General features: G+C 51.2%; 3 protein-coding genes across 3 annotated transcripts; all 3 read left to right on the top strand.

Annotated features, from left to right (window-relative positions):
* Nucleotides 1–687: 687 nt before the first annotated feature.
* On the top strand, nucleotides 688–2,675 carry LOC142068699 (uncharacterized). The gene is made up of 2 exons (XM_075118532.1): nucleotides 688–1,545; nucleotides 2,135–2,675. Exons 1-2 carry the CDS (start codon nucleotides 963–965, stop codon nucleotides 2,578–2,580), a joined length of 1,029 nt encoding a protein of 342 aa, XP_074974633.1. The 5' UTR covers nucleotides 688–962; the 3' UTR covers nucleotides 2,581–2,675.
* Nucleotides 2,676–47,610: 44,935 nt separating this feature from the next.
* Nucleotides 47,611–75,506, top strand: RSPO4 (R-spondin 4). The gene is made up of 5 exons (XM_048819977.2): nucleotides 47,611–48,102; nucleotides 65,023–65,211; nucleotides 65,688–65,831; nucleotides 66,373–66,558; nucleotides 72,445–75,506. The coding sequence occupies exons 1-5, from the start codon at nucleotides 48,024–48,026 to the stop codon at nucleotides 72,522–72,524; spliced, it is 678 nt and encodes a 225-aa protein (XP_048675934.1). The 5' UTR covers nucleotides 47,611–48,023; the 3' UTR covers nucleotides 72,525–75,506.
* Nucleotides 75,507–90,829: 15,323 nt separating this feature from the next.
* ANGPT4 (angiopoietin 4) lies at nucleotides 90,830–134,344 on the top strand. Its single transcript, XM_048820316.2, has 9 exons — nucleotides 90,830–91,520; nucleotides 118,542–118,697; nucleotides 119,569–119,690; nucleotides 121,858–122,090; nucleotides 124,397–124,512; nucleotides 124,903–125,004; nucleotides 125,851–126,017; nucleotides 128,650–128,780; nucleotides 131,090–134,344. Exons 1-9 carry the CDS (start codon nucleotides 91,206–91,208, stop codon nucleotides 131,248–131,250), a joined length of 1,503 nt encoding a protein of 500 aa, XP_048676273.2. The 5' UTR covers nucleotides 90,830–91,205; the 3' UTR covers nucleotides 131,251–134,344.
* Nucleotides 134,345–141,927: the final 7,583 nt, after the last annotated feature.

Raw genomic sequence — 141,927 nt, 5'->3', positions numbered from 1 at the left:
GAGAAATACCCAGCCTCCACGTTTATTTGGAACTTATTTTACCAGAAAAAACTCAAGGATATCCATCCATCTTGTTTCCACCAGCATCCCGATGCTCCCCTCTCAGTGTCTAAAATCAGGGTGAAAAACTTGGAGCCATCAGTTCCTCCCAAGTGAACCAAAAATGCCACACCGTGAATGGCGAGTCCATCAAGTGCCAGAGAACAGAGGGAGGAAACAAGTGGCTTTGCAAAAATGCTGCCTAGCCAGTCTGCCATTTCATTAACAAAGCACAATCCTGACAGAATATATGTAGAAGAGGCTCTCTTTTGAAAAGGTCTCTCTCCGGTCCTCAAAGGGAATAGTTATTGGGAAGCTTTCTGGAAATTGAGGGTAGATTGAGGCTGACAGATTAGCTGCAACACAGATCCAATCCAGAGCCAGCTCCCAGGCTACATTCATCTGTTCTATTGTTCCCCTGAATTTCATCACCTACTCAGGATAAGGAGTTACCGAGACTAAATTCTCCACATGACCGGACAGGTAATTAATCCTTTGGAGGATAATACTCTGTTGACACGCCTCAAAAGCCTGCCCAGAACTGCCAGCTTTTCTTAGCCCTGGTCTACACTAGGACTTCAGGTCGAATTTAGCAGCGTTAAATGGATGTAAACCTGCACCCATGGATGTAAACCTGCACAATGAAGCCCTTTATTTCGACTTAAAGGGCTCTTAAAATCGATTTCCTTACTCCACCCCTGACAAGTGGATTAGCGCTTAAATCGACGTTGCCGGCTTGAATTTGGGGTACTGTGGACACAATTCGATGGTATTGGCCTCCGGGAGCTATCCCAGAGTGCTCCATTGTGACCGCTCTGGACAGCACTCTCAACTCAGATGCACTGGCCAGGTAGACAGGAAAAGAACCGCGAACTTTTGAATCTCATTTCCTGTTTGGCCAGCGTGGCAAGCTGCAGGTGACCATGCAGAGCTCATCAGCACAGGTGACCATGATGGAGTCCCAGAATCGCAAAAGAGCTCCAGCATGGACCGAACGGGAGGTACGGGATCTGATCGCTGTTCGGGGAGAGGAATCCGTGCTATCAGAACTCCGTTCCAGTTTTCGAAATGCCAAAACCTTTGTCAAAATCTCCCAGGGCATGAAGGACAGAGGCCATAACAGGGACCCGAAGCAGTGCCGCGTGAAACTGAAGGAGCTGAGGCAAGCCTACCAGAAAACCAGAGAGGCGAACGGCCGCTCCGGGTCAGAGCCCCAAACATGCCGCTTCTATGATGAGCTGCATGCCATTTTAGGGGGTTCAGCCACCACTACCCCAGCCGTGTTGTTTGACTCCTTCAATGGAGATGGAGGCAATACGGAAGCAGGTTTTGGGGACGAAGAAGATGATGATGATGATGATGAGGTTGTAGATAGCTCACAGCAAGCAAGCGGAGAAACCGGTTTTCCCGACAGCCAGGAACTGTTTCTCACCCTGGACCTGGAGCCAGTACCCCCTGAACCCACCCAAGGCTGCCTCTTGGACCCAGCAGGCGGAGAAGGGACCTCTGGTGAGTGTACCTTTTAAAATACTATACATGGTTTAAAAGCAAGCATGTGAAAGGATTACTTTGCCCTGGCATTCGCGGTTCTCCTAGATGTAGTCCTAAAGCCTTTGCAAAAGGTTTCTGGGGAGGGCAGCCTTATTGCGTCCTTCATGGTAGGACACTTTACCACTCCAGGCCAGTAACACGTACTCGGGAATCATTGTAGAACAAAGCATTGCAGTGTATGTTTGCTGGCATTCAAACAACATCCGTTCTTTATCTCTCTGTGTTATCCTCAGGAGAGTGAGATATAATTCATGGTCACCTGGTTGAAATACAGTGCTTTTCTTCAGGGGACACTCAGAGGAGCCCATTACTGCTGGGCTGTTTGCCTGTGGCTAAACAGAAATGTTCCCCACTGTTAGCCACAGGGAGGGGGGAAGGTTGAGGGGGTAGTCACGCGGTGGGGGGAGGCAAAATGTGACCTTGTAACGAAAGCACATGTGCTATGTATATAATGTTAACAGCAAGGTTTACCCTGAAAGAGTGTAGCCACTGTTTTATAAAATGTGTCTTTTTAAATACTGCTGTCCCTTTTTTTTTTCTCCACCTGCTGCATGTGTTTCAATGATCACAGGATCTTCTCCTTCCCAGAGGCTAGTGAAGCTTAGAAAGAAAAAAAAACGCACTCGCGATGAAATGTTCTCCGAGCTCATGCTGTCCTCCCACACTGACAGAGCACAGACGAATGCGTGGAGGCAAATAATGTCAGAGTTCAGGAAAGCACAAAATGACCGGGAGGAGAGGTGGCGGGCTGAAGAGAGTAAGTGGTGGGCTGAAGACAGGGCTGAAGCTCAAATGTGGCGGCAGCGTGATGAGAGGAGGCAGGATTCAATGCTGAGGCTGCTGCAGGACCAAACCAGTATGCTCCAGTGTATGGTTGAGCTGCAGCAAAGGCAGCTGGAGTACAGACTGCCACTGCAGCCCCTCTGTAACCAACCGCCACCCTCCCCAAGTTCCATAGCCTCCACACCCAGACGCCCAAGAACACGGTGAGGGGGCCTCCGGCCAACCAGCCACTCCACCACAGAGGATTGCCCAAAAAAAAGAAGGCTGTCATTCAATAAATTTTAAAGTTGTAAACTTTTAAAGTGCTGTGCTTAAAGTGCTGTGTGGCATTTTCCTTCCCTCCTCCACCACCCCTCCTGGGCTACCTTGGTAGTCATCCCCCTATTTGTGTGATGAATGAATAAAGAATGCATGAATGTGAAGCAACAATGACTTTATTGCCTCTGCAAGCGGTGATTGAAGGGAGGAGGGGCGGGTGGTTAGCTTACAGGGAAGTAGAGTGAACCAAGGGGCGGGGGGTTTCATCAAGGCGAAACAAACAGAACTTTCACACCGTAGCCTGGCCAGTCATGAAACTGGTTTTCAAAGCTTCTCTGATGCGTACCGCGCCCTCCTGTGCTCTTCTAACCGCCCTGGTGTCTGGCTGCGCGTAACCAGCAGCCAGGCGATTTGCCTCAACCTCCCACCCCGCCATAAACATCTCCCCCTTACTCTCACAGATATTGTGGAGCACACAGCAAGCAGTAATAACAGTGGGAATATTGGTTTCGCTGAGGTCTAAGCGAGTCAGTAAACTGCGCCAGCGCGCCTTTAAACGTCCAAATGCACATTCTACCACCATGCTGCACTTGCTCAGCCTGTAGTTGAACAGCTCCTGACTACTGTCCAGGCTGCCTGTGTATGGCTTCATGAGCCATGGCATTAAGGGGTAGGCTGGGTCCCCAAGGATACATATAGGCATTTCAACATCCCCAACAGTTATTTTCTGGTCTGGGAATAAAGTCCCTTCCTGCAGCTTTTGAAACAGACCAGAGTTCCTGAAGATGCGAGCGTCATGCACCTTTCTCGGCCATCCCACGTTGATGTTGGTGAAACGTCCCTTGTGATCCACCAGAGCTTGCAGCACTATCGAAAAGGACCCCTTGCGGTTTATGTACTCGGCGGCTTGGTGGTCCGGTGCCAAGACAGGGATATGGGTTCCGTCTATGGCCCCACCACAGTTAGGGAATCCCATTGCAGCAAAGCCATCCACTATGACCTGCACATTTCCCAGGGTCACTACCCTTGATATCAGCAGATCTTTGATTGCGTGGGCTACTTGCATCACAGCAGCCCCCACAGTAGATTTGCCCACTCCAAATTGATTCCCAACTGACCGGTAGCTGTCTGGCGTTGCAAGCTTCCACAGGGCTATCGCCACTCGCTTCTCAACTGTGAGGGCTGCTCTCATCTTGGTATTCATGCGCCTCAGGGCAGGGGAAAGCAAGTCACAAAGTTCCATGAAAGTGCCCTTACGCATGCGAAAGTTTCGCAGCCACTGGGAATCGTCCCAGACCTGCAACACTATGCGGTCCCACCAGTCTGTGCTTGTTTCCCGAGCCCAGAATCGGCGTTCCACAGCATGAACCTGCCCCATTAGCACCATGATGCATGCATTGGCAGGGCCCATGCTTTCAGAGAAATCTGTGTCCATGTCCTGATCACTCACGTGACCGCGCTGACGTCGCCTCCTCGCCCGGTATCGCTCTGCCAGGTTTTGGTGCTGCATATACTGCTGGATAATCCGTGTGGTGTTTAATGTGCTCCTAATTGCCAAAGTGAGCTGAGCGGCCTCCATGCTTGCCTTGGTATGGCGTCCGCACAGAAAAAAGGCACGGAACGATTGTCTGCCATTGCTCTGACGGAGGGAGGGGCGACTGACGACACGGCTTACAGGGTTGGCTTCAGGGAGCTAAAATCAACAAAGGGGGTGTCTTTACATCAAGGAGTATTTCAGGCAGGACTTCACGGAGGGTTCCAATAAGAAATGGTGCACCTAAGTTATCGTTCTTATTGGAACAAGGAGGTTAGCCTGGCCTCTGATTGATACATGGCTAGATTTACCTCGCTGCACCTTCTCTGTGAGTGACTGCAGTGTGACCTAGAGGAATGAGTCCCCTAGACAGGGGAGGAGGCAAATGAGTACAAAACAAATCTGGTCTATTTCTTGTTTTGATCCACTCCATCTATCTTTTACATCTTTGGCTGGCAGCAGACGGTGCAGAAGGACTGCATGCCATCTACATCTCATGGCTGCTCGGCAGAAGATGGTACAATACGACTGCTAGCCATCCTCATCTCTTGCCTGCCTGGCAGAAGATGGTACAATACGACTACTAGCAATCCTCATCTCTTGCCTGCCTGGCAGAAGATGGTACAGTACGACTGCTAGCAACCCGTATCGCCTGCCTGCTCACCATAAGACGGTTCAATAGGACTGACTGCAGGACTAAAGAGAAAGACCTGGTCAAGTCACTCCAAATTTAGTCCCTGCGCCCATGTCTGCCCAGGCGCTCCCAGCCGACGTGGCCAGGAGCACCTCGGACACGACGAGGACAACTACCAGTTGTATTGCACCGTCTGCTGCCAGACGGCAATGGGTTGCTGCTACTGTGTAGAAAAGCCGTACCGCGTCTGCCAGCACCCAGGAGACATAGGGTGACGGTTACCTGAGCGGGCTCCATGCTTGCCGTGGTATGGCGTCTGCACAGGTAACTCAGGAAAAAAGGCGCAAAACGATTGTCTGCCTTTGCTTTCACGGAGGGAGGGAGGGAAACGGGAGCCTGACGATACGTACCCAGAACCACCCGCGACAATGTTTTAGTCCCATCAGGCATTGGGATCTCAACCCAGAATTCCAATGGGCAGCGGAGACTGCGGGAACTGTGGGATAGCTACCCACAGTGCAACGCTCTGGAAGTCGACTCTAGCCTCGGTACTGTGGAAGCACTCCGCCGAGTTAATGCACTTAATGCACTTAGAGCATTTTCTGTGGGGACACACACACTCGAATATATAAAACCGATTTCTAAAAAACCGACTTCTATAAATTCGACCTTATTCCGTAGTGTAGACATACCCTTACACATATGGCTCTAGTCTGCCACCTTATCTCTGAGAAATACTGCACCTTGGCCTAGATTATAACCCCCCCTACACTGGTGAGCAGTTACTCAAAAGAGTAACTGCTCACCAATGTCCATTCAGGTTCACAGTCTGACCCTGGCTACATACTCTGTGAATAGTCCCACTGATTTGGATGGGACTCTATATGGAGTATGGTGTTACTTGATGTAAGTAAGGGGGCCCTGTCATGAGTGTGAATGAGACAGAGATCTCATTCCATTCCCTTCACTAGCCTTCCCCCCAGCAACAACATCAAACCAGATTCTTGCTGTCCTGAACATACCCCAGCCTTCCCCACACCTGCCCAGAGCCCTGTCTTTGCTGATATTATGTATCTCTAGCAGGTTCCCACAATAAGCTGCGGGGGCACTCCTGCTAAGTTTTAAAATTAGCAAAAGTTACGTATTTTCCATTAACCTTGATTTCCAAAGTGGTTGAACCATTTTTGCTTAAACTTCCTCTCTCTCTCTCTCTCCACACAAACACACAGATGCATGCACAGACACACACACGCACACACAAATGTCAAGCTGAGGCACACACCTGGCATGGAAAATTTCAGCCCGAAAGGTTAAAGTCTGTCCAAAATGCGTTACACATCTGGAAACAGAGGGTTACAATGGGAAGTGTTAGGCAACCTGGTCACTGGGCACTGCTGCTGCTCCACCTAAAGGCTTTCTCTAGAGAAAGAGACGGAGCCATATAGCATCATTCGTTGTAAGGGTGTTGAGGGCTGGTGTATATTCAAAATCTCTTTTGGAAGCGTAGTCAGATGTGTGAAACTCGTTCCCCTGAGCCGAGAAGCTAAGTTCATTCTACTGAAAAACGTACAGACTCGAGGAGAGAACTGGCCACGCTGATGTCAATGGCACAATGGGGCCAGAGTTTCACCCCAAGAGATCGAGAAGCAAGACTGCAGGAGGAATTTTCTAAGGCACAAAGGGCAGTTAGGGGCCTTGCTTCCCTTTGTGCCCTGGAAAATTGTCTCTGGATTATCTCCAGACGTGCAGAACTCTGTGCGTTGAATCAAAGCCACAAGTATCATCATCAGGCCCTCGGCTGAGTGCAACATCGGAGGCCCACCGAAGTGACAGTGCCGATATTTTTTCCTGTGAAATTACATATGACCATTTTTGGCTGTTGTTGTTCAGGGCTATTTTGCGACTCGGCATTTGGTGTTTTTGACGATGATTCTGGGAAATCATAGAATCATAGAATCATAGAATATCAGGGTTGGAAGGGACCCCAGAAGGTCATCTAGTCCAACCCCCTGCTCGAAGCAGGACCAATTCCCAGTTAAATCATCCCAGCCAGGGCTTTGTCAAGCCTGACCTTAAAAACCTCTAAGGAAGGAGATTCTACCACCTCCCTAGGTAACGCATTCCAGTGTTTCACCACCCTCTTAGTGAAAAAGTTTTTCCTAATATCCAATCTAAACCTCCCCCACTGCAACTTGAGACCATTACTCCTCGTTCTGTCATCTGATACCATTGAGAACAGTCTAGAGCCATCCTCTTTGGAACCCCCTTTCAGGTAGTTGAAAGCAGCTATCAAATCCCCCCTCATTCTTCTCTTCTGCAGGCTAAACAATCCCAGCTCCCTCAGCCTCTCCTCATAAGTCATGTGTTCCAGACCCCTAATCATTTTTGTTGCCCTTCGCTGGACTCTCTCCAATTTATCCACATCCTTCTTGAAGTGTGGGGCCCAAAACTGGACACAGTACTCCAGATGAGGCCTCACCAATGTCGAATAGAGGGGAACGATCACGTCCCTCGATCTGCTCGCTATGCCCCTACTTATACATCCCAAAATGCCATTGGCCTTCTTGGCAACAAGGGCACACTGCTGACTCATATCCAGCTTCTCGTCCACTGTCACCCCTAGGTCCTTTTCCGCAGAACTGCTGCCTAGCCATTTGGTCCCTAGTCTGTAGCTGTGCATTGGGTTCTTCCGTCCTAAGTGCAGGACCCTGCACTTATCCTTATTGAACCTCATCAGATTTCTTTTGGCCCAATCCTCCAATTTGTCTAGGTCCTTCTGTATCCTATCCCTCCCCTCCAGCGTATCTACCACTCCTCCCAGTTTAGTATCATCCGCAAATGGCCCTTTTCACATTGACAACATCTTGAAATTTTGTATTTAAACTACGGAGTGTTTCTTGATTAACAATAGGAAACATTTGGAATGCAATGGACCCATTTTCACACACAAATCCGAGCATAAATATATGTGAAATTTAGCCTCATTTTGTGCAAACTGGCAATTTTTTCACATTCAAATAATAGGCAAAAAAATCCCAATTTCATGGTGTTGAGATTTGCTTCTGAAACAGAGCATATAACAAGGCTGGTCAAATGCACACAGCAAGAGCCAGATCTATGAAATAAGACCTCAAACCAGGGCAAGATCACTTCCGTGTGTACACACAACTGTGTATAGTGTCTCCAGTTTCCCAGTAAAAGAGCGTTTCAATTCCAAGTGGCCTCTCAGCAATTTTCCTGCTGTCCTTGAGTTGGTCTCCTTTTGTTTGGTTGTTTCACTACAGGAAGAATAAATCAATTTATGATTTAATCACTGGCCCTAAGAAACTGGCTTGAAGGTCTGGAGTGAGAACTGGCAGAGGTCAAATGCAAAGGTGGAGTTGAGTGACCCCAGCCAGGGAAAGGGGGAAGACTATTCCCTGACCCTTAAACTTTTCCCTTGGTTTGACCAATGGAACGTCACCAGTGCCAGTGCTTTGGCTCAGGGAACTTGATCGATGACTTTAGCCTGTTGTCCGACAGCTCTGCGTCTGGTTTGCGCTACCCTGCCTGCCCTTTGCAGCACTGGTTTAGGAGCGGCCACGCTGCAGTTTCGAGTTCAACACCTCATTCTCTTTGTGTTGCTGGGCACGAGGACACTAGCAGGGTCTGCCTTCATTAACATGTGCGGCTGCCACATGCTAACCCCTTGGCCAACTGTAGGTGAAAGGGATTGAGGGGAGGGACTGGAGATCCTCCTGACACTCCTCTCTCACCCCAGCTTCACGCCAATGTAACCCCAGTGACTCAGTCATGTGACTCCTGATTCACACCCCTGTAGCTGAGAGAAGAACCAGCCCTTCAGGTCTTATCTACACTAGTCTTTCCCATCCTACTCTCTAACTTCCCAGTGTTGCTACCACCAACTTGGTTCCACCAATCCCAGGATGGGGAGCCTTGGTGTAGAAGAGGCACCCATGGTTGCTAGTGTTTTCATCACTGAGTCATTCCCCTGTTCTCAGAAGGGGGTAGGCAGCACCGTGGTGAAAATGGTGGTGGCCATGGCAGCCTTGTCTACCCAGGCACCTCCCCCATTGCTGTCACGGGTGACCCTGAACTGGTGACAGTGGGAAATCTTGAGGACAAAAGGGCAGCGTAGACCCAGCCATGGGCTCCAACTTGGACCAATGCTTTGTGGCTGTGAAGAAGTTTCTTAGGAAACCCACCCAGTTTGTGGGTGCAATTTAAACTCAAGTAAAGGGCAATTACAAGGACTTTGGGAGTCTGGATATGGCACACAGGTTTAGCCTTCAGCCCCCTCCCATCGCAATAGACAGGGACACACCACGCCAACTATTTCAAACTTCTTTGGTGCACCAACATTTTCTTCTCTCTCCAAGCCCTGTTGGCAACCCCCCATTTGTCCCATCGCCTTTTTCTGACACTTGGAACCAAGCGAGATGATACGGCACTTACATTTCCCACCCCGCAGCCCCCTAGGATGAGGGAAGCTCTCGCTCCCCTCCAACACCCCATCACACCTTCGAGAAACTCGACCTCCTTGTGCTCCGTTCACATTTGGTTCCAGTTTGGGGATTCACAACACCTGGGGAGTTATATCCCAGCAGGAACAGATTCCAGAGCTGTTAGCGCCTTGTAAATCTGACGCATATTAAACAGCAACCCGTGAGGGGACGTCAGTGCTGTAGTAATCGAGGGTTCTTTTTAAATTACGGGAAAGCCTTGTGGGCATAAATCATGAGCTACTGACGTACATTGTACTCCAGGAATATGTCCCACTTGCCCTTTCCTCTCAGGAAAGTCTGGGATTCGCTGGCCAGTGGGGGTAGGCAGGGGACGGATGGAGAGTCTCTTTATCTCTTATGGTGGAAAATTTTAACGGGACAAAATCAGCAGTGGGAGGAAGGCAGCGTGGGGCAGGAGCTTGCTGGGCTTTTGTGACTGAGCATCAGACCGAAGGAGCATCAGCCTGGAAGTACCCCCCATGCGGTGGCCGACACATCCACAGTTAACTGATTCCCAGCACTGCATTCATTTTTCTAGAACGACTGCCTACGGGCATCCATGACCAAGACAGATCAATGCAATTGAAACCACCTATGAAAGGCATGTGTGTGGGGATGGGACATCCCTGGGGCACTGCTGCTGAACTCAAGGAGGCTTTGAACCCTTTGGTCCAGGGATAAAACCGCAGTCCTCAATCACTCTGAAAGGTCCACAGTCGTCATATTTCCTGTTAGCTCAGCACTTGTATTATAAGCTTCCTGAGCCCACATCTTCCCCCGGCTACCCAGCCTCACCCTCACAAATGACTATGCGAGAGGAGATCAGAGCTAGGGAAAACTGGCTCACACCTGGCAGCAGGACTTTTATGACGAAGGGTCATAAAAACATCACAGATACCTTGAAAGGAGACAAACCCTGAGCTCCCGCCCTTCTGATGTCCATCTTTGACGTTCCAGTTTCATTCTGGATGTCGTTTTCCTACTGGAACCTATTAGCGGGCAGTGGAATGTGATGCTCACAGAGATGAAAATGACCAGCAGCCCTTTAATGAGAAACAGTGACATTTAAATGGGGCAGAACGAGGGAACAAAATGCAAAGTTGGCCAAGAGGATTAATGGGTTCCTTTATGAGAACAAGCTGGGAAGACGTAGCTGCTACATACTGCTCTCTTATGCCATTAATAAAGAAATTACTGAGCTGCAGGAGTGGAAAGAGACAAGTCATGTGGTGGAACGGGGATCTTTCAGCCCAGGAAGGTGCTGTTACCTCTATTGGGCAATAGGAACCAGGCATCCCTGGAAGTCCCCATAGGGGAGAACAACAGAACAACACGATAGACGATTTCAGTGAGAGGAGGGGTAAAGGAGGCTGAAGTGAGGCCGAGTGGCCAAATTCCGAACTGGAGTGCGAGGGCGGGACTACTACACTCTTTTGGGTGGGTGGAGCCGACCCTGCCCCGCCCCCCTCCCTAGATGTCCCGGGGCGGGGCAGGAAGCAGAAAAGGAGAGCCCTGGAGCCACAGGGGAGCCCGGACGTCTCTGCTAGGGAGCAGGCCCAGCCCCGGAGCAAACCGGCGTCTTGCCGTCAGGGGAGGCGGACGAGGACCGCGAGGAGCTGCCGGAGCTACCAGTGGCCAAGGACCCCGAGGAAACAGGGGCTCTTTGGACCACGGGGCCTTCACCCAGACCGTGGTAGGAAGTCGCCCAGAGGGACCAGATTCTCGTCCGGTGCTGCTGCTGGAGTGTGAGTCGGCGTGTAGTGGCTGGACTCCCCGCTGGCCCAGTGCCAGATCAGCCTGCCACTGTTACGGCCCGGGGCTGGGACGCGTGGAATCAGGTTGGGCCGTGTCCCCCTACCCCCTGCCTCTCCACCCCTGGGGTGGCAACCTCCCCACCATAGGCCAGGAGGCCTGTGTCGGCGCTCACCCCCTGCCTGAGCCCCGGGACTGCTTTGATGCTCATCCCTGCAAGAGCCCGAACTGTTTGCCACCCTGCCCTGCGGTAGGGCCTGGGCTTATGGACCGCTACAGCTCTGCCTTGAATACAGGCCAGAGCCCTAACTGTTTGTGGCTCTGCCCCACCCCGAGGGCCAGAGCTCTGTGATAGACTGCTAATTACAGGCTGTTAATGGCTGTCTGTCCCAGCCAGGTGGCTGTGGGCTAAAGACTGTTTGTGGCGTGGCTCTGCCCTACCCAGGGGACTGGGGCTCTCCCCTATAAGACTGTTACTTGCGGTCTGCCCATAGGGAGGCAGGGTGACCTCCCTCCTTGCTCGAGTGTGAGGGACCACTACAGAGTCACCATCAATTCCTAGAGACACTTGCATTGTGAAATTTATCTTTATTTTCTCTTTCCATCTATCCAATTTCTAAGGCACCCATCATTGTGGTATCTCGACTGAAGATATATCCAGGATGCTCTGAGAAAACAGATCTCTGAGTAGTTAACACAAACTGAGCAGATGAATGGGTTGCCTAGATCCCACTGTGAAAGCATTCAACATAAGCATTGTGTTATCTCCTGGGAGGATAGCCATTGACTGGGTGGGAGGGAAGTTTGACACTATGTCTTACCTATCTCAGTGTAGGATGTAGGTTCCCTCCACACTGCTCCACTATGGAAACATCACTCTGACCTGCACAGACCACTTTCTCCTGAGTCAGAAGGGATCTTCATCCTTATTCATTCCCAGACCATGCCAGCTATCCTGCTTGCCCTGCCGGGAGACATCTGTCTCACCTAGGACTCTGAAGAAAAGCTTCAGAGAGAAAGGCATTGCTCTAGTTCCTGACAGCAGGTTTGAATTTCCAAACAACTGGGAGTGTTTTCTGTTTTGTATTTTTTTTTTTTTTGGTGGCAGTAAAGCAGAGAGGCATGCATGGCAATCCCAACCACATGGGCATGGGCCAACTGCTAATATGGAAAATAATTAAATGACTGGATTTTTCTATTAATAACAAGGAACAGGAAAAAAACAGAGAGAGTCCAGCTGTGAAAGGAGGACAAAAATATGCTAGGAACCTCCATAACCAGGTCATTTCAATGTGTAGGGTGCGATTGGAAGCCCACAGACATGGCCCAACCAGGGGAATGCCTGAGGGTTTTAAAATGACCTGGGAAAATACCAGCCCTCCTGGACGACCTCCCATAGGGAGAAAGAGGAAACCAGCTCCGAATGGGAATGTGACCGCTGTACAGTATTGCCCGGCAGCAGGGAAGGTGGTTGTGGCTCCATTCTGTGCCAGTTTCTTCAAGGCAAGCACTATAAAGGCACGGGATCCCATTCCCACCCAATATGGAACCATATGCCCAGGAACCAAGTGCATTTGCTGTCGGCACGGTAGGCGGGAGCAGGAGTCATTGCAACATCACACTTGTACATTATTACAAGGGAAGCGAACCAAAGAAATGAACTGAGCAGAAACAAACTCAAAATTAGTACCAGGCTAGGAGCTGAGCGTGCTCTCTGGCCGAGCAAGGAGACACTCAGTGCAGGGCAGGACGGTGACCATCACAGCACACAAATGCTCCATCTCCTTCTATTTATCAGAGCCATTGAAGATCTCACCACAACTATCCCCTGGCACCGGTGGCTCTGCCCCTGCTGGCTCTTCATCAATCCTACTTCAGCTGTCTCTGCATCTGTGGTGCTATATCCCTGTCTGCTATGCCTTCGTCATTTCACTGTCCACCATGCTGCTGTCTGTCTCTCCAGTATCCACAGTGGCCTTTGTCTTTCACATGTCTCTGCTCTCTCTCCTCCTGCCCTGGATGCTGCCATTCCAGGTTCTTTCCCTGCTCCACTGTGGCATCTGTTGGACCTTATATCCCTAGCTCACTATGCCCCTTTGCCATGAAGATGAGGTGTGGCTGACTTTTCCTGCCAAGGGGTTGGCAGAAATTTGAGCACTCACACAGAATAACAGACTCAGTCTCTGTTCTTGGGGTTCATCAAATTTTAGTTATTTTTTGCTGGGGTGGGTCTGAGCTCCTAGGATTACAACACAGTAAGAATCAGGCGGGCAGGAATTGACATTGGGCTGAACGGTCCCAATGACGTAGCTGGGGATGGACCCGGGAGTCCTGAGCATAGAAGCCTATCCCCAATCATTCTGTTCTTTATTCCCATTACAAAACATTACATTTCATTCTCCCGTCACAAGGCAAATTGCTACACGATCAGCTGTCGGATACAGTCTTGCTGCTCATGGTTGTCTGCAGCCAAGGCCAGTGATTTTCACGTTTGGCTCAAAGTTTCCTTCACTGTGATTTTCTTTGTTTTCTTTGAAGGTTGTAGTTATATCTGGCCAGTGTGACTGTGGTGAGCCCTGTGTTTTGACCGCAGTCCACTTGGAATGATGAGTGGAATTGCATCGGTCTGAACATAGGACAAAAGCCCTTATCAGAGGGCTGCTCCTTAGACCAGAACATTGGGGGCAAAACTTAGCACGGAGGACATGACTTGGACTGGTGGAGCTGCTGGAGAAATGACCCTTGGTTTTATCTAACTGGTTCCGCACGGGGGTCAGTGACAGGATGTTTGACTTGGGCCTTGAGATCAGCGGCCAATGCCACTAAAGAGGATCCCAGTGAGGCAGATGAAGATGACGATAGTGAGACACAGGATGACGTTGGTAAAGCAGATGCAACTTCTTTAACCTTGCAAAAGTTTCCCACATCACCTTTTAAGCTGCATTAAAAATACCCTTAGGTCCAGCTACAATATATTGAAACATCTCAAGCTCTTTCTTCTCGAGCAACCCCCTAGTGATCGGAAAGTGCACAGGTGGGTATATTCAGTGCTTCTGTTGGCACTGCAGAGGCACAAGGGCATTATTTTTCAGCGGCCCCTGAACGAAGGGATAGGCAAATCCTCTGAAGAATTCCTTAAAGAGCTTTACAGAAACTCAGCTGCCTTTGAAGTTACTGGCTGCAGGAGACTCAGGTTTTGAATCGAAAGACACCAGGACATCATTAGTGGGAACAGAGCTAGGTGAATGCAGTCTGTGCCTGGACGTTTGGCTTTCTGAACATATCAGCTGGACTTTGTTCTCTTTCTGCAGATAGTCTAGCTAATTGGCTTGATTCATGTCTTACTTATACTAATGTGAGACTGGAAGTATCAGGTAACCATGGGTAGTTTTTCTATAATAAGTCAGTATGTGGTTTCTCGTACCTTGTTTCAAAGACAGTGGGCTAGATGGACCTCGGCTACATGGATCTGGTCTGGCCAATCCTATAACAGGAAAGTATCCTAAGATTAAAAGTACAGAATGACTCGCCAAATCCCTCAGCTCCCCCAGTACAGAGCGACTGGAGAATAGATAATGTGTGCAGCCCCAGCTGGTAATTGGAAATCTCTCATGATGTCGACATTGCAGAGTTTTTTAAGTGCATTTCTTGACACTTTTTGTTGCTCTATACATTTTTTATAACGTCTGTCTGTCTCTGACTCTTTAATAAGCCCACAGTCCTCTATAGGCTACATTGCACCTCTTTGCCAACTGCTGCTCTGCATGGCTCGACACTGCTACTGAGGCAGGCTGCTCTGTTCTGATGGCTAAGCCCGACGGCAGGAAGCGCGGAATACAAGCGGCTCGATCCCGCTTCGGATCACAAAGCAGGGCAGAATTATCTCCGTGGTTATCAAATTAAAATCACCTGCAAGAACTGAATATCTGCAATTGTATGTTTACAGGTGGGACACATTTTAAAAAGGGCTTTTAGATAATTTCACTCAAAATAAAGTATTTCTAGGAAAAGAGAGACCCCTAGAATTTAAAAATACCTTTTCACTCCCTTTATTAAACCTCCACAGAGGCTTGAAATGAAATGGCTTTGCCTGGCAGTTTTGTCTCTTGCTATTTGCCAGATATTGGTTCACTTCTTGTATTTCCAGCAGTGATCCTTTTCTTTTTCTCCAATTAAAAATGTTTTCACTCATCTAGCCCAAAGCACCAGGAGCATGACACCCAGCAGCCATTGCTCAGTGTATGTACATCCAGTAGGTCCAAGAAAAGTGGTCTCTGCTTATAAGAACCGTTCTGCAAACGGTACGACAGAGGGGCAGTTGTTCTGAAGTCTCGCCCGTGTTCATCTGGTATAGATTACAGCTGTGAAGCGGCACAGGCCAGGCTGCCTGTATACATGTGAGAAAAGTGTCCGCAGTACAAAGGAGATCCAAAGTGTAGCCAAGTGAGCATGCCTTTTAGGTACCCAGATCATGAGCCCAGCCCTGCTGAGGTTTTTGTTGAATTGTGTGTAATGCCATTCTGTTAACTTAGGGCCTATGGTAAATAAATATACTAATCGCGCTTCTCTGGGTGCTAACTGCAGGCTCACCCAATACTAAATTTTATGCCTCATCTACATTACATGCTCAGATTATATAAAGACGAGGTGCCATTCACAATGGGCTTGATCCTGCAAAGTGCTGCTGAATGCTGCGATCTGATCCAGCGAAGCCTGTTAAGGACACATTGTCTTTGAGCATATGAGTCATTCCATTGGCTTTAATGGGCGCTGCTGGGGGCTCAGCCTGTTTGAAAATCAGGCCAATTATCTAGGTTTCAGCAACAAACATGAGGTATCATTTGTTAAATTTTGGCCATGGTTTCTGGGGAAGCACAATGCCCTGTCAAGATCTGATTTCCTTTTAAGTCACTGATATGCATTTACTGCTAACCCCGTCTTAACAAAGTATGGATTTTTTAAACTGGGAATGCTCTTCGGGCTTTTTTAGAGACTCAGTGACAGGTGAGAGTAAACACTAACACAATGCAGAACAAAGCCATGTCCTTCTGCAGGGGCGTGCTGCATGCGTTCTGCAGGGGGTGCGGAAAACACTCTAGAGGGATGCACCATGAAGGGATGTACTGCACGGGCTCTGAAGGGATGCTCTGCATGCACTCTGAAAGGACATGGGCTACCAGCGTGCTCCTTTCTTCTACTCCTTTTTAGATCTTGCCCAAGTGTTCACAGGGGAATTCCACCTCCAGGCCAGATTGACAATCCTCTGTGCAATCCCTTTCCTAGGTCCTTTCCGCTCACTGGACATGCTGGGACAATGAAACCTCCCTTCTGTTATGAAGATGCCCCAAGACAAGGGGAGACTGTCTGGGCTTGGGGTTCACATTGTGACTTCTTCTGGTTGGGGAACGGGCAGAGAGCAGCGGTTGTACTGAAGGCGGCTTTGTTACCTCCAGGTTTTTAGTCTGATGGTTTCTAAGTTACATAACGTGCTCCCCACCATGAGTCTCCACTGGCTCCTGTCATGGATGGATTGGCTTCCATTAATCTGGAATCAGGGAGATACCAAGCATTATTCGCTTAGCCAGGCAACTGGCAAATGCCTTTTGCCTGAATGAGAAATTCAAGTTCTTTTTTTTAAAAACGGTATTTATTTGTTTGTGGGCTCAGTGGTCTCCAGTTGTGTTTGCTTTAGTCTGGAGCTAAATGAGTTGCTGTTAGAATATCTACAGCCCACACATACCCACAAACCACCAGCACTGTAAATCTGGATGCATCCAACTATGCAATGTTTTAAGGCCAAGTTCTGCTCTGTTTCACAAGTACGACCCCTTGCACGTCAACGGAGTTGCTCCAAATGATCTGAGAGCAGAATTTGCCCCATTGTGTGTGAAGGCAATGGGACAACTCATGTGACATCAAGCGATTGCTTTCCCTTAATTTTGCGTTGGCAGGGTCCAGGTAACCAGATCACTAACCTAAAGGGCACACCTTCCAAGCAGTGAAGAGAGAATTCATAAGTTTAAAAAGAATGGAGTCTAGGGGAAAGAAGGAAGAGCAGCGTCTCAGGAAAAGACAGGAGAGCAGCAAAATCCATTTTCATTTATTCTGCTATTTTGTGGTTGCCAGAATCAAAAGCAGCAAGAATAAGGCAAATTCAAAATTCAAATTCAGTTTATAGGTATTAGAATACATTGGATTCACCGCTCTCTCTCTTTGAAAACTTCTGCTCCTGCTTTTAGGTGGATCTTTTTTGGATCCAAGGCAAGTAAACTGATGGAAACAAAGGATTAACATGGAAGCCCTACTCCTCAGTAAGCACCAGAGAGAGATTTCTCAATGGAAAAAGTACATGAGAGGGTTTCTAGCCAAGAAAGTGACCGTTCCTTGTGTGGTCTTCAGAGAGAGCCTCAAAATAGCAAAACAACACAATTAAAAAGCACAGCATGCCTGTTACCTCTAATGATCCCCCTTTCCCATTAGAGAAGGCATTCTACATTGGGGTGGGGGTTGTGCCACTCTCCACTCCTTCATTACAATACTGTATTAAGATATTTTCTGCAAAAGGCCAGCAGTTGGAAAAAGAGAGGTTGTACATTGCCATGGTGCTGCCCTTTGTCTTTGCTGTAAATAGATCTGCAATGAGTAAAGAACATAGGACAACATGATCCAGAGTGACTAGTGATTTCAGGTGCCTCAATTTGGGGAGGAAGGAGATGAGATGCCTTAAAGGGGCCACATTTTCAGAGCGCCTGCTCCCTAAAAATCAGGCCTTTAAGATGTCTCAGGCTGGGCCCCCAAAAATTGAAGCCCCAGATTCTTCTCCTGCAGTAACCACTCTGCTATCTTCTGCAAAGAGAAGGAAAACTGGTTATTACGAGCCAGTGTTTCCCACAAAGAAATAGGGCCTCAGTTCCATCCTGGAGGAATTATTTGCCTTTTGGTTGTGAGGGAAATGTGCCTTTATTCACATTTCACTGATGGAGTTTGAGGGACCAACCCATGCTGGGAAAGAATTCATCCTCTTCATTCCAGGTTTTTCCACACTGAGCTATTCATGCACATCAGCAGCTGGGGGAAGCTCTCCTGCAGTGGAAGGCAGGAGATGGGCATTTTCTACTGTCCTTATTAGTTTGATCAGTAAACAGAATTAGAGCTGTACTGGCAAAGGAAAGCTCCGTGAGCCAACACAGGACCACGTAAGCAGTGAGGAAGGATTGTCCAGTGTTAGTGAGCTGCACTGTGTCTCTTGCAAATCTCTCCTTGATGGGCCAGAAGATTTTTCATGCAGTCACCTCACTACTCTATTCTTGCCTTTAATACTGGGTCATTTTCATCTGATTCCCAGTTCCCACCCCACCGACTTGCAGAGGCCTTTCACCAAACGCTCTTGCTTTGTCTTTCTCTCTCCGAGTCTGTTCCCTTTTCCTCTCAGTTTTGCGGTTCAGCATTTTTTGAAAGGATTGTAAATGGAACTTCATCTGTGCACTCGAACCGACGCGCTTCCCACAAAGACAAAACATTCGAAACAACTCAAACATATTAAAGCTAACTTTGTTTTTAGTCCAACTCCTGAAAATTAAATTTGGTGGTGGTATAAACAGGATATAAAGTGCTGCAAAAAAAGGGCTTGGAGAGGAATATTTTTTTCCCTCTCTCGCCCTGAAAGAGAGGAAGCAACCTGTGGGGATCACATCACATGGCATTCCTATACAATATTAAAAACCCAACAGCTAATCAAAACCAGATCCGCTTCCCTTTGCTCCATTCTTTTTAAATATTGTATGAGAAAATTGACATCCATTCAGTTTCTTCTAAGTGCTACTAGCAAGCTGATCAGAACGTTGTGCGTTGTGGGAAAATAACAGACCAATGAGAACGTTTCCGCAGGATCAGATGTTTTGTTTAATTTTCACATGGATGGATAAAGATGGGGGGAGAAATGATGGGGGTGAGGGGCGAAGGGACATCGCTTGAAAACAGGAGACAGAATGTGGGATGGCAAAGAGACAGGACTGTGAAATGAAACCTCTGAAAACACTGCAGCCGGAAAAGCTCTGATGGGAGCTAAAGCCTGCTCTCCTAAAAGGGGATGCATGATTTAAAGCTGCTTGATTCAGCAGTACCATTCAATGGCCCTTGACAACTGCTTCCATTAAAGGAGGCTTGCAAAGGTTTCTTTTAAAAAAACTCTTATCATCATATTGCTTTTTCGTGAAACCTTTATTGTCTGATTGTTTCATTTCTTAATTGGATGTATTTCTGTAATTAGAAAAAATATTTTTGTGAGGCCCCAAAACAAAAGGCGATAAAATAAAACAGAGTGAGTGAAACCAGACTGATGAGTCTGTTTTTAACACACACTCTGAGAAGTTTAGATAAGCTATTACCAACAGGAGAGTGGGTTTGTTGGGGAGGGTGGGGAGAAAACCTGGATTTGTGCTGGAAATGGCCCACCTTGATTATCATACACATTGTAAGGAGAGTGATCACTTTAGATAAGCTATTACCAGCAGGAGAGTGGGGTGGGGGGAGAGAAAACCTTTTGTAGTGGTGAACACACATTTTTTCATGGTTTGTGTGTATAAAAACATCTTCTGTATTTTCCACAGTATGCATCCGATGAAGTGAGCTGTAGCTCACGAAAGCTCATGCTCAAATAAATTGGTTAGTCTCTAAGGTGCCACAAGTACTCCTTTTCTTTTTGCGAATACAGACTAACACGGCTGTTCCTCTGAAACCTGTCATAAATGGGTTAGTCTCTAAGGTGCCACAAGTCCTCCTTTTCTTTTTGCGAATACAGACTAACACGGCTGCTACTCTGAACTCTGAGAAGATTGTCTGCTCCTTTAATTATGGCCGGAGTCTGAGCGGAACTAGGGTGTTCTTTTTTCCCTGGGCCTGAGAGAGCAAGTTCATAAACTCCCAACCCCTAGAGTGGGAACAGCTGGACAATGCAGCTAACAGAGCAGAAACCATTGTGGAGATACTATTTATGAAGGACAATTACTCACATTTCTAATAGCACCTTTCATCAGAGGATCTCAAAGCACATTCACAAACATTCAGTAACTGAATCTATCAGCTTGCGGTAGTTCAGGAACAGCCGTGGCACCTGGAGAGTGGGATGCAGCTGCTCTTGAGCACCTTTGGAACAGTGGGAGGCAGGAAGCGAAGAAGATGATCACATCTGGACGAGACAGTCATGACTTCAGACAGCATTTGGTAAAACTGCCAGGGTGAGCTCCACGCCTCTACTAGAAATGAGTTCTTTAATGACCACGGTTCATTAATATTCATGCTCTGTATTATAGTTGTATCTAGAGGCCCCCAGATCAAAACCCTATTATGCAAAGCACGGCACAGACCTAATCAAGATCAGGGGCCCCATTGTGCTGGGCACAAACCCCCTTGTGTCATCACTTTGTCTAGGCTCCTTGCTCCCATCTCCTGACCCTCACCATGGTGTCTGGGCTCTGCACTCCCCACTCCTTTGTGGTGGCTGGAGCTCCTGATTCGAGAGTCCCCCCGAGGTTAATTTAAATCATAAACCTCAGTGTTCAACTTCGGCTTCTATTTATGCTTCAGTTTCACTAGAACTTAAAGACACCTAGGAGCCCAATACAACTTCTTTTCATTAGAGCTGATGGAAAATGTTTGAATGTAGAATTTTTCTGATGACACCAGGAACACATTCTTTGCAACCAATGTTTCTGTTTTTCAATCACCTCTAACTTGACTGACTTTTACAGCTTGCCTGGCATTTTGGCAGAATGACTGACGCCACGGTGCGGGATCAGGAGAAGAAAATAAAAACAACCTTTAATTACAAATAAAAACACATCACATGCAAACAAAAGAATGCACAGTCGTCAACTAATCACACTGTCGTTGCGTCATTTGCGTAAAATCCCCTGATTTCTGGACCACCAGCCTTAGCCCATTTGTGGTAGGACTTCAGTTTTCTGTCTCGGTTTTATGGCACCTCCAGCACACAATGCCAGATCAAACCATGTTGATGAATTGTTTCAATCCTGACGTGAGAGCCCCTAACGCCTAAGAGGGTCAATGATATAATTAAAGGTTTGAACCAAAAGTCACCTTTCTCCAAAGGGACTGGATGGCAAGCTGCTTAGCTCCACCGTGCAGTGAAAAGGGAGCCAATGGGAATGATTCTCATTTGCACGAAGGCCATTTTACACCTCTGCCAGAGTGGTGAGAATCAGTCTGGAGTGTAAATGAGAATCGGGCCCTGTATGTTTACAACCAGGAGATTCTGTTACACACTCTCACAGAGAAGTTTGCCCACATGGCTCTGTCTTGGCTGGTTTGTAGAGGAGCCCCCAGGGGCTGACACTTGTTAAGACCATGATCCCACAAAGACTTACCCTTGTGCTTAACTTTAGGCACCTGTAAGTCAGGAGGGGCCACTCACATAAGCGGAGTTACACATGTGTGAATCTTTGCATGACTGGGGCCTTGCCTGGTAGGACACTAATCCACCATCTGGTGATAGACGTTGGTGTTTGTTATAATCCAGGGTTTTATATCTCTAGATATTAGTAAGTAAGATCTGTGCGGCTGCTGAATCATTGAATATTTCACGCCATGAACAGCAAATTCCTCAGAGGAACTGTGGAATTTGCTGTTCACAGTATGAACTATTCAATGATTCAACAGCCGCACGATGCTAGCTTACTAATAAAAACCACCAGGTCCTCCTGAGGTCCATTACTTGTTGGGGGCAGGGAAGAGGCGGGACAGAATGAGCCACAGCTGAGAGTGAGGCTGTGTTTCGGTCCCACGTTTCACGCTGGTGGCACTCGCAGCCTCTCTTTGGGGTGGGGCTTACGTGAGCTGTGGGGCCGCCCTGGCTGCCGCGGAGAAGATTGAAATCTCCAGGTGCCGTGCAGCATGCGGCCTCAGTACGTGGGCCGCTGGCGACTTCGTGTAGGCGGCCTCATGGCTGATGAGGGTTAATATGCCCATTTTAAAGGTAGAGAAGGTGAGATGAGATGCAGCTAACTGATTTTAGGCCACCCCAGGAATCAGCGGCAGAGCTGGGGCTTGGAGATGAGCCCACCCCAGGATCATAGAATAGAATCATCGAATATCAGGGTTGGGAGGGACCTCAGGAGGTCATCGAGTCCAACCCCCTGCTCAAAGCAGGGCCAATCCCCCCAATTTTTGCCCCAGATCCCTAAATGGCCCCCTCAAGGATTGAACTCACAGCCCGGGGTTTAGCAGGCCAATGCTCAAACCTCCCTCGCAGCCACGCTGCTATGCTGCCAGCGCTCTGGCCCACTGCTCCTGCGGGGCAGTGCGGTGGTGTGGCTGGCTCCGGCATGGGAAGGGAGCGGGGAGTCCCCTGGGGCAGTCAGGGGACAGGAAGCAGTTGGATGGGGCAGAGGTTCTGGGCAGGGCAGTCAGGGAATGGGGAGCAGGGGAGGTTGGATGGGGGTGAGGTCCCGGGGGGGGCAGTTAGGGGGAGGGGGTGTGGATAGGGGGCGGGGCAGTCAGGGGACGGGGAGCTGGGGTGGTTGGATAGGGCCTGGGAGTCCCGAGGGGCCTGTCGGAAGTCGGGGGTGGACAGGGATCAGGGCAGTCAGGCGACAGGGAGCAGGGGGGGTTGGATAGAGGGTGAGGTCCCGGGAGGGGACGGTCAGGGGACAAGGAGCGGGGGGGAGGGGGGTTGGATGGGTCGGGGCTCTGAGATGGGCAGTCAGGGGGCGGGAAGTGGGAGGGGGCGGATAGGGGGTGGGGACCAGGCTGTTTGTGGAGGCACAGCCTTCCCTACCTGGCCCTCCATACAGTTTTGCAACCCCGATGTGGCCCTCGGGCCAAAAAGTTTGCCCGCCCTGCTCTAAAGGGAAGCTACTGCAACTCTCATGCATCTCTCATCGCTGGCCCTCCGTCCTGCAACCTCCAAAGCGACCAGCGGCAAGTTTTGCTAGCATGGTGTACCCTGCCAGGGAAGATTTCCTGGGAAAGCTGTCTCGTTAGGGTTGCAATTGTGAAAACGTGTAAGCCAAGCCCCAAGACGCTGAGCGGGGTGTTCAGAAGCAGCCTGCCCCAGCAGGGTAGCTCTACTAAACCCTGCAGTCCCAGCCATTCCTGTCATTTAAAATGAAAAATAAATCAGTCAAATAAAGAAAAGTCCTGTGATTTGGCAGGTTGTTTGAACTGGCTCCTTCCAGTTCCTGCCATTAAAGTTATTACCAGTTATTTTTTTATTAGAGCAAGCATCTTCCCCTCACATTTCCACTTTTTATTTTTTGCCAGATTTTCTCCACTGCTTTACCAAGAAACTTACTCAGACACTTCAAAGAGCTGATGTCCGACTGGTGAAGATCTGTTCCCCAGCTATGGTCTGCTTAGCACTCACAAGCTAGGAAGGGCAAAATCCAATTAGCGCTTAGGCAGGAGATCTCCAAGGTAAATAGGGCCCTAGATGGAGAGGAGAGACTGAGAAACCAAAGATCTCTTGTGGTCCTACTAGAACAGATAGGATAGCTGCCGAGATAGACGCACCAACAGTGACTTATTTGTTTGTGAAGGGCAGAATTTATTGGGGAAGGGAACTGATTGGAAGGCAGAATCTATTGATTTGATTGGGGGCCAAGTTGATTATTCAGGGAGAGGTGGAATGGAATTTTGGGAGGTGGGGCAGACTTCCAAATAGGAAACCTACATGATGTACTAGTCCCCAGCAGACCGAGCTGAAAAACCAAAGTTCCTTCTGAGAACTACAGCCCATGAGCTATCTTGTGGTGTGTGTGTCATCCTGATCAGGCTATTAGGAAAATACGATTTGCGATGGGTAAGCAGACAGATAAGGATGACCCTCAAAGGCCTATTCCCTAGGGGACATGTCCATTTCCCCCAAATCTAGAAGGTTCCACAGATTGTAGTTCCCGTCATCTGGCAGTTGCTGCAGATTACTGGACTAGGACAGGCCGCAGTTGGGTACCATACAGCTGAGCTGGTGTTGTATGGTCTCAGGGTTGGATTGTTTTCTGACTTCCATAAAAATTGGAACTGAAAAAACAACAAATGGAAAAAACCCAACCAAGCAAAGTCAGGGCTAGGGGAAGGAGATATGATGGGAGTGATTTTATTGTCAGTCTGTCTTTCTGTTTTACCAGTGTACCAGAGTCGCCGCTGTGCAAATGGAAACAGGGAGACACCGTCACAGTACTCAACCTTCTCAGTAGAACTGGAGCTTCCCAATGAAAGCAACACATGCAGGAGAGAACTGGGCAGCCTCCTGCAGAGGCTCCAGATGTGGAGACATGAACTTTTAATTAATAATAAAATGCAATGAATGAAAAAAGGCCCTGTCCGCTAGAGCTGGCTGGAAAGGGTTTGCATGACTGTGCCCTCGTCGAGTTAGAAAGGAACAATATGTTTTCAGGTCCTTAAGACATTAAATCAAAGCCCATGTTGTGAGCACCAGCATACCCCGTCGTGAAGGGACATGTGTCCAATTAAAAGTCGAGCAATAAAAAAGAAGTTTTGCCAGTTGCCGCGTCTGCGGAGTCCCTCCGTCTTTGAAGGCTGGCCCGGTGTGGTTGTTCTGTCTGGCAATGGATCGTTGCTTCGGTGGATGGACCCTGGGACACATTTTCTGAGGTGTGGCCCCCCCCTTCCAGCGATTCCATACCAGCGTTTGCATCACGTGCGCATGTAACTACCCACACAAATCAGGCTGACATAGGTGCGCATTTGATGGGAGCAAAGGGGCTGGTGGGCCTCACCTCTGTTGAAAATATAGGCCTATAGGTCTGCCTAGGCACTCTTGTAAGTGTGCAGTCAGTTCACAGCTCACACAAGATGGTCCATCCATTGGCTTTGTGCTTCATAACAGACATCGGGGTGGAGGGTGGCCTAACAGATACTGTTGACATGGGCCTGTTTTTTGCATTTTGGCCTCCACTTGTGCATGCTCTACAGGGGGCAAATACTAGTGCATGCAGGGGCAAGGTTCTGCTACCTGGAGACAGGTGTTTTGTGGGAGAGAATTCCATCCCCTGCACCTGCGGTGTTAGAATCTTCTAAGTGCACATGCAGGCATTGGCAGAATGAAATGTGTGCAAATTGCACATATGGAAGCTGGGTTTAAGCCACAAAAGAAACCAGGGGCTTTGAGATCCTTGGAGGAAAAGTGCCTGGTGCCAAAAATAAGGTTCTGTCTAGAGGTAAAATAGATGTAAAACTATTGGGGGAAACAAATGATCCGGATATAAAATAACTGTTGCAATTGGTCCCTTGTTGGGTTGGTCTCAGCTGTGGTATCAAGGACTGCATGGAAATGCAGGCTCACCTGGCCTTCACTCATAGGCATCATCCTTCTAGCCTGCTTAGGTAGTTAAGTCTGCAGCACCTAGCAGGATTGAGCCCTCAGGCCCTGACCTGCCAGTGATCTGTGTGGGCAAACCCTTTGGACCATGCATAGCCTTCCTGCCTGGGGTGGGACTGTGTGTGGGTGAAAAGGCCTTCACTGGTGGGTCACATTGCAGAACTGGGGGCTTAGGCTCACACCCAGGCTCATTCACTACAACAGCCCGAGAGGCTAGCCTGAGCCCCCAGCTCTGCAAAGCACTTCAGCAGTGTCAGTGGAGTTAGGCACATGCTTCAGCCCTTGGCTGGAAAGGGGCCTCATCAGGAGCTCTGGATCGGGGGCTAACTTTGAAATAGGCTTGGAAGGATTAGCTTGGTATTGGTCCATGCCAGTAAATGTGGATTCACTGTACACACAAACTGATGTAAAAATATTACTGGTCTATAACACTAGAAACGTACAGATAGGCTGTGTGAGACTAATACAGCTTGAGAACTTCTTCTAAGGATATTGACTGTGTATATTTTGGCACGCCATGTTGACAACTGGTGTTTTAATGGTTACAAAGCTTTAACTTTTTGAATCTCAACGTCTACTGGCATTAAATCTTTTCTGACCTCCCTTTTTGTCTGACCCCCAAAATTTCCTGTGACTGAAAATTTAAATCAATACAAATAAAATGCTTACAAATAAACACAGGTCTTAGCCATTGAAATTATTAAAAAAAAACAACGATGTCTCCCAAGCCTTCTTTGAAACAAGTTGAGAGAGCCACCCCAGGAAATGCACATCCATTTCTTCAACCAACGTGCTTAAGCATCTTCTTCTTCTTCATATGGCTGATGTAAATGTAGAGCAACAACTGTAATTTTACATTTACATGGTTAAGCTTGATAATTGTGTCTGGAGTAGCAGAGCGTATTGCTGTGAAGTCTCCTTCGTATTGGTGAATCGGGCATTGAGATGCTATATTTTCCATGCTCTGTTGTGGGTGACCAGTCGCTCTCTGGAAAGTCTTTAATTTTCCATTTGTGCAGCAAGTATCGACATCTGCCTTGGTTTGTGTGGATACGGTTTAGGGTTGCCCATGAGCTTCATGGGAGATGGTAGAAAGGATCTTCTGCATTGGGTCTTTCGCAAGGTGTTTATTTGTGACTTCTTGTGAACTCCATTCAGCTTTCCAAGCTTCATCAGGGTTGAAGTTGCGTTGTTGAAGGTTAAATGCATGGGTCCAAAAGGGCTTATGCAACTTCAAGTGGTGGTGAGGGACGTTGTTATGGTCCTGGTGGATGGGAAGACGTTCATTTTCCACTATCCACTGGAATTCCTGAAGGGTTGCAGCATTGCGGCCAATGGATGGGGGAGCAATGTACGACAGCACTAGCAGCCAAGGTGTTGGGGTCAACTTGGGGGTGCCAGTGATGCATAAGAATAAGGCCATGGGTTTAGAATGGTAGGAAAGCTGACAGGTTTCATGATCTTTAAGCTATATCAACTCATACCATGTTTATTCACTATACTGAAAACTGGTTAGCTATATTATAAGCCTTTCCAGTAGACCCTAGGTGTTGTAACATATGGTTCACATCTTCATGTTTATAAAATACACTTGGCCAAAGATCTTACATATAGCTGGCCAGTGAGTACATATTCTTTTTCCTTATGACTTGCTGCACAAAAGCTGGGTAAGCTGCTTAGCTCCTGGTCAGGGAGTTCAGCGAGACAGGAGATTACAAAGCACTGTCTATATTAGTTGTGCAGGCTGGATAATACCATATTTACCGCAGGACTGCGTTTACTGTTAATGCAGCCATTCAGCCACCCGATTTCAGATGTATCTATACGGTAGGGGAATGCGTACAAGGAAATAAACATCCTCTGTGGATCCGGAAAGTGCTGGCTGAAGAATGAAACGTGATCTTTGTAAGTATTTTTTTTGCTGGGGACTTGCTCTTTTGTCTGGCCATTATTGTTCTGTTGCTTTTTCACACACATGACCCCGAAGAGGACTGTGGAAATGATTTGGTGGAACAGCCTGAATCCATTCTTGCTGGGTGCAAAGATCCACTCCATGACCAACACTAGTGGTAAGCGTTGGGTGTCAGCAGGTAATGGATTCGCACGCGGCTGGACACAAAATTGTCTTCTCTTGTTTCACAGGGCTAGAGGACTCACTAAGGCTAGGAGAATCAGATGGCTCAAAAGGCTTGGTAATGGGATGAGGGACTTTCCTCTCCACATTACTGGTTCAACTCCAATCCAGGTTGATAGGGACAAAAGGTCATAACAGACTGATGGACGTCCTGCGTTCGTTTGAATAATTTGGTGAGTCTCAATCCATTACCCAGTGGTGTCCATCTCACAAGTGCCCCCGTTCCAATTGGCAACTAGAAGTGGCACTTCCAGACCAGGGCTGAGATATGGCACCAGGCCATAGGACTCTGCCTGCGCCCTCTGCCTTCTGTTCTGGGGTAGAGAGAGGATTCCACTCCCCATGGCTCTGAGCACGGCCCCTTTCTCACAGGAATGGTTCATACTCATGAGCTTCCTCCTGTTGGATCCACAGGGTTTAGTCACTTGCAGGATCAAACCATCAACCCACGTTGAACTATGTGAACAGGACCAGAACTCCTGGGTCTGCGGATTCATGTGGAGTCAGGAGCTGACACTGGTCTGGATCTGTCAATTGATGCGCGCATCAGTCCTTCCAAACAGTTTCTTTCGTTAGTAAAAATGATTCATTGCGCATGCTATGGTGAGTCTGGGTATATTGGGTTCTGAAGAGACTAAGGGAATTCTGGCTTCGAAAATACCCTCCATTCACCGAGATCAATAATAAACACACGAGGTGCATGGCAAGAAAACCCAGAGACAGCTCACGGCTACAGACGGACGGCAAGAGAGGAGAGAGAGAGGTCCAGTCCGGGTGCATTAGCACCCAGAGGGGAGCCCATTCAGAGGCAAGTAACCTGCTGTGTACAGCTTAGAGCCCTAGCGTATCTTTCTTTCATTGGAGATAGATGAGTCACTGGAGACCACGCACTCTGGACCAAGTTCTGTCTGGCCCCTGAGCAGGTGAAAGAGCCTTCCCTCCCCATCTCCCACAGAGCACACCTACCCAAGGGGCAGCCGGAGCATAGTGACAGGGAGCTGGGGAATGCTGGGTAGGAAGTACTAGCCCGGCTCACAGCGCTAGTGACTCCAGGGGGTGGGGGTCTGGGAGGGTCAGGGGGTCCAGTGGTTAGGGCACATCCTTCCAGTGTGACCTGGGACATGTCACTGAGGCACTGTGCCTCAGTTCTCCAGCAGTGAAGTGGGAATAATAGCAGTTCTCTACTTCACAGGTATTTGTGAGGACAAATAAAGGTTAAAAGAGGATTAAAAACATTGTGAGGTGTTCAGATATTTTGGTAAGGGGGGCCATAGAAGTACCTAAGCCAGACAGACCATGGCCTGCCCCAATGCCACACATCAGCAGGGGTGCATTGGCTGCCCCTTGTGTGAAGAAGAACACAAGCTCCGTTCCAGTACCCAGGAGACGTGCTTTGCATTTCCAAGAGCCTTCCAACCTGCCACTGTCCTGCACATCCTTTTACCCAGCATGCTTAGGTCTTGCCAGGGCTTGCAAACCTGCCTTCTCTCAGCAAATATTCTGCTCCAGTTCCAGCATTTATACTTGTGTCCCACGGCAACAAAGTTCAAAGCGTAGCATCTTTGCCAGTCTGTCGTCTTCATTTCAGAACTGGCTCTTAATCTACCCAGAGAAGTGGCTCAGGGGCTTGGAAAAGCTGTGTATTTTTTCTTGGAAAAATGGGGGGGTTTTGCAATTGTTTTGGCTGTGGCATTTCGGATTTTCAAAGAACACGCAGCAGGGCTGGCTGTCATCTTTCCCATTAAGGGTGATAGAGCTACTTGGAAATTTGGAACACACTCAACGTTTCAAAAGAAAGTCTGCCAGGGCTTCCAGGGACCACAGCTCTGGGATAGCCCTGCCATGTGGTCTTCCCCAAAGCCAGGGACCCCAGGGTTTCCAGATTCCTGGGCCGGCTTGTTCCCAGCGCTGCCCAGCGCCCATAGCCTGGGATGGTAGGGCATGTTGGGTGTGGGGTCAAAGCACACAGTGCTGCAGAGATTCCAGGCAGTTTTACAGCCCAGGGTCTGCTGTAATCCCCAAGGGCTGTCTCAGTTATTCCAGGAGCCTCCTCAGCTCAGGATCAGGGGGGTGCAAAGTTGGTTCAAATCCACCTTGGCTTCCCCTCTCCCCAGGCTGCACGTCACCCATGAACCATATCAACTGACACCATTTCTGACTCCCAAATTTAGATTTTGTAAAACCAATTGATTTCCAAGCCCTAAAGGCTGAGTGGAATGTTTATGCTGATTTTCCTACATAATTTCTAATGGAAAATGTTGTTTGTAAACAAATTAGCCATTCCCCAGCTAAACTGGCAACCCAAGCTAGTCAGCGCCTCGAACTGGATCTTGAAAGTGGCTGTCAGCACAGAGTGAAATGGAGGATTTTTCGCTGTCTGGATGAATGTAAATCAACTCAAATGAACAGTGAAAAGCAACTAGAAATCGAGTGGGCAATACAGGTTAAAAAAAATACACACATGTTGTAAGACCCTAATCCTGCAAACCTTTCCACACACATGTGTCCTGCTAAAGCCCATGGGATGATCACATGCAGAAGTGTTTGCAGGGTCAGGATGTACGTGGTTGTTACGTGGGCTGTGCTCCTGGAGACTTTGGAATGAATAAAAATGCCTAAATACTATGAAATGGACACCGAAAGTTCATTGACATCACAGCAGCTCCTCTGAGCCAGGGCCACGTCATTGCAAGAAGATCTGAGCTACTGCCTGAAGGTGTTTTTTAAATTTTCTTTTGGCAGTGGGGAGCTACCGAAAGATAAACGCATACTTTCCTTTCCACAAAGGTGCATGGCCTGGCCTCGACTCAGCTGTGCCAGGGGCACCAATCTCTCTTCTGCCAGACTTTCTGTCAATGGGAAGAGATAACCACTGACCTCATTCTGCCGCACTCCTTGGGGAGCTGCCAGCACTGGCCATGGGGCTGAGGTTCCCCTGGTTCTGATTAGGATGACGGAGGTGTGATCCCTCCCATGATTCCCAGCCACACGGGCCAGATCTCAGGAAGGGGGGAGAGATTCCTCATCTCTCGGAGGCTTCATTCAGAGCTCTCTCTCTTATCACCTAATCCCACCGGCAGATGGGTCTGAAACACTCACAGACAAGTACAGAGCAGAAAGGACCTGGCTTTCCTTTGTCTGCTCCCATCCCCATTTTCGCTGGCTCCTGCTCTGATCCAAGGTGCAGAAGCACCAGTCCTGGGTGCCAATGGGAGCTGCCTCAGAACCCACCCCGTCTTGTTCTGTCACGTTTCCCTCCCACCTTGCCGGCCTCATGCTCATGGACACAGCCCTGCTTCTGTCTTCCCAGCAGCCAGGCCTCTGAGGAGTGAGCAAAGGGTGGGGGAGTTTATCTCGTCTGGCGGAGATAAAAAAGGAAGCTCTGCTAATGGGAGAGCAGCTTTTGCGGCACAAAGATGGTGCCCTGGCCAGAGCCTGAGGCCTCCAGCCTGTATCTACCCTCCTGCAGGGGAAGAGATCAGGAAATGGGGATGGGAGGCTGCTCCCCAGTCCTCACCTCCTTCTCAGTGCGGTTTCTCACAGCCCCTCATAATGCCGTTGGATGGACAAGGGGCCAGATTGCATCGAGTCCAGTCTAGGAACAGGGTCTGGTCTGGGTGGGATTAACATGGGCTATGAGCACACCCTGCCCCTGTTTGGGGTGGCAGCAGGTTTCAGAGTTAGGATAAACAGGGCAGGCCACAGCCCTTGGAGTGATTATTTCAGGCTGGCTCCAGATTCAGGCAGGCAACAGTTCCACTGTGGTCACAGTTCCAAGCTTTGCTTGGCCACCAGAAGGGCTGGTAACTTTTTCCTTTTGAAGTGAAAGGTGAGATTCTGATCTCACCATGGGACTTCAGGAGCTGGGGGCTCTGGGCCTCTGCCTTAGTCTGGTGCTGGATATGGCCTAACATGCCTGACTGCAGCTGGCCCCACATACGTTGCTGAGATTCTGTCTGCCTAGCTACCGTATTTATCTGACCCCATCACATCTGAGAGCCTCACAAGTGTTAACTGATTTTCAAACATCCCATGCAGCACGGCAGGGCTGTTTTCTCCATTTGACAGTTGGGAACTGAGGCCCAGAGAGAGTAAGTGACTTACCCAAGTCACACAGGAAGTCTGTAGCTGAGGAGGAAACTGAACTCAGGTCTCTCAAGGCCTAGGTTAGCCCCCACCTCCCAACCACTAGGCCATCCTTCCTTCCCCTTCTATGCTCTCCTGGAGAGCACCTTGACCCCGGGGCTCAAAGCCCGAGCCAGTTCCAGCCCCTGAAGTCTCTCTCCCCAATGGCAGTGGAAGTGGGGTCCCTTGGCCGGCATGCAGCTTTGCACAGATGGCCTTGTATGCCAAGCAGATTGGACATGGTCCAGTGCCACCCAGACGTGGAGTCCTGGCCTCCGGGAGCTGCTGCCCTGTGTTCTCTTTTGACAGCTGTAAGAAACTTGGAAGATGCTGTCTACATGTGTCAACAATAACCAGTGAGCTAGTGCCAAGAGTGGTTTCTGTCCTGGTCACCTATAGGAGTCAGGCCTCTGCTGGCTGCAATCATGGCAAGTAGCGGCTGTAAAATAAAAGCATTGTTTCAATTATTTCCATTATATAAAGTCAAGCTACTTAATATATTCTACCTCAAAGGGATGAAAGTAATGAGATAAAATAAACCCTGGGAATTTGCTCAGCTTGCAGGAAGGAGGAATGCCGGTTCAACACCAAACCTTCCTTCCCATCTCCCTTTCCCTCTCTTCTCCCCACCTGTTTCTCTTCTCCTCTCCTACCTCCTTTCCTCTGTCACTGCTCAATACATATTTCATTTTTCATATTTGCTTCTGTTCTGGCATCAAAACTCCCCCGCGATCATGCAGAACTTCGACAGCCGGGCTCACAGCACAGCTGGATCCAGCCAGCACTCTGGGTGAGGGAGAACGAAAATTCCAAACGGAGCTCTTGGGGCCACAGGATTTCATTTTAAGACGTTCAGGTTCTGTCCATGCTCAATACCCAGCGGCATCTTTGGGCCACATCCAGGAAGTGGGGTCCCACAAGCATCAGAAAATTGGCTCTGCCTTCTTGGTGGGGAGCAAAGTAGAGGCAAGCCCCTCCTGAAAGCTCTGATTTAAGCTTCTTGCCTCGCCACATCTTCTGTGTGAAGAGAGAAAGCCAAAGCTGGGCTACTGGAAGCAAAGGAGCTGCACTGATCTGTTTGGCTGGGCGATGGAATGATAGTTACAGTGTCAGTTTCACCACATCCTTTCTGACCCGGGAGGGTGTCCGTACCCAGATACAGAAAAGCTGCCTGGCTTCTGCTGTAGCTTGTTTTGCAAAATCATGTGAGATGGGGAGGGGCGGGCATCCCTTCCAGCCGAAAGAATCCGTTGCAATGAGAGGAATTAATCTGTGCCTACGTCTGAAGCCCAGGTGTGGCTGCAAATAGGATCTGCTTCTGATTACCCTCAAATTCCGCTGAGCCACAGCCAGGGGGCTGGATCAGCGTCTTCTAAACTGCTCACGTCAATGGCAGACAACTCGGGCTGCTCTTGCTTGAGAAGGGGAGGTGGGGACTTGCTCCGATTTACGGCGCTGTGAGCCACACCCGTGGAGTTAACCCAACAGTGCAGCCCTTTCCTGGGGTTTCTTCCTCTCAGGCACTTCTGCTGGGTTCCAGACCCTCGCTGGAGATCCAGTCACCAAACCGAAGCAGAGCTTGCCCTGTCTCGGGGGAGGACGAGACTAGTTCCATCCAGAGTCGTCCCAGCGGTGCGGGAAGGAGGCTGTTTATAGCCTGACCCCTTTTCCAGCATGTCCAACTGGGAAGACTCACAGATCCCAGCCACCCTGGGTCTGCACTTGCCCGGGTTCCCTCTGGCTGGCTGAGGGAGGGGAGAACCGGGCCTCACCCACATTTCAAAGTGCCAGTCCCACACCCCAGACAGGGTTAGCAGCCTGGGTTCTGCCACCGGGACCACTTCCTCTCTCTCTCAGCCCTGGGTCTCCGCAGAGAAACCCCTGCCAGGGGGTAGCATGGCCCTGGAGACCACCCTCATCGGTGTTAAAGGGCCAGTGTACCCCATTAGACACTGGCTCAGAGGTTCAAGCCAGATTAAAAACAGCAAAAATCCCTGAATGGAGAGGGCAATTTCAGTGCCCTGGTGCAAAGTATTCTGGGTAATATTATGCAAATCAAATGAACGGGCAGCAGTGTGAGGCTTCAGGTTTGGGCCAAGGGAGCGTGGGTGGGTCAGACGTGAAGCGTCAGCCAGGACCGGACTTTTCCTCAGTGTTGCTCTTTTTCAGCAGAAGCCTGACTGTCCCGACACTGGCTCCATCTCCCTTCTTGGACAGGGGAACCCAGTGCCTCCCTAGGAGTGGCTCACAGTTGCCTGATTCCAGGTCTGCCCACGCCAGAGAATGGTGCCGGGGTGGGGGCTTCCCGCTGGGAGCACCGCTTTTTCTGAATAGGATGTACCGTCCAGGGCTTGTGGGGTGAAGATCCTGACCCCACAGTGGGTTCTTGTTCCTGTCTCTCTGCCCTGTTTAAAGTATATAAAGGAAGCAGCTGAACTGTTATTGGGCTCAAGTCAGGAGTAACTGGCTGAAATTCGTTAGCTCGTGTTACATAGGAGGTCAGCCTAGACTATTACAGTGAGACCTTCTAGCCTTAAAAATCTATGACTCTGTGAATGGCGGCTAAGGACAAATGTGATGTTTTGGAAGCATGGACTCATCAGAGATGATTATACTGAGCTGGGACAATTGCCAGGGACATATGGACTATTCTGAGGCTATTGTATCTACTTCCAAAATGTTCTGTTTATTCTTATGGGCTGGCCAGTGACTGTGTTCCTGGCTCAATAGGGCAGCTAAACGATGTTTCTGCAGGAACTGATGTCACGGGGGAGGGTAATTAATGCAAATCCCTAATGCAGGGAACAAGTCTGGGGAAGTTACAGCCCTTGGAGAAATAACATGGATTGGTCTGACCTGGTTCAAGAGGCCTGGCAGGCAAGGAACAAAACACTGTATATAGAGACAGCCCTGATCTCTCACTCGCTCCAGGAACTGACATGAAACCATGACCAGGAGAGACAGGTGCTGTGTGAAGGCCCTGAAGTGGTTTAGTCCTATCAGGGCTCTGTGTGAAAGAAGGGGAAGTGCCTGGCATGCTGGATGTGCATATAAGCCGCGGATTGTTTTCATTATGTTTTCTCTGCTATGCTTTTGTTTCAAATAACTAGAACCTTGCTGCGTGAGAACTGGCCGCTTGCTGTCTTTGCCTGAGAACAGGACTGCAGGTGCTGAACTCAAGTCAGACCTGCTAAGATACTCCCAGCAAACTGCAGGAGTATACAGTCCAGGCATGGAGGGAGAGAATCTTGGGTCTCCTCTCAGAGAAAGGGGATGGCTAGGGGCCTGAGACCTGCGTGAGAGGGGACGTCACCTCAGGAACTGGGACTATCAGTAGATGGAGTTCACTTAACCAGACTAAGGACTTGATTCTCCTCTCACTTGCACCAGAGGAATTCATTGGCCCAGCTCCCCAGCAGCAGTGAGGAGGCAAGACAAAGTGGCTCACCGTCTACTCAAATAAGCTTTCATGACACAAAGCTCATCTCAGTGTCACGAAGGAAGGTGGCACTCTTTGAAGAACCCAAAGTTGCCATGCTATTCGATGGATCAGCTGCAGGGCTGAGAAGTGGAGGGAGAGAGCTCCAGTATTTCCTTTGAAATGTGGTGTATCCACACAGACTTGCTAGATAAACTGCTTTTGAAACACTGGTATGTGAGCTGCTGTGAATTTCCATTCTTGTGGGGAATGGGCTGCTACCATCCCACCATCTGGGGTTGTTATGATGAAAGAAGAATGCCGACTATTTTTCATCCTTATCCACGGCCATCCATTCAAATCCTTCACTGATCAAACCCATATTCAGTGTTTTGGATGCTCTTGAGTTTCTCCTTTTGGAAATCTCTCTTCCAATGTTTACTCCAACACAAATACATCTATAAAAATGTCAAGCATATCTAGGGTGAAACTATCTGTTTATTCTTGGTAGAGCCATCAGAATTTCTCCTTCTTCTTTTCTTCCATCATTACATTCATCCCTCTGTTTTCAACAAGCTCCAAAAATCTCTTTCTCTCATTTCACTGCACTGTCCTAAGCCAAATACCCCAGAGAAGATGCATTTCTTCTCTGTTTTCTAACTAAGTCTGGCACTGAACAATTCCATAATAATATCAAATGGTCCTTCCTTCATCCAGCACAAGCTTATGTGTGAAAAGCCTTGAGATCCTACAGCAGGGGTAGTCCATAGGTGGACCATGGTCCAAATCTGGATCGCCAGACGTTTTTGAACAGATCCTGAAATCTTTTGATTTATTATTAATTATTATTATTATTATTATTATTATTATTGTTGCTGGTTTTTTAAATTATTTTCTCTGGAGTCTGGATCTTGATTGTACCTTAATCAATAAATTTGGACTTTGACAAAAAATAATGGACTCCCCTCCCACCCAGTGACATATGTTAGACAGGACTGTTGCTCAGGTGTCTTCGACCATTAATTATTTTGGAGGTCCACAAACCTCTTCCAAAAACTTAAGTGAAAAAATGGCCATGTTCCTTTCCCTTCTGAGCTGCTGTGATGAGGAGAGATGATGGAATTACTCACTGGGAATAATACTCAGGTATATTTAGCCCTTTGTTCTGTTTGCAAATCATTCCTGAACTTCTTCAGTGCAATCCTTACTAATACCTATTTGCAGGATGGTTTATGCAAACACATTTCAGCCTATGGAATGTTCATGAACAGGTCACTTGGTATATGAGGTGTGTGACTGGTTGCCTATGTCACATGGTGTCATTTGCATTCCCTGGCAGGAGATCTAAAACTTTTGAAACAGAAGAACCAAAACTGAGTGACCGCTTCAATAGCAAATCACAAATCGTTCATTCCCAGTACAAGTTTTCAGGGGAGTAGTCACACACACTGTCAGTATTCATCAACATTTTCACCAGTACTTAGAACCCACCTGAATACTCACTAGTAACCAGTGCTCTACATCACCCATAGCAGCAAACTTAACTCTCTGCTTTTATTTGCAAAGCTCTCCTTGTACTATTCGACCAGCTCAAGTGAGGAGATGAACGACTTGCTGAGTGTTATTACCCGAGGGCAGAATGCTAATGAAACCCAGCTGATCGGGGGCTTTCCTGAAGTGGACCATCTTCTGTGAGTAAGTGGCTAGGACTTGGGCCACAATCTTTGTGTCCGATGAGTGACACTGGCTTACAGTAAGAACATGAGGAAGATGGTCTTGTGGGTTAAAACACAGGACTGGAGTTCTGGGTTCCGTTCCTGGCTCTACCATAGGTAATAATCCTGCCTTTGTTTAGGTTATTTCAATTGTAAACTTTGGGGCAGAGACTATGTGTTTGTACTGCACCTAGCATAATCGGGCCCTGATCTCAGTCACAGATAACACCGTAGCTCAGGATCATTGCTAAAGAATTCCCTCTATTTCCACTCAACACCAAATGTTTCTGTGTGAGACCGCAAGCAGCTGGCCATCAAAGAGAAGATAATGGAAGCTGATGGTATTCATTCTGTAATGTGTGTTCCTTACTATATAGGGAAATCTTGCCAACAAATTGAGTGCAGGACATAGATTCTGCTCTAGGGCTTCTACTCATCTTAGAAAACAGCACATGTCTGATAATTGAAAAAACCCAGCTCTGAGACTCATGAAATTTCATCTCACCCTTTTAATAGATCTGACTTTGGGGTTGTTTTTCAGGAATTAGATGTCAGTTTCAATTAAAGATACAAAAGACACAGATCTGGGGAAAATGTGAAGATAAAGTCTGGGGTTTGGGAGGAGGATTTTTCTGAGCTTAAGTATGTCAGTTGTATGTTACGTACCGAATAACTTTATGGCCCGTCAGAGAAGCACTGCTTCAGTGTCTCACAAATGGTTTGATTTAGAAGGAGGCTTCATCTCAGTACTAGCCAGGCACAAGGGAAGTTTTAATAAGGGAGACGCAGCTTGCCTGAGATTTAATTCACTTGGCCCAATGTTGGGATAATGGGCAGGGAGGGGGCACCTCTATGCCCCCTTCATGTTGTTTTATGGCCAGTCCCCAGGACAGCACATTAGATTTCCGTTTACTCAAACTGTTTCCATTAGGAGCCGAGGAAATGAAACTACAAATGTGACCGATACTAATGTGAGAATCAGCTCCTCAGAAGCTGGTGCTTAAAGACTAGAGATGATGAGATGATGTGAGCGTCAGCGGGATGGTACTAAAATGAATGACTGGTGCTGGGATTACTCTACTGACTGTAATAGGTTTACATCAGCGGCAAATTGTCCCATTGTGTGCATCAGACATCACACACACGTACTGGCTCGACTGTCTGCAACAGCTGTTTGGAGGATAATCATATTTCAGTTGCCCCTAGCACCCACGTTAATCAGCTTCTACAGACAGAGGGTTAGGCATACAGTTGCGTGTGCAAACTGCATGTACAATTTGTGTGTACACCAATCAGCATTGCTCACACCACTTGGGTTACTCCTTGCACAAATGGCCAATTTACCGTGGAATTGCCTGACGTGTGACTGCTGTCATGGCAGTGGGATGGTATGCACCAGGTAGGCATGCAATTTTGCATTCATTTTACACACAAAACTGCGGGAGCATTTTGTGCATGCAACTGCACAACTAAACATCGTGGAAATCTGGCCAAAAGTGCATCCTGATATCCATCCCACACTTGAGCGTGACCCAAAGATGGATCAAAATAAGCTAGGTTTAGCATTCTCAGCCTTTCCCTCTCGAGTGATGAACCCTCTGAATGATGCTAGAAAGGAAGAATTATTCATACCAGTACTCCACAAGCACAGACGGGGACAAAGACATGGACACATCATACAAGCAAATCTTCAAAAACCTCAATAACAAGTTTGCATTTTCCAGGAGCCGCAACCCTGAATACTGAAAAGAGTAAAACTTTTCTCTAACGAACATGCTCAGTAACTTCCTCCCCCAGCACTGGATGAGACACTAGACCCTTCCGAAGTGACCTGCTGCAGTACAGTTGGGCACCAGAGGGCCTCTTGGGCAGCCCAGGGTCACCTAGTCTTCATTCATTCATTGAGCAGGTTCTGAGCAGTTGCAGAGACACTGACCCACTTTGCACCAAGCTCTTCATCAACTCACACTTTAAACATTCCCTATCCTAGATCCCCTCCACCTCCAGATAAAGAGGGTGCATGCTGGGCAGTTGCCATGGTGACAGCTGATGTCACCTCCAGAAAGTTTTCCATGTTTCAGAGACCAGCCCTAGCAGCTCCTCCCATTACCCCACTGTATAACTCTGGTCCCTCTGTCCTGCAGGGGGGGCAAAGGGACAAGTATGTGGGGCACCATCTAAAAAGTATTTGTTCTTAAGTAGAGCAAGTGTTTTTCTGCCCTGATCTGTGTTATCATTCTTACCATCACACAGTAGCCTCTCTCCTTAACACTAACCAGCTGTCTGACCTACTGTACTTTGTGTTTAACCTGGAGAGCAACTGAGAGCTCTTCTTTTGCCTGTTTAGGGCTAGATTTTCAGCAGGCCTTCTTAACTGCACCCGTGAATTTGCACGAGTACATCCATTTCACATGTACACCATGTGCAGTCACGCAAGCAAAATGGGGCTCTGCACCCACGGGTCCCCATTGGTTTTTGTGTGTTGTGTGCATATAAATTAGACGAGCTCAGAAAGGTACAACTAAGCTGGCTGAATAGTTGGCCATGAAGGTCTCTTTGTTTTGATAAATCTGGAGGGTACCGAATCTAGACAGCTGTGGGGTTGGGGCATGCCATATGTCTGGAAAGGATTTTCCACAGCATAGCAAAAGCAACATCAGCAGACATACATTTCCAGCAGCAGCTGTGTATTGAGGCACAACCCCCACGAACATGCATAGTCACAACCGTCCCTGCTCACTCAGCTCCATCCGCTGAACGCAGACACGCATTGTCACACACTCACACGTGGAACGTCCCGCTTCACCCTCACACATATACACAGAGAAGTTGACACACTCATGGAATGATCTGCTCCTTCCCTAACACGTACACATACACACTGGGAGATGCTCACACTCTGAGTGCCCTCTCTCGCAACACACACACACATTCTCAAGTGATCTGGGAATTGAAACACTTTAAGGCATTACTTTCAGCTTGTTTGTTTATGGAAAGAAAATCGGAGCCAGCTGCTGAAAACCTGCGTTTCATGGGTAATTTTTCAATTTATTTCACACTGGCATTAAAAAAAAAAAATCCCAACCCATTATTACTTTTGCTTTCCGATGGCAAGGGCCGCAGGTTCTTAAACGGTCTCTTTGTCATCTGAATCTTTAACTCTTTGGGAAAGGATTTGTTTGTGTCTGATGAGCGAGGTAGGGCTGGGGCAGAAGGAATGACTGTAAGGGGAAGGCAGTTGTAGGAAGGGGGGAGCAGGGGAGAAAACCAAGAGAAGGAAAGAAGATAAGGGAGAGGGAGATTCTGCCCTCACACACATCCCGTGGATTTCGTTGGCAGCTGATTGCATGTATCCGGAGGGTGAAATTTTGCCCAGAGACAGTGGAATGGATGGGAAGAAAGGCAGGAATTAAAGTGGATGGACATCTTAGTCTGCTTATTCAAAGCCCAGGGTCATGCTGGGATTCCTTTTAAATCAGCTTCGTTAGAGCAGCGAGCCCAGTGATGAGCCGGAAACCCCTGCCTGCAAACTAAGAGCTCTCCGAACTCACCAGTCCACAGGGAGCGTAACCAGAGTGACAGGCTAACTTGTGAGCCAGCGGGCCACACGCTGGCACAGTCGAGAGAGAGGAGCAGCCGTTGTGGCTCAGGCTGGAGCCTCACCCCAGTGTTCAGAGCCCAGCCTCCAGCCTGAGATGCCAGGTCAACATAGTGTCTGCAGAGCTATGTGAGCCCCACCCACACAAGGCTGTGAAGCCTGGCTGGGAGACTCGTGCCTGGCTGCAGTGTAGACACACCCCTAGATGCCGGGCGCCTAGCCGCTTGGGGTCACTGAGCCACGGAACTGATCCCCCCTGCGCTTGCAGAGGGGGCCAGGTGTGAACCCGGGTCTGTTTCCAAATCGTCCTAGTTCTAGCATTTCCCACCCTTTACGTTTTCATCGTGCAGGGAAGGCAGGCAGGGCTCGCTCTCCAGGCACCAAACTGGCACGGCTGGAGAAGGGAGTGAGCTCCTGTTGCTCTGGCACAGGCTGCAGAGAACTGAAGCTAATAACTGCTATTGGCAACAGGCACCTGGCTTAGCCTTTGAAGAGCCTTGTTTTCTGGAGCAACACCCAGCCCCGCATCTTTAACAGGGACTGGGGTGGGGGCACTTCCTTACAGATTCCTTGTAACACTGAAAGCTACTTCTTTAAAGCCAGTGGTCCGTCCATAGGTGATGGGAAGGGGGGGATAGAACAACCCTTTGCCTGGCCACAGAGCCCCAGATTACTATTTGTGGTTTGTATTGTGGCCCCACCTGGCAGTAGCACCTGGCAGCAGTAAGCACTCGCATAGAAGGAAGTGATGGTTCCTATCCTCAGTTGCTTACAGCCTGAGCTGAAGCATGGATTTCGCCGGACGCCTGCGTCTAGAACAATGCTCCTTCTGAGTTATGGGCCATACACAAAAGGGCTCCCCTAGGGAAGGTTAGGATAAACTCTTCTCTCACCCCCCTGACACAGAGCAGTGTAAAGGAGAGGAAATCAGGCCGACAGAATCACACCCAGCTGACCTGAGAGTCCATAGGGGCTGCAGGGGCAAGGGGCGGGGCAGGTTTGTTTGGGGACTTGAAGCTGGAGTGGTGCATTTGGGAGAGTTTTAACACTTGCGAGCTGGAAGCATTGCCATCATAATCCCAGTTTGAGAGTCAATGCTTGTGCATCAAATAGACCCAGAATATTCTTTCCCATGGACTGTCCATTGCTGTCTGTTCCAATGAAGAATTAACCTGCTCCAGATGCCCTGTGCTTCCCTTGCAGGATATGAGTAACTTCCATTAAACTCATTGTATTCAGTGAGGGGGTGGACAAGGCCAACATCTCCTTCCATTGACTGGAAGCCAATATAAAGGGCAAAGTGTGTCTGTATCTAGGCTCCAAGCCAGCAGCCTCCTCCTGAGCACCGGCTGGAAAGGACATTGTTACTGAGAAAAAGAGACGTGGGGCACAGGACGCCAGTCTGTATAGAGACGCAGGCCCAGGATCTCTGTTTCTAGTATTCTGACGCCCGTGTGGCTATGGAGACAGCTGTGAGCTGTCGGGGAATACTGGGTATATTGACGTGCAAACCAGCTGCATGGCGCACAACCCACTTTGCATCTCAAGTTCTCCTGTGCGACCACAGCCAGAGCCCACATTCAGGCTGCTAGTTCTGCATACGCATATGAGGAAAATGAAGTGGAGAAGTGTCCCCCAGGCCCATGCTGTTCACGCCCCGCAGCCCTTCCGCAGCATGGGCTGGGGCATCCGCAGCGGTGGAACACTGGCTCCTTTACATGTCTGATAACCCTGCCTGCGCGGGACACAGCCGCCCTTTTCTTCTCAGAATTACTGCTGTCTACTGCAGAGGAGTTGCCCCCCCGGTGCCCTCTCCGGTGGAGACTCTGCTGTTGTTCTTTCTTGTTTCATTGTTTTCCCTTAATCTGATACAAAAGGAAGTGAGACTGGAGGATTCGCTTTGCTCTTTGTGTATGGGGGGCACCCGGGGCAGGATTTGAGATCAGGAGCTTGGTCACTGAGCAGTTAGAGAGCATGTGACCTAAACCAGCCAAATTCCAGGTGGACTTTGGGGACGCAGAACATGGCTGCTCATGCTGGAATTTTGCCAGGCCTGGAGGTTAACACACTTACTCCTCTGTAGAGTACCATGGGTTCTTTAGTCCTCACAAGGGTACATCTCCTGCAAAAGAGGCACCTTCAGCCATTCAGCGCTGCTAGCCATATATTGGAGCACTGGGTCTGGACTAAAGCATGGTCCCAGTTGAATCACCAGTCCCACTTCCCAAAGCATGCATGGTAGAGATTCCTCAGTGCTCTCCCCTCGAAGGATTAGACAAGCCCAAATCCACTTAGTTCGAAAGAACTGACAGGATGACAGCATAAGGTGGCATAACCGTAGATTCTCCATCAGCCATCAGGGAAAGCATAAGAGGCTACATCTGTTTATGTAGGTGCTGGACTTTGTTCTTTCAGGAAGTATCAGAGGATTTTTAGCATAAGGGCCAATGTATTTTAAAGTGTAACAGGAGTTAAAAGCCTACGTCAATGTGAGCGCAGAATGGAAATGCATTTAAGGACTTATCCCAACTTATCCCTTTTGAGAGATGGTTGTATTTTCCCCTCTGATGGGGGATTCTTGGTCCTTCTCAATCTATTCTGAATTTTCCGTGTGTCTGTTTTTTTAGATTTCACAGAATTGTGGAGGCCCTGGCCCAAAGAAAAATTAGAGCATCTTGAAACAGGAACCCGCTATGGTAAGAAATGAGACAGTGGATGGCAAGCTCAGTTAGTTCAGTAAGTCCACTGACTCACACACCGTGCTGGATGGGATGGACTTACTCAATGAAGAGAGGCATTTTCCTATTTGTTGAATTTCATTCACGGCTGCAGTTGAGTTCCACTTTCTCTTTCCCAAGAGCCATGGGGACTGCTGCTATTAAACATCCTGGCTCCAGTTTCAGGCTGGCTTCAACTCTCTTGCTCTGTAACACAACATTACCCTTTCCTGAATCACTTTGAAGACTGACCGGAAAATGCCAGACAATTTCAAGACCCAGGCTTCTTTGGGCCACCTGAAGAACAGAGAATTGGGAAGTGCAGCAAGCACCAGCCACTGCCCTTTTGGGTTTGGGTTCTGTGGTGATAGTTTGGCCAAGAGTGTCCCCATTCCTGGGAAGTCACATGGCTATCCTTACGAAAGCCTTGCTAGTCATGAATTCCTCCTGAGGGACTTGCTGGCTTGGACATCTGGAAGGGTCGCAATAAATGTCACATTAGTGGCAATCACAGGAAAGAACTTTATGTTGCATTCAAATTAGCTGTTTCATTATCCTGGGGAAGCTTTACAGGCAGAATCCTGCAACTTTTCACCTATTCCTACATGATTAACTATTGATGTCATTGAATGGACCATTGATGTCATTGAATGGACTTCAGGGAGGATGACTCACATGAGCAAGAATTACAGGCTCAGGCCTTAAATGCCAAGCAAAAATAATTTTAAGACAAGAGACTATTGCAACTGAACTTCCAATAGGTTTGGCTAACATCTTCCTCACTAGTCACTCTCTCATGTATTTTAAAATGGCTTTTCTCTTGTCAACGTCAGAGAGAGAAGTTGCCGCTTTGCGCCTCAGTTTGCCCAAGCTTTGAAATGTGTAAAATGCTCCTGACCTATCTTCTGGGGTGTTGTGCAACTTTGCAAAATGCTTTGAGATCTTTAGGTACCGGGTCCTAGAGGAGTGCAAAATATTCTCCAACATGCCATTCCCATTCACCCCATTGTCTGCAGAGGGAAAAACTATAAGAGATGAGCACAAAACAAAGCTCTGAAGCTGAACACCCAAGACATTTGTGGGGCACAGAACCCACATCTGGATCCCAGTTTTGCACTCAGTCACGGCATATGGTACTGCGTGTAGATCCAGCATCGGCGGGTTTCTTGTAGGGATTATTAACTGTTACCTCTCTTGTATTTCCTTGTTTTGCAAAGTTTGAATGGACACATTCTCTTCCATTTGAAAATCCTATAAACTTTTTAATTTTAAAAAAGAAAGAAATGTGTTTGTACTGGATGTAATGGACATGAGCTTATTACCTCATTAACTCACCAGGCAACCAGCAGGTGTAAGTGCCCCATGATGAAGCAGAGAAACTGCCTGCCAGCATGGCAGGGGTTGAAGAGGGCCTCTGCGCCCAGCTAGCCCTGCCCCCATTATACCTGCAGCCAGGCCAGGAGGGGGTAAAAAAGGAGAGAGAGGGGCCCAGATTGGGCTGACTGGTGAAGAGGCAGAAGCTGAAAAGAAGTGTCATTAGCTTGCTAGCCAAGCCAGTCACCAGGGAGCACGTTCTGTCTCCCAGTCAAGGGAGACTGTGGAGAAGCCACCAGTAACTGGGTGACTGTGGCCCAGAGACATTGTGGGGTTCAGCTGCACCAAACTCATGGCTACCCCGCCTGAAGGCGCCTGGGACTGTGGCCAGGCACCACCCACAATCCATGAGAGGGCGCCACAAGAAGCCACCCAGAGAATTAGACAATAGGAGCCCTAATCCAAACTGAAGGGGCTCTGGTAGGAAGTATCCCAGGGCCGTGGCTTTAGGCTCCCTGCTCCAAGTGCCCCCTGTTCAGGGGTCAATTCACACAGGGCCCTGGGCTGGGACTTGATAGAGTGGGAGGGCACAGGTCTCCCTACCCCCTGCCTGAAAGACTGAGGCACCTTGGCCAGGGAAACAAGGGGCCGGAAGTCAGGTTCATCAACCACTAAGCCACCTGGCCCTCCAAGTACCCTGTTACATGCCCATCCTACCTTAACCACACCCACTGCCCTAGGCGTGCGAAGTGACCAGGGTGCTGGATTCCACAGCAGCCAGTTCGAAGCTTTTAACAGCATCCTGTCACATACCTCACCCTTCTATGTTTCCCAGCTCAGCTTGGGGTCCCCCTTTCCACTAAAGCTCAGTTTTCTCCCTGACAGAGCACTACCTTACTTATGGAGGCGGTGATCCCTCGCTGCCCCATGTCCCTTTGTCTGCCTTTCTGCAGGCCATTCTCCATCCACAGATGAAGTACTCCTTAGGTGGGGGTCTACCCCCACAACTCGGTTTTGTCCCACAGGTCATCACACAATGATGGCTCAGGATCTACCTCATCCCTTGTAGAGCCCGCTGGGGTTTCCTCCCCAGTCAACCCCTCACATGCTGACAGTCTCTGATCCCCTTTAGCAGTGAGGCCTTTGAGGTCACTCCCTCCTCCTGGCCCCCTTACTGGAGTATGTGGGGTTCACCTCCTGCCCTTCCTTTGGGTTGCCCTTGTGTGAGTGACCCCTGCTCCTTCACCCCCTTTTCCAGTTTCTCTTCTGCCCCAGTATTCTCCACCTGGGGCCCCCTTTCTTGGCTTGTTGTTTTCTGTTTAGGGTTTTCTGCAATCTACCCTTGTGGGCTCTGGGTCCCATGCTTAATCCCAACCCCTCTTTTTCTCACCCCTCACTGAGGTTCTTCCCCCTGGCCCCAGGCCTTTCTTCTCCTTAAAAGGAATCGGTTCCAATCGGTCCCCAAGACTACAGGATGGGGAAAGGTTTCCACTACTCTGACCCTTTGGCTTCGGAGCATCCCATGTACCTCCAGTGGGACTATTGTCACTGGATAATTTTTTTTTCTCCCTGTGTACACACTCCATGCACATGGTTTCCCACTCCTGAAATCACTGCAGTTCTAGCAGTCTGCTCTGCAAGAGTGAACAATCAGCCACCAAATCAATAACCCTCACCTCTGGCCTTTTTCCCACCCTTACAGGGATTGTTTTTGCATCCTTCCCAGACGTCTCCATCACCACAATCCAGCTGCAATATTCCCCCAGTCTGCATTCCGTATACGGGCAGTCCCGCTTAATGTGGCCTTTCCCCCAACCCTGGTAGCAGGTAATATCTGGTTGATCAAAGTGGCCTATTTTGCCTCTTGTGTCCTCCCAGGCCTTCCTGTTTGAGGGATCCCATCTTCCCCCTTACCCCCCATTCCCCCATTGTGTGGAACAAGCTGCTTTCCTGGGAAAACCCGCCTCCAACACACTCCTCAGCCAACTTTACCACTCCCTCCACCATTGCTGGCTGACGTCTCCTCACCTGGACTTTAGAGGTGTCTGGGAGGATCTGCATAACTTGTTCTAATATCAAGGCATCCATGATCTCTTCCACATGCTCCCCACTTGGTCTTAACCTTCGGTTGGCTCAGTCCTTCAACTTCTGCACAAATACTCTGGGCCTGACCCCCTAAGTCTACCTGACTGCCCTAAATTTCTCTCTGTACCTCTCAGCCAACAAGCCTACGCGGTCTAATATTGGCCTGCTCGTCACTCAATGTAAGTGGCTTGTGCTTCTCTCACCAGACAAAGGTCTAGCCATAGTCCTGCATCCCCGCCCACACAAGCAGCAATTCTCTCAAAAGTCAATCGAAATGTGTCAGGACCAGCCCCGGGGCCCATTTTACAGAGCCCCAGCCCTCCTGACTTCCATTCCCCCCGGCAGGATTTGTCACATTTTGTATTAACTGCTGCACCTCGTGGGCTCCTTCATGAATTCCTGAAACACCAGCTCTTGCTGCACCTGCCATCCCAGCAGAACTTGTTGCTCGGCCTGCTGGTTTTGCTGGAATGCCAGAAGTGTCCTCTGCATCTCCTCCTGTCACTCTACCAGCCGCCACATCAGCTCCTCAGTCTTCTCCAACTTGGCTGTGAAAGGGTTATGCGCTGGCAAGCTCCCAGTTCAGAGACAAGGCTCAAAGAGACATGCCTCAGGTTCTACAGCTCTCAGAGAAACATTTATTAGCAGCCTGGAAAACGAGGCTCAGCAACAGCTCTAAAGAGGACGGGGGGCAGATCCTCTGGGGGTGTAAATTGGCCCAGCTTCATTGCAGTTAGTGGAGTGACAGAGGTTTACTCCAGCTCCAGATCTGGCTTGTAGATATTGTACCCTCCAGCCTTTGTCCCCAAGACACAGCAGATTTGTCATATGGTGTGTGGTTTAATAAACTAAAGTGATTAATTTTCCCCTTCCTAGAAGAAAGGCTAGAGAGACCAAAGCTAAGTCTGACTAATTCACACGGGCTGTCCCGCCTTGTGAGGGGAGCACCAGGATTCAAGGAAAGGGGATGAAACAAAGCTTGCCAGCACAGCCAGGGTTAATTTCCTTGACTCCACCCAGAGTTTCTGAGCAGTGGACTCTGCGTTGAACCTGAATTCTCAGGCCTGGCAGGGGTACAAGTGCCGTGCAGAAGCAGAGTGGGTCAGTTCCCAGCTGAGGTGGAGCCTGGAGCGTTTCTGAGTGGTAAACTCCAGCCAATTTGTTTGCAAGTTGGTTTGTTGCTGTGGGATATTTTGGAGGGGCGTGAGGGTGGGGGGTTGGGATCTGCCTATAAAGGACAAGCTCCCTGGACCGGCCATCACTTCTGTGGCACCATGATCCCAGCAATTGACTGAGCACCACCTGGGTCTTCGATGCCCCATTCATGCCACCTTCAAGCTTTTCTGCGTGACTGCTTGAGCCACTTGTGGGATGCTGTGAGCTCTGCTTCTGCAAGAGCCACTTTGTCTCCCTCGGCCGCCCTCGCTCGGTCTGTATCCGACAGGAGGCACCCCAGCTGCTTGGATGCTCTGATTCTTTTCCTGCCCTAATTTACTCCTGCCCAGATGCAGTGGATACTTTTCATGTTGCTGTTATTCATCAACTCCATGGAAATGCTCATGCAGAACAGAAGGAAGAAACAAGGTACAGTCCATGCTGCAGTTCGCCTTTCTAGCTTGATAGCAACAGGCAGAGCTGTGCTCAGGGAGGGCAGCCTGGGCTCGGAGAGAGTCTGAGCAACTGGAAGAATTGGCAGGTGGGGCAAAAAAGATAATCAGCTGGCAACTTTATTGCTCTAGGATGAGGGAGGCATGCAGGGGGCATTTTAGTGGTACCTGGAGCTGAGCCAGCTGGTTAAGTTATAGGGGATGGGGCACTGAGCAATGCAAAATGAGAGGCCGGGGATAATTCACAACAGCAGACACAGACTTTGCCCTTTGATCCCTTGGTGCCCCCTCATCGTTAGCTGGCTCTTGTCTGGACTTCCCTGCTGCGTGGCGCTGCTGCGGGGCTAGCTTGGGCGGGGTTTGTAAAAGTGCCCGGAAGAGGCAAAGCACAGCGGGAGAGTGCTGTGTATTCTCGAGGGGGTCATTTGGGGGAAGGGGGGATGGATAATTTAGCTGGCTGTCACCTGGAGAGCGTGTCCAAGGTATCAGAGGGCAAAGCAATGGGTTTGAACTGGCCGGTTTTCATGGTGATTCAAAGTTTTGTGCAGAACCTCGTATCAAGAGTGGGGGAGCAACATCTAGCACTGCAGGTGGCCAGGCGAATGGCCGTGCCATTGCAGAGCACTGAAATCCTGCGTACAGAAGCTTGGCTGCCCAGCCTCTCCGGTGTCAATATTGCTGTTTGGGTGGGGAGGGTGGGAAGGTCAGGGCCAGGGCGCCTCACTAAACAGATTCAAACATTTTGGTCCAAATTCATCCTGGGTGTCATCTCTGAGTCAACTGCACCAGGGATAGGTTTGACTCTTTGAGGTAAGTGCTACTTTGGGGAACTCCCCTAGTCCGTTCCGTTAGCTGGGATTGATTGGGTGAAACAGATGTTTTCAGCCTGGCTTTGGGGACCGCAAGCCGACTGCCGTCTGAAGGCTCTGGCTTTGCTCTTCCCAGCTGGTGTGACACATAGATCCCCCATGAAAGAACAGACCTGCTCAGAGAGACCATTCCTGCCGCAACTCTCTGCACCACCTGGCTGAGGAGTGGCCTCCTTTGGCATCTCCTTTCTGCCACTGCTGTACACCAGAGATGTCTTGCACTTCCATATGGTCAGAGCCAATGCCCAACACTGGGTGAAGACCATATTGTGTCTGGCTCGAAGCAGGGCAGGAAGCACCTCTCACCTGCACACGGGTAGCAAACTAAGGCCGTCAGACAGATCAGTCTGAATTCTGCAGCCATCAGGGCTGCGCCTGTTTTTATAGCTTGTCCTGTGTCCCGAGCAACTCACTTTTGTAATCAGAATCGGCTGGAGAAGTGACTAGTGTTAATGGGAAGAGGGCTACTCAGTTGTCTCCTGGGAGTAGAATCAAGGTTCTCTGGTTTTATTGTATGTTTTTGTAAGAGGTGTTGAGTTGATGGGCAGCTGTTCATTACGTGCTGTCCAAGACATATCCGTTACAAAGCCCTGTGATCGCACACGGCATGTGCCGACCATGCTGGAGGCATGTGCCAAAGTTGTTCATGTTCTGAAGATTCAATACAAAAGGCCAGATCCTCAGCTGGTGTCAATCCATGGGGTGTCATGGAAATCAATTTACATCAGCTGAGGATCTGGCCCACTGACTCTGTGGTGTAGATAAACAAACGGCGTCAGTTTATCTTGTATTTAAAATATTACACAACTGACGAACACAACACCATGCCTAAGACAAATCAAGCAAAGTTCCCTGCACTGCTCATGGGAGAGACACAGGGAGTCCAAAGCTTTTGCTGCAGGGTCCAGTGATTGCCACTGGCTGCTCTCATCCTGGCACGGGGGGATAGGGATCCTGGAGTCTGGTCCATTCTCAGGCTCTCCTATCGCCATTTTCTTTCATCCTTCAGCTGGTGTTGCATGAAGTGCGTTCTGAGAGCCAGCCAGTACCTCTGGGATAGTGTCTGGCTGCAGAGGCTAACCAGATGCCAAACGTTTCCTCTGAGAGCAGCCATGAGGCAGGCAAGCACGTCTCTGGGATTCGGCATGAAGTCTGTTACGGGGGGCTTGTGAGGAGCCAGCCTGTAAAGAGAATTTGCTTTAATCAAGAGGCGCAAAATATGGGGCCAGATTTTGACCTCAGTTACACTAGTGTAAGTCTGGAGTAACCCCCTTAAATTCTACAGAGAAACTTTAAATTTATACCAGCATAACTGAGGTTAGAATCCGGCTCATTGTCTGTGATTGTGGGAGGGGTGTTTTCTGTAATGCTGAAAGGAATCTGGACTCCTGGGTTCTGTTCTGACTCTGCCACTGACTATCTGCCAGACTGTGGGCAAGTCACCTACCCTCCTCTGGGCCTCATTCAGATGTCACTTACATGGGTGTAAATCAGGAATTACTCTCTAGATGTGAATGGAGGTCCGGCAATGCCAACCCACTGCAAGGAAAATCAGAACTGTGGCTCAGCAAACCCAGGTGCCTTGGCTCCAGCCAACTTAGAAATAGCAAGACCTGATATAGTGAAACATCAGGGAGTGAAAGAAATATTTAAAAACAATTACTGATGATTCAGATGCCTGCAACTGCTCATGGGTCCAGGGTCCCCCTTATGGTTTCAGGGATTTGACCTCCAAACAGTTCTCAGCTATTGTCCACACTAAATTTAAACCTTCACAGATCCATCAGAGAAGGATAGCTCCAGCCAGCAGCTGCCCAGTGGTCCAGAAAAGGGAATTTGGGGAACAGCCCAAAAGGAAATATCCTGGGGGACAAGGAGAGTTCTATACCCATGGTGCCCAATTTCTCCTTTGAAGGCACGTTGGCTATTTATAGCTCAACTTCAAGCCGCCATGTGGCCCAGATTTGTTCCGTATTCAGGTTCAAGTAGATCACAGTGGTTGGTACAAATGATTCTGGGTGGCATACATTGAGCCGTGACTAGATTCTGAGGAACAGCTGCCCAAGACCAGAGCAGCAGGGCTATCGAGGGTCAGGACTGAAGTCCATTGGCAGAGTAGCGTAGCATGGGCAAACCTTATGCATTGCTTCCCTTACACGAGGCCAGAATTCTCAACCTCAAACACTAAGGGCCCAATCCAGAGCCTTCTGTGGCCAATGAAAAGACTTCCATTGAGCTCAGTTGGCTTCAGATCAGGCTTTACCTGCACACCCCGTGTTGTGTCTCATAGACTCCTAGACTGCCCACTCCTGTCACAGACCCCTGACCTCTGGCAGAGTCACTGAAGGCCTCAAAACATGGTTTAAAGACTTCAAGTTACAGAGAATCCACCATTTACACTAGTTTAAATCTGCAAGTGACCCCTGCCCCATGCTGCAGAGGAAGGTGAAAACCCCCCAGGGTCTCTGCCAATCTGACCTGGGGAAAATTCCTTCCTGACCCAAAATATGGCCATCAGTTGGACCCTGAGCATGTGGGTAAGACCCACCAGTCAGACACCTGGGAAAGAATTCTCTGTAGTAACTCAGAGCCCTCCCCATCTCGTGTCCCATCTCCAGCTGCTGGTGATATTTGCTGCTAGCAGTCGCAGTTCGGCTGGGTGCCACTGTAGGCATCTCATCACACCATCCCCTCCATAAACTTACCAGGCTCAGTCTTGAAGCCAGTTAGGTTTTTTGATCCCCCCGCTCCCTTGGGAAGGCTGTTCCAGAACTTCTCTCCTCTCATGGTAAATGGATCAAGTTTCCTTTCCATCCCTCCCTCTGTGATCTTTACGGGTGAGAAAGTGAGTCATCAGCTAGGTGTGGCTCTTGCTCCGTTGTATCATTGGCTCCCTCTGCTTGAGGGAGTCACTGAGATCCTTTCTGCTCTTCTTCCCTAGGGGCTCTTTTGCTGGACAGTTCCCCAGTAGCACAGAGCCAAGCAGAGAAGGTGCAGTAGCATGACCCTGGCTGCTGGATGTTAAAACAGAGCCTGAAGTGTCTGTGGGAACAGGCCAGCCCCAGCTGATGGGATCTGATTGGGTCCTGACCGAGAGCGAAGAGCAAAGAAAGACTTTTAGGCTTGTACAAATTGGTGCATTAGCCATGCAAAACGTCTCTTTGCTCTCTCAGCCAGCTCATGTACCAAATAGGGCTCTGCCCCAGCAAAGCACATACGCTCCTGCTTAGCTTTTGGCATGTGAGTCATCTCACTGAAGCATGTGCTTAAGTGATGTGCTGGATCGGAGCCAGAATCCCCAATGCACTGACAGTCTCTGAGTCAATCAGACCAAAGACCTCACGTGCATAACTAAGTGCTACCTTGGGATTCCCTTTTTCTCCTAGCATCATCATCATCAACAGAGCTATGGCCCACCTGCAAAATGTGGATCTGACCCTAGACTTCATGCACCCCAAGGTCTGAGGGATCTGGGGCCTGGGGCTGTCATGGTGGGAGTTGTGAACTCCATGCACAGCTTAGGAGTGCTTGTGTCTGGGGGGTTGGATTGGGACCATCTCTAGTGACTCCATACCCACCCACCCATATACAAGGCAGGTGAGAGGCTTGCAACATAAAATCAATGCTTAAAATAACATTTCTAATTACAGTTGCTCCTTTTGGCATCAGTTATTTGTTTGCTGTCCTTACTCCTGCTCTCTCCTTTTCCACAGTTTCACATGCTCTCATGCTGGCGGTTTCCATGTCTAAGAACATATAAGAACGGCCACACTGGGTCAGACCAGTGGCCCATCTAGCCCAGTATCCTGTCTTCTGACAGTGGCCAATGCCAGATGCTTCAGAGGGAATGAACAGAACAGGGAATCATCAAATGATCCCTCCCCTGTTGCCCATTCCCAGCTCCTGGCAGACAGAGGCTAGGGCACCATCCCTGCCCATCCTGGCTAATAGCCATTGATGGACCTATCCTCCATGAATTTATCTAGTTCTTTCTTGAATTTTTTCTATGGCTTCCTCCCATCATTATATGCGTAGTTCCCATTCATGTTGTCAGGGCTGGTGCATACATCCCCCTCCCCACCTCAGTGCTTAGAAGGGACAGTTCTAACCATTGCATCTCACTTGTTCTGCTCTCTGTTGAAGTTACCAGCCTGGGCCTTGAATTTGCTGCTCCATTCCCTTCCCTCTCCCAAAAATTTACACTCCCCTCTCCTCAACTCTGGAGGTTTGGGTGAAATGGAACCTGACTCCGAACCACCCTTGGTTCAAGGGACAACTATGTGAAACCCACACCTTACCGATGGGGGCTGCAAAATCAAAACACAGTTTCCTCAGCCCATCCCTGCTGGGAACCAAGGGATGGTCCCAACCCCACAGCCCTGGCTTCGGCACAGCTCCTTCTGCAGTCTATGAGCAAGGGCTGCATGGTCAACACACTCCAAAACTTTCCCCACGTCTACAGATTCTCACCAGGTTGGAGTCTGCACGAATCAGGTGTCCAGTGTAAATCAGGAGTAATTCCACTGAAGTCAGCAGAGTTATGCTGGTGTAAATGAGCCCAGGATCAACACCAACACTAATGTTTTGTTGCCCTTCATGTGACTTTAAGGGACACGGCCAAACTCACCAAGTAGAGTGGGCTGGTGCCCGAAAGGCAGAGGGCTCTCAACCAGGGACGTTACTCCAAGGCGCTTCCCTTCCACGCTGAGCACAGCTCGAACTCAGGAAAGGAAACCATTTTGTGATTTCTCCATGGCAGGGTCTATGCCACGAGCTAGGGATGTGATTGGCCCCCCTTGTATTGCTCTCACGGAACCAGCGTGAGTATAAATAGCCCTGACAGAGGCAGTGGAGACGCGGCTGAGCTGGGCCGAGCACAAACCCACTGGTTTCAGGCCGGTTTGTACACGGCACAGCTGGGCCCTGCCTCCACGACACTCCCCATGCTGCTGCTACATGGCTCTTTATACTCGTGCTAGGCCAATGAGAGCTAGTGTGAGTGTGTGTACGCAAGCCGGGCATGAGCCCCTGAGACAGGGATGGCCCTGCACTCCTGTCTTCTCCTAGAAATGGCTTTGATACCCGCAGTCTGTAACACCACGGGATACTGTATTTGTGCTTTATCAACCATCACCCTCGTACAGCCCCGGGCAGTAGTTTTACAACCATAAAAGAGGGGAGAGATTGCTCCATGCAGAGATCTACCTGTACCCTGGCATGCCTCCGCTTGGCTCAGCTCTCCTCTCCCAGCACTTCCTGCCTGTGCTCCTTTTCCATTCTGGCAGTTAACGGGCTAATTATCCCCTTAGCTCTGCCCCGCTCAGGCTGAACTAGTAATTAGCCACCCCGCCCTTCAATCAGGCCCTCTCTGGGGGAACTAATTGGATTTACAATTACCAGTGCTGGCTCAGCTTCTGGTTCTCAGCACTGTCACAAGCCCATAGCGCATAGTGGAAACGTAGTCTCTTTCAGCTGGTGCCATCCCAAGCAAGGCCAGGAACTCCAAACTTCTTTCAGCTGCTCTGCTCCCAGCTCCCAAACAAATTGTCAAAAGAAAATGCAAAAAATATCATAAAAACCGAAAAGCACAATAGACACTCGTAAATCCCTAGGCATTTCAGTGAAGTCCCTCCAGCTGCAGCTAGGAACACGAATGTTGCAGGCATTTAGCAAATATGTAATGCTGACCATAACAGCTTAATGGGTCCAAGGTGCATTATTAACTGGAGGGGAAAGCCAAGCCATACTGAATCCTCGTGGCCACAAATGAACCTCCTCCCAGCACAGCGTGGTGCCAGTTTGAGTCCCTGGGGATCTGAAAAGGGGGCTGGGGAGAGATGGCAGCCGTGGCACATGCCTCCGTGTAAAAGAACCAAGGATAGGAGCCAGGACAGATGCTGCTTTGGGCAGTCAGCTGGAACGTGGCACCGGGGCCCTCGCCCCCAAGGAAGCTGCCGGGTTCTCCTGGGGGCTGCTTCCCTCGCTGTCAGGCAGCGCACGGGGGTCTTTGTGCTGAAGGCAGCTGCTGAGGTTTCACCTCCCTCCTCCTCTCACTGAGCAATGGGAATTGCTACATTTTTATCTGTACCTGGGGTTTCTCTATTGTCTTCAGAAGCTTCTCCCAGACCCCCACTCCCTCCAAAGGCTGTCCCACCGGGTGCGTGCGAGCAATGGCCCCCTCACAGCGAGATACTGTGCTGTCCCTGCCTCCGTCTGGGTGGTGTCCCTGGCCTGAGGAGCGTGGGGGGCTGGGGGCCAGCAAGCCTGACCACTGACACTCCAGGTGTGCCACACGGCTGCTGTCAGTGGAAGCTGGCAGGATTGGGGCCACAGACCCCTTCCCTCACCAGGGCCAATCCCATCCCCCTTATCCCAGCAGGGACCCGCAGTGGTACATCAGTTATCCCAGCTGTGTGGGCAAGGCAGGTTTCAACGTTAAAGGAGCTTAGGGCTGCTGGGCCGCTGCACCCGCCCCTGTTGACGTGGCTGGGACTGAGCTGGCCTCTGATGAACGAGAGGCCCTTGCAGCAGCTGTTGCCCTGTGGGTGCACAGTGTTCTCCCTGGTGGCGGTGGCTGGTGGGGGCTGTTCTTCAAATGGCACAAAGGGAAACCAAGAGGAAAGGAAACGGAAAATGAATCCTGTTCACATTACACCTCCAGCCGGGACTGGCCCTTTGATTTCATAGAATCATAGAATATCAGGGTTGGAAGGGACCCCAGAAGGTCATCTAGTCCAACCCCCTGCTCGAAGCAGGACCAATTCCCAGTTAAATCCAAGCCAAATCCAAGGAGAGCCGAAGCCTGGCTCCAGCTGGAGGCGGGTGGAATGTGCAAGAACCCAGACTCGAAGCACGTTCGCTCTTTGCTCTCTCCTGGCAGGGAGCTGGAGCAGGAGGGCTGCGTCGCGCCAGAGCAATGGCCCAGTCAGGAAGAGGGGCGTGGTTTCCCTCTGCTTTTCCTCTCTCTACCCGTTCACAGATGCCAGCCATAATGTAGGAACTGGTTGGGCTCCATTCAGAAGGTGGTGTCCCCTTCTTCAGCCTGGAGAACCCAGGGAGCTAGACCTGCCAGCCTTCCCCAGCCCCGCTCTGACCTGCCTCTTTGTCTCAGCCCCCACTGCCCTCCCGGACCTGAGACCTCCATGCAATGCTGCCGCTGCTCCATGCATGAAGCCAGCCAGAGAACCGCACCTTCGTTCCAGCCCTTTACCCCCAACCTGCACTATCCCCCTGCGAGTCCAGCCCTGGCTCACCAGGTGTTCTACAGACCTCTCCCACCTCCTGCTCTTCCAGCCCTGAGAGCCTGAGAGTGGACGTGGCTCCTTGGAAAAGGCGGGTGGCAGCTGGTACGGAAGGGGCAGTGGGGGCAACCCAGCAGCATCCCTCATTGCCCAAGCCCAGCTCACTTCTGGCAGCAGTAGCGCCTGGCTCGTCTGTTTGCGCGGTGGGCTCTTTGGGGCAGGGGCTGGATACTCCCGGTGGTACAATAGCTAGCGGGAGGGAACATGATTAATGAAGGACATAAACCCCCCCACACACACACACACCCATCTGCTTTTGCTTTCCTGATACACTGTCCACCTGGTGACTGCCACTCGCCTCGCATTTGGAGCTGCTGGGGGCAGGGGAACCTGCATGGTTCCCCTCTGTCGTGATGACTCTCCACTGAGGGCCTGATCCAAAGTCGGTGGGAGTCACTGATCTCAGTGGGGTTTGGATGCGGCCCTGCGTGAAGACGGACTGACGACGGGAAACACGTGGGCTGCCGTATAACTGCTTTGGAGCAGATGCCAGTGCTGTTATTCTGAGCCGGATACTGCCCAGGAAATGGGACCAGGTCTGGAATGCCAGCTGGCTGCAGGGCGGGGGCATGTTGTAAAGGACAGTCACACTGGTGGGGCGGGGGGGAGTAAGGCTAGAGATGGAAGCACCAAGGGTGTGCGGCTATTCGACTCTAAGTTCTTTGGGGTAGTGACTTTATCTTCCTGTAGTGCCTGGACACTGGGGCCTGCATCCTGACGGAGGATGCCAGCAGCTATGGAAAGCCGGGTGATAGATAATAATGGTGATAGGCTCAAGCTGCCAGCCCCACTCTGGGTGTGCAAACTCCACTACAAAATGGTTCTGGAGGAGGATTCCTTTCTTCCTTAACTGGGATGTGCTGTAACCCACATTACAGACCGCTGGGAAACCCGTATCAAAGATCCACCCTTGGGAGACGCAGCCCCTGCCTTAAACGACCACCTCACTGCTTTTCAGGCTCTCCACAAAGTTAAACCACAAGAGTCTGGTCCCTGGTAAAGCAGCATCCTCTCCCAGGAAACCTGCTGGGGCATTCTGGACCCCCGCCTTAATGCACAGACAGGACAGATCCACAATTTGAGCACAATACTCTGCCCATTGCACAGAGTTGGGTACTGCTTAAGTAAAATCCCAGGCAACATGTAGCTCATAATAAGCAATTTGCAAACACCTAGAAGATAAGAAGGTGATAAATAACAGTCAGCATGGATTTGTCAAGAACAAAACCCTGATTTGGGTTTGTTTAGTCTGGAGAAGAGAAGACTGAGAGGGGACGTGATAACAGTTTTCAAGTAAAAGGTTGTTACAAGGAGGAGGGAGAAAAATTGTTCTTCTTAACCTCTAAGGCGAGGACAAGAAGCAATAGGCTTAAATTGCAGCAAGGGAGGTTTAGGTTGGACGTTAGGAAAAACTTCTTAACTGTCAGGGTGGTCAAGCACTGGAATAAATTGCCTAGGGAGGTTGTGGAATCTCCATCATTGGGGATTTTTAAGAGCAGGTTGGACAAACACCTGTCAGGGATGGTCTGGATAATACTTAGTCCTGCCATGAGGGCAGGGGACTGGACTAGATGACCTCTTGAGGTCCCTTCCAGTTCTATGATTCTATGATTCTAATCAGCATCACATTTTGGTCTCACTTATGACTGGAGAAGCTAGCAGGCAGATCAATGTCTTGGGAACATGAAAAATCTGTGTTGATAACACATGTGCCTTTCAAATGCTTTATAGGAAGAAAGGGGCTTATGGGTGTGATGCTGATCCTGCTTACACTAGTAAATCAGGAGTAGCTCCTTGGACATCAGCGGCATCCTGCCGGTGGACAGTGGGATCAGAATCCGGCTGTTTGTATTTTAACTGGTTACGTTTTGGTATCAAGTGTGGCTTCATCTTCTCTGAGATCTTTGTCAAATAACATCCCCTGGCACGTGGAGCAGAGCCCCCTTTTCACTGGTTCCTTGGTTCACTTTACATGACTTTCACAATCTGTTTCATTGGCTTTAAACTCTATTTTGCTGGGACGCATCGGAGCCCTGGGCTGGGCAATCAGGACAGCAGGAAGCTACATTCTGTTTAAGAGCAGATCCCATTGTTAAAGTTGCTGATGACCTTTTCATGGTTCTTTACACTACAAAAACCTGTCTGCACGTTCCGTACAATCTGTTGTAGCTCTATGCATGGTTACTGCATGCAAACACATGCAGCTGCAGCGCGGTTTAAGTGGCGGATGCAACGAAAGTGCCCAGAGAATCAAGGGCCTGATCCAAACCTCTTTGAAGGGAAAGGGAAGTCTCCCAATGGACTTTGGATCAAGCCCCAGAGATATTAATCTAGATACTCTCTCAGCCCCTGGGATTTTTATTTTGCCCTTTTAGCTTTTATTAAGCTTTGGCTCTGTGAAAAACCTGGCTTAATGCAGTAAGATCCATTACAGATTGAATCAGCGCTTGGAGACACACCGACACTTCTGGTGCAGTTACTGCAGAACATAAGATTTCATTACACATATTAAACGTCTCGCTCTTTATATGAGCAAATGCCCCCAAACCCTTCTCCGTGTGAGTGGGCGCAGTCAGAGGCTCAGCTCGCCGTTTGTGTGTGCTTGTGCAGTGCCGTTAGACGATGAAGTAGGAGTGCATTTTTGTACCTGGACGGGGGCCTCCCTTTTAATATGTTTTAACTACCCCATTGCTGGTCATTTCAGCAGAGCCATCCAGTGACTCTGGCATTGTGGTTTGGGGTTGTGGGTGGAGCCTGAGTAGAATAAACTCAGCTGTATCCCCATCCCAGTCTGGGTTCTATAGAAGATATTCAGGGGCCTTGGGATCATTTGTGTCCTAAAGAGCTTCACGGCCACAGGGATTTTAGCCAGGGGCTGCACGTTTTCACACCCAATTGTGCCCACATTTCGTTGCACCCACAAATATGGAAACACACCCATTTTGCACATGTAAATCAGGCAGCTGGGCGGCCAGATAGCAACTTGTGTATGCAAGTTGGGGATCCACATGTGGCGAATGAATGCACGGTCCCTTCTGAGGTCCCAGTCAGTTCCATGAGCCAAAGGGGGGCTGCAAAGTCAGAGGCAGGGGCTGACAAGGTGCCTGAGGCAGACAGCCTGAGTTCCTGAATGAGGCCGTTAAACTCGAGGCAGGTCGGGCCGAGGCTCTGAGAGCTGGCTGAGGCACGATGCAAAGGTAAAACCAAGCCGCTTGGATTCTGCTCTGGGGTGAGTAGGAGCCCACGTTCTGCTGGGAGCAGGAAATAAAGTTTTGTGGTCTGGGTACAAATTAGCCTCGCTCTGCTTGTGATGGATGCTTAAACCTGGAATCTGTGGAGCTGCAGCAAATTGCACCCGCTGAGGATATGGTCCATTTGGGTTGTGTGTGTGTGTGTGTATATACACACACACAGGAGAACCTCAGAGTTACAGACACCTTGGGAAGGGAAGTTGGCTGTAACGCTGAAATATTCCTAACTCTGGCTCCAGCAGTTCATACTCCGGGCCTGGGGCAGGTTCCAGACGCAGCTAGGCAACTTCCTTGCAGGCAGCTTCTTGGCCGGCAGCGGGGAGGAGGGGTGGGGGGGCGGGTGGTAGAAACCGCAAGCCCCCTCCCAGCTGGGGGAGGGGGGCAAAAACAGCACCCCTGGCTTCCAGGAAAGCAGCACAGACCCAGTGCTGCTCCTGCTCTGGCTGTCTTGGGCTGGCAGCGGAGGCTCACAGCTTCGCCTGCTAATCTCAGTGTCCCCACCTCTGTATGTGGCTGCCCAGCACATGGGGGTGGGGACAGGCAGCCCAGATGTGCCTACCTTTCAGACGCAATACAGGCTCAGTTCAGTGTTTGCTGGGGGTTTTTTTTTTTTTTTGGTGGGGGGTGGGGGGTCTTTTGTTTTTTGTCTCCACTGCTGCCTGATTGGTCACTTCCGGTTTCACGTGATGTCCGGTTGACCGGTCAGTCAGTAACTCTGGTGTTCGTATCTTTGAGGTTCCACTGTATATATTTACTGGCCCGTTTTTCTCTTCAGACCGGCTTCGGCCTCTCTCGTGTTCATGTTAACGCCCTGGCCTGGGCTAAAGGTGATGGATTCATAGAGGGCAAACATCACCTTCAGGAACTCCAAGGCCTCTCCCCTTCCATTCCCTTCCCGTTTAACAAGCTGTGACACCAGCTGCTGCTCGTGTTTCTCCAGTGGGAGAATGTGATGTAACAGAGCAGAGGAAAAGGATTCAGGACTCCTGGGTTCTTTTCCTGCCTCTGCTTTGTGGTGTGAGATTGGTTATATTGTTTAACATCTCTGTACCTCCGCTTACTTATCTCCATCAGGGATGTATTACGACCTCGCTCTGAGGGGGCTCGTGAGGGTTAGTTAATATCTCTTTGGCACTTTGAGGTCCTTGGGTGAATGGTGTTACAGAAAAGCAGATGTTATTGTAGTCAGAGCTGTCCCTTGGGTATGGAAAATCAGGGCAACTGCTCCAGGCCGTGCGCTTTGGGGGCCCCGTGCTTCAGTGTGCATGTGTCATGCGGGAGGTGCTAGACCAGCTGGGGAGAAGGGGTAAGGGGTGCCTCGGGGGCCAGGCTGGCCCGGGGGTTGGGGTTAGGGGTGCCTGAGGGGCCAAGCTGGCCCAGGGAGTTAGCAGGGGTCCTGGCACTGGCAGCAGGGGTCAGGCCCGCACTCACCGGCGGGAAGTGCGTGTTCTATTTCTTTTTCTTGCTTACCCACCGCCGCCAGCATCCTAGCGCAGCCGGAACACGCCAGCACCAGGCTGACCCTATCCATTGCCCTTCTGCCCCGGACCCCTCCCTTTTCTGGGACTCCCCAGCGCAGGGGGCCCCCTCGCCCCTAACACAGGTGCCATCCTGTGACTTTCCATCATCTCTTGCCCCCCAGCACTGGTGTTCCCTCCCCACACCAGATTTCACCTGTATAAAAAATGTTAAGGGGGCCCATACAGGCTGACTTGTCCAGGGTGCACCCCACTAGGGACGGCCCTGACTGTAGTATTGGGCAATATGACGATATCTGGCTCTGCCCTTTTTGTAACATTTCCTAAACTTTCTTCCTTTCCTGTAACATTTAACAGGTTTCAGAGTAGCAGCCGTGTTAGTCTGTATTCACAAAAAGAACAGGAGGACTTGTGGCACCTTAGAGACTAACACATTTATTTGAGCATAAGCTTTTGTGAGCATAACAGGCCTTGGATACTTGTGTCAGGTCAGGCAATATTTTTAACCACTAACTGATCCTTGTTTTAACATGCTTTAGGATACGTGCAACTCTTATTTAATGGGCTAAAGATGCCTCCCACATGTACTGCATTACGGGCACTAATTAGATAAGGTTATTCATTCACAGAGGGACTAATCTAGCAATCTTTGCTAAGGCCACAATTCAGCTAAGTGCTTAAGAGGGACTTAAGCATGTGCTTAAATCCCTCTGAAGTCTTCAAGTTAAGTATGGGCTTAAATACTTTGCAGAATTAGGGCCTGAGTCTGTACTTAAGCAGCACTCCTATCAAACCCAGAACTCACTGAACTCCATGGGAATTTGGCTGCTTATGGGCTAGGCAAGGACTGGAAGGTTTGGCTTGTGCTGTAAATTTCATTTGGTATTTATCACCCTTCTCTACATGGAATGTCCTGGAAATCTTCCCTTTAGATTCCTGCCTGGCAAGTTTGCTGGGCCAGAATTTATGGAGCTTTACTCATGTGGTACGGGTATCCAAGCAGCACAGAAGTGGTCAGTAAAGTTCATAGTTAAGTACCGAGCTTCTGTGTCTCAGGCCTTTGATTTTACAGAGCAGTTGGTGGCTGGTCGCACAGAGCCACAGTTCCAAAGCATTCTAGCAACAGTTCAGAGATGTAGGAAATGTCCCATAGTCGATGCCAGTGGTTTTGTCTGTGTGTATTTGCGTGTGACCCTTCTGCACCGATGTGCATGTAAGTGAAGGATGAGACTGATCTCTATCTCAGCCCTTTTTGTAACAGAGGGGGCTTGCGAGGGTTAGTTAATATCGGTGTAGTGCTTTGAGATCCTTGGGTGAATGGAAAAGCAGACATTATTGTAGTCCTGGCCAATGAAAAACAAACAGGAATGTTCAACGCACAAAGGGAGGGCTGAGAAATTAGTGATGAGTGATTCAGAGAAATCATTACAGGCAGACAGACGCCAGAAGCTAAGGAGACATGGAGTCCATCTCTTCTAGGACACTCATTCAGATACCGATCTGTGGGGTCCAAAAGTCATGCCCCGTTTCTTAGCCTGTGTGAAACCAAGGGGTGTCCTAATTCCCCCCTTTCCCCCCACCCATCAGGACAACAGACAGCCTTGGCAGAACTCAACAGAGGCCAAGCACTGGACGGAGATGGAGGCTGGGCACCTGTCCCAAGCAGAGGGCTGAGGCGGAGTGGCAGGGCAGTGTGGGGCGGCTGGCTCTGCTGGGGCTGTGCCTGCCCTATGGATGGAGTATCACTGCAGGGGGCTGTGTGACTGAAACATCCTTTTCCTGGTGTTCTGTCTGCAGCGTTCAGTCTCCAGGGCACCAGCAGAGTGGCAAATGCATGCACGTAGGACGCCATCGCCCAGGGCCAGTGCTGGGGAGTGGGGCCTAGGAGTGAGAATTTTAAAGGGACAGCGCAGAGGGGAGGAGGCCAGTGCTGTGTAGACGGGAGAAGTGTGACTGGGGAGGCAAAGATGAGAACTACCGCCTGGTAGGGTTGCCAACTTTCTAATCGCACAAAACTGAACACCCCTTCCCCCACTTCTTTGAGGCCCCGCCCCTTCCCTGAGGCCCCACCCCTGCTTGCTCCATTCCCCCCTCCTGCTGTCACTCGCTCTCCCCACCCCCGCTCACTTTCGCCAGGCTGGGGCAGGGGGTTGGGATGCAGGGGGGAGAGAGGGTTATGGGCTCAGGGCTGGGGATGCGGGCTCCAGGTGAGGCCAGAAATGAGGGGTTCAGGGTGCAGGAGAGGGCTCCAGGCTGGGGCAAGGGGTTTGGGTGTGGGAGAGGGTGCGGGCTCTGGCTGGGGCTGTGGGGTCTGGGGTGGGGCTGGGGATGAGGGGTTTGGGTGCTGGAGGGGGCTCAGGGCTGGAGCAGGGGCTTGGGATGCAGGGGGTGAGGGCTCCAGCTGGGGGTGTGGGCTCTCGGGTGGGGCCAGGGATGAGGGGTTTGGGGTGCAGGAGGGGGCTCAGGGCTGGGACAGGGGTGCAGGCTCCAGGATGGAGTTTGGGTGCGGGAGGGGACTCAGGACTGGGGCAGGGGGTAGGGGTGCGGGGTCCCGGCAGTGCTTACCGTGGCTCCCAGGAAGCGGCCGCCAGGTCCCTGTGGCCCCTAGGTCACGGTTTCCAGCCATTGGGCGCTGTGGAGTTGGCACTCAGAGTGCAGGCCACATGCAGAGCCTCCCTGGCCCCCCACGAGCCTAGGCACCGCAAGGACCTGGCGGCCGCTTCTGGGAGCCGTGCAGTGCTAGGACAGGCAGGGAGCCTGCCTTAGCCCCAGGCCCCACTGCACCACCAACCAGACTTTTAACAGCCCAGTTGGTGGTGCTGGCCGGAGCCAGCAGGGTCCCTTTTCAACTGGGCGTTTCGGTCAAAAACCAGACACCTGGCAACCCTATCCCCTGGGTTTAGGCTGCTTGGAGTAGCTGAGGAGAGGTTTGATTCCCCTCACTGCCTGCTGCAGGCATTCTTGTACCTTACTCTGATGCAGCTGGACGGGGCCATGGCTGGTGACAGGAGACTGCACTAGGTGGGTCTCTGCTCTGACCCAGCCTGGTAATGTCTACACTTCCATCCAACACCCACAGGAGCCTTCCTTGGCTGCAGTGGGCCCTGGATCCAATCCAGACAGCGCTGCTGAAACGAAGGTGCGAGATCACAAGCTTGGGGCCAGGTGTTCTGCCGTATCAAGGAGAACATGAAGGAGCCCGTAAACATGTGGACTGTCCGTCTGAGCTTCTCTCAGGCCGGGGGCCTCTCTCCATCCCTTGAAGCTTCCCAATGTTCAGCTCCCACGGTCAGCAGTCACATGCGACCCTCTCACTCCTCCTCCAATCACACAGCATGCTCCTAGCTAGCTTCAGGAGGAGTCCCTAGCCCCAGCGTGGTGCTTGGGGATCACCTCCGTACTTAAGGTGCTTGCACAGCTCTCTGCTTTATCCTGTGTCCAGTTCCAACGGGCTGTGCCTATAAGTTATAGCACCCCCCTACCCTCCACTGGACTCTGTCTGGGAAGCTCAGCCCTTAAAGACACAGCCCCTAATTCCACACCTGGCGGTCAGATGCTTTGGGGATGAGCGGCAGTTGAGAGCCCTAAGCTAGCTGCCCTCGGTTTCCAGCTAAGGAGGGCGGTGGGGCAGGATGCTGAGTGTGATGCCTTTTGGCTGAAGCGAGGGAGCAGTGTGCAGGGTTAGCCCAGACCCTTCATTGAAACCAGCTCCTAATCAGCCCTCCACCAGCCTATTATTTAGCTCTACTTTCTCCTTCCCTGGCTTCTCCTCGACATTCTCAAGCCTACGTTGCACATCAGCCATCCCTGCACTGGGATGGACTAGCACTAGCTGGAGCGATGGTCAGCCCATCCCAGCCTTGGGAGTTGGGGATTATGTAGGACAAGAAAGCCTGGGGCAGTTTGTTCCTTCCTAGTCCCCCTCCCCCTGCTCCCGGCTTGCACAATGTGCCAGCTGATGGCAACAGCCTCTCTTCTCTGCCTTTTTTCTCTTGCAGCGAGCGCTGGCTTGTTTGAGAACTGCACGGGCTGCATCATGTGCTCGGAGGATAACGGGTGCATTGCCTGCCAGCAGCGTCTCTTCCTGCTGATCTGGAGGGATGGAATCCGCCAGTACGGGGCATGTGTCCACGCCTGCCCACCTGGCTACTTCGGAGTGCGAGGCCAAGAGGTCAACAGATGCACAAGTATGTAGCTCTCCTGCAAGCTGCCACGCTCACCTGCTGTCCAGAGGGAGGCGTTCAGCTCCCTCTTGCTTCGCCCTCCCCTGCCGTACCCCACCTTATGACAAACAATACACTCGCCTTTCAGAAAGGGAAAAGTCCGGATTTCTCCTCTTTGCTTCCTGCCTAAGAACCCAGCCCCTCCAGTCAGCTTTACATTGCATGGGGAGCAGGGCTGTCTAGTGGTTAGAGCAGCAGGCTGAGCCCTAGGACTCCTGGGTTCTATTCCTTGCTCCGTTACTGCTCTGCTGTGTGACTGGGGTAAGCCACCTCACCTTTCTGCATCACTAAAATGGGGGTGGGATTTTTCAATGTTGCCAATGGGCTTTGAGATCCCCAGGTGACTAGAAGTGCCCTGCTCTGTCGTCCCTGTTGCCCTAACACTCCTCTTGCCAACCGAGGGGCAGTTTCACTGACTGATGCCCCGTGCCTTCCTGCAGAGTGCAGGTCGCCGAGCTGTGAGAGCTGCTTCAGCAAAGACTTCTGCATGAAATGCAAAGAGAAGTTTTATTTGCACAAAGGGAAGTGTTTCAGCACGTGCCCATCGAATACCACAGCCCAGCATAGCACCAGGGAGTGCCAGGGTAAGTCTTGGGTAATCTCTGCCCCTTCTCCTTTAGGACACTCCTCCCCTGGTTCCCTCTGCCCTTTCCCATCTGTCTGATTCCTGAACAATCCCCCATGGGTCTGGGATCCCCCAGCACCAGATACAGGATTTCAGTCCAGAGCAACATTTTTGCCAGCCTTGCATACACTCGGAGAATTCTAATAGATGGTTCCAGGCCTGATGCAAAACCCACAGAAATCAAAGGCAAGGTTCCTGTGGGCTTCAGTGAGCTTTGGATGAGGATTAAAGGGGAAGGGCATGTTTTCCCAAAGCCTCAGGCTGCAGTCTCTACAAGTCTGTCCACAGCATTTCTTATCCAAGCTCTGGCCCCTCCTTCAAGCTGTGCTCGCACGCATCTGGCTGCCTGGGGTTTTGTGCAAATAAATCTGAAATTCTCAGCCTGCGAAAACTTGGCCGGGCAAAGTGTGCCGGCAGGAGGCAAAAAGGCCACTTCTGAAAAGGCCGTGTTAGGTCCCCACTGCTGCTGTTGCGTTACTGGTCTTTCCTTCCCCTGCCAGAGATGTGTGAGATGGGACCCTGGAGCAAATGGAGCCCCTGCAGCAATGAGGGGAGAACATGCGGCTGCAAGTGGGGATCGAAGAGCAGGACGCGCGAAGTCGTCAGGAGCGCCAAAGAGGAGGCAGTGACCTGCCTGGCCCAGCTGGAATCCAGGAAATGTAGAATGAAGAAGCATTGCCCTGGAGGTGAGGAATGGGGTGTGGAAGGAGATAATGCCCAAGCAGGCTGGCCGAGGAGACTTGATTTAGTCCTTTTGTATTTAGAGCCATTTGGGGAAAATTCATGCTCAAACCTTTATGTCCCTAAACAACCAAAGAGAAGGGTGCTGAGTTAATATGATTTCCCCATAACAGCACACCTTTCATGATCGGGAAGCCTTGATCTCATCTTTGAAATCAGCCTGGGCCCATGTCCATAATCCATCTGGCTATGAAGAAAATTGCACTCACACAAGCATCCACATGTGTGAAGCAATTCTGGAGCTGGCCTTGCAATCCAGCCGTTACACTCCCATTTCCTGGGGGGTTGTTCTGGCAGTCTAGTCAACTGCTATGCTATGAATGCCTGGCTGTGGCTTAAAGGTCAGCCTAGAACGGCAGAGCCAGGAAGGGTCTATAACCGATCAGACTTCGCTTGGGGAGACTGTGTTAGAACCAGGAATTGAACACAGGTCCTGCTGGGGACTCCTGCCCAGCCTGCTGCAGCGAGCCGCTGAACGCAGGCTGACAACCGCGGGCTCATGCTCGCTGTGCTAAAAATAGCTGGGCAGCCCTACCCTTTGTCCTCAGGCCTGGCCATAGCCGCAAGGCCTTCCTCTCCCAAAATACAGGAGGAGGCCAAACCATAGGAAGGGAGCAGCCACTTGCTCTGTTCATCCATTTGCAAATCTCAGGGCTTGTGTTCAGGGTGTTCTGTTAAACATCAAAATAAAGACAACAGAATTACAAATTGCTGAGCTCAGCGACAACTGTCTCACTTGTGGGCATGTGGTTTAAGGCACTAATCCATATGGGTCAAATTGCGCGTGCAGGAAGAGCAGCTGGAGCCTGACAAATCAGCCCCTGAATTCTAGGCCAGACTCCACTACTGCTTCACGTGACTTTGGGCAAATCACAACGCTGCTGTCTGCCTCAGTTTCTCCATCTGCTAAATACCTGGCTCAGGGAGGTAGAGTGAGAACATCAGTGTTTCGAGATCCTTGGATAAAAGGCTCTAGAGAGCTGCACAGTATTACGCACATGCATATTTGCTAAATTAATATTGAATATTATAAAGGTGATTTCTGATCCATGGCTTGCAAAATGACCCCTGCCAGGAGACTCGACCCACGGAGGTTTTCGCTAAATTGGGTTTTACTGCTCTAATGTTCCCTTGACAGGCCATGAAATCCATCCTGCGCCCTAATTCCAAACCTATCCAGTTCCATTATCCAAAGTGGGGAGCCTCCAGCTTCAAGGATAGCTTGCTGCTGAAACATAGACCCCTCTATTGCCACCATCTCCCTGTATCCAGTGATCGCCATTCTCGAGTTTCCCAGACAAGAGCAGGGGATTCTCGGTTTAGGAATCAAATCTAAAATCCTTGCTGTGGACCTTTGGGGCCAATGGAAACCAGAAGGTTGCTGAGGTCATTCTTGGATGTGACTGGCCGGGCTGTGAGTGTTCTCAGACATATTTGCTTCATAACTGGCTTGTAAGGAGTACTGGTCTGTCGCTCTTGGAATGAGATCCGAGTACCTGGCCCCAGAGTTTGAGTGATTTACGGCTTTGAGCCCTGACTCGCTGAGTGAAGAACCACATTGCTTCAAGTGACAAAAGCCGAAGGGGGAGACAGCAAACGAATGATCAGTCGATTGATCAATAGCTCGTAAAAGAAGTAGGGAAAGAATGCAAGGAAAGGGAGAAAAGAGAGGGAGATAGGAGTGATAGAGTGGGGAAAGGAGGAGTGAAGGACTGAAGTAAAGAGAGATCTGGAGGCTGAGCATAGAGAAATTCTTCCTCCTCCTCCTTCTTGGCCCTTTCAGCTTGTATTAGGAATAAAATAAATCACAAATACTTTCCCCTAATAATGATGCCTAGGAGCCACGATCTTCCACTGGCTCGTCATTCCATCCAACTCACAGCATTGGGGAGCATAATGGGAGCCAGGTGGCAGGAATTTAGGGGAAATGTTGCTTTCTCCTCCTCTCCCGAGCTCTGAAAACTGGTGACAACGGGATGCCCCTGCTCCTGTACGCACTGCTCCTGAAGCTGGATGTTCCCCTAGCCCTGAGCCGGGGGGTGGATGTGTGTGTGTGTCTTGCTTTGGCTGCTCCTCCCTGCTGTGTGTGCAATTGCATGTTTATTCGTTACTGACCTTTCAAAACAATGTGCTGCTCCGTAACAACAAACCCCTCCGTCTCCTATTGTGCTGAAAAACAGACCCAGGCAGGACAATCCATATGTCAGCTTGGAGGGAGCCTCTGTCAACAATCTTGACTCAGTCTTGGGCTTCCTTGCCACCATCCTTACAGTGCTGGCATACAGGATCCCAGGGGCTGGGATGCTGAAGAGGATCCTTGATGGGTCAACGTAGCTGTTGCTTCAGAGCCACCACGTCAGGCATGTTCCCAAGGCCTCCCCCAATCTCAGCTGTAGAAAGGCATCTGGCCTTAGGGGTTAACATGGACCCAAAAGAGGACAGAATAAAACTAGGGCCCTCCCCGACGCCGGGGCAAGAGGCAAGGGCTAGTGAAAGGAAGAAGATGTCGTGGCGGCATCAGATACCTCGGGTGAGTTCTCTCCATTTCGTGGGAGGAGCAGTCTTCCCATCCAAGCCACAGGGGAATGGTACTGATAAGTCAAAGTTTCCTTTGATGGCTCAGTGTATCCCCCGTGGATCACAAAGCATGGAGCAGCCCTTTGAAGCTACCAGAGCAGAGCTGGGGGGGTTTTAAACACGAGGGTTCCTTTCAAACGGAGACATTGGAATGGGGATTCTGCCTCCCCACAGGGCAGTCGGTGGAGCACCAGATCTTTCCAAGGCCGTCAGTGAATCTGATTTACAGACGCTGTTCAGGGGAAGCTAGGAAAGGCTTTAGCTTGTCCTTCTGGGCCTTGACAGTTCAAAGTAACATCATCAGCTTGATTCCACGCTGGGAACTGACATGAAACAAAATGGAGAGTTTGGGCTGTGATCAAAGCTGCCGGAACACTGCCAGGGGTAACACGGAGAAGGGGAAAAGAAAACAGACACCCAGCAAGGAAATCAGATGTAGGGAGAGGAAAGGCAGAGAGCTGGGAACAATCCTGCACAGACCCTGGATCAGAAACCCCATGGGAACAAATGCCCAAGCAATGGGTCCGTCTTGTCAAAGCCCAAGCTTACACCTTGGTTCAGAGGGTGAACTCAGTCTGGACACCAGGCCTTCAGCCCACCAAATTCCAGCTCTGGTGGGTGTTTCAGCAGTGCATAGGCCCCTAGCTAGTTTTCTGCCCAGAGGCATAGGTCAGCCGGACAGAGCAAGAAAGGTACGTGTCTGAAGAGACCAGCCAGGAGGGCTGTGTGTGTGTGTCACTGCCCGGGCCTTGTGTTGCCATCCCTTTAGAGGTGGCGCTGTTCTCTCTCAATCAGTGGTGCATGGTGGGGCTAGGGGATGCTGGGCACCCTTCAGATGAAGCCTAAAGCCTGGTGCCTGACCACTGGTGCCTATAAAGATTCGGTGGCCCCTTTGCAAGATCAGGAGTGTCAACCCTGGTGTCGTGACCAAATTCCCAAGGGGGCATTTCCACTTCACCTCCAGAATGCAGCATTCTTCACTTCCTGTCCTAAACTGTCCCGCAGCGTGGCTGTTAAATCCCAGAGGCGCAGGGCTGACAAGAGGGGAGGAAAGAGAGGACAAGAGCACTAGGGTCCCCCCAAAACCTCGGTAACTGGGGTGAAATGGGAGGGGTTGGGCCCCAGCCAACATGATGTGTTGGGGCCCCAGATTTCTCTCAATGGGCCTGTAGAAGTCGCTGCTTTTGCGTGATAATGAATGGGCCCCCATGGATAATTTTTATATATAGGCTTGTGGAGTTTGAAAAAGGCTTTACAATGATATACAGGGGCTTGATCCAAAGCCTATTGAAATCAATGGGACTCTTCCCTGTTCTTTTGGCTCAGGCCCTGGGTGGTCTGTCCTCTACAGGAATGCGTGGGCTTGTTCTGGATGAACATACATTTGTGTGTGTAGAAACCTGTATTGGTTAGGGGGCTCTGACAATCCCCCCTTCCCCCGGTGTGAACTTCCCCTTTGTGGAACACGCCAGCAGAGACAGGAGCTACTGCTGAAGCGGACAATCCGGGAGCCAACTCATTCGGGGCTTGGCCGCGTGGCTTGTACCACAAATGAGAAGAAAAATGCAGAACGAATCTTCTGCTACATGGGAAGCCCTGGCAGCCGGGCTCCTAACAGCAGAGCGGAACTGGGAGCAGCCGTGGCGAGGAGGAACACCAAGCAAACTCCATTCTCATGTGTTCCCAATTGCCCGGATTAGGGATCGCCCTGGGGTGGGTGTCAGACGCTGTCACCGCCAGCGAAAGTTCCAGGGATGTGAGGAATCTGACAGGGCGCCAGGCTCCTCCTGGCATTTTATGTTTCTCCTCTTTAATATCCCTTCCTCCAGCTTTCCCGTGTTCCTGTTTGTTTCCTTCATTTCCTCTTTCCAGCCTCCATTGACCCTAGGTCTACACTGCTGGGGTGGGAAAAGGGCTCTTTTCCCTACTACTCTGGGGGCTGTTGTAGAGACCCCCCTCCCCAGGGGGGGACACACCCTTCTCTCCAGGCCCAGGATGGAGCCTGGTTTGATACCCTTCTCTCCCAACATGGGGGAAATCCGCCGGGGCAGGGAGACCAGTACATTGACACAGAGGCTTGCTCGGCAGAGCTGAGAGGAATATTTGACCTGGATCCAAAGCCCGCTGAAGCGGCTGGGCGGCTATCCACTGACTCCAGGGAGCTTTGGATCTGGGGGTCTCTCGCCATTAATCACACAGCCCAGGTCTGCTCCTGAGTGCCCAGCTCCCTGCTAGAAAAAGGGTGGGGTCTCATCTGTGCTGCTCTCATGTTCCTCTCTACTGCAGAGATGGGTCTGAAGTGAGCCCCCCTATTCCCAACACAGAAAGGCCGAGGTGCTCAAATCCCAGAGGCAGTGCCCAAATCCCAGAGGTGGGCCCATCTCTGCTTTTATGCATCAGCTGCCCTCCCCCTTTTGTCCTTTTGCTTTTTCTTCCCTCTACCCTGGACACCCAAGAAACAGCCCTGGCCTGAGCTGAGGGTTCTGGGGCCATGTTTGGCTCCTTTCTACCTCTTGACCAGTCTGCTCTGCTGGGGGAACCCCTCTGACTTCCATGGAGGTTTTGGCCCCAAGAGGCTGGGTAGGAACTTTGCCAGCTAAGCTGCTGGACCTTGCTGCTCGTTGTTTGGGCTGAATGTGGGGCTGCAGCCTGTGCATATCCTGGCCATAAAGTAAGGGAGGGAGCAGAGAGGTGGGTAGCATGGTCAGAACTACAGCCCATGGGGTGCATCCTGTCCCCATTGAACTGAATAGGAACTCAAGGGTTCACCAGGTAGGGGATGGGATCTATCCACCCATTGTACAGATGGGAACCGAGGCCCAGAGAGAGTAAGTGACCTGCCCACAGTCACCCAGGGAGTCTGGGACAGAGCAGGGGTTTGAACCTAGGTCTCCTGAGTTCCAGCTCAGGCCATCCTTCCTTAGCTCAGTATAACACCCCTGGGAGATGGCGATAATACTATTGACCCTCCTCCCTATTTCACAGCTGGGAAAACTGAGGTCTAATCAGAGCGATTAAATAACGATTCCAGGGGCACAAAGTGTTAGACTTGGGAGGAGAACCCAGGAGTCCTGCTGGGCTGGATGGAGGGGTGGGGCTCCCAGTCTCCTGTTCCAATCACTAGCTCCTCTCCCCGCAAAGGGAGTATCCCTTTCCAAACAAACTCTTTTCACCGCAGTGAGCTGAGAAGTAAAACCAGGTTTCGAAGGCGTTCCCGGCTCCCAAGCCAACGAGCGATCCTTTCTGTGTTTCAGAGAAGCCCAAGACCACAAAGAAAACAAAAAGGGAAAAGAAACAAAAGAAACAGAAGGGAGATTCGCTGGCGTGCACCTAACCTGCATCCTCACAGGTGGGACTTCGGGAGGCAGCACTGGGGGCAGCCCCATGGGAGCGCTGTGGGGCCCAAAGGAGGTCTTCACCCTGAGGTCTCAGCAACATTTCCTTCTCGGCTTTCGTTTTTCCACCTTTTCCAGCCAGAGAATATTGCACAATTCCCCACACCCACACCCACGCCCACATGCACACACACCCACACATCCCCACATGCTTCTTCTGAGGCCGTTTCCGGCCTGTGAAACTTTTCCTCTTCAGAAAATCTAATTTTCAGCCCAACGGCGAGAGCAAAGCTCTGTTTTCTCCCCTTCCCCTGATGCACCCTTACAGTCCAGCTCCTTCTCTGGTGCAACCAGAGCCAGCTGCCTTAGGGAGCCAGGTGACAGCGAGCGAGAAAACACCGCTGGCTGGGCCAGCATGGTGGGTTTGCACCCCCAGCTCAGCTACCTGCCCAGCGAGAAGAGTTACAGAACAGCACCGAGCGGGGCCTGCACCACCAGGGGGAAGAGGAGCTTTGAGTCCGGCACTGAACGGCCTCCTCCCCCTTTACGGATGGGGAATGTCTTGAGAGCAAAGAGGCAAGCTATAGGTGCGCGGCACCATCACCCAGTGCGGCGACACAGCAAAAATGGCCAGCAGGACATTCGACGGACACGGGGCTTCGCCAGCTCTTCTGGAGCTGACTGGTGGGAGGTACCCCTTTCCCTGGCAGGCGCGTTCCCTGCCTCCAGACTGGATTGATGTGGCAGGTTCCCCCCCCCACCCAATGGAACTGAAGCAGAATGCCGGCAATGGACCATAACCAAGAGGTGGGGAGCAGCATCTCTTGGAGAGCCCCCTCGCTGCTCCGTTACAGCGAGGCTGGCCATGCCTCCAGCTCCCACCCAGCACCTTCAGCCCAATTACGTGGCCGTGCAGAGGTCTGAACTGCCCCCATGCCAAGCCTCCCAGCCTTCTCCCTCCAACAATTTCCCCGCCTGCTGCTCCCGCAGACCCCTGCTTGGGGGTAAGTGGGGGGAGGAGGCTTACACATAGCGCTGGCTCTTTCCTGGGTGCCAGCTGTCTGTGTGAGAAATGAAAGCATCTGTGAACATAAAAGCAGGGGAGAGCCGAGTGACTGAAACAGGGGGACATTCCCCAGGCTGGAAATCTCAGCCTAGAGGAATGAGAATTGCACCAGACCTGACCATGCTCCATCTTCCTCCCCAGGGCTGTGATCCTGCCAGGTGGCAAGTGCCCTCAGCTGCCCTGTCACTGCAAATCTGGCACTCGGCACAGGATAGGACCAAACTCCACATACGGAGCCCCATCATCCAATCCCGCAGGCCTTACTCGGGTACCACTCCCATTGCCTGCGTAAGGACTGGGGGATTTCCTCCCCTGGACAAACCGGGGCAATAGAAGAATCCTGCTCCTCTGCAACACCCCAAACTGTCCCTCAGTTTTAGAGTGAGATTCAAACTTGGTTGAAATACTGGACTGAGAGTCTGGAGAGTTGAAATTCTGTACGTAAAGCTCTTGTCCTATTGCCATGCAGGAGTAGGAGGCAAGCATGAGTGACCACCAGAGATAAAAAGAACAGAGATAGAAAGAACTTCCTCATGAGCTACCCAGCCCACCCACTCTGGAGAGTTTATCCAAGTGCCAGAGAAGGATCTGAGCTTTTGGATTCTTCACTGCACCAAAGGCAAACTCTGCCCCTAAGGTGGCCAGTCCAGCCCTCGCTCTGGACATGCCCTGTGGGGATCTGTGGACTCTGTCATGCTGGTGTGCAGAAAGGGTTAGACAGTATCTGCAAATTCCTCAAATATGTGTATCACTCTCACAGAGATGTGTGGCATTACAAAACCCAATCAAGAAGACAGGCAGCTCGGCAGCTCTCGCTTTCCAGTTCCAGACCTCCTTGCACCCTTCGCCAATGGGAGGGTGAGAACTCAGGATGTTTCAAAGCAGACTTTCCTGAGAGTCCTGCCCATCAGAGTGGTGTAGATACCAGATTAAGTTCTGTTAGGGCAGAGTTCCAGACTCCCTAGGGTGGGAAGGGGACATTACATGGGGGCATCATAGCATTTCAGCTAAGAAAGAATTGTTCTATAGAATTACAGTGCCGCCCTACCAACAAGCTAGAGCTGGGACTGCACCAAAACTAGATCTAAGCCCCCCCCAAAAAAAACCAACCCTGGAAATGGTCAGCCCTGGCTCCAGATGGAGGCTTTGTACCTTAGTTCCTTCTCTATCCCACGCAGGGTGACTAGATAGCAAGTCTGAAAAATCGGGATGGGGGTGGGAGGTAATTGGCTCATATATAAGATATAGCCCCGAATATCAAGACTGTCCCTATAAAACTGGGACATCTGGTCACCCTCAGTCCTCACACCGTAAACTTCTCCTAGCAGCACCAGATGCCTTCTAGCAGTCCAACTCATTTCTGTGATTCTGGAAAATTAGGTTTTATTGTCTATATAAATAAATATATTATATAGATATATGAAATATAGAAATTTATTTCTAGAAAATCAATGTATTTAAAATGTCTCTCACTATATATATATATTTTTTCTTATGCTAGTTTAAAATAAGAATTTTGGTTTTAAATAAAAGTATTGTACATTGCAATTTGTGGTTCAAACGTTGATGATGACAGGGTTGTAATAGCCATGTGTTTAGGGCACTGGCAACACGTTGCTAGTTTTTTGTCATACAAAAGGTTAGCTAACCAATGCCAACCCTTTCCTATGCCTCGTGTGTCATTTTTACTACTGACCACGAGGTGTCGCTGTCAAGTAAGGAATGGCGAGTACTATTTCCTGCTTACTTATAAATATAGATATTCTTGAGATTTAACAGTTACTTTCCCACGAGGATGCAACATTCAAAGGCATCAAGGAGTCTAATAACTTGGGTTTATGTATCACCCTGCATTGCCTCCGAAAGGGCAGCTGGTTGGTTTATTTACTAGTAAATAAATATATTAAACCCTCCAGCGTGTGCGTCATGTCTTTGCTCACTGACACCGACCAGGACTTCGAGAATCCATTTTTATATTGCAGGTTGTTTGCTTCACATCATGGGTGCATGTTCCCCATTCCCTAAGGGGGCAGTGGGGCCAAGGGCAGTGGGCTGAGCAGAGATGGGGGGGCCACTCCTGGCTCTGCCACTAATTTGCTTGGCCAAATTACGCACAGTATCCCAACCCCAAACAAGCAAAATCATGAGAGTGGCTTCAAAATCAGGATTCTTTTTCAATATACATTCTGGAACCTTTTCATTTGCCTTCTGGATTTTCAGCCTTAAATCTCAGGCCTTTTTCTGCAGCCACAAGGGCTAGACACTTCAACAAGGAAGGAAACGCAACCTGAGGGCCCCACACAGTCACCTGATTCTAGGAGTTGGGCTTTGAAGAAAAACAACAAATACAGTTTTTCCAAGGTGGATTCTCCATCACCAGCAATTGTTCAATCTAGTTTGGCCGGTTGTCAAAGAGATCTGCGCTAGGCATTTTTTCAGGGCAGGTCCCTGGCCTGTGTTGTAGAGAAGGTCAGACTAGACGACCACAGTGCTCCCTTTTGGCCTTGGAATCATAGAATCATAGAATATAAGGGTTGGAAGGGACCCCAGAAGGTCATCTAGTCCAACCCCCTGCTCGAAGCAGGACCAATTCCCAGTTAAATCATCCCAGCCAGGGCTTTGTCAAGCCTGACCTTAAAAACCTCTAAGGAAGGAGATTCTACCACCTCCCTAGGTAACGCATTCCAGTGTTTCACCACCCTCTTAGTGAAAAAGTTTTTCCTAATATCCAATCTAAACCTCCCCCACTGCAACTTGAGACCATTACTCCTCGTTCTATCATCTGCTACCATTGAGAACAGTCTAGAGCCATCCTCTTTGGAACCCCCTTTCAGGTAGTTGAAAGCAGCTATCAAATCCCCCCTCATTCTTCTCTTCTGCAGGCTAAACAATCCCAGCTCCCTCAGCCTCTCCTCATAACTCATGTGTTCCAGACCCCTAATCATTTTTGTTGCCCTTCGCTGGACTCTCTCCAATTTATCCACATCCTTCTTGAAGTGTGGGGCCCAAAACTGGACACAGTACTCCAGATGAGGCCTCACCAATGTCGAATAGAGGTGAACGATCACGTCCCTCGATCTGCTCGCTATGCCCCTACTTATACATCCCAAAATGCCATTGGCCTTCTTGGCAACAAGGGCACACTGCTGACTCATATCCAGCTTCTCGTCCACTGGCACCCCTAGGTCCTTTTCCGCAGAACTGCTGCCGAGCCATTCGGTCCCTAGTCTGTAGCGGTGCATGGGATTCTTCCGTCCTAAGTGCAGGACCCTGCACTTATCCTTATTGAACCTCATCAGATTTCTTTTGGCCCAATCCTCCAATTTGTCTAGGTCCTTCTGTATCCTATCCCTGCCCTCCAGCGTATCTACCACTCCTCCCAGTTTAGTATCATCCGCAAATTTGCTGAGAGTGCAATCCACACCATCCTCCAGATCATTTATGAAGATATTGAACAAAACCGGCCCCAGGACCGACCCTTGGGGCACTCCACTTGATACCGGCTGCCAACTAGACATGGAGCCATTGATCACTACCCGTTGAGCCCGACAATCTAGCCAGCTTTCTACCCACCTTATAGTGCATTCATCCAGCCCATACTTCCTTAACTTGCTGACAAGAATACTGTGGGAGACCGTGTCAAAAGCTTTGCTAAAGTCAAGAAACAATACATCCACTGCTTTCCCTTCATCCACAGAACCAGTAATCTCATCATAGAAGGCGATTAGATTAGTCAGGCATGACCTTCCCTTGGTGAATCCATGCTGGCTGTTCCTGATCACTTTCCTCTCATGCAAGTGCTTCAGGATTGATTCTTTGAGGACCTGCTCCATGACACATCGATCGCGGGACTTGCAATAAAATCATGAGAAGTGTGTTTAACTGAGCTAGGATGGTCCTATGCAAAACCCTATGAGACCACTGGACAAAGAGGGCAACGTACACGTCGTCCTATAAGAACAGTGAACGTTTACATTGAGGTAGAGTCCAGGTTGGGGCCCTAATGTGCTAGGTGATGTACAAACATAGCCAGTGCCAGCCCCAAAGCACTTCCTATCAAAAAGGCAAGAGACGCAAGGGGAATGAAAAAAGCCACAGGGCAGAGGGCGGGATGGAAGGACGGCTGGCGAACAGAAACAATCGGCTGTTGTAACACAGTCCAGCTGTGTGCAGTCGATGGCGGTAAGGATCACTGCTGTAGTTATGACGATGATTGCAGCCCTGGTGGGGGGAAGAGACCAGAGTATCTGAGCAGCTGTCGCCCCCTTCCCGTCAGGACTGCCTGCAGAGAGAGGGATAGCTGGCGATGCAAGCTCCCGCCCCAAGCGCTAACCCCAGCAGCCAGTGCCGCTACAGGAACCCCTGGGAGGAAAGGGCCTTGCCTAGCTGTGGGATCGATCCCCCACCCGCATTGCTAGCCCCACATTAGAAGAAAGACACTAGACCCCCGTCAGGAACAGCTGTGAAGCTCTGCCATTGCTACCATGGGGCCTACACTGGTTTGTGTCAGAGGATGGACTTAGCAGCTCTGGGTTTCCAACCCCCCAGCTCCAGCTGCCATGTTATTCCCACATTACTCTGCAGCCCGACAAGGCCTGCCCCTGCGACAGACAGGCCAGCTGCAGGACAAAGTGTGAAAACGTTTTCCTCCCCCACGTGACCCAACAGCTCCCAAACCAGGAGGCAAATGAAAAGAACCCAGCGTTTATTTCTCCTCAAGCTCTTGACCTTTAAGGCTCTCTCATGAGGGGGCAGGGGGCTAACTCAAGATTTTTGAGCACTTGGGGTTGGCAGTCTCGCAGTGTCTCGTCTTGGCTGCCTCGCTGGGAGAGAGACATACCTAAAATGGAACAGCTCCAGAGAAGGGCATGGAAGACAGTGGTCTGGTGTATGAGACACACCAGACAAGGGTTGCAAAGGCCAGGGTTGCTAAGCCTGGCAAGGAGAAGAGGTAGAGGGCACTCAGGCTGATATATCTGAGCTGATGCTGGGCCTAGCCTGATTGGTCCCTCATTTCTACAATGCCCCAGAACACGGGAACAAGCGAGCCCTCGATGAAAGTAATGGCCCAATAAAGGGAATCCTTTTTCACCCAGCGCACAGTTCACAGCTGCTGGAGGTCAGGGAAACCAATACTGTGTCTGGGTGGGTAATTTTATCAGCAATAAAAACCTCTGTAGTTAAGGGGCATGAAATCTCCTGCATCAAGGCACCAGCTGATCTCTGTGGTCCCATTGTGATCACAGATCACATTTACCCCTCACTTAGCAACCTGAGCATGGCTAGTCACATCAGAGGCCATTTTCCCTTCCTCTGCAGCATCAGGTGAAAATGGCCAGTTCTAGAGATGGGCACAGATCAGCCCTTGGCACTGAACATCCCCTGAACGCTGGGGAAATTCAGCGCCAGCCTTGCCTGACACATTGCTGCAGCAGGTTGAAGCAACCCTCTGATCCAAACCCTTTCTCCGCCCCCCCACCCCACCCCAAACTTTCCAGAAGTTCAGCTCTGGATCAGAGGAATGGTGTGGGCCGAACCTGTCTTTACTCTCGGTGGCCAGTTCCCTGGGGATTCCCCCTTCATGCTCAGTGCAACTGGTTACTTTTAACCGTGGCCTGGTTTGTTGCTTGGGAGACAAGGTGGGGCAGGGAATATCTTTTATTGGACCAGCTGCCATTGGTGAGACAAGCTTTCGAGCCACAGAGCTCAGCCTAGTTTGTTGTTTCACGCTCTGTGCCGGGGTCAGGGCCTGTTCCCTTTTGTTCCCTTTGCAGCCACCCAGACCCCTATGCCAGGCCCCAGGCCCCAGCAGGCAGCAAAGCTCCAAGTAAAGCTAGTCAGGAATTTTCTGAAAGGATCCGTTTCTACCAAGCACCTGATTCCAAAACATTCTAGAATTTTTTATTTTTTTTTAATTGCTGCAAAGTCCCATTTTGACCATTTCAAAATGAAAAGTTGAGGTTTTTTGGCTAGACATGACTTTTCCTCTCAACACGTTCGTTAATTTTACACCCTCTTCCAGTGCCACTGTTCTATGACCTGCCAAAAGGCATTCATAGCACATCCTGATGGAGGAAAGCTGTGTTAGTGGTAAGATTGCCATTCCCCTCCAGTTACAATTGTGGCTAAATCAAAAACTCTCACAGAGAGACTGCGACGCTGAGTTTACTAAGGACATTAAAGTATGATCCTTGGTTGGAAGGTTCCACACATTAACGGCCTTAATTGCTGGTATGTGTGGGAGTTGGACACCCTATTTAGCAGCCTGCTTTTGAAAACTGGGCTCTGAGGGCTAAATGCAGCTCTGGTGTAAGTGTGTTGGGCGCTTTATCACCCCAGGGCTCTGATCCCGAGGGTCAGGTCCTAAGCTGGGGGGTATAGGTCAGTGTCGCTACATGGACTGCAGCCGTCTCACCTGCATCAGCCAATATCCTGGGCACCACAATGGGGGCGGGTCTCAGGTGACCCAAGAAGGAAATAAACAGAGATAAAGGCAAGGTGCTTGTGTGAGGCTAAAGAAGACTGGCTGAAACTTCTCCCTCTGCCCCAGTCAGGGGCCCTGGCTTTTGGATGGTGTCCCTGATTTAAGAATATTCTTTATGCCTAAATGTTCCTTTCTGGTCTTTCCTGCCTGGGAAGTTTCAGTAAGGGAACTGGAGACATTCCCCCGCCTTGCTGCAAGGTGTTATCTGTTCCGCAGGCTAACTTCAGCGCACAAGGAAGTACGGGGGAGGGTGCCCAGGTCTGACTAGCTACAGCCAGAGAAGTAGGAAGGTTTCACCATCAGCATCCAGGATGAATGATCCCCACAGAGCAGTGGGAAAGGATTATGTTTGTTTTGCTTTTATGCTTCACAGAGCCCTTCCATCTCTCCCGAGCCAGCCTGCTAATCCAGCCTCTGGGTAGGAGAGCAGCAGCAGTGGTTAACCTAGAACAAGGATACACATAACTGCATTCAGTGGAACCGTTGGAAGGAATCCATGAGCTCTGGGAAAGGAGCTCTGGGAAAGTCACTCTTCTGGGCTTTCAACTAGACCTGCCAAAAGGTGCAGGGAATTCACACCACGCGAGCCAACGTTTACACCAGCTAGGAAGTTTCCAAGGCATCAAAAGGGAATGGACAACAGAAGGGTCGCTTGTAAGAGCAATCATAATGCTAATCCCCCTCGCCCTTTGTGCTTCACTCTCACCTTAGAATGGTTCAGACAGCCTTGCATTCTGGCCAGCAGGGCACTCGGACTACACTCAGTCACACGCACGTGCGAGTGTAACTGAAACCACCATGTGGTCTGGTGTTGTTTGCTGGGATAGAGAATTCTAGACATGTCGGGCTGGAAGGGACCTCAAAATGTCACTGAGTCCTTCCCCAGGATCAAGGCAGGACCAAACATACCTAGACCATCCCCGACAGGAGATTGTCCAACTCCCAGTGACAGGGATTCCACAGTCTCCCTTGGAGACCTATTCCAGAGCTTCACCACCCTTAGAGTAAGAGATTTTTTCCTAATACCTCCCCTACCACTCCCGTCCTGCAGATGATGTTGCTATACTGCAAGCTTGTAGAGTAATATGCAAATGAGGCTTTCTCCATATTACGCCCCTTTGCATTTTATCCCCGGTTCAGGTAGGAAAAGCCCAACAGCCAACAACCTCTGTGTGTGAGAGGTTTCAGAGTAGCAGCCGTGTTAGTCTGTATTCGCAAAAAGAAAAGGAGGACTTGTGGCACCTTAGAGACTAACCAATTTATTTGAGCATAAGCTTTCGTGAGCTACAGCTCGATGAAGTGAGCTGTAGCTCACGAAAGCTTATGCTCAAATAAATTGGTTAGTCTCTAAGGTGCCACAAGTCCTCCTTTTCTTTTTGTGTGTGAGAGCGTGTTTGATGTGCAGCTTCTAAGCCATCCTGACTGTTCCTTGCGGACCTGACCTCTGAGTGCAAATCTTTCCTCCAAATTCCCTTCTGCTACTATAACCCCGCAGATTCCTTCAGGCTGTTTTCCATGTGCTTTCCTCGAGAACGTGTTGCAGAAAGCAAGAGAGTTTTCTCTTCCTACAGCTCCCAATGCAGAGCCGAGAGGAACAGAGAACCCAAATATCCCCCATGGGGCACGTGAATGAAGCTGGTGAGGATGCTCTGCTAGCCAGCTGGACTGTGCAAGGCCGACAGGATGGGTCAGGCAGTGTCTTGTCTTGACATATTTCTGGAAATATTCCTGGTAGCGTTCGAGCCTTGAACAACCCCTGCTGCTAACACAGGCCATGTAACAGGAAATCTTTGACTCCAGCATTTTTTTTCCTTTCTGTTGCAATCTCTGTTGACAGATTAGATGCCTAGGGCCAAGTCTGCTCCATTTCGCACACATCCTCGCTGGAGCCCCCGGGGGAGTTCAGGTGCAGTTGGGAGAAGAATTGAAGTCCAAGGGGGGTGATGATGCAGCATTTGGCTCATTGTGTCCAAACCGGAGCAACTGTTAAAAGCTTTTCCTGCCCTTGATCTTTCTAAGCGTCACCTCCCTTTTGAAGGCAGAGAATTTCCCCGTGAGCTGAGGGAGTGACTCTGGAACAAGGAGTCGTAGCCGCACACTCTTAGCCTTGCAGGCTAATTGTCACGAGAAGAAAGTCAAATAAGCCAACACAACGAGCAAGTCAACAGAAAACTCCCCAGCTTGGGGGTCACCCAGCCTTGTATACAGATCCTGACCTTCCCAAAGACATTCCCCCTGGGGCCTCTTTGCACCCTGCCCCTGACTAACTGCAGGGGAAGAAGGAAGCTCAAGTCAAGTTCATCCCTTGGTGACCTGTGACTAGGCACCTCATCACAGTCATCTCTAGGGCCACGGTCCTGCAAACAGCCAGGCATGTGAATAGTCTCACAGAAGTCAAATGTATGACGTCAAGCCCAGGTGTTATTAGACCCTACGGACCTGCAGGGTACCATTTTGAGACACATTGGCTCAGAATAACCCTGATCATTGCTGTGCTTCCTTCCACAAAATGCACCTGCCTTCACTTTTGTTGTCCCTCTCTGACCTTAGGAACGGTGGCAGCAGCCGGTGCAGGTCCCCATTCTGTTCTCCTCAAAGTTGATGGGAGTTTCGCTGTTGACTGAAATGGGAGCTGGAGGCAGCCCATCAGGTGTTTTGGGGTTCAGACCCTGTGACAGCCTGGATCTGCTGGGAGCTTTACATCTGGCATGTTTTGGATTACCACATCCATTGCTTGGCCTGCACATTGTTTAATTTGGGAATGGATGGTTTCATGCACATGTCAATTCTCTGCCTATTTTCAGCCAATAAAATCCATCGATGTCCACAGGTTTGCCAGAGCACCAGTTCTAACCACACCAAAGGATGCCATTGGTTCTGCTCTTGCCCTGCATGTGTCCCCAGCGTTATGCCCATTTCCAGGACAGAACTGAGCCATCGTTCCCCAGCAAATGGACCCTCACCTATTTCCTGTCCTGAGGCCGCATATATTTCCTGTGCACAGCAGATGGCTTTGGTGGCATTTAAAGGATCGTCTCTCTCGGTTTGTAGCCTGGGAAGCACTAAATGGCTGCTGGGCCTGATTAATAACTGAAGTGAAACTCTGTTGTAGAACTCAGGCATAGCTCATAAGCCCAGCAGGTTCCAGGATGAATAATCCAACGCAACGGATGTCACAATTACTGAGCACGTCAACCCAGCCGAGAAGCCAAATGGAGCCAAATTGGATTTTGCCTAAATGTAGCATCTTGAATTAGTAACATTTAGGGTGATCAGATGTCCCAGTTTTACAGGGACAGACCTGATAGTTGGGGCTTTGCCTTACAAAGGCACCTCTTACCGCCCACCCCGTCCCGATTTTTCACACTTGCTGTCTGGTCACCCTATTAACACTGGATATTTTGTTTCTCTGATTGAAACTAAGCTCTGAAAGAAGTTTATTGACGATGTGGGAGCCTGGGGTCGCTTTGGATAATATGCTCCAGTGCTTCCCAGTGGCAGATTGCAGAGACCTTCATGGTTAAGGTTAAAAGCCAAACAACAGCATCATGAGGTGGACGTTATCCACATGTGACAGATGGGGAACTAGGCGGGCGCGGGGGAAGGGGCTAGTTTTCACATTGCGTTTCACATTTCGGGGGCCTCTAGATTTTATTTACTGGTCCATTCTGGCCCTTGTGCAGCTTGCTCCAGGTTTGCTGGGGGCAGAGACAGCTCCCTGCTTACACCCCACTCTGGGAGGGACACAGTCTCTGTTAGCTCTTCTTTTCAGCACGTCATTCTGAAAACACAGGCAGGAATGAGGCAAAACCAGTCGGCTTTAAGGCAGGGTGGGCGCTCTGCCCTTGGCTGCCCCCTGGAACAAGGTCGTTATAGTTTTATAAGAGGCACAGACTCTCCCAAAAAATCAGTGACATGCATGCTCTGAAGCTGACTCTTGACAGCTTGTGAAACGGTTATTAAAAGATCTGGAGCCAGATCCTGACCTCACTTACAGCAGGGTAAACAAGGCCTGACTCCCCGGAGGTGTAAAACGAGTGGATGTAAGGTCAGAACCACCAGACCTGCTGTCCAGCCCAACCCGAGTCGGTATGGGACTGGGGGAGAATTCCAGCCCTCCGCTGCTTTGAGGAACACCCATGAAATGGAGGACGCTGTTATCCAGCGCCACCCCAGGCCGATCCCCCGCTAGGTACAAAAATGCATATGCCCCTCTGTGTCTCATTTGGGTGTACAATTACCATGACGACCGCAGGCGCACCCTGGATGTTCATGGCCATTTACGGATCTAGTGCATTATTGCGTGCGTTGCGTGCCAATTGGGTGCATGGGCTTGTGAGACGTAGACACTTATTTTAGATGGATCTTAAAGAGTGTCTGAACACAAGTAGTTCAGAGGGGCCCAAGAGGCCAGACTCTAGGGAGAGAAAAAGGTGTTTAGGGAAGGGGTGCAGAAATAGGCCAGGCATAAGGAGAAAGTCTGGGCTGACGAGGACCCAATCCTGCACTCCTTCCTCTGGCAAAATTCCCATTTGAAGCCCCTGGTCCAAATTCATCCCGTGGGAAACATCAGTGGGGATTCATCTGGCTCAAGGACATCAGGGAGCGTTTTGCCTGACAAAAGGCAGATCAGGGTCTGAGTGAAATGACAGGAATCCACAGAAACGGCCAAGCACTGAGACATGAGGCTGGTTTTTAAATCGGACCTCTCCCCCAGCATTATTGACAGCGTCCTGCGACCAGAGGGGAATGACAAGTGGGTCGGGAACCCGGGGGCCCGATGCAGGTTAGGTGCACAGCGCTGCCTACACAAGCTGGGTCGCTGTGTGTGCAAATTACCCGCACTGCCCATCCACGGCGCCACGCCCTGAGATCTGTGCGTAAGGGCAGAGTCAGCACATGCAGACCGGGCGTGCAATCCCAAGGTTTCTGCGGGGTTAGCCTCCCTGCAAACCTGGCCTGGGGTGTCAGATGAAAAGACAGAAGGAGATTAATGCCTTTCGACTGGGAGGTCTCAGTCCTTTGGTCCCTGCTTAGAGCCCCACTTGTCAGCTTGGCGCTGTAAGCGGCCTTTCGTCCCCTGGGGGATGTGGTTTAAAAATAACCCGGCGCTGACCGCAGCAAGTGTCATTAATCACATGCTGGACTCCACTGCCAGGCCTGGGGTGAGACAGGCACCAAGGCTTGGGCTATTTTAACTCCAGGGCCGATCTCAGGTGTGTTTGGGGAGCTGTGATGAGGTGTCGGCTGGTAACAAAGGATGCAGAGGAGCAGGTGTGTCAAGCTAGCACCATGCTTCACTCTGCAGGCAGGCAGCCTGCTCTTAGTGTGCCTGGGGGGTGACACCCACCCAGCTGGGCTGGCCAGCAGAGGCTGAGAGCAGGAATAGAGGGGAAGATACAGCATAATGCACAGAGGGCAGCAAACCCCACGAAACTGCAGTCTGCAAGAAGGAACCGCTGTGCTAAGCATCTTGGAGGGTGTGAGGGCCAGGGTAGGGGGTGGTGCGAATCCAGGATTTCATCTCCCTCTCTGCAGGATCTGCTCGTCTGCTCAGCAGAGTAAGGCAGGGACAGGGAGGCAAGGGATCGCTTCAGCGCGGCACCCTTTGCACAGGGATGGTGAGCTCCAAGCCCTTCGTGGGGGGCAGTGGGTAAGCCCTGGAGCTGAACCAAACCCTAGAGCTGGAAATCCTTCGGCTTGGGAGAAATTGCCACCAGGATGTGAACTTTGTGGCTAGAGTGAGCTGAACCGGACCCCTGCACCCCAGACACCCCTGAGTGAGACTTGGGGAGCTGTGATCCGAACGCAGATCCACATGTCACAGCTAGGCCCCACGCCCACCCCTGGCTCTGCAACGAGCCAAACCAAAACCCTGGCTCTGAGCTTCCCAGGACTTTGGAGAAATTCACGTCTGGATCTAGATCCAAACTTTGCAGCTGGGGCCTGTCTCTAGGCAGCAGAGGGGAGGAAGAGATTGCTTCACATGGGTTAGTGGGCGGAAGAAGGGCAGAGGCGACACCCCCCCGCCCCCCACCCAGCAATGGCACTGGTGGAGGGTTACGTCCCAGTTGCAGAGCCAGTGAAGGAGGGATGAGTCTAGCTGCTCCCAGCGCAGGGGAGGTCAAGTGTTTGCAATTCAAATATTTGTGTTTGCATTTTCGGTGGGCTTTTCTAGTGCCCCAGAGAGCAAGGGCTGGGGTCTAAGTAACGTGAAATCCAGTCCCCCCAGTACAGAGCAGCTGCCAGATGGTGCAATTGCTGCAAGAAGCCCAGATCTCGCTGTGTGGATCCGTCCGTGGCTCCCAGAGCCAAAAAGCCAACAGGGAGCCGAAAGCTGAGCCACGGAGGCCTAGCAGAGTCTGTAGGAGGCAGAGCCCTGTTCATGGGCTGGCGGGCAGGCTGCAGCCACCTGGAATGATCCCTTGCACCTTTCAGTGCACTGGGCTTTCTGTGGCTGGAGAGCTCTGGGCAGGGATAGCGAGAGGCTGGGAATGGGCGGCCGGGGATGGGTCACTTGGTGACTATCTGTTCTGTTCATTCCCTCTGGGGCACCTGGCACTGGCCACTGACGGGAGACAGGACACTGGGCTAGACGGAGCTTTGGTCTGACCCAGTCTGGCCATCATGGGCGGCACGTGAAGCACTGGTTGGGGGAGGCTAGCCCCCAGCCCCGCCACTTCCACGCTCCCCGGAACCCAGAGTCACCCCACCGCAGCTGCCACCCCACCCCGGGCTGGCTAGTGCCCACAGCCGCCACAGCCCCGGGAAGGTGGGCAGGGTGGCTCCAGTCCCTGGAGCCCTGCCTGGGGGTGCAGGTGGAGGGGGGGGGGGGACTGGGGCTGGAGTGTGGGCGGGGCCACACCTGCCTGTTTGGGGAGGCACAGCCTCCCCCAGCCTCCCTTACCTGCCCCCCACGATGGCCGTTCTTATCTTATGATCTGAGCCAGGGGGCTGGGGCGGGAGCGTGAGATGACTGCTCCCCAAGGCAGACTGGGGTCCCCGCTACACAAACACCATCAGACGACAGCTCAGCTCATTCTCCTGCCGGACACAGAGAGCCTGGCCTGCTCGAAGTGCGACTGCGAAGACATCTCCCATTAGCAGAGGTCTGGGTCTGATGGCAGCAGGGAGGGGCCAAAACCACCCTCATATGCTCAGCGAGAAAGGAGGCGAGGGCTGGCCTGGTGAACAAAGGGACTTTACGCCACTTGGGCTACTGTTTCTGCCCGCCATGACCATCCCTGGGCAAGGGCGGCTGGGCATACGGGGCACTCTGCCAGTCACCTCAGGCCTGAGCCCTCTACGGCATGGCTCGTTAGTCTTCTACAAGGCATGGGCCAATCTCTCCCCTGGTGTAAATGGGCACAAATCCACTCACATCGCTGACGCGGCTTCTTCTTACAGCCCAGCTGGCTCTGGCCCACGGTTTGTGATTGCTCTGACCCACTGCAATGCGGCAGAGTTGCACCAGGGCGGGTGTATTTAATACCCAGGCAGAGCCTTGTGCCCTCCTGGCCAGGGGGCTCAGGAAATACGCCCATTGTTGTTTGACAAGCAGGGTGGGGATGAACGCAGCAGTGGTGCGGGGCAGGTGGGAGGGAGCAGTGAGCCAAGCAGCAGCACGTAACGAGGCACAGACCTGTCCCGGCGTAGCATGGAGGAGATTGTGGCAGACGGCGGCACAGACGGCTCTTGTCAGAGATCTGGGGTTGTGTCCCCCCTTCTCTGGCCTGGTGCTATAGCTAATTACCAGGGAGCATCAACGCCAGGGCCCCCCTCTCCTGCCCATCGGATAGTGCCCGTTAGGTGTCCTGGGTAATTTTCCCAGCAGTAATGCAAACAGTGTGTTAACGAGAGGAATTTGGGCCCCCTGCCCTGCCACCCCATGTTTGTTTAAGGAGTGGTTTGAAAAGCCATCAGGGGAGAAATGGACCTTGGAGAGGAGAGGAGGGGAGGGGGCGTGGGTGGGGGCAAAGGGAGGTATGATCGAAAGCTAGTGGGAAAGACACGTCGGGGAGCCAGGGAACCGGAGGGCGGCGTTCCTCAAAGCAAGCTAGGAGACTGCCCGTGTGGGCCTAGGTGCAAAGGAGAAGCCCTCATGACCTGGACCGAGGATCCCTGCAGGGGGTACTGCCAGCCCTGGACAGGGCGTCTCACTCTGGCTCTGTCTACACTGCAGTCAGGAGGTTTGAGTGCAGGTCGGGTAGACGCAAGCTTTGATTGAGTGTGTACTCAGGGTCCCGGGCGGGTCTGGCCCCTGCCGCCACTCCTAGCGAGAGCAAAGCCAGCTCTGAACTGCCTGAACTGCAATCACGCCTCCTGACTGCAGCATAGATGGACCCTCTCTCTCTGGCAAGACCAGCTGCCCAAAAGAGCTTACAATCTGCAAAGACATGACAAAGGAAGGGTTGCTATCCCCATTTCACAGACAGGGAATTGAGGCCCACAGAGCTTGCAGCAGGATTGCCAGGCATTTAGGACTGTGAGCTAAGAGAAGGGCTGATGCATCCCCTGCAAATGCCTGGTATTGCTACAAATGGATCTGACTATGGGCAGAACCTGCTTTAGGGACGGGAGAACAGAGCCCTTGTTGCCAATTTCCACGGATGGCAAATCAAGATTGGGGGGAGGGTGCGGAAATTTCCAGACTGCCGCTCGAAAGAGGGAGGGCGTGTGCCCTGGGCAGCAAACACCAGAATACCTAGGCCTAGTGCTGACAGTGGGCATTTAGTACAAGACCAAGCACACAGGCTAGAGTGGTTGGGACAAGAATTTAGCAACATAAGAACGGCCATACTGGGTTGGACCAAAGGTCCATCTAGCCCAGTATCCTGTCTTCTGACAGTGGCCAGTGCCAGGTGCCCCAGAGGGAATGAACAGAACAGGTAAATATCAAATGATTCATCCCCTGTCGCTCATTTCCAGCTTCTGGCAAACAGAGACTAGGGACACCATCCCTGTCCATCCTGGCTAATAGCCATTGATGGACCTATCCTCCATGAACTTATCTAGCTCTTTTTTGAACTCTGTTATAGTCTTGGCCTTCACAACATCCTCTGGCAAGGAGTTCCACAGGTTCACTGTGTGTTATGTGAAAAAATACTTCCTTTTGTTTGTTTTAAACCTGCTGCCTATTAATTTTATTTGGTGACCCCTAGTTCTTGTGTTATGAGAAGGAGTAAATAACACTTCCTTATTAACTTTCTCTACACCGGTCATGATTTTATAGACCTCTATCATATTCCCCCTTAGTCATCTCTTTTCCAAGCTGAAAAGTCTCATTCTTATTAATCTCTCCTCATATGGAAGCCGTTCCATACCCCTAATCATTTTGTTGCCCTGTTCTGAACCTTTTCCAATTCCAATTTATCTTTTTTGAGATGGGGAGACCACATCTGCACGCAGTATTCAAGGTGTGGGCGTACCATGGATTTATAAAGAGGCAATATGATATTTTCTGTCTTATTATCAATCCCTTTCTTAATGATTCCCAACATTCTGTTCACTTTTTTGACTGCCGCTGCACACTGAGTGGATGTTTCAGAGAAACCTCCTTCCCCAGCCACCAAGCCAGCTCCTCGCTCCCAACTGAGATAAAGCAGGAATCCTTCTAAAAATCCTGGATTGCAAAGTGCTCTCAAAGTCCCCAAAGCAAAAGGAGACAAACAATATCAAACAGAGGGATCAAGCTGCAGCGTCAGTGCTGGGAAACCAGCTGGCAGAAGAACTGGGTCACTCTAGATATGGTCCTAGGAGAAGTCCTGGGCCCCCTGAATCCAGGGCCATGTGGGGGCAGGGCAAAGGCGCAGTTTGCCTCGTCCCCCCCCATTTGAGAGGGCCCCACACCGAGTGGTGTTGTGACCTGCTGCAGGGGGTTGCAGAACCACCCAGGTTTGGCCTGGCTGCCCCTCCATGATGGATCAAACCTGTGTGACCCTGTGCCCCAGGCCGTGATACTCAGAGCAGGGACAGGACCCCCACTGCAGAGTGAGTCCAGGGCGGGCTCACTCTGTCCCCCGGGACATCCCCTCAGAGGTATTTTTTTTCTGAAAAGGGGCTCAGGTCCACGTTTTGCACCAGGCTCCCAAAATACACGGCCCCGCCTGGATCGCAGGGCTGAACGTCCTGGGTTCTCTTGCTCGTGCCAGAGGGACAAGCTGCTCCTTTCTCATTGGTTCCTCCAGGACAGGAGTTTTGCTTCTAAAGAGGATTTGGCAGCCCCAGGGATGACCCGAACGACATCTCTAAGGGACCCTAAATCACTCCTAAAGTGCCCTCGCTGGAGTTCGTGTTCCTCTAAGCTCTAGGACGAGCTTTGGCTGGGATGTATTCCCGGCGGATTTTCCTTGCAGCGGAGTCAGTCAAATACAGGCCCCAGCCCCTCAGATATTATAAATAGAAACGGGCAGGGAAATATATTTGCCTCCATGTCACTTCCCTGCACCCTGCAGGGTCACAGCTGGTGCTGATCAGGGAGGGACAGACTGGGAAATGTGGCTGTGCTGGGACCATGGGGGAGAATCTAAAGCGGGGGCCGGCAGGGGAGGTTTGGGGCTGGAGCTGAGCAGAGACCTCATCCCTGCCTGCAGGATGGGAGAGTTTCTCTTCCCATTTCTCGCTGGGGTCACTCCACGGGTCCTTGGAGGAGCAGGCAGATAGCCAGGGTCCAGGCAGAGGAGAAAGGGGGGAGGCAGCCCAGGAGAGGGACAGAGGCAGGGGGTGGGTGGGTGGGTATGTGTGTCTGTGTGTGTGTGTGAACATTTATGATTACATGTGAAACTTGAGCTCCCTGCAGTGGGCTAGGAAAGAAAAAAGACAGAAGTATTGTTTTTAAACACTTTTTTTTCCCGCAAGAGGGCCAGGGCTGCTGCATAGCCAGGAGAATGATAAAAGGGTTGGGAGAGCTGGGGCTGCTTGGAGGGGCGAGGACAGAGGAAGTGCCAAAATTACATGATTTAGACTTCATTTAAAGAGCCCAATAACTTGTCCTGTGCAAACAGTGGCTTGAAAACTGCAGCCTGGAGCACAATGTCCCCTCCCCCTCGGCAGCTTTCGGCTAGGAACAGGGAGTGTGGGGTCTAGCTGGGGCGGTGTGTGGAGCAGCTGGAGCAGAGGTCTCAGAGCACCATGCACGGTGTAAATCTCAAGCTGGTGGCCTTTGCCTGCATGACGGTGGCTTTCTGGGCGGACGGTGGCCAGTGGAGGGCGACAGGTGGCGGGAGCAGGCGGCGATCCCACCGGGTCCAGCACGGGCAGTGCAGTTACACTTTCGTCCTGCCCGAGGCCGATCCGCAGCCCTGCCCACCCACGAGGGCGACCCTCCGGGCCAACACGCTGCAGGGGGACTCGCCCGCCGCCACGCTGCAGACCCACAACTGGTCCGCACAGCGCGTGCAGCAGCTGGAGAGGGTCCTGGAGAACACCACGCAGTGGCTGCTGAAGGTAAGGGGCGCATCTGGCTGCGGGAGTGGAGGGGCCACAGTGGGGAGAAGGTTCTCATCACCACTGCCATGCCCCTTGTCTCATTACCCTCAGGGCAGGCGCCCTGATGCTCCGGTGATGCGCACGGAGTGGAATGATGAATGGAGGGATGATGGGCAGGGGGAGTTCCTACTCCACTGGACGACTCAGTGGGCCCAGGTTTGGGTCCAACTTCCAAGACCTTTAATGATCTGGCTCCCAAGCACCTTCCTGAGCTTCTGTCCCTGTGAATTCTATCCCATCCCCTGAACCTCGGCGGGATAGGTCTGTCATGGCCAGGAAGGGACCTGCTCCTGTCATTGCCTGGGTACCGCCAGAGCTATGGGATAGCTCCTTGACTGACCCAGAGTTAGCTCCTTTCAAGGCAGATTGGAAACACTGGGCTGAATTCTGCACTGGCTTATGCCCCCTGCCATCCTACTGGCCAGGTTCATCTCTTGTGCAACTTCACGGAGCGTAGTGGACTCTCACAGGGGAGAACTCTGGTCAGAATCGGGCCCCCTTGATTCCAGAAGGCTTGTTTAGTACTTTAGTACTTGTTTAATGTTTCATCTTGATGTTAACTGGTGCTGTATGCTCACATGATTTCAGTCACTTGTGGCCCTGCCATACATTCATCGTACCCTCGGCTCACCTATTGATTTCATGCAGGATCTGGCACTGATTCTCTCTGGTTTACTGTAAAACACCTGGGGAAATTCTGGCAGAGCGAGGGACGGGGGCTGGGTCAGACCTCTAGAACGTCTCATTTTTTAAACGTAAGGTTTTGCAAAACTTTTTGGAGCTCCGTGAAGCTTTGCACATCATTTGCTTTTTGTGGGAACAGCCATTGCAATAAATGTGTGTCTAGCCCAACAGATGCTTGTGCCAGGCAAACAATAAAGGCTGTGATTGTCAAAGCCACCTAGTCAACGTGGACACCAAATTCCCACTAACATTCCTGGCCATGAGGCAGCCATATCCCCAAAGAGGCATTGCAAACCACAGCCAAAGGGTTGTGCTTGACAGTCCCTCCTGCCCAGGGAATGACATCGACCTGTCCAGAACCCGTGTTTTGCCAGAGATGAGTGGAACTAGAACCTCCAGAGGCTGGGGCTCTTTCCAGATCTCTAGCACCCACAGGGTTTGGAGTGGGGTCAGAATTTGGTAGAACGAGATCTTTTTCCCCACCCTCCAACTCTTAGCTCAGAGGAGTGATAAACCTGGTTCTGCAGTTCCAGGGGATGAAGTGCTCCTGGTCTCAGGTTAGGGCTTCCCCTCTTCACACTGTTGTCACTCAGGCCAGGGGACCTCACCACTCCAATTAGTCCAGACAGCCACTGGGGGGTGAGCTGAAAGCCTGTCGCAAAGTGGAAACTGGAGCAGCGTGACTGAAGACAGGCAGGATGGGAAATGCTCCCACGCTGGCATGGACACTGCAAGCGCAGCTGTGTGCGGTGTGGGTGTATTGGGCTCTGGGGAAAGCACAAGAGAAGGCAACATGAGTAAGGCTAAACTGGAGGCTTTGTCCTCTGCCCGGAGGGGCAGGGGGCTTCCTGTCCCCATAGCCCTGCTGCCGTACTCACAAGCAGGCAGGGGAAAGAAGAGACTGAGTGCGGGTGTGTCCATGGAGACACACGCCCGCCTCATGATGATGGGACACTTCATGAACACTCCTCTCTGTGCCCTGGGTGCCAGCTGGGAGCACAAGCCACACGGCAGCCACACAGCCGCCCTGCTCGGCACTGTGTGTCTCTGCGTGCAGCACTTCACACCTGCTCTGTGCCGTATCAGCCCCTGGGTGTGTCACTGCACATCAGAGAAGAGCTGCATGCCATGAGATCCCTCAAACCCTCCTGCCCATTCAGAGCAGTACAGGATCTCCAGAGTCCGATGGACAGCAGCCTGGACACTTTAGAGGGGCCTGAACCAAAACTCCAGATCTCAGCTTCAATGGGGAGGATATCTGAAAACAGAACTGGATCCAAATGGCCCCAAAACTTTATATTGAGCCAAACCCAAACCCGAGGCCTAAAACAGAAAACTTCTGGGTGTTTGGGATCTGGCTCCAGAGGAGAGCTCTGTGGTGAGAGCCTCTATCGACCCATTACTGCTTAACCCCCCAGGTGAAGTGAGGGGGCTGAAGGCTGTACTTAGGGTATGATTCTAAAGCTCAGTGTGGATGGCCAGATAGCTGGAATCCCAGAGCAAAAGCTAAGCCTGGAACAAGATCCTCCACGGTTAGCAAAGAAGAGCTCTGAGACACCCTCACACCAGAAAGCAGACTCTGGTTTCCTCCTCCTTCCATTCAAGTCAATCGCAAAGCTCGCGTTGATCTCCATGGGACCAGGATTAGCCCTGGCACACAACAAAATCTGTCCACAGGAACCTTGCTGCAGTTGCATGTTGACTCTGACCCTCAGGGTGGGAGGATCCACTCTCGGAATAGCATATGAGAATGCCGTGAAATCCACATACCTCGTCACGTGGGAATGCTGCCTGGGAAATGGGCAGAGGTTCAAGATGCTCACTTGTTTCATACCCTTTCCCCAGCTGCCAGACAGTGACGGTTCTCTTGACTCTGTCAGGACTCGGCTTATCTGACCAGAGCTGTCAGCAGAGTCTCCAAAGCGGCGAACCCAGCTCTGAGTCACTGCAGCCCTTCCTCACAGGCCACAGCATAGCGCCAGGTTCCAGAGCTGATCCTGGCAATTACAGGTCAGTGAACCAAGCTCCAGCCCCAGACAAACTGTTTGAAACGATAGTAAAGAATAAAATTATCAGACGCAAAGATAAACATAATATGTTGGGGCTGAGTTAACGTGGCTTTTGTAGAGAGAAATCACGCCTCACCAATCTATTAGAATTCTTTGGGAAGTCAACAAGCATGTGGACAAGGGTGATCCTGCAGATATAATATACGTGGACTTTCAGAAAGCCTTTGACAAGGTCCGTCACCAAAGGCTCTTAGTAAGCAGACGTGGGATAAGAGGGAAGGTCCTCGCATGGATCAGTAACTGGTTACAAGATAGGAAACAAAGGGTAGGAATAAATATCATTTTTCACAATGGAGAAAAGTAAATAGCAGGGTCCCCCCAGCATCTGTAGTGGGACCTGTGCTGTTCAACATATTCATAAATTATCTGAAAAAAGGAGTGAACAGTGAGGTGGCAAAATTTACAGATACAAAATTACTTAAGACAGTTAAGTCCAAAGTTGACTGCAAAGAGTTACAAAGGGATCTCACTAAACTGGGGGACAAAATGATAGATGAAATTCAGTGTTGACAAAAGTACTCCACATTGGAACACATAATCCCAATGATACATCCAAAATGATGGGGTTTAAATTAGCTGTTACCACTCAAGAAAGAGATCTTGGAGTCCTCATGGATAGTTCTCTGAAAACATCTTCTCAATGTGCAGTGGCAGTCAAAATGCTAACAGGATGTTTGGAACCATTAGGAAAGGGATAGACAAGAAGACAGAAAATATCACAATGCCATTATATAAATCCATGCTATGCTCACATCTTGAATACTGTGCATAGTTCTGGTCACCTTATCTTAAAAAAGATATATTAGAATTGGAAAAGGCGCAGAGAAGGGCAACTAAAATGATTAGGGGTATGGAACAGCTTCCATACAAGGAAAGATTAAAAACACTGGGACTGTTCAGAGAACAGATGACTAAGGGGGGATATGACAGAAATCTATAAAATCATGACTGGTGTGAAGAAAGTGAATAGGCGAGTGATATTTATCCTTCCCATAACACAAGAACCAGGGTCACCCGATGAAATTAATAGGCAACAAGTTTAAAACAAACCTAAGGAAGTGTTTCTTCACACAATGCACAGACAACCTGCGGAAATTTTCCCAGGTGTAAGTGGGGGAACAGTCCCGCTATTGTGGGAAACTTTCCTGACTTCTGCACTACCCCGGTGAAGTGGGCTAGCGAAAGATCTGAGACCTCGCTCCCACTTCCTTTACCCAGTGGCCTCCCTGCCCTTGAGGATTCCCCTTCCACTCTCCTGTCTGGCAGAGTCCTCGTAACTCCAACAAGGCTGGGCCCAGGATTCCTGGGGGGCTCGACCCCCAACCCTGCTGTGGTCACCTAGCACAGGGGCTAGGGTGTCCCCACTCCGGGGTACTCTCTCTGCACTGGGCACTTCTCTGACCCACTGACCATTACATACAAGTTAAAGCAAATGCAACTTATTTAATCAACAATTAATTTTAAAAAGAATAAGGAAAAACGGGAAAGGTTAAAGGAAACACATCAGCCCGCTCTGCGGCAGGGAACATCACAAACAGTGTCTCTGGAACGTCAGGGCAGTTCACAGTCTGCTCCTTGTAAGTCCCAGGCCTTCTTCTCCGGCCCTGACTGTGCTGCAGGGATGCTGTGGGTTGGACACTTGCTCTGGTGGTGGCCACACGCTTTCAGGCTCTAAGTGCCAGGACCCTTTTCGCAGTGCCGCCCCCGCCCTGTCGGGGTTACGATCCAAGCCTGGCCTGCAGAGCCTCTTGGCGGAGGCGTCTCCCTGTGCTGGGCCCGCTGCCCAGGGTCCCCCTCGCTCTCCCCAGCTGCTCACCACACCCAGCTCCGGACTGCTCCAGCCCCAGCCCCAGCTCCACCGCTCGGTCTCAGCACCGCTGCTGCTCTGCCTCCAGCTCCCTGGGCTGCTTCTTTGGCCCCTCTGGCTCTGGTTGCTGCAGCTCTGCTCCCAGGACATGTCTGCTCTGCAGGCTGCTTCTGTGACTCTGCTCCCAGCCCTGACCTGCTTCCTGGGCTGCTTTTCTGGCCCCTCTGGCTCTGGTTGCTGCAGCTCTGCTCCCAGGACAGGTCTGCTCTGCAGGCTGCTTCTGTGACTCTGCTCCTAGCCCTGACCTGCTTCCTGGGCTGCTTTTCTGGCCCCTCTGGCTCTGGTTGCTGCAGCTCTGCTCCCAGGACAGGTCTGCTCTGCAGGCTGCTTCTGTGACTCTGCTCCTAGCCCTGACCTGCTTCCTGGGCTGCTTTTCTGGCCCCTCTGGCTTTGGTTGCAGGGCAAGTCTGCTCTCTCTCTGGGCTGTGCCTCTGGCTTTGGGGCTGCAGCTCTGCTCCCAGGACAGGACCTGCTCTCTCTGGATCTGGCTCAGCTCTGCTCCCCAGCTCAGCTTGCACCCCTGCTTTCTCCTTAGCTCGGCCCCACTCTGTCTGACCAAGGCAAATCCAGCTCACACAAAGGAAGGGACCTCCCTGGCCTCCTGACTCCCTGATTAGCCTGCTTGCCCTGTCATTCAGGCTGACCTGGAGCACTGTTGAAAAGCACTGTGAAAAGCAGGCCCTCTCGGAGCCCAGGTAGCAATCTGTGCCACCTCCCAAGAACAGAAGACAAGATTCCATGCAGCACCCGGTGCAGACGAACCCACCGTGCGCACACTCTGCTCCCACTTACCTCCTGGGCAGCACCCATGGGAACGAGGCCCACTGCAGCCGCTCTCACTCCCAAACAGTGGCAGCGTCCAGGGGAAAATCACAGACGGATGCCCTTGTCCACATGTGCTGACCTAACCCAAGCCCTCCAGAAGCAGAAAGGAATGAGCAGGAGGCAGAGGGAGAGGGCAAGGCCGATGTATCCCCCCTCCCCACAGCTAGGGATGGGCCTGCACCAACCCCCCCCCCCCCCGAGATCTGGACACCCTCAGACTCTGGCTGGGGCATGAGAATCCAGCCTCGGATCCTTCCACACCTGAGTTTCAAGCCTGGTTCCTATCATGGATCAAACCAAAATCTCTGCTCCAGGCGCCTGGGGAGGGGGTGAAATCTGTGCGTGAATCTGAATTTTGCAGCTTGGGCCCCAGAGAGACCTGAAAGTGGGTGACAGGAAAGAGCAGCCCAGCAAAGAAGAGACTTTGCCTTTCAGCGGTTTCTCCAAAGTTCCATCTGACCCCACATCTGCCAGCAGTGCAAACAGCTGCCTGCGTCAGACCCAAAAATAGCTCTGTCCCTTCTTGGCCCCGGGGCGAGGGACAGGGTCTCTAAACAGCTGTAAATATTGAGCTGCAGCAAGGGAACAGCGAACAAGGTGGGGGATCTTCTGGTGAGAAAAGGAAGAGGGGACTGAGGCCATCTCTGCATCCCTGCTTGGAGGAGGGCTCCAGATCCTTTCTCCAGCCAAATCTGAAATGACTAGCTGGAGTGCTCCAGTCAGGTTCAATAAAAATACCTGCACATCCTCTGCACTTGCCTCTGCCAGACTGCACAGTCAGAGGGAAATTTCTGCTTCCACACAACATGCCCAGAGCTTTGATCTTCTAACACTTTAAGGCCGTTCACAAAATTCACTTGTTTTCCTCCCCATGTCTTAAAACCAGAGTTCCCAGAGTTTCCTCTTGTTTTTTCCTACCCCCCCCCCCAAGATGTTCTGGTTTAACTTGGATTTAAACTTGGAGAGTGGTCAGTTTAGATGAGCTATTACCAGCAGGAGAGTGAGTTTGTGTGTGTATGGGGGTGGGGGGGATGTGAGAAAACCTGGATTTATGCAGGAAATAGCCCGACTTGATTATGTAAAGAGTTGTCACTTTGGATGGGCTAGCACCAGCAGGAGAGTGAATTTGTGTGGGGGGGTGGAGGGTGAGAAAACCTGGATTTGTGCTGGAAATGGCCCACCTGTTGATCACTTTAGATAAGCTGTTACCAGCAGGACAGTGGGGTGGGAGGAGGTATTGTTTCATATTCTCTGTGTATATATAAAGTCTGCTGCAGTTTCCACGGTATACATCTGATGAAGTGAGCTGTAGCTCATGAAAGCTCATGCTCAAATAAATTGGTTAGTCTCTAAGGTGCCACAAGTACTCCTTTTCTTATTGTAAGGAGAGTGATCACTTAAAAGTACTCCTTTTCTTTTTGCGAATACAGACTAACACGGCTGTTCCTCTGAAACCTGTCACTTAAGATGAGCTATTACCAGCAGGAGACCGGGCGGGTGGAGGGGGGTCGGGGGGGGGGGGGTTAGAAAACCTTTTGTAGTGATAATCAGGTGGGCCATTTCCAGCAGTTAACAGGAATGTTGGAGGAGCAGTGGGGGGTGGGAAAAATAAACATGGGGAAATAGTTTTACTTTGTGTAATGACACATCCATTCCCAGGCTCTATTCAAGCCTAAGTTAATTGTATCCAGTTTGCAAATTAATTCCAATTCAGCAGTCTCTCGTTGGAATTTGTTTTTGAAGTCTTTTTGTTTTAATATTGTGACCTTTAGGTCTGAGATCGAGTAACCAGAGAGATTGAAGTGTTCTCCGACTGGTTTATGAATGTTATAATTTTTGACATCTGATTTGTGTCCATTTATTCTTTTACGTAGAGACTGTCCAGCACTTCCAGTATTCCCTAGGTATTCTTTAGATTTAAGAATGAGCTTTCGTGAGCTACAGCTCACGAAAGCTCATGCTCAAATAAATTGGTTAGTCTCTATGGTGCTACAAGTCCTCCTTTTCTTTTTGCGAATACAGACTAACACGGCTGTTACTCTGAAACCTATCTTTAGATTTAGTATCTATGTAAATGAGGGAGGCGTTAGCCCTGTTTACATGCTACTGTCATCTCGAAGGCACATGAAAACCTCTGGAGAACCACCCTACAATGGGAGCCATTAGGAATTCTACATTTACTCCTGTGCAGGGATCACAGTATTGGGACCGTGTGTTCTGGTCTATGCCCAATGCAGGAAGAGACCTGGGGTGATGAGTGTTGAGATTTCAATAGCACCCACCCATGGCAGGTGCCAGGCAGAGGGGGCTTTTACTAAACCTCCTTCTAATCACCTGTGAAATTCCTTCAGGCTTCCAAAGGCAGGAGATTTTAGACAAATGAGATGTTAGAATGGAAATATGTGGGACTATCGACATGTAGCACCCACAGCCAGACACACGCCGATGCAGGAGGCCTGGCCTTTGAAAAAAACCGGGGCAGTGTACACGCAAGACACAGAGTTTGGAGCTTTGAAAAATACTTGGATTCTCAGCTGGGCCGGTTCCTTGTACCATGGGGTGCAGCAGCAGGCCCGGTGAGACTTTTCACAACAGTCAAACCCTGCGGCTTTGCCATCAATTCTTCCCCACATGCTCTTGTGCCGCTCGCGGAGCAGTGGCGTTCCGCCTGGCCCCAGAGGTGCCTGCATTTCAGTGCCGAAAGGACTTCACACACACACACACACACACACACACACACACACACACACACACACACACACACACACACACACACACACACACCATATGTGTATGCTTGGAAGCATTGGAGGGATCCCTGAGCAGAAAAGGTGAATAGAGGTATCATCGGTTTGGCCTTTCTCCAGCTCTTTCCAGCCCTGCATTTGAAAGCCCTTTTCCTATCGCTTAACAAATCCTCCCAGCACCCCAAGGCTGAAGAAGCCTGAGTCAGACAGAGGTTAAGCAACTTGCTCAGGACCATGGAGTGCAGCTGAAGTAGGGATGGAACCCAGGAGTCCTGGATCCCAGTCCCCAGCTCTGACTGCTGCACTCTAATTTGGGCGTCCTAACATGATGCCACACGCAGGGAAATTAGGAAGCACTGTTTCTGAAAGTTGTGTTATTAAAAGGCTTTTTCAGACTTTTCCTTCCCCCCAGCAGGCCAACCTGCGCATGGTCAGAGGCTCTTGGGGCGCAGAACGTCCTGGCACACGACTAGCTTGCAAGGGATCTTGGTAAGGAGCAGAGACTGGCTTCTTTCTTTCCCATTACATCGGAGCCACATGGTGTTTACCCATTGCCAGTGAGGTGAGACAGCTGACACTGTCGGGAGCTGTTATTCCCACAGCCGCATCTTTGCTGCAGGCAAAGCTCATTCTAAAGTACTCCAGCAAGATCGTGTCGGGTTCTTGGGGGACATAGTTCTTACCGAGATCCTGGTTTCCAGGTGCCACGTCTCCCGCTGTCTTTTGGCTAAACCTTCCCTCCCAGAGCAGGAAGTGATGCCAGGACCTATTGAGTGAGAAGTGGCACCACTGGACCTGGACAACAAGCCCATAGATGCCCCAGCATATTCCCGGCCGTGGCTTGTCTCTAAATTTCCAGCCTTGCCTGAAAGTTTCCCATTGATCAGAGGCAGAGGGGCCCTTAGCACGTGGGTAGCTCCGATCAAGCTGCGGCACCGAGGATGCTGACATGCCCTGCGATAGGTTATCACGCTGCTTCAATACTCAGGACACAGCCGCTTTGTGAGCATGGCCCAGCTTCTGTGCCGTCACGCTGTTCTTCTGTCATCACAAGCCAAGCGTCACCTCTGACTCCTGGCTTTAGGCTGGGCCAAACCAAACTCCCGGGCTTGGAGGCATCCCAGAGGTTGGGATGTGGGTCCCACAGCTGTAGTTTGAACTGAGCTATTCTGAACTGAAGGGGTCTGTGAACTGATTCTCCCCCTCCTCTACCCCGCACCGCCATGCTGCTGCAGACTTGTTCAGAGCCATCCTTGGAAGGGTACCCACCGTCCTACCTGGGAATTGAAATCCCTTCTTCCTCTGGAGAGATGTAGGCAGGCACACTTCTCGCCCCTTGTTTCTAGCCCTACTCTTCGTGTATCCACACAGCGGCAGCTGGCATGGCCACATCGAAAGCCTTACTGACACACATGGGTACAATGGATACATACCATTGTCCAAGTATCCTTTAGGACGTGTGTCACTGGATGTCCCAACCACTCCCCTCCACCTCACAGGGGTTTCTGCACGCTGGGGTGTGTGAGACACCCTGCAACTCCCGGTCCTCCAGTTGGAGTCACGTCTCTGTGCCCGGCCACGGATGGCTGCCTGCTCTCCTCATGTGCCTGACCGCGCCTGAAAAGATCAGTCAGGCCTCCTCCCAGCAGAGCTAAAACTAAAGAGCTAGAACCTCCTCTCCAGCCGAGGAGAGCTCAGGACCGCTGGGGCTTGGGGGCGGGGGCCAGTGCAGCTGGAATGTGGCCCGTGAGCAGGGCCAAAATATTAGCCTTGGTGAAGATTCCCAGCGGGGGGGAGCGGGGGGCAGTGCAGCTGCACATCTGGGCAGCTCTTGGGCAGCAGGGAAGCACCTCATCTGGGACCCCCGATGCAACAGGTGGTAGGATGAGTGTGTGGGGTCTAGCCCTTGTATTTTAAGGTGTGCTGGTGGGGCGGGGGGGCAGCAACCCAACCTCCCCCCCTTTCTTGAGACGTTAGCTGCTGGATCAGAGGCTGCCCAGCCCCGTGCAAGGAGGGAGCCGAGCTTGCAGTGAATGCGCTCTGTGCCCCAGTATCCCATGGGCAGATAAGACGACTGTCTTTGTGTGACCTTTGGGGCAGGGGTTCTCTCCCATTACGCGGCTGCGGGGCGTCTAGCACAGAGAGACTTGATCTTAGCTGGGGTCTCAGGCTGCTCGTGTTATGCTAAGAACTGCTAATAATAGCGGGGGGAGGGGAGGTGCCTGCAGATCTCCATGACCTCCCAAGTCGCTTTGCAGAAATGGCCCAGCGGCGGAGGGGAGGGTGGCAGGGCCTTAGAGAGGAACTCCAAAGGCCGGTACCCGTATAACCTCGTCCCACAGCACAGCAATTCCCAGAAAGGAATTGGTTTGGGGTTGTTGTTTTTTCCCCCCTCTAATTTAACTGGAACCTGTTTTGATTGGATTCAAGGCCTGAATAAACAAACTGCGGGTAAAAGGCGGCACTGGGTTTATGAAAGAATTGAAAACAAAACACGCACTGCATCTGCCAGTAAGCCAGAAAGTTCAAGGCACGCTTTGGCTCGTAGGCCCCTTCGGCTGTTGTCATGCAGGTTCAGGTCTCAGGAGGGGGGATCTGGCATTCTGCGCCTGCAGCGTGCGTGCAAAGGCACTAGTGACGGACACCCTTAGCGTGGATGAGGGGGTGCCCAAAGCACGAGATTCAAGGCACATTCAGCTGTGCACAGCATGGGAAAAGGGCCACTTTCTTTCTTTATTGTTTTTTACAGTGTGTAGGAATAGAGTTGTGTTCTTTTAAATAGCGTGTGAACCCTCTGGTGGTGCTCACTGTGTTCTGTGGGCCAAAGACCAACTAGAGCAGCAGAGTGTCTATGCAGTTGTGTGTTGTGTGTATTTAGTAAACACAGTTATTTGGACCCCTTGCGGTACCTTTGTGGTGTTATTGTGTAAAAAGAAAAAGACACAACATTTTCTAAAGGCAAAGTGAGATTTCAGAGCTCTTTGTATTTTAAGTGGCGATTCTCAAAAGCTTTCGGCATGCAGGTGCACAAGGCATACACATGACCTAACCTGCACATGCCCAGTTACGGTGACTGTATGCCCCAACTGGGGAGCTGCACGTGAAAATACACCCAACTAAACGTGTGTGTGCAACTTCCCAATTGTGCGCACAAGTACAACAGTCGCACGCAGGGGGACCAAGGGTGAGATTTTCAAAACCGACTAAGAGTTTCAGCCATACAGCTCCCATCGCCATTAATGGGTTTTGTGTGACTCCGGTCAGCCTTGCAGATCTCAGCCTAGGCATGCAAGCGTGTGCCTCACGTTTTGAGCAGGGTTTTCAAAAATAAATGTCCAGAGTTAGGCTCCTCCATCCATACTGAGGCCTGTGGTGCTACGGGGCGTGCTCAGCACCCTGGCAAATCAGGGCACCTGCCTAGATGCCTAAGTAAGGACCCAGCAGCCAAATATTTTTGATAATGTTTCTTGGCCTTTTTACAGAGATGCCTAAGTGCCGCCATGTGACCACCTCTGGGGTGGAGATTGCCAGCCAGCACACAGCACCACAGCATAGAAAGAGGCCATTTTGGTGAAGGACACTGGGGCAAACCTCAGCTCTTACAAAGAGTGCCCCAGGGGATCTTCAGGATCTCCGTTTTCAAGAGAAAAAACAGCACCTGCCCTGGAAGGATAAAGGGCTGAGTCTGCCCTAGTTTAAACATAACCTTGACTTTGGTCCATCTATGCTGGAAGCACTCAGACTCCTGGGGAACTAAGCAGACCTAGAAATGAGCTGGCTGATAAACAGGGCTCTAATCGGGGTGCCACCTGCCCTTTGACCCTTGACTGCATTGCAATTTACTGAGAACCTCATTCTGCTGGGTGCCCTTCGCAGAGCCCTGGAGCGCGGAGATACAGTTCCTGCCTGAATCGCCTGAAACTGGGCTGCACAATGCACCTGAGTAGCGCGGGCACTTCTTGCAACCTCTGAAAGGTGTCATGTCCCACGGCTGCTGCTAATGGAGGGAGAAAGGGATGGTGCAGGCGCCCACGATAAGGGGAAATAGGAAGAGAAAAGAACAGGTGAGAGGAGGAGAGGTGCTGGGAATGAAAGAGTGGCTGAGAGAAAGCCCGTCCCCCTTCCTCTCTTCCACTGCTGGATTTACCTTCTCCCTTGTTCTCTCTTTTGAATTAAACTCCAGATCCCTATAGAGTCCCTAGAGGCAGACGCTGTCTCCTCATTAGGGCCCCGCCTCCTTCTTCTTAGGCATCTAGCTACAGCATCCTTCTCCTCCAAGGTTAACTTCACCGGGTCCCGGCCCAGCTCTGAGAGCCCCAGGAATGCTTGACATCACCAGGAATAACACAACACTGCCCTCTCAATGGTGCTGGACGTGCTGGGTTTGTTATTCTTGCTTTATCTGCAGTTGGAGCAGCTGGGCCTTCCTTCCCATCTGACTATTTTCAGCGCGGGAGAAATTAATTTTAGTTCAAACAAAAATATGTAGTGGAGGGATTGGGGCTAGGAGCAGGGCGTGCACCCCAGCAGGAGGCTGAGTGATTAATGGCTATTGGGGCACTGCAGAGAGAGGGAGAAAAGCCTGCAGCTTGCCCAGTTCCTGCACAGTGTCCATCAGCCAGAGAGAAGCAGGAAGGGGACTCGGCCAGAAGGAGCTCTCAGGTCCCTAAATAGCTTTAGTGGGAGAGTGCTGGGCTCTGGGGCCAGCAGCAGGGTGCTCAGAGCAGGCCTCGAGGCTGGTAGACCTGGGGCGTGACACTGAACCGAGGCCCGAAGTGACTCAGAACAACACTCCGAAGCAAAGCTCCCAGCCCAGAGCCATGTCCTAGCTGTTGGGTGTCCTCTACTGGCCAGTGGAGGGCTGTCTCATCCCCTCAGCAGACCCTGTTGAGCGATGGCCAGAGACACAGGGCTGCTTCCCGCACCACCGCTGAGCTGGCTAGGCCTGGAGGAGCCGCATTGGGCCTGGCTCAGCTGGGAGCCACACTTTGCTTATCTTCCCATTTCCTCCCCTTCTGGGAACAGCACATGGGAGCCGCTCCCATCCTTGTCACCACTTGCTGCGTCTGTCAGCTGGTGGCCAAACACTGGAGCAGATGTAACCAATTAGCGGAGTCCCCCGCATCTGGTGGCTGGACTTGTGTGAGCATACTGGGTCATACCACGGTGGGGATTCGAACCGGGATCCTTGAAGCCTGGGGGCTAAAGCCGGGTCTGCTGCCCAGAATGGGCAGGAGCACCCAGGCACGCTGCACGGAAGAAGCAGAAGGTGTCTTCACAGAAGGGACTTGGCACCAGGATCTATTTCCAGCTGCTTTGTAGAGGACCGAGAGAAACAGCCACCGTGTAAGGGTAATTTAAGTGGAACAAAGATAGGAATTCCTACAGCTAGTCCTTGCCCTGCCCTGCCCTATGGGACACACACCGATGGTCCTATGGAGCTTTTTGCCTTCTGTGCGCCACTCCAGCTCAGCCCTGCCAGGGGTATTGAATGAGCCTCTCTGCCTCTTCCATTTCTCTCCTAGAAACAGGATCAATTTAGTGCACAAGTAAAGGAAGGGGTGGGGGGGGGGGCAGTCTATTTTAATAATCAAGAGGCCAAGGATTCCCAGCACCTCCTTCCCTCTTCCTACCCCAGCTCTGTTCATCAGTGCAGAAGAGTCCCTTCTCCCCCACCCCGCCCCACACTTGTACTGTGGCCAGTCCCGGGTTCAGACTCAGGGTCCAAGCTACAGCACTGGATGCTCTTCCCTACACTCCCTGTCCCCACTAGCTCACAGTTAGGCCTTTTGTACTGGGCTCCTTACTGCCAATACAGCACGAATGTCATTCCACTCTGGAAGAGGGGAAGCATCCTGCTCCTCTGGGGTCCAGTCACTTAGCTGTACAAAATGACCAAGCACATTTCAGCAAAGGACATGGAAGCATTTGCAGAGGCACCAGCCACAACATCTCAGCCTAGTTTGTTGCTTCAAGGCAAGTGAAAGACAAACCACTCCAGGTTCTCCACTCGGGCAACAGGCTGGAGAATGGGGCCCAAGAGCTGCCAAGCAAGGGAACTCACTCAGCACCATCCTGTCCCATCTTTGCAGCTTTTGTGCATTTCCAGTTCGGCCATGCCCTGTCTCTGACCCTGCAGCTGTCTCAGCCCTTTCAGCTCCGCTGAATCCTGGTGGAGAACTTTGTTGTCCCGCATTCCCTCTTGGCCTTCCCTGCTTGTTGTCTGGTTTCTTGGCTGGCCAGCAGCAATTCTCTCTGAGGTTCTGAATCTTGGCTTGGACTCCAAAGTCTGCCTTGACTGCAGCCCAACCCTCAAGCCTAAGGACAGATTCTGGTGCCCTGTACGCTCAGGGACTTGGGAAGGAGTTACTCCTGATTTACACAAGAAGAGCGGGTGGAACCAGTAGCTCGAGTCCAGCAACCGCGGCACCAATCCGAGCTCTAAAAGGAGTAAACAAGAACTTCTAGGTGCCGCTCCCTAGCGCATACGCAGCACCCCGCTCGCACGAAACTAACTCTGAGCCCCACTTTCTCGTGGTGGGGAGCGTTTCGTTCAGCGACGTGCACCCAGCTCCCGTAACTCTTTGGGTGCTATTCGCACAACTTCTGAAGTATCCATCTAAATTGTAATCTGGAAAATTAAGCACCAAGCAGATTCATAAGAACATGAAACCATAAGAACTGCCATACTGGGGCAGATCAATTGTCCACCTCGCCCAGTAGACCAGTGCCAAATGTATTGGAGGGAATGAACAGACCAGGACAATTTCAAGTGATCTAGCCCCTGTTGTCCAGTCCCAGCTTCTAGCGTTTGGAGGTTTAGGGACACCCAGAGCATGGGGTTGCATCCCTGACCATCTTGGCTAATAGCTATTGATGGACCTACCTTCCATGAACCTAATTCATAGCATTGATAAGTAATAATCATGATAATCAAAAGCCAGTTTTCTCTAACTTCCCCTTCCACTCTCCACCTGCCAAGCACCCATCTTTGTTCCCCTTCCAGTCCCCACCTGCAAGACCACTTCCTCTGTGAAGCCTTCCTGGGCTGGATGACACCTCCCTCCTCCCCCCACTCCCTTCTCTCTGTGTTGTTTGCCTTGCACATAAACCCTGCAGTATCGTAATGCTCAGACCTGCTGTCTGATGGTCTTCGCACTTCGCTCCATCCTTTGGCTTTTCTAACTCATTGTGATCAGTGTGTTTCATTGTTATATCGTGGCAGTTCTGTGCTGATTTTTACCCTGGGTTGGGTAAAAACAGCCTGGATCTGGGCCCGTTGTATCATTCCCTTTGCCCACCACACTTGGTATTGTAACAGAGGCAGCTAAGCCATTAAGCTTGTCTGGGATGCTACTTCCCTTTCCAATCTAGACCGTTTGCTGCACAAGTTGTTTCCTTCCACCCAGGTCAGTTCCCTTACATCTTTTGCTCTACTCTTTCACCGGGTGCGTGATGTTCTAGAATCTGCTTGAGATCCTACATTCATAACCTTGGTTTGTGACATCAAAATTATTCTGACTATAACCAGCTGTGATGACCTCACTTGGGAAGGATCAATAGGAGCAGATGACCTAAGACACAAAGATCCTGTTGTCATGCACCTGAGACTCTTGGATTAATTCACTATTTTTCCTTTTTCTTATCTGCTCCTTTCTCCATCACTGCTGGTCCCTTGGTCACTAATCTTGCCTGTGACCCTTCTCACATGCAGAGGGAAAGCAGTTTGACATGACAACACATGAGCCATCTGTGGTGGGTTACGGGAAGGAAAGGAGCCCTTTGCAGGAAAGGGGAAATTTCTATAAAAGATTCTCTTACAAGGAATCTATAGAAAGTGAAGGAAATATTCCCTCTGCACCAGGAACCATGCCTCATGGAGCACTGGGAACAGAAGAGCTGCCATTACTCATATGAGAGCAGCTTGCTGAAAGTAGACAGACGCTGCGCCATATGAGACTTCTCTGCAATCTTCAGCTGGTGCCCACTCACCTCACCCAGCTTTGATTGGCAATGACACTGCGCATTAACTCACCGCAGCCTAAACAAAGTCAGACTGGAGCAAGAGAAGAGAAGAGAAGAGAAGAGAAGAGAAGAGAACGCTCTGATGCAATCAGAGGGTTAGACTACATGACTAGATGACCCTTGTGTAGTAGAACACAAACTCCATTGGGCTAGTTTTGGGGGGGGGTTCAGATAGGCTTTCCCAGTTGGTGGGATTTATGCACACTGGCTAAGTCCACCATTTGGACAGAGGTGCATTATAATCTGCTCTTGCAATTTGACTGTTCCACTAGCAGTAAGGAGCGTAGAGACCACGGATTGCTTCTTATCCTAGAGTGGAGAGTCATAGAAATGTAGGTTTCAGAGAAGCAGCTGTGTATATTTCCCCATGTTAAGTATCCTCACACCTTCTTGTCAACTGTTCAAATGGGCCATCTTGATTATCACTACAAAAGTTTTCTTCTCCTGCTGATAATAGCTCATCTTAACTAATTAGCCTCTCACAGTTTGTATGGCAACTTCCACCTTCTCTGTATGTATATATAGATCTTCTTACTATATGTTCCATTCTATGCATCCGATGAAGTGGGCTGTAGCCCACGAGAGCTTATGGTCTAATAAATTCGTTAGTCTCTAAGGTGCCACAAGTCCTCCTGTTCTTTTTATACCAATGTAGGCAACCAACCAGTCATGGACAATACACACACGCATCGTCTGGCCTCTTCCAAGACCAGCAGAACTGGTACAAGGCCAGATCTAGCCCCTCTGACACTGAATTGCACCTTCCCCCACCAGTAATTCCTTTGAAATGAATTCCTGTCCACTGCCTTGCTTCTTAAGCGGTTACACAGGTGGCAGGCAGCATTATGGGGAAGGGTTCGTGTCTCCTACTTACCCAACAGTATCTTGGTGAGAATTTCCTGCTGCCCAGCTCAGCACAAACAGTGCCTGACATCCAGGCAAAGCATAGTATTTTTGGCTCGAATAGACAAAGCCTCCAGGGAGGTTCTGATAACGCGGTCCTACACTTTTGCACTCTCCCTGGCTTCTCTGCAGCCAGCTGTAAATCAGTGAGAGGCTCTGAAATTCTGATGCAGCTGATCCTCTCCGGCTCTGGTGCCTTGGGAAATGCCCGGTGGTGCTCAGGGGCAGATCTCTCTCAGGCAGGAATTACACTACGTCTCTTTCAGGCAGGAATTACACTGCCCAGGAGAGCCACCTATGTCAGGTTCCAGGTTCATGCTGAGGAAATCCTGAGAAGCCCCCAGCTTTGTCCCTCTGTTCCACATTCTTGCTCGTTTTTCTGCTTCCAAGAGTGACTGCTTTACAAAAATCCCACTGGTCGTTTGGTTACTGGGGGCACCACGGTGAGGGTGGCACCATGTCTGTGCCGGGGTTTGCCAGGATTGATTTAGCATTATTGACAGACTAGGCAGAGAGTTCTGACCTGCCACTGAGGTGCTTACTTAACACCATCTCGCCGGCAGACCTCAGCCCTGAGCTAAAGGGCCCAGCTCCTCCCAGTGAGGGAGAGGAATTCGGTGTAAAATCCTGAGCTTTGGTGCATGGACCCGCCAGTTTGCCCCAGCGGCTTTCAAAGGCAGGGATCTTAGCCTGCAAGGGTAGGATGGAAATTCACTCTCCAGGCTCAGTTTCTCTACTGTCTTCTCACCTCTGGCATGTGCATGAAAGAGCCTTTTAATGCATCGCAATATGGAGTTCCTGAATATCCTGAATACCCACCCATACCCCCTGCAGCAGGCACACAGCAGCGAAGTGGGTGCCAACAGGAACATTTTGCTTCTGTGATTTTACTCGAGATTTCTTTGTACAGGAAAACCTGCAGCGGAGCAAGAGCTGAATGAGACTGAGTCAAGTCTCATACTGTGTTAGCCGGTTATGGCTACAGCTGCCTGCTTAGAACAAGAAGTTGTTTCCATCCTCTGCGAAAGCATCTGAGCTGGTTCTGCAGTTTGACATGCAGACCTGGAGTGGTGGCATACACCCATTTCTGGTTCCCCAGCTCCTCCCTGGAGCGAAGCGTCAAACTGTGCCCAGGGTCAGAGTTTATACCTGTGGGCTGTTGGCCCTTCACTGAGTAGGTATTCCCCAGATTCCTGAAATAGACACCAGCCAGTACGTGTGCTGTCCTCTCCCCCAAAATCGCACCGGGGCAGAAGCCAAGTGTCTCCCCCAACTCCCCACTCTGAAATCGGCCATTGTTTCTGCCCCACTGGCTTTTTCCATGTGGACTTATTGTGCTTCAGCTAAGAGAACTGTTTATTTAAAACCCCAAACCAAAAACTCCCTTGCTCTGTGAAGCAACAAGATTAATGATGTGGTTGAAGGGACTGTCTCCAGAAATCATTCAGCTTCATTAAATGTTTTCCAGACATGGCTCTCCGGCTTCTCTTTGCTCCCTGGCTATAGGAAGCTTCTTCCTCCTTAGAACGTATGCAGCCTGGGGAGGCCTGTCCAAAAGTAGCGGTCCGAGAGGGCGTCCCAGTGGCCGGAGTTAACATCGCTCTGGGATTTCAATAGCTTCTCCAAAAACAAAACACCCCTTTGCTTGTGTCCCCAAGCTCCCCCCGCCCCGGGATTCCAACATCCCCTGCAATGGATATTTGCAGAGGGATATTTCAGCCCAACAAAGCAGAGAGCTGGGGCGGCTGCCAGCAATATTTCTTCATGTAAAAACAAGTGCAGAGGGCTCAAAACAGAGAAATATTTCCCTCACTGCAGCTGCCATGTCCTCTCCATTCCAGCAAGTGCCAGTGTAGCGCCTGTTACCAACTCCTGACTGGTCCCATCTCTTCCCTCGGGGTAATCCTTCCCCGGGGAGCCGAGTTCACTTGGTGTCCCCCCCTCTTCCCACTGGCTGGACAGGGACAGGAGATGGCCGGGTGACTTTGCCCAAGATCACACAATGAGTCAGTGGTGTGGACAGGAGGGCTGGTTCTGGGAGAATAAGACCCCATCTTCTGCCACCCAGCTTTTGGCCATTTTCAGACCTGAACTAGAAACAACCCTCTATTAAAGTTCTGTGATTTCACTCCCGGGTTGCAGCCAGGGCTGGAGGCAGAAGTGTTGAAATACTGCAAGCAAGGATACTCTCTCGCTGGTGCTGGGCGACTCACCAGGGCCCATTTTCATGGTCATTCCCAGGCCAATTTTGAGGACTCAAGAAGTCCAGAGAGTTTATCTGAGCACCTGAACTCAGCCTACTAGCAGAGAAAGGACAGATCTCGGTTATGATGCACCATGTAATTCTTCCTAGCTATCTGGCTGGAAAACTAATTAACATAGTCTCTGCCTCCCAGAGTCACCAGGTAGGAGCGGTTCTAAAATCTGGCCCAGACTCTACCAGGATGGAGGGGACTGCTGACTATGCTGCAGGGCTTGTGGTCCAAACATGTTGCACTTCACCCATCAAACTGCAATGACACAGGCAGGATCAGAGCCCCGGGAAAACTCCCATTCAACAAGTCCAGGGGAAATTTTCTAAAGCACAGATGGGAGTTTGGCACCTAACTCCCAGGATTACTATTCTTTATTTTTGGCATTGCCGTAGTGCTCCGGGCCCCGCGGCACCAGGCGCTGCCCAAACACAGCCCCTGCCCCAAAGATGATCTAAATAAATCCCATCGACTTTCAATTGATCTCTGCCATTGCTCTGCCATGAGAAGTGCGAACAGGACAAAGTAGGGCTGATCCACCAGCACCCAACTTTCCCCGTGTCCAGCGGACGTCCCTCATGGGTGAGGAGGAGGAGGAGGAGCTGGATGAAGCTAAACCCAAGCACAGTGGAGGCTTATGCTAATAGGCAGAGGGGAATATTTAGAAGAGTTTGCTGCCACCAGACCTCCTCCAGCCTAGGTCATCTGTCCCCAAGTTTTCAAAGAATCCTGCAGCATAGGGGTCCCTTTAGGCTCAGGGCTCTCCCATCGCATTGGCTGCCACGTGCTTTCTGCCGTCTTGTGGCTAGCTGGGAGATTGCATGCCGGCCTGTGGGATGACGACCAGGTCTCAGTCAGACACATGTTCATTACTGCCAGGCTTAGGTATTGCAATGCTGTGCAACTTAGCTTTAAAGCATCTGCCTGGAAAGAGCTGCATCTGCTGCAGAATGTGGCAGCTGGTCGCACCCTCGGCAATACGACTGGGCTCCCGAACTTATCTCACCCTTGGAGGAGGTTCACACGGCTGGTTCCCTATTAAACTCCAAGTCAGGTTTCCGTTCTCGGGCCTGATTTTCAAAGCCATCCAGGGACTGGGCTCAGGATACCTAAAGGGCCAGCCCATCTTCCAGAGCCTTGACTGCCCTCAACAGCTCTGCTCTGCAGAACCAATGGGAGATTCCTTCACAATACCCTGAGCCTGCTAGTCCCCCAGGCTATCCTGTCTGTGTGACTTTGCAAATCTGGCTCTCTCCCAAGAGAATTCCCTTTGCCTTTTTCATGAGCTCTGATTCCTTCCACACCAGGGTAGAATTCCCAGCTGTGACCACAGCTGGGTCGAACACATTTCAGGTTTTTCCTTCCCTTTGGCCTCGTAACTTTGTGTATGATGTGTCGCTTCTGATCACGTCCCCGCTCGAAACGTGCACCCTGGAATTCATTTGAATGGAAACCTCATGTGAAATCCTCCTAAGAATAGAAAGCATTCAGGAGAGGCATTTCCCCAACGGATTAGGAAAGAGGAAGTAACATCGGATTTTTATTTGTAGCACAAACTCCAACCTTCTTCCCAGCTTTAAAAAGATCACCACAGAGGAGTGATGCAGGCATCAGAGATGTGGCTGCACCCTCGTTCCTGGCTGGATCGTGTACAGCTGTTCAGTGTAAATGAGCTTCTTTACAAGGGGATTAAGAGATCTGTGACAGTGCTGGCCAACAGACAGACAGCAGGTCAAATATTCAGCATATGAACTTTCCACACTCCCTTCCTCGGCCCATAGCCAGCTAGAGAGCTGGGAATGACTCCGAAACTCACATGGAGATGAACATGTATGGAAACACGTCAAACACGCATGGAGACATGTATATTTCATCCATTCACCGGATGACACACATACATATGTGTGCGCTCAGCATGACGAGCGCCAGCGGTTTATACATGACTGAACTAGAGCGAAATGAACTGGAATGAGGTGCCTTAGCGCTGTCTAGCTTGGGTTTATTCACACTGGTCTAGGGACACCAATCTAGTTAAAAGTCACCCCAGCAAACACTCCAGTTGCCCCAGGGCAGTGTCTCTGCATTAGGGGTTGGCCCAAATATAACAACGCTGCTAACACCGGTGCCAGTTTCCCTGGTCTAGACAACCCCTTGGCTCGTCGAATGGTCTCCCAAGGAAGGTGGTGGAAGTTGATTTGAAAGAACAAGAGGAGACGTTCTGTACGGAATGTCCTGCACTATCCAGAGGTGATCGGGCTGTTTTGTCAGCTCTGAGTTCGTGTTTCCAAAATAGAGTCTGAGGTGGCTAGCTGCTTGATTTGCATATGCAGATAATAAACGAACTTGTCTTCCCAAAGAGGTTTGTAGTTATGTATTGAATGAGTTTCACCACACCCCCTTCTGCAGTAGGTAAACATTATTTCCCCGTCTTAGCAAAATGGCTAAGTGACCCACCCGGGGCCACACGGGACATCAGTAGCAAAGCCAGGTCTACAGCTCAGGTGGCCCCACACTCAGTTCTGTGTCTCTCCGTCCAGCTGCCATTGTTTGGTGAGGATTCAGGTGCCCAGATTTAGTGTCAGCGTTTGTGACGTTGGCCCAATCAGAGCCTTTCCATTTCCGCCTTCCATGTTCCCAGCCCCCGGCCAGCCGTGACTCCTGCCACTGCTCCCACCTCACTGAGACACAAAGCAAAATATCCCGGATGAAACCCTGGCCCCATTGACTCAATGTGGGGGTTGCCACTGACTTCCGTGGGGCTAGGATTTCACTGCAAGTGTTCAGTATCTTCTGTCCGGTGAGGCCAAGGGGTCACTTTAGAGAACTGACATATTTATTTTACATTGGCAAAGACCATCCAATGCATGCGGGGCTGGTGTCACCTGATCTTGAGTGGCTAAAAAAAGACATTTCCCAGCTGTTCCCAGAGCGATTTCTGTTTGTTTTATTTTCCCCAAATAGATCAGTCACCAGTGAGATGCAAGCCAGTGGCTCCCCTCCTGGAGAGTTGCTGTTCTCCCCTGCACCAGAACCAGGGCTGCAGTGTGCATGACGCAAAACAGAGCAACCCTCTGGGACTTCGCTCAGTCTAGCTCTCTATGGCGTGTCACTGGATCCGAGCGCAATAGCGAGGGTCTGCCACTCTGCATCTGCTTAACGGATGGGGGAGGCGGGGACAGAAAAACTCCCGCCTGAGTGGGGCAGGGTGACTGGAGGGCACTTTGGCCTGCTTGGGGCACATGCTCTGGGAGGAGTGAAGAGAAGAGTGGGGCTGGCTTGATTAAAGAACAGGACAAGAGGGTTGGGGAAATCTAACCGGCAGCTTCTCCCCATTGAGCTGTAGCACAGATTACGCCTGGTCATGTCTAGATTGGTTTGTCTGGTTTTTCTCTTTAGACTTAACAGCGCCCGGCAAAATGGAGCCCTGATCCCTGACTTAGGACTCTCGGCGCTACCGTAATACAGATCCCAAATAATTACTAACAGTGATGGCGCTTGTTGCATAGCAGCCAGTTCTGACAGTGCATTATCTACTGACATCCCACATCTGCTGTATCTACTTCCGTGAGATTTTTGAAAGGAACCCAAGGGAATTGGGTCCCCAAATCTCATTGAATTTCAATGGAACGTGGGTACCTAATCCCCTTAGACTACTTTGAAACCCCCAGTGACAGGCATTTTGAATGCACCCCTGGGTGTAGAACTCCCCTCCAGCCCTGGAAACCCTGGCGGGCCAGTCCTCCTGGTGATTTCACAGCACACACTCCGCCGGGTCCTCTCCCGAAGTGACTTTACGAGCATGTCCTCTCTGGTGAGCCACGCCCGGGCAGAGGGGCCTCCCCCTGCTCCTGGCTCAGCCTTTTATCCCAGCTGGTGAGCTGATTACCTCGTTAACTCCTTACACCCCCTGCAAGTGACTGTGATCCCCGCTGTCCTTCCAGACCAGTCAGACTGCCCAGCTCCCTTCCACGCTAGCCAGACTCGGTGCTGTGCCTGTTGTAAGGGACCAGGCTGCAGGATCCTAAAAGGGGTCTGTTTAGAGCTGCCAACACCACCCTGTCACAGGTGTCTAAGAGCCAAGAATCACTAAACAGTAGACAGGGAGAGATTGTACCATCCCCTGCCTGTCAGCTCAGCTCCCAGTACTTTGATGTCATAGGTGTCCTTTTCTCATTTCCACTTCTTCTCCTATCTTCTCTTCATCGCCCAGGGCAGAGTGATCAGGGAAGGTTTCTACCAAGAGGTCGCTGGTACATTGCGCAATGAAGATGGGAAAGCCGAGGGTCAATCCCATTTCTTACAGTCTTCCACAATGTAAATAAGTGTACGGTGGCCCGGCTGGGTGGCTCCCTCTCACCTCCAAACGCCTACAGAGAATCTCCTTGAAAAAAAGCCCCAAAATCTCCTTGGTAATTTAAGGCAAAATCCAGCACTTCCGATCAAACTGGAAACGAAAGGGTGAAAAGCAGAGAGAACAGTCTGAACTGCATCTCCGAGCTCCAGCTACACAATGGTCTTCTCTTGTTCTCAGATCACCAGTGGAGGAGAACAAGCAACATAAACAAAACATTCCACACGCCGCTGGCAGGGAGACAAAAATAAAATATACCAACCTCCTCGCCCTAAATAACGTACGTTTAAATAAAGAGCGTGTCTAGCCCTGGCTGGTTTTCTGGTCATTTAAACCGTGGTGATCCAGGGAGCAGAGCCCTGACTGGGTACAAAAGCCAAGGTCTTAGCAAGCACTTCTCTTTCACATGTCTACCATGTGCCATGTTTCAGCAAAGGTCATCGAGGCCCTTGGGTTCAACGTCAGCCACAGTGAGCCCTTCGGCTGGCTTCTCACTGACGCCCCCCCACGCATTATTATTGTTGTTAGCATTTGTATTGCAGGAGTGGCCAGCAGCCCCAACCAAGGTCTGGGCCCCACTGTGGTAAGTGCTATAGAGCTTAAATTCAGCCAGCTTGTCCAGAGCAGAAGCTCCAGTAAATATTTTCAAACCCATGGACCCCCAGCATGCCCTGTGGGGCAGAAGCCCAGAGCCTCGGCACCTCCTGCAGGGCTGAAACCCCAAATCCTGGCGCCTCCCGCGGGCTGAAGCCCCGACTCTCCGGGAAACACTTGGTGAGAATTTACGCCCTGGTGTTGTACATAGACTGAATAAGAGACAAGTCCTTGCCGGCAAAGAGCTCAGACTCTACATACACGAGGCGGATGAAGTGTGGGTGGTGCAGCAGAGACCCATTCGGTATGTCTACACAGCAAGTCTCAGAGCCTGGGTCGCCAGACTTGGTCTCCCGCACTACCATCAGCTGTGTAATGTTACGGCTCTGACGCCCGGGGAGGGAGGGGGGCTCCAGACCCCAAGCTGCAACATCCACACCACTGTCTTTAGTGCAGTAGCCCAAGCCTGTCGACCCAGGCTCTAAGACTCCTTACTGCTGGCTGTGTAGACGGACCTACAGGGGGACGAGACTTGTCCAAGGTCAGCCAGGATAGAACCCAGATCTGAGTCCCACGCCAGTGCCCGAGCCACTAGCCCAAGCTGCTTCTCTGTCCACACACGTGAACACCAGTGGGGGCATCTCCGCAGAACTAAGCCAGCAGAGTAGTTCCTGTCGGAGCTGGGCACAGTCAGCAAAAGACAAAAGCAAAAGGGTGGGAGGTGAAATTCTGGAGCTTCTGCTCATCTGTGCCTGGAGAAGCCGCCTTTTATTTTAATGTTGTGCGACCCCCTGTTCTCCCAGCTCTCTTCAGGAACACTCTCTACCTGCAGACATTTGGTTTAACACACACATGCGGAGGCATGCCGGGAGCCCAGTCCACGCTATTCCCGAGTGATCGGCGCAGTCCTGCTGTGAGTCAGACCCATTCCCCTGCAGCAGGAAGCTGTGCTTTAAAATTGGATCTCTCTCTTTTCTCTCTCTCTCTCTCTCTCACACGCAGGCTGGATTGTTTTTAAAAACTTGGTGGTGGGAGAGGAAGGGGAATCACTGAAATATCATTAGACAACCTGGAAATAAACCCTTCTCCCAGGGACCGTATTGAAAAGATAAAATAATGAAACAAGCAAGACGTATAGGGAAAGGCCATAAATTCACGAAATCCGGGTGTGGAGACTGCTGATGGAGCAGCACGGGAGCCTTGAGGACTGAAATCCCTGCCCAGCCCGCAAGAGACAGTGGCCCTTCCTCGGTAGAGTCGGTGAAGTGGTGCCTCCGTATGGCCGACCCCAAATGTTCAAATATCATGAGTCAGCCCCCTGCCCCCGAATCATGAGAGTTAAAACATCGTCCATTTGGTGAGCTCTGTCTGTCTTCTGGCCTTTGCCGCGCTAGGGTTCCTGTTTCCCAGCGCAGCTGTGCAAGCTTAGCTCTCTCTCAGCCTGGCCAAGCAAGCCTGTCATTTACAGGGCGGCCAAATATGAACTGCTTCGGAGAGCCCAGAATCACTGCAGGTGGCTACCCAGGCCTTGGTCTAAAGGTCTTGTGAACGCAGATCCAGCTCTCTTTCCAAGAACCCCTGGGGATGCATTTGCATAAGTGGACTTTTGTTTTCAACTCATGTTTCTGAATTGCCCCACTCGAGATGGGGAGCCTCTGGCTCCAGCCGTCCCGAGAAGCAGGGATGCCATGCCGTGAGTCTGCCGTAGTAGCAGGACTCTGCACCAGCATCACACGATGCCAGGATGGGGCAAGGGAGAGCCCAAGGAATCTGATATCTCCTGGAGAATGCCATTGCTGGTATGCTTCCAGCTTTCCACAGGCTTGTCGATGCTGGGCCGGGGCCCCAGCTAGTGCAAATCAGCATAAGCTCAGCTGTGTGGATTTCAGTGGAGCTGGGCTGAGGAGGGTCTGCCCCACGTGAGTTTCACGTGCATCACATTGGTTTGTGGGGGCCTGAGCTACAGATTTGCCGAGTGCCCACAGTGCCAGATGAAGCCAAGGACAGCCCCAGGCCCTCCGCACATCTGATCCTGCATCCATCGAACCCCGTTACCGATGTTCCAAAGGCATGGAAGAGCAGAGCCTTCCAGTGTGTCACCCGGCTAATGCAGAGTGTGAGCACGGGCGGGATGGGGATAGATCTGCGATCACAAGTGCACATTCCCTCATTAGTGCAGAGAAGGGGCCCTTCTTCATCACTCAGATTAGTGAGGGGAGCAGGGCAGAGAGAGGTTTTAAGGACACAGCAAGTCTCCAACAATTCCTGAGCCAGAGAATCTTGGTGAGATTAATTTCTCCAAGGGGACCTCCTCATGCCAGTAGGCCAGGCTGCGGCCAGGACACACTGTCCTCCTGATAAACATCAAAGGGCAAAGTGAGTTTATGCCAGGGTGAAACGCTTGCAACAGCCCCATGTTCTCTCCTCCCCAAGCCACCATTTTGACCAGTAACACCAGGGCTGGCTTAACACCAACTGGACGGCAGGGAGTCGAAGGTGTTTCACCGGAGACGGGGCTGGGAGTGATTTCACCAGAGGGAGGGAAACATTGCTGCCATAGAATGAAGAGAGGGAGTGTCTGTGGCAGGCTGGGCTGGGGATAAGGAGAGCTCTGATACCATGTAATAATAACAGACTGCTTCCCCTCCCTCCCCTGATCTAGCTGGAGAGCTACGTGCAGATGAATGTGAAGTCTGAGATGGTCCGGATCCAGCAGAATGTCGCTCAGAACCAAACAGCCGCCATGCTGGAGATCGGTACCAACCTCTTGAACCAAACGGCGGAGCAGAGCAGGAAATTGACGGTTGTGGAAGCACAGGTACAGCAGGAGCATTCTGGGAAACAGCTCGTACCAGATACACACATGGCTGCCCTGAGGGAGACACGGGGCCTGGCTCTAATCCAGCTCTGCCACTGACTCCCTGCGTGATCGTCCTTGGGCAGATCACGTCACCTCTTGCCTCAGTTTCCCTACCTGTAAAAGGGGGATGATATGTCCCCAGTCTTCCAAAGGAGTTGCAAGGCTTAGTTCAGTCACATTTGTAAAGAGCTTTGAGCTGCTTAGATAAAGGGTGGGGGTGAAGTGAAAGCCATTTTATGTGGCTCCCAGGACTTTCGCGTGGCTCCCATCTGCAGCGTGCAGGATTCGGATGGCCAGTGGGGCAGATCAGTCACAAAGAACTCATGGCTCACGTGCCTTATGGGTGGGCTGAGATTTCTAAAGGGATTTGGCTGCTCAATCCCCATGAAAATTAATGAGAAGGGAACATCCAAAGCCCCCCACAGGGCTCTGACAGTCCCACTCATGGAGCCGATGTGGTCCATGTAAAAGAAGCAGAGACCATGGGTTTTGAGTGCAAAGTTTTTAGGCTAGCATGACCAACAGGGATCACATAATTCATCCAATCAACCTCTGCTCCCTATTACTCCTATGGCCCGCTGTGTTGGAAAGACCAGGATATGCTCTCCTCCACTGCGGCCAATATGCATGATATGACATTCTATTGGCTTGAATGGATGCTCCATCTAAACTGGTTTCCCTTGGAGCTGGTGTAGTGCATCAGTGGTGAAATATCATACCGGGGCTGGTAACGCTGCTGAAAAACCAGGGGAGGTTAAAGTGGGAGGGAACATTTGGGAGATAGAAGAGGGATCCCACTAATTATTCTTCCCAACTGCTCCTCGGAAAGGTTCTGAACCAAACCGCACGAATCGAGATCCAGCTGCTGGAGAATTCCCTGTCCACCAACAAGCTGGAGAAGCAGCTGCTGCTGCAGACGAATGAAATTCACAAGCTGCAGAACATGAACAAGTATGGTTCTCAGCCTCAGGACCACTGAGGTTTCACTTTGGTTCCCTTGACCGACTCTTGTCTCTTTAAGATGTTTAAAAGGACGGTGAGGAAGGAGGGTCTTTTAATCAGCAGCAGCTCTCAGGGGTAAACGCTGACATTTTATGGTGACCTCTGTCAGGGTACAATTATTTTCAGGACCGTGTGGGAACCTGCCCCAGATGGCTACCGTGTCCCAGTACCTCATGCAGTTCCTGTTGGTTTTCCTCATGCAGTTCCTCTTCCCCTGCTCAGGGTCCTGCCCCACCGTGGCACCTTGTGTGCTCCATGTGCTCCCATGTTCTGACTCCCGTGTGACGTCCGTGCTTCTTTGCTTCCCCCGGGCTGGAAAATGCAATGATTTCACGTGTTATGTGCCTCGCTCCCTGCTCTCGGCTTTGGGTTTGTGGAATGTTTGCTCTCGGCTCGCTCCCGGACAGTCTCACTGGGTGGGCTCGGCGCCAGGGCGGCTGCTAAAGGGGGGCCGCTCAGCATTTGCCGTCCTGGGTGGAGCTGTCTAATCTTCATCTGCTGCGGCCGCCGAGTCCCTGCCAGAACCACCGAGCTCCAGAGCTGGTAGAGCTGGGGGTCACTGTTGTCTCCTTTCCGTATGAGAAAGGCCCAGCTGTTGTCAGGACTTAATCCCTGTCCTGGAGCTGGGGGTAGGTGGGTCTATCGTCCCCCTGGCCCGAATCACCAATGAACACGGATGAGAAGTGGGGGGGCTGGTGGCACTAACAAGATCACTAGAGGGGAGATTTGCAAGATAAGTGAGCGTTAGGCACGCATTTCCCAGGCACTTCCAATGGGAGTTGGGCCCCACTGCCCTTTGGGCCTTTGAAAAACTGCCCCGAACAGAATAGCTATCCCAGAGCGGGGCAGGGCGAGGCCAGGCAGAAGGACAGAAGCTTCTTACGGATTCCCAGAGGCAGCCTGAGTGGGTTCTAGCCGTATTCCCGGCTTTAAGGGTAGCAAATATCACAGGAATGGGGAATAGCTTTAAAACCAGAACGAACTTTTAAAATGCACCCACTGCGCATGTTATTAAACAAGCCACATGCTGGCCAGCTCCCTTGGCTGCACCGCTGCTCCATTCTGAACCCTGCGGAAAACGACCTGTCGGTCCAGGGTTTTGTACTTTGTTCATCACCTCTGGCAGGTTGATCTGAATAGTTTGAATCCTGACGTAAATAAAATGAGTCACCAAGACGGATTAATACACGTGAGCTAGTCTGTCCACTACTCCTCGGTGGTACCTTTCCATTGCCAAAGCAGCAGGCAGAGATTTCAGGGCAGGAGCCCTGTGAATCAGACCGTGATCTGGGGCTACAGCAGCAGCCCCCCTGTCAGATATTAGCCCTTTCACTCTGCCGGCATTTTAAAGACTGCTCACTTCCTGCAGCCGCTTTGTCAGTCAGGTAACATGGTGTGAGATAGGATGATATGTGATCGTTCTCTGCACAAGCTAATGAGCAAGGATTAGAGACACATTTTTTGACATGACCAGCAAAAACCGCACACGCAAGTGGACTTTAGCCATGCCTATTAGCTAGCTGGACACTCATCTACCAGATTTTGAGGGTGCAAATCTCTATTTGCATGGACAACATAGCTCTGGGAAGCCAGAGCACTAACTCCTGGATGCTCTATTTTACAAATGCGACATTGGAGCTTTTGCCTGGGCTAGAGAAAGTTCAGCGGCTATTTCCATGTCCACCCAACCCATGGAGCTCGGGAGCTCTCTTTAGTAGCACAAGCTCAGTTCAGTGCTCTCTCTCGGCTGCTTTACCGTAGAAAGATTTGCATCTAGGAAGAGGGAGGCACTTGACTGAGTTAAGTGGGAGATCAGGAATGGTTTCGTGGGATGAAGAACTGTCTCCAGCTCTCAGGATAAAGCAGCCCCCCCGGTCATGCTCATGAAAGACCAGCATAGCCTCTGGGGGGGCCCGCAAACCACACAGAGAACCTCAGTAACCGCTTGAGCCAAAATCCTTTGAAGTCAGTGAAAAGCCTCCTATGAATGTCAGTGGGCTCTAGCAGCTGTCTGACTGTTAACCTTGGTGTTGTGTGGCTCGTGCGGACCCCCAGGGGGAGAAGATTCCCCCGGGCAAGCACCTCACCCTTCCTCTCTTGGCCTGTCCCTTTGCAGTATCCTAGAGACACGGGTGCTGGAGATGGAGACCAAGCACCAGGCAGAGCTGGAAGGGATCCGCACAGAGAAGGAGAAGCTGCAGCGCCTAGTCAGCCACCAGAGCCACACGATCGAGGACCTGGAGAAGTCCCTCCATGCTGCCAACGGCAACACCAGCTCACTCCAGCGGCAGCAGCTGGAGCTCCTCGAGTCAGTCCAGAGCCTGGTCCAGCTGGTCTCGCAGGGCAAAGGTGAGCTCATCCCACAGGAGAGCCCTGGGCTTGCCAGAGCTGCACAGACCTCCTGGCTTTCAGCCAGGGTGTCACTGACTGGGGAAGAGAGCACGTCCCGGATTCTGTGGGCGACTAACGCTCCTTGGAACTCCCCGCTGATAACGGCCCCATTCCCTGTCAGTAGAAGCTATAACAGAGTGCAAACTTCCCCACGCTAGCGTCCTGTGTTAGCTGGACCCCTGCCCTGTGATGTTCCTCTGACCAGCGCCCTGTTCATGCAGCAGCAGTGTGATCTTCCTCGCAGCAGTGCCCGGAGTGCCAGTAGAAATGACGGCTAGACCTCTCGATTCACATTGCTTAGCGACAGTAGGTGTTCAGAGAAGCTGGGTTAGAAAACTGGAAAATGTCCTCTCTCTGCTGCCACTGCTCCTGCCTTCCTCGGCATTCCGTCTGTCCAGCACCACCTTCTGCCTGGTCTCAGAACAATGCACGCCAGGCAGCGGCTGATGGGAAAGCCAGGGACCAAGGTTTTGGCCCATCCCATGACAGCAGGGCAAGCAAGCTGAGATGCTCAGATTTAAACCTGAATCTAGATCCCAACTTCGCCAGAGTTAGGGGCCCTCTCTAATAATTACTGCTGGTCAATCTATAGTAGGGTTACATTAGAAGTGCGGTAGATTTCAATCAATCGATCGCTAGATTAGACAGACAGACAGAAGAAACAGCTCTGAACCGTCAGGGTTTGCTTTAAATATGTCCGCAAGCGCCACAGAGCAATCCAGTGCCCAAGATTCCAAGGGTGAAAAGTTTTTGCACTAAGCCACCTTGTTCTGTGTAGTCCCTTTCCCACCCACGTTAAATCCTCAAGGTTTAGTCTGGGGATCTGTGACCCCGAGGTGGCACAGACATTGTGCTCACACAGACGTACAAAGAGACCATGAAAGAAAGAAAGATAATCAATTAGAACCCACAAACATCTAACCCAAGAAGAAAAGAGCAACAAAGATGCAGGGCCCAACCAGAGCAAATCCACAGTGCTCGGAGATACAGAGGCCCAATTCTCACTTGCACCAGGGCTCCTTTCCCTAACTCTGGCATCATGTAAGCACGCTCAATTTAAGGCCATGAACATTCCTTTTAACACGCTTGCTTTGACACTTCTTTTATCTGGTCTCCAAGAGCCTGCTCCTCCATGATGCTCAGCACCCCGGAGAGATCCTGCATACACTCAGCACCTGCTGCCCGTAGCAGGAGCTGAGGGCCCTCTGCATCTTGCAGGATCGAACCCCGAGACACTTGTAGCTCCTGCTCCCTTTGAAGTGAGTCAGTAAAACTTGAACCAATGGGCTTCAGTGTTTTGACGGAGTCACAGCCAAGAAGCTAATGCCATCATTGTAAATAAGATGGTTTTACGGGGAAAGGGCTGTTAAGATTTCATCCTATTTATTTTTGAAGCACACTGACTTTTCCTGAGATGGAGCCAGGCAATCAAACTACACTTTCTATTTTCCAGTCATTACAAGAGAAATAGCTCCATGTTATCTCGGCTCCCACGGGAGGGACGGGTGCCTAAGGCTCGAAGTGAACAGAGTCTGACTCCAGCCCTTGTCTTGGCCGAGGAGTTGGCACAGCAGAGGAACGCAGCTCAGAGTCTGCCTGCTGCAAGCACGGAGTCGGAGGCTAGGATGGCAGCATCTGCTTGTTGCTCTGATGCCTCCCAGCCAGACCCCACTGATGCATCGTAGGGCAGCAGAGGATAGCACCTTAGCTGCAATGGAACGCAGGGCGGAGGGTCTTTCTCTTGACCTTCGACCTCCCTGTGTTTAGACAGCACCTTTGAATCGTTCTTCCTGAAGCTGGTTTTCAGTTGCACCTGGCTGAGGCCTGATTCCCCCTTGTGCTGTCAAATGCCGCCAGTCGGATTTGGAAGCATCTTTCCCCTAGTGCAAATGGCTACACGGGGCGCAAGGCTATGGGGGATGAAGCCATCGGCTCCTTGTGTATTCTAACCCCTATCCTTCCCCTGTGTCGGATCTTGCCCCTTGCTTCTTTTTAAAGGTGTTTTTACTCTTGGAGCAGCTGTATGGTGACAAAGAAGGTTTGGGTTGTAACTGTGAGGGGCCCGGGAGGCTTTGAAAAGGCGATTAATAGAGACTATTGATGACAAATTATTAACATACAAATAAAAGAACCATCTGGGGTGTTCCTAGCTCCTGGGCTTGTGCTCAGGCCATGAAATAGACAGAATCCCTCTCGCTCTGTTCCTTACCCTAAGTCCCGGAGATCAGAACCCAGGTCACTGCTGCTTTTGTTTGCCTTGCCAGCTCCCCTCGCGAAGGAAGAGCAGGTGTCCCAGGACTGTGCTCAGACCCGCCGAGCCGGGTTTAACGCCAGCGGGGTTTACACCCTCCACATCGCCAACATGACGGAACCCAGGAAGGTTAGTGACAGGCTCAGGACAGGGCGCAGGCCTTGCACTGAATGGAGTTTAGCGCCCAAGAACGAGTAAGATGGGCCCTATCAAAGGCAAGTCTGCCAATCTTCCCTACCTGCTGCCATGCCGATGCACCTCAGGCCTCTCCCATGCCAGCCCTCGTGTGTCAGTAGTGGGGCTCCCCAAAGCAATGCCACTTCTTGGTCCCCACAAAGTCTGCTCAATGCATCTCAGTCCCGACTTGCAAAACACCCTGTCAATGGGAGCTGGCTCCCACCACGCCGTAGCCACAAGACCTGTGTTGACCTGACTTCTTCCCTGCACAGTACAACCTGTCTGTGCCGCTCCACCCCGGGATCCCTCCCCTGCAGCACTGGCTGTTTGCATCCTCTGCAGGTCTTCTGCGATATGGAGACAGATAGAGGCGGGTGGACCGTGATACAGCGCCGAGCCAACGGCAGCATGAATTTCCAGAGGAAGTGGAAAGAATACAAACAGGTCTGACCTCATTCCTGCCTCCTCCCCCCAGACTTGTTCAATAACTGACCCACGGACAACCCTGGGGGCAGAGGGTGGGTTGTGCAGAGACGGGACACTTGTACGTCAGGCATGCACTGGGTGGAACTAAAGAGCTCCCTTCCACTTAGGCAAGAAAAGACCCAGTGGGAAGAAAACCTAACAGGGTACCCAATTAGGCAATGCAATACACTCCCGGGAAAGCAGCCTCACCACTGAGCACATGCACAAGGAGAGGACACAAGACAGTAGCTGAGACTGATGTTGCAGGGCATAGTTCTGCAGACGGCAGGGGGAAAAGCTCCATGACCCATGTCAGGTCTCATGGATCTGCCGTCTAGAATCCACAGAGCTATAACAGGAAAGGACCACAGACCTCGGGGGGTTGGGAGGGGGTGTTGGAGATAAGACTCCCAGGGCCAGACAGAGAAGAGCTGGTGGGCAGAGGTGAATGAAAATTGCTGGCTGCCAGGGTAACAGGAGAGAGAAGACTCCGGCTCTAGACAGGATGACAGAGATGAATTTTGCAAACATGTCAACGTTTTCCCATTTCCCCCCTGAATTCGGAAATTTCATCAAAACGTTGAAATTTGAAACATTTCTCCCAGCTCCATCCTGGATTAGCAGGGGTAGATAAACAGGCTAGCTACCCCCATGCAGCCCTGTGACTTCACTGGGGATGCAGGGCTGTAACCAAGGGCAGAATTTGCTCCGGTATTTCTAAAGCTGATGGAGTTTTGCCACCTCCCTTTGCTGACCATAACGGACATTGCATAGCCCAGGGACACAGTCTAAATCCTCCCCACCGTTGGCTCTCCTCCTCCACAGGGCTTTGGAGACCCTGCCGGGGAGTACTGGCTGGGGAACGAAGCTGTGCATCTCCTGACAAGCCAGGCTTCCTACTCGCTGAGAGTGGAGCTCCTGGACTGGGAAGGAAACCAGGCCTACGCCCATTATGAGACATTCCAGCTGGGCAGCGAGCGTCATCTTTACAGGTGGGATATAGACTGACCAGTGAAATGCTCCCTTGGGTCTTTCTTCAAACCCCACTTAGACAAGGAAACTCCCCCAGTGCCATGCAGGGATCGATGTGAATCCTACTGAAGCCAAAATCACAGCACCAGCTGGTGGGCCCCCAACGTTTGTGGAAGAGGCCGAGCTAGACAGCGCAGCTGGGGAAGGAACCAGTACATTGGGAGCGATGTTTCTAGGGTTTTGCATTTCACCCTCTTTACCAAGCTGTTCATCTCAGCAGCCTCTGAATCACAGTGGCCTGCAGAATGAAATTTTGTGCGTTCCTGGTATTTTGTCAATTTGTGGCAATTTTGCAGTGATTTTTCAGTGTGAACTTTGTGGTCAGAAGTGTTGCTTCATTGTCCTTTTTTCTCCTCTTGGAAGCCAAAATAAATTTTCTGGAAGGAAAAAAAATGCATAAAATTGCATTAGGAAAAAGGATTTCTTTTTCTTGCTTTTTTGCACACACCGAGGCCTGAGCTGGGTGTGCACTTAGTTGCACATGTACTTTTCCAGGTGTAATTGTGGCCACAACTTGCACAGCTGGGTTTTAGAGTTAAATCCTGCAAGGTGCTGAGCACTCCTGTGAGGTGCTGAGTACCTAAAACTCCCACGGGCTTCAACGGAGGTCAAAGTGCTCGGAGCCCCTCACAGGATCAAGCAATAAGCTACTGTTTGCATAAGCAGCATTTCAGATTTGTGCACGCAGCTGTTGCAACTGCGCTCACAAAAAAGAACAAATGATTGTGCAAAACTAAGAGGCCTCACTGCAAAAAAATCTAACGAAAGCAAGAAATCAAGCTCCACTACTCTGAAATACAACTGACGTATCCAGCTGCTGTATCCGGAACCATTATCAAGTCATGAAACAATGGCAACCTTTAAAGCTCAGCTTATAAATCAATACAGTGCTGAGGCTTTGTGGGTTTTCACTGAAGCGTTGTGGGAAAAGCGAAGTGAGAAAGAGAGCAGGTGCCCTTTGAAGGTCCTGGTGGGGAGCTGACCAACTCTGGGAGACTCATTCTTCCCTCCCTGTCTAGGGGAAACTGAGGACAAGCCCCTGGCTGCCTCTCTCCAAACCCCCTATTATGAAAATGGCCCCAGCAGAACAGTAAAGTTTCAGTAAGTCTGAAGATGAGACACAAATCCAGCTAGCCCAGACCCTGCTGAAGAGGGCCTCCTGGTCTATGGTTTGGTTCTGGGGATCCCTGCTTCAGAGCTGAGCCCTGACTGGATCCTAACCTCCCTCAAAATTTGACCTTACCTAGTGTAACTGCAGCTCATACTCCTAGTCAGGTAGCTAAGCCTTTAATTGTCCCAGTAATATCCAGCTGCAAGGAGGGATAGGGTGGCCCCAGGCTATGCAGCTCTGGCCATGGGTGGTTCCATCGGGGTACACAGGTCACAGCTCAGGCACTTTCCAAACACAATCGACTAAAGACACAGAACGGGGGGAGGGGACCAGTTTGGGGGGATTGTATGTGCCCATTAGCTCTCTTCCTCTGTAACGGACGCTGTCTCCACTTCTGCAACCCTTCAGCAGCCGAGGATAATCGCCTGAGCTTGCCCGTTAGAACAGCGAAGCTTGGCGATGCTAGAACGCCGGTCACCAGAGGGGTCAAAGGCCGGGGGGCAAGGCAGCTGAGCGATGCAGAATGCAGAGGGATTGCTTTGCCCACCGTCAAACCCCATCCCAGAAACCCTGCGCTGCAGGTTAGGACCGGGAGCGAAGACGACTATGCCTAAATTCCAAGGCCAGAAGGGGACACTGTGATCATCTCCTCTGCCCTCCTGCATAACACAGGCCAGGCACCATCCCCACAATCGCTCCCAGAGCAGAGCTTGCAGAAACACATCCCAGCTGCCAGGGACAGAGAATCCACCACCCCCCTTGGTCAAGTGCTCCAACGGTTCATTAACATCACAGGTAAAAACTAGCCAGCTGAAGCTGCAGGAGCAGGGAGTCACAAGGCAGAGCACAGTAATCTCGGCTGAAAGTCAGCCAGGAGACCAGTATTAAAAGCACCATTAAAAGTATCACAGTATCTTCAGGCCTCAGTCCTGCCAGGCGCCCTGCTCTCTGGCCCTGCCCCAGCAAGACACTAACATACACGCTTCACTTTAAAAAGCGTGTGGTCTCGTTGGAGCCGCTCCTGTGCTTCAGTGTTTGGCTGGACTGGGGCCAGAGCACCTTGCGGACTCATGGGACTCTGTGTAGGACAGAAGGGCCACAAGTGGGGAGGCCCTCTCGGTGCCAGCCCAGGCGAGTGCGGGGAACCAAGTCGTCAGCGCTGCTGCAGACAGCACCCCGGCCTTCCAGCCAGCTTAGCTCCTGAGCTCTGGCAGCACCACCCGATCTGGCGGCCGGCTGGAGCCTGCGAGGGTTTAGAACATTTGGATCGCTCGGCACTGCTGATAAACTCTGGGATGGGATTGCTCCCTTATCTGCCTCTGCTCGTTGTTATCTGCAAGGACACAGGGGAACGTTTTCTTAAATAAACCCCAGGAAACGCTGACAGGAGTTTGAAAAGTAATTCTTGTGCTCTGCCTCATTTTCTCCTCCTCTCCTCTTTCTGCCCCCTGTCTCGCCCTCTCTCTGCTTTGGTCCTCCAGGATCTCCCTGAAGGGCTACAGCGGCACCGCTGGGCAGCAGAGTGGGATGGTCCTCCAGGGAACCAACTTCAGCACCCGCGACTCGGATAACGACAACTGCCTCTGCAAGTGCGCCCAGATGCTTTCGGGAGGTGGGTGCAGCGGGCCCTCGGTGCAGGGGGGCCTGGGACCAGCCTTCCCCATGTGCCCTGTTTGCTGTGGTGGACAGATGGGGGCAGGGTATGGAGCAACTGAGGCTGAATTCTTGGGAATGCTCCGTTCTCAGTGAATCTCATTGTCTAGTGTTCTCAGAAATACACCACAGTGATGAGGAAGGGAGGGATGTAGACAGACAGACGGACGTCTGAGCGAGAGCTCTCCCTTGTCTCTCTTCACCCAGTTTTCCTAGACATGCACAGAGCCCAAGAGTCTGATCGCCTGCCGCAGCCAAGGGTCGGATGTTGTCACACTCTGTTCTAGTCAGGTTCTTACGCTGGGCCCCTCTCCATAGTATCTGAGAACCTTCCAGAGGTGGTTTAAGAGACATGACTAGTGTCTGCCTCGTGCCCATCTCTCTCCCCTCCCAGCAGGGGACCCCAGCTTTGGGCTTGTGCTTTCTACGGGCAGTCGAAGGCTGTAGTTGTTTGCATTCCCCACCTGGCTTTATGCAGGGCTGCCAAGTCACCCACATTTGGAGAGGGACACCCACAAACTCCCTGTCACCCAACTAACCTCCAAAATGCTGCCATCCACCCCGGGTGCCAGGGCAGCCCTGTCCCAAGATGGCTTTCAGGAGCAGAAATGGCAAGGAAGCAGAGGGGAGAGAAATAAGAGGGGAAAGATCAGAACGGGGAGAGACCAGGACAGAAGGCTGGTGAGCAAGGAGGGCATGCCAAGACAGGGAGACAGGAAGAGCATCCTTCTGTCCCACCAGGTCCCCCCCTGCACCCCCATACAACCAGCTCTCCCCCACGTTGCAGCGGCAAATACCTGTGGCCTTGGGCCAGCAGATCTATATCAGACACATGCCCAGGCCTTGCTGCAACAGTGGGACTAGGAATAACGAGAGAGAGAGAGAGAGGCTCAATGCTTCTGGCCAACTGGCAACTCTTCAAGCAAAGGAGTGCCGGACTCAAGGCAGCCGTCTGTGCCGGGATGGGGAGGGGATCCCGGATCAGGGGATTAGCTCGGATCGTTTCAGCCAGGGGTTCGATTACCCGGATCCGACTTAGTTTGTCTGGGGTTATTACTAAAGCCAGGAGCAGAGCTGGGGCCCTTGAAATGAGCCCAAGGAATTGGTTTGGATGGATATGTACGTGCCTGTCCAATGGTGGAGCCTGGAATCCCCACCAGGCGGGGCGCGGAAAATCCACACGTTTCAGAATGGTCTCCATGGCCCAGATCCTGAGCTGGTGTAAATCAGCAGAGCCCCATTGGCTGCATTAGACTTACAGCAGCGGAGGATCTGGCCCTTTGTCTCCTGCTCCTCTCTCGGGCGGGCCCTGAATTCTCTGTTGACGATGGAGATGGGCCAGAACCTGGACCTCCTGCTCCAACCAGACTTGCCCTGGCACAGCAACAGCACAATAAGAGCCCATGTCTGAACAATCTCAAAGCCAGAATAATCCCACCAGGATCATAATGTCCTGGTGCCGGGCGGTTCTCTGAAGGTCATTCCCCTTATGATGCAAGAACACGCATAATCACAGCCATGAGGCATAATCTTCCCGGGCCAGGAAAAATGTACTGATTACTACACCCTTGAACTGCTGGAACATGGTCCAGGATCCCCCAAGGGTTGGCATCCACAGGGCGAGGTTATCCACACTTTGCCAGTGATAGGATACTGGCTGGGACAACCCTGTCCTTTCAGTGCTAAGACTTTCTTTTTGTACAGGAGCTCCTGATACCTGGGGTTCTCACATTTGCATTGCTCCTGTCCCTGTGTGTGTACAGCACCCAAGCCCAGGGGTTGCGATCTCAGCCGCGGCCTGTAATTCACACAGGGCTTCACCCTGCTCCACTGAAGCCAGCGGGAGCAGGGTCGAGTTGCCAGTCACCCGATTCGAGGAACGGCAAAGCTGGCTTTAGTGCAGGCAGGAGAACTCAGGGCTGGGTTTCTTTTTTTTCCACTTTCTTATGGTTTGATTTTTGAAAAACTCTTTCCAATGTCAAGAAACATTTTTTTTCCTAAAATCACCCGGTTCTTTTTGACTAATTTAATTGGAAAAGTCTCCATGGTTGTGTATTCTAACCAGGCGGAAGCCTGTGCCTTTTGTTTTACACTATTCATGCCTCGCGTCTAGGCCTACTGGGGTAATGACAGCCAGGCTTGCTCCCAAGAACAAGCCTTTGGCTAGAACCAAACTGAACTCAGAGCCCAGAAGTTTCATGCTCTGTCTGAAGTCCAAACTCGGTCTGGCGAGTTCTCTAACCTTTCCCTTCTATGTCCCCCACTCAGGTTGGTGGTTTGACGCCTGTGGTCTGTCGAACCTGAACGGCATCTATTATCCTGCCAAGCACAATGTCCGGAAGCTCAACGGGATCAGATGGCACTATTTCCAGGGGCCCAGCTATTCTCTAAAAGGCACACGCATGATGATAAGACCTTCAGACTTCTAGCGCCCCAGAGCAGGGTGGGGCAGAGGGCAAGCCAGGCTCCAGGCCTCCGAACTGGCAGGCAACAATCCATCATGGAACTGGTAGGACCATTAGACCAGCAACAGATGGCAAAGGAACAGGGACACATCCTAGCAGGAGCAGGGTCTTGTAACCCAGTGCCTGGGGCTACAGCGCAAGGGAAAGGAGGAAGACCTGGAGCTAAGCGGAGAGATGACTCTGGGCCTGGACTCTTGGGCCTCCAAGGAGGAGGAGAAGAAAGAAAAATCAGAAAAAAAATCTAAAAACTAAACCGTCCCATTGGTGTGAATTACGAGTATTGGGCTTCTGTTTCGGACCAGTTTGATTCTTTTCTATGTTGTATCATCTTCAGGGAAATCATCCAGACCACAAAGGGAGCCTGCTGCACCCAGGGCCAGTGGCTGAGAAAGACCTTCCGAGCAGCAGCTAGGAATAGTGTGGCGCATACAGAGTTTTTGCGGTGGGGTCTGGTTTTAATTGGTTTTAGCGTGTTTCCAGGAAACACTCCACCCTTTTCCTTCCTTGTTTTCCCCTGCTTCTGAACTGACACATGGCCACCCGGCTCCTGAAGGCACGCTCCTGTCTGCAGAAGCTGGCTGACGAGGAGAGAGCAGGCTGGTGAGATAGCCCTGTGAGCATCTGGATAGTAGGAAACACTATTTCACTAGGAGGGTGGTGAAGCACTGGAATGGGTTCTCTAGGAAGGTGGTGGAATCTCCATCTTTAGAGGTTTTTAAGGCTCGGCTTGACACAGCCCTGGCTGGGATGATTTAGTTGGTGTTGGTCCTGCTTTGAGGAGGGGGTTGGACTAGATGACCTCCTGAGGTCTCTTCCAACCCTAATACTCTATGATATGGATCAGGCCAGCTGGAGAGGCAAGATGGACTTGCCTTTGGGCTCTCACTTGTGTTTTTCCCCAAAGGGGACCTGCCAAGCCAGCTCCTGACCCAAATGCAAAGCCCGTCTGCGCAAGAAGAGCATGAGCCAGGCCTTGCGCAGGGAACGTGGTGCACAGAGGAGGACGCCCACGTGGATGGAATGAACGTCAGCTTATGAGCTCAGTAATGTACGTTGAGAGGGCATAGTCTAGAAAGACCAGCCTCCACATTCAACACACGCGCACACACACACACGCCCCACTCCCTTGTGTGCTGGGCTACTGCCTGAGAGCGAGTGGAGGCTAAGCCTGGGGTGGCTAAGGGTTAGCGCTGGGCGTTTCTGACATCTGAAGTCCCCAGTGTACCAGCTCCCTAATTTGCACGTGCAGAAGATATGGGGGGGGAGGGGCGTGGGAGGGCAGAGAATGGGCCTGGCTGGGGAGACGTGGTGTCTCGGAGTCCACTAGCGATGCTCTGGAACTGCTCCCTACGAAGCCAGGCAGGACTCTGGGGAAGTCTCCTTTCTGTGAGCAGCCTGTCTGCAGGACACACAGCTCACACAGCTTCCACCTTCCTGGGTCTGACCTCGGAGCCTTCAGCCTCCTCTGCCCCTCCATGCGCTTCCCTTAGCGAGTTCACCCAGGCAGGGTCCTGGGGGAGCCAGAGGGTCCTGCCCCGCAACTTCGCAGTCAGACGTGACTCTCAGCCAGCCAGTAAAACTGAAGGTTTATTAGACGACAGGGACATGGTCTAAAACAGAGCTTGCAGGTGCAGAGAACAGGACCCCTCAGCTGGGTCCATTTTGGGGGCCAGTGAGCCAGACAACCACGTCTGCCCTTCACTCCATGTCCCCAGTCAGCCCCAAACTGAAACTCTCTCCAGCCCCATCTCCTCTGGGCTTTGTCCCTTTCCCGGGCCAGGAAGTCACCTGATTCCTTTGTTCTCCAACCCTTTAGCTCTCACCTTGCAGGGGGGAAGGGCCAGGCCATCAGTTGCCAGGAAACAGGGTGTCGGCCATTCTCTGTATCCAGACCCCTGCACACACCTGCCCTCTAGGGCTCTGCAACGATCATACACCCTTACCCCACCCCCTAGATACTTAAGAACTGCACAGGGGAAACTGAGGCACCCCTACACTATTCAGAGAAAACATTAAGAACAGTCCCGCTTTGTCACACGTGGTAAGTGCAGTCGTCCCATGCTAACAAAACACATAGCTCCGTGCTCGCCTCTTAGGGTATGTCCACACTGCAGCTGCTTCCCAGCTCGGCTAGACAGACCTGCGCTAGCTTGGCGTGCACTAGTGCACTAACAATGGCAGCGTAGCTGGGGTGGGCCCCCAGGCACGTACCCTGGGGGTCCAGCGGGTTTGTACCCAGGCAGCTAGCCTGAGCTGCCGCCCATGCTGCCCCCGGCTACACTGCCACCTCGAGCGAAGGGAGCACGGTGTGTGTCCACCCGAGCTGGGCAGCACATTCCTAGTTGCAGTGCAGAGGGACACTTTGCCCCGGCGCCAGCTAAAGGCAGGAATAACTCGGCAGCTTGCAGCAGCACCCAATGAATGCAGGACCCACGGCTCTGCCTCTTCTGCTCAGCACTTCTGAGCCTGTGCTAACCCGGGCCCTGCTGTGCACGACCCATCGCGTACCCTGGGCCAGGATCACACCCGCCGCTTGCCGCAGTCTGTCATCACCGTGACCTCACGGCGCATCACCGCAGGCTCAGCCTGGCGCCTTCACACTCCGTCGTGCATGCAGATGCATCCATACCGCTGCCTTGCAATCATTAATGCAGCCCCAGGCAGTCCCATAGCACGCCGCACCGCTCGGCCCCACTGCGTGGGGAGATGCTGTGGGGTGCCCAGCTATCCTCGGACTGCCAGGCTAGGAGCTCGGAGACGGTCATCGCCTGGAACCAGCTGGGACAGTCCCGGGTGGCTGTTGCAGGGCAGCACTGCAATTGCTTCCTTAGAAGACCCTGTTGCCATGTGCTGATAAACCCCCCCCTTAGCCCAGCCAGCTTTATGGCAGCACATCCATTGTCTCACCATCCTAGGGTGGTTTCAGATCTGCCCCTTCCTCCGGGCCTGTTGCATTCTTGTTACAACACACAGCGAGTGACAGCCCACTCAGGCCTCTGCGGGGGATTCACCAAGAGGCTCCACCTCTTATAAACGGCTTTCCGAATGCTGCAAAACATGCATGGCCTCCTTGTGCCTCCTTTGAAATGTTCTGGTTTTTCATCAGAACAAAGTTGGTTGCAATTCAGTTTGAGTGGAGTGTGTTATTATGAATCTGGATTGCCTAGGACCCTCTTGTGCCAGGTGCTGTGTAGACACAACAAAATTCTGGCCCCTATCCCAAGGAGCTTACCCTCGAAGGATAAGACAAGAGACAACAGATGGATACAGACGATTGGGGAAGGCCAAAGAAACAACGGGGCAGCGCTGGTCGGCGTGACAGGCGGTGTCCAGTTTTTACAAGCGCCATGGAAGAAGCAGGTTTTAGGGAGTGATTCGAAGGTGGACGATGAGGTAGCTTTGTTGGTAGTTATGAGAGCTCCTCCTCGGCCAGGGGGCAGCATCGGAGAAAGCACCGGGGGGTTTCTTTGAAGATGTACCGCTGGAGGGTGGTGGCGTGGGCCGCTCGGTGGAGCTGCCATCTCAGTGGTGTGTGAGAGAGGCCAGGTGGGCAAGGCAGGACTGAGAAAGGCCTTGAAAGTGAAGCCAAGTAGTTTGTGTCTGATGTGCTAGAGAAGGGGAGCCCACGGAGGGGGACGGCATGGGCGAAAGGAAGGGCTAGGAAAGAGACCCTTGCCACAGAGTTCAGACTGGTGTGAGCGGTTAAGGTGGGATCTGTCCAGATCAGAGAGGGTGACGTTGCAGTGACTGACGGGTAAGATGCCGAGAACCTGGGCGAGGGTTTAAGCTGTATGGATGGCTAGGCAAGGCCATACCCTAGAAAGAATCAGGAAGAAAGAATCTGCGGAAAGAATCAGGAAGCCTCCTGTGAGGATCTAGAGAGAGCCCAGAGTCAGTGACGATGAAACCCTGGTTACGGGCCTGAGTGATGGGGAGAACGGAGGGGTGGTCCAAGTGGCTGAGGAAAGAGGGAGCGGGTGGGGCTGGCGGGAAGATTCAGAGTTCTGTTCCAAACTGAAACAAAACATTTTCCGTTTTTCTTTTAATCGTTGTCCCCTTTCTCTCTCCTTTCTGAAAAGAAACCAGAACAGCAGCACATTGTTTTGATGAAAAATAACACCAAAACTTCCACGATACATTTTTAAACGAAGCAAAAATCATTTTGTTTCCTTCAAAAGTTTTTGTGGAAAATAATTGCTGTTTTCTGACTATCTCCGGTGGGTAAAACAGGTGAGCTTTTCCTAGGGGCTTTCTTTTGTTTCGGTGTTTCATGCTGGGAAAGGATGTTAGAGGTCAAACATGGAACATGCTCACCGGGAGGGCTGGAATATGATGGGCCAGAGCGGGTCACACAGTGTAAGGAAAACAGACAGAAATGCAGGAGGCCCCCCCCAGATCAGAGTTCCCTGCACTAGCTGGCACAGAGCTCTGGACCCACAGCTCTCCAGCCACTTCACGCTCAGCGTCCACGACCAACGGCGCCTTTGGGGGGTTTGCCCACAGAGCCTGTTGCGTTGTTTAGAACCAAGTATTGCTGCAGGGTTATTTCCCACCAGCAGCCTGGCCTCAAAGGGACGCTGCCCACCCCTTCTTGCTCCCCTCCTCCCATGCTGAGGAACAGAGGGCGCTGGGCCAGGGAGGGGGTCACCGGTGGCCTGACAAGCTGTCCGAGACCCGGTTTGTCTTGTGCAAGGTTATTGGCTCACCCAGGGGGAAGGGGCATTAACCCCGACTCTTTAACAAGCATCTTTCACCCCTGGGTCGAATGGAAACACTGTATTTTTCTATTCACAGATGTGTCATTAGGAAGCCCCACTGAGTGAGTGTCTGTCAGGCTCAGACAGCCACCCAGGGCTTGACACCACCAGGACAGACAGCTCCCCTGGCGCTCCTTCCCCACGGCTGCAAAGTGCGGGAGGGCCAATCCCCTCCCCTGCCCCAAACCATCACAAAATCCCCCTCCGGCCACATCCCACTCCCTCCTGCATGACCCCACACTCCTGGACTGATTAGCAGCAGCACGGACCAGGGTCGGTCTCTGCATCTGCTTGCAGTAGCTCAGCTCCCCCAGTGCTGCTGTGGTGCTAACAGGGAGCCAGGGAGGGAGGTTGTCCCTAGATTACCTGTCCAGCAACGACAGGAGACCTGTGACCTGACCTGCCCCTTTCTGGTACAGAAGGGCCGTGGAAGATTTCAGGCACAGATGGGATTGCACAACCAGGGCCAGGGTCGAATCTGAACATCGGCGTTTTGTTCCCCTCTCTGTTTTCAGAGAAGCCGTTTCCCTGTTAGACTCACTGGACCCCCATTCCTCCTAGCCCCAGATCTCTCCCTCCTTTTGCACGCATCTTGGTGTTCAACAAGCACCAAAAGCTTCCTGGCTTTCTGCACACGGCGCGTTAAACCCAGAAAGCTGCACTGCTCTTGAGCATTACGCCAGCATAGACGCCTGTCCACTACATGGACGATGAATCCACCCCAGGCCCTCTCGCTCTGGGCAAGCAGAAGTCCTTGAGTTCACATGCAGACGTTCTCAGATCAGTTTCTCATATTAATAGCACCCGAGCCCTGTCCCCTATCTCAGTCTGACCGCTGACTCACCCCGGGGACAAGTGGCTCTGACATTTCAGCCAGCAGGTTGCAGTGCACACTTTGTACATGTATCCGATGCTGGCTTACGCGAGGTCTGGCTTTCTCTATCAGGGTTTTGATTATGCAATAAGCAGTTTAACAAGTAATTAAAAAAAGGGAGTTGGGAGAAGTCCAGAGCATGGTGTAACATTCCGATTTATTCGAAGGGCTGAGGGTGTAGTAGCAGGTGGTGTTTAAAGAGCTGCCATGCGAGTGGAGAGGTGGTTTGCCTCTGGACTCTAACCAACTCCACATAAAGGATTTTATAGTAACCATCAATAACCCTCTTGCTCTTCTTTGGGTGAATTGTCACCCACTGTCACGGTCGTCCCATTTTACTATTATCAGCATTGCCTCCAGCAGCAGTTCAAGCCATTACCCCTTACTCTCCATCCCTCTGTAGGAGGCTCCATGTCTCCGACCAGTCTCTGGAAAAGTGGGTGATAACTGCATGGTCACTGAGCCCCCCTCTCAGACCAATCTGGGTCCAAGCTCAAAGTTACAGTCTGAGCAGGGACACAGCATGAAGAAACCTCGTATTGAATGAGTAGATCCCATCTTACTCCACGGAAGGTGGATCCCGTCCCAAGGATGAAGTGGGGATAAGGAAAATGTGGAAACACCTGGAGGTCTCTTGCTAAACTGGTGACTGACTCGCCAATTCTGTTAGACTGGGTGTTTCCCAAAGCTGCTAAGAGAACTGAATGCCTAATTCCCATTAGAGCAAATGGGAAACTGGTATTGTAATCCCAGAGGTGTCTTTGACAATCTCCGTTGAATCCCCATTGCAACAGTCCCAATGGCAAGTGAAGCTCCCAGCGGGCACCAGGGACGCTGCTACATCAGCTGTTTTGAGGAGAGTGGCCGGGAATTGGAATCCCACCCCAGCTCACCGTCCCAATTCTAGGGGTTGTTTTGGTGGATGCTGTTTCATTTCCCCCCCTTTTAGCCAGACCGATTTCAGAGCCATACATTTAAACTGCCCTTGCAAAAAGTGTGCAAAGCCCACTCTTGGGCTGAGATGTTCAAACCCAGAGACTAAGATGCCCCCCTAAAATATGCTCCTGCACCCATCTGTGCTTGCCAGCCTCACAGGTGTGCATGCAGCATGAGACGTTCCACATGAACCCATTGGGGCTTTTTCACAGTCACCTGATTTGCCTGAGCTAATTTCCAGTTGCACAAACAGATGCAAGGCATGCACTCACAACAGCTGCGGGTACATTTTCTGAAGACCCAGCTCGGGCGATTGCAGTGGAAAATTTGGCCCTTGACTTCTCAGATTATTCCTTCTATCAGAAAAGGACGAAACTTGAGAGTGAGAAAGGGCAAGAAATGGGCTATTCAAGCCACAGAAGCAGGGTCCTTCCAGGAGAAAAACCTCAGCACCGGCCTCAAAATCTGGCCCCAAACAAGCACACTCAGGAGAGAGCCACGGGATGAAGGCAGCAAGCTTGTTCGTCCTCTCGACCTCAGTCCTATTTCAGCGATCAAGGCATTTCCCCTCCACTTCACCCTCCCCCCCACACTCCCCTTGGTAATTGAGTTTTAAAGGTTACAACTATTACATTACCAGGGCTGTTTATTTTGTTTCGGCCTCCATATCTTTTCGGGCAGTGTCATTTCTAATCAAGCAGCTGTAAGGACTCAGATCAACCCTATTCCCACCTCTGCTCCATCCCTCCCGAGCCCAGGGCAGGGCAGGGAGAGGATGGTACAGGAAAAGGCACTAGGGTTTTTTTTCATCGGCACTCCTTTGAGTCTGTGGATCAGGCGAGTTCTGGCTCGTTGGGAAGCCTGGGACCTGTGGAGCGTACGTGGAGGGCAAGTGCTTCCAAGCAATAACGTTCTGAAGCCAAAGGGCAACTTTGATGTGACAAAAAGACGGGAGGGGAGACGGGCCCACACTCCCTGGACCCTCCGTAGCCCCTTTGCCTGCATCATGAGATGAAGACACAGCCAGAGGGAGGAGGAGGGGGGCAGGTTTATCGGAGGTTAGTGGAAAGCTTAGAGCTCAACAAGGCCTTGTTGGCTTGACCACTTCCCTCAGTCTTTTGAAGGGTCTCTAGGGCGTCTCCATTATGGGCCACATTTTCTGCCCAGGCCCACTCCCAGCTGTTTGCATATAGAAGTCTTGTAAAACTGGGCACCCAAACTCAGCAGCAGGCATGGGGGCCACTGGCCATTCGGCCCTGGGTAGCCCCCTGCAGTCCTCACATTTTCTCTGGCTGTGGCCTAACAAACTAGGGATTCTCGATGGGAAGGGGCCATGGGACTTTACAGACACACAGCGTTCCCCATGGGCCTGCACATGTGGCCCCATAGACTCAACAGAGTTACACCTGGCTCATGCCAGTGCAAGAGGAGAATCAGAATCCATCTGCTCATGGCGCCCATGTTACACTCTGCGGTGCCTGACTTGTCCCACTTCGCTCCCACCCTCCCCAATGGCATGAGCACCGCGGATCCCTTCTCCATTGCCCCCGTCGCTGCCCCCAGTCAGGCTGGAGTTCCCAGCTGCTCAGGCCCGGCAGTTTCAGAGAAGCAGAGATGGGCTGTGGATACAGATGCAACGTTTCTAGCCCATATACTTCAGCAGCTCCAGCCTAAACCCAAGTAACACTCCGGTGTTTGGGGAGACACTGCTCCATCCGTGCTGTTATGGGAGGCTAAGGCTCTGGGCTAAGGACCGTCGGCCCTTGCACTGAGCCAGCCCTGACTTCCAGCAGAGATGGAGGAGATGAACAGCACTCTTTCCACCAGCTCAGCCCATTCCATCCATCCACCACAGTGTCTGCAGCCCCGGCAGCTAAAACCACATCTTGATGTGCCCCCTGCTCCGCCTTCAGAGTCCCCTTTGCAGACCGGGACCAGCAAGTGTCGCACGGAGCTGCTCTCTCAGTTCTCTGCACTCTCTGATCCTTTAATGGAACTATTGCTGACATCTCCCCTTCCCCTTTTGGTGGAGTCAGCGCAGTTCTGGTTCTGCCCCTTCCCCGTGCAGAGCAGACTTCACCCCAACAGCAACGTCGCAGGGTTATACGCAGTGCTTTGCGAAGCCTCCCTTGCCCTAGAGGTGCCTTCGTCCAATAAAATACCTGGTGGCCCTCAGCTTGGATGGTTATTCCGTCACATTTGATGTCTCTTCGGTGGATGATTCACCTTCCACGCCTTTTTAATGCGCTCCCCCATCGCCACCCTCCCTCGCGTGTGCTCAGACCCTTCACATGGTAGATATTAACCACCAAAGGGAGGCAAGCTCTTCCCTGACAGAATTGTAGCCTACCTGGGAATACAGGATGTCAGAGATTTATTACATGGCCGTGTCACCCCGTGTTTCATGTTCCTGATTCTGTTTAAGGTTGGCCGGACCCAGGATCTGAGCCAAGACGGTGCAGGGCATGTCCCCGTAGGGGACTTCACCAGCGCAGCAGCATTTCAGGGACACCTGCACTTCCCTGAATAGCCCGACCGCCAGCGCAAAGGACCGAGAGGCACTTTCACCTTAATTAATGGCACAGATTTAACTTTGTGTCAGAACAAGCTCCTGGAAAAGCTGAGCGCGATGGAAATGCTGCCAGGAAATGTGTGTTTGGCAATTTCATGGAAACCGGTTTTTTAAACCGTTGTCTCCCCCGCAGTGCAGCTCAGACATTGCAGCCCCCTGCTAGGGCAGGAGAGCCCAGAGTGAAACTGACCAGAAACTGACTATAAACAAAAGTGAAACCCACTGGACTGCTCCCATTGCCCCAGAGAGAGACAAAAAGTAAACAGCACACACAGCATGACAAATCTGACCTTTGGAATTCATATTTCATAAGCTAACATTGCTATTAAAACATGGGCAAGGAATTTCTGAAGACGATACAGGTCCAGATTTTATTTTTATGACATGAACCTCCCTTTAAGGAACATGTGTGGAGCAAAGGAACAGCTAAGGGGGGTTACCAAAAATTTTAACTAGAGGCTAAAAAGAGTTTACTGCAGACAACACAGCATTGGAGGAATGGTGTGTGCACCATTTGTTGGACTGGAGGAATGGTGTGTGCGTCATTTGTTGGACTGAAGGAATGGTGTGTGCGCCATTTGTGACGCACACCCCCTGTGTTAGGGTTGGTATGTCTCATGTAAATACACAAGATAAACTAAGAAAATACCCAGACTCCACAGGACTGATCTCCTCTCCAGCAGGGAGCTGCCTTCCAAGGCCACAAAATCTACCACCGATCAGCAAGAGGGTGTCAACATCAACCTAGGCACTTCAATAGTCCTGTCACTGTAAAGTCTGAGCACCTTAAAAGTTAATGACTTGATCCTGAAAGCACCCCTGGTGATGCAGGGAAGTATTATCGGCCCCGCTGTTCAGACGGGGAACTGAGGACACAGAGAGACTGAGTGATTTGCCCAAGGTCATACAAGAAATCTGTGGCACAGCCAGGAATTGAACCCAAATCTAAGTCCAATGGCTTCACTTGCAGACCATCCTTCCTCTAGGATTTGCATTGAGAACTGCAGCTACTCTGCGCCTCAAGGGCTCGTTATACAGGGGGTTGATGAACGGAGCTACAAAGCCAGAAACAGGAAGACTAGGGCTTCCTTCCCTCCAGGACCAATCGGCCACTCACAAGTGATTCCATTTGCCCAGAGCCCTGCTGCTGAGAGTTGGGGAGCAGGGGAAAATCACTGACTTGTGTTCGATAGAGCGTGCACCCTTCATTATGTACAACAGCCCAGATGAGACCCGGAGCTCTAACTAGGAGTTTGAAAAATAAACCATTCAAACTGTGGCTTCAGGCACTTTGCTGGAGGAGCCAGGGATGGAGGGCGGGCGGGGGAGGCGGAGGGAAGTTCTGCCAGAGATGGACAGTCATTGAAAATACGCCGAAGCCGGTTATTTTGTTAATTCCTACCAAGCGCCCCAGGGAAGAGAGCAGCAGAGCCTGGATGGAAAGGGCAGCTTGGTGCAGAGCCAAACACAATATCAGACAAATCAGAATCTGAATGTGGGAG

This window comes from Caretta caretta, chromosome 13 (assembly GCF_965140235.1).
Source record: "Caretta caretta isolate rCarCar2 chromosome 13, rCarCar1.hap1, whole genome shotgun sequence".
NCBI lineage: Eukaryota > Metazoa > Chordata > Testudines > Cheloniidae > Caretta > Caretta caretta.
The sequence above is the reverse complement of the archived record's forward strand: the minus strand, read 5'-3'. Positions and strand labels throughout refer to the sequence as shown.

What these genes read in the sequence shown, in the direction of transcription:
- LOC142068699 (XM_075118532.1), top strand. Translation starts at nt 963, where the DNA reads ATGCAGAGCTCATCAGCACAGGTGACCATGATGGAGTCCCAGAATCGC. An exon ending in AGCAGGCGGAGAAGGGACCT is followed by an intron (nt 1,546 to 2,134) that starts CTGGTGAGTGTA and finishes TTTTTTCTCCAC; the next exon opens with CTGCTGCATGTGTTTCAATG.
- RSPO4 (XM_048819977.2), top strand. Translation starts at nt 48,024, where the DNA reads ATGCAGTGGATACTTTTCATGTTGCTGTTATTCATCAACTCCATGGAA. An exon ending in AGAGGTCAACAGATGCACAA is followed by an intron (nt 65,212 to 65,687) that starts GTATGTAGCTCT and finishes GCCTTCCTGCAG; the next exon opens with AGTGCAGGTCGCCGAGCTGT. An exon ending in GAAGAAGCATTGCCCTGGAG is followed by an intron (nt 66,559 to 72,444) that starts GTGAGGAATGGG and finishes TCTGTGTTTCAG; the next exon opens with AGAAGCCCAAGACCACAAAG.
- ANGPT4 (XM_048820316.2), top strand. Translation starts at nt 91,206, where the DNA reads ATGCACGGTGTAAATCTCAAGCTGGTGGCCTTTGCCTGCATGACGGTG. An exon ending in TGACGGTTGTGGAAGCACAG is followed by an intron (nt 118,698 to 119,568) that starts GTACAGCAGGAG and finishes CTCCTCGGAAAG; the next exon opens with GTTCTGAACCAAACCGCACG. An exon ending in AGTGGAAAGAATACAAACAG is followed by an intron (nt 125,005 to 125,850) that starts GTCTGACCTCAT and finishes CCTCCTCCACAG; the next exon opens with GGCTTTGGAGACCCTGCCGG.